The sequence below is a fragment of the Notechis scutatus genome, chromosome 2 (genome assembly GCF_049901735.1).
Source record: "Notechis scutatus isolate UNSWTSFEM ecotype Mainland chromosome 2, rNotScu1.2, whole genome shotgun sequence".
Lineage (NCBI taxonomy): Eukaryota > Metazoa > Chordata > Lepidosauria > Squamata > Elapidae > Notechis > Notechis scutatus.
In genome coordinates this window covers 170826411-170970589 of record NC_142010.1, presented here as the reverse complement: position 1 = coordinate 170970589, position 144179 = coordinate 170826411, and the positions used below count along the sequence as shown (strand labels likewise).

Genomic DNA, 144179 nt, shown 5'->3' with positions numbered 1-144179 from the left:
TTCTTTCTTTCTTTCTTTCTTTCTTTCTTTCTTTCTTTCTTTCTTTCTTTCTTTCTTTCTTTCTTTCTTTTTCTTCTTTTTCTCTTTCTTGTCAGTTTATAATCCAGAAAGTTAAAAAGCTATAATTTACTAGTCAAACCCTTTTGCTGCTGCTAAAGATTGCTTTTCAAACTCCTTATACCCAGCATCTTTGGGCATGATAACAAAACACCACACATTCACCATTTAAAAAAAGCATTCCATGTTTTAACCATTTAAAAGCACAGGTTTTGTTTTTCTAAGTACAGGAACTTACAAAAACATTTGTCTATAATTCCTGCAGCAGAGGCCCTGCTTATTTGGACAGTCTCTAGCCATTTCCAGTCCATCATTGTGAACAGAAAACTCCTTAGTGGTGTTTTTTTTAAAGTCTGTATGTAACTCATTTAATTATCTTTTTACCATACTTATATCCTGCCCTAATCAGCATTCCGTGAATAGTGGTTTATTATCAGTAAAGATAGCTAAAACAATCCATAACTCCTTACAACTCAGAATCTACCATAGGAAGGATTTTAGATAAACATGCTAAAATAACAAAGAAAAATGAATAATAAAACCACCAAAAAAATAGTGAGAACAATACAGCAGCCCAGTAAATACCAACTCATACTTATGCTCCACATAAAATAAAAGTGTCATCATTATCTTCCTGAAAGGACTATGGGTTAGCTGTGGTCTCTTGGAGCAAACATTTAGTAGGCATTCTAATTTATTTTTACGGACACTTTACTTCCTTCGGTGCACTGCTTTGATTATACTCTGTAACTAACTCTCAATCCATATTAGCACAAAACATTCCACAATTTAAACTATTCCTTTCATTATATGTTTCTTTTATATGTGCAATCGATTATCTATCCTCACTCATACATTCCTCAGTGACTTCCTAAAAGCAATAATCTTGAGTCACCTGATTATGTTGAACTGCAACATAGGCGGCAAATATTCAATCAGGAAAAAGCTGTACTGCACTTCCCAAATTCTGTTTATTGTAACCTCTTGTACTCTTTCAATCAGACCTATAAAAAAGCTTTCCAGAAATACCCTTCATCATGTCATGCTTAGCAAACTGAGCCACCACCTATAGTTTTTGCACACTTGCTTATTTGTTTGTGCAAAGGAATAATGGAATTCTTCCAATCATCAGGCATGGATGCATCTTTGCCCACTTTAACCAATTCCATGAGCTTTCATATTTTAAAATTTCTCATAACTGAGAAATTTTGCAATCTTGCCCTTTTTAACATTCTTTCAGCATCAATAACTCCCTTTTCATTATTATTTTTCTTGGACAACAGCTTTTATTTTAATTCCACTTTTTGAAACATTGCTATCATCCCCATGCAAAACTCTGCAAAGCTTCCTCCAGCATTTAAAAATTTCACCGCAAATAATGTTGTTGCTTTTATTCTTAATCCCATTCAAGACTTCTTGTTTAGCCTTCTTCATCCTTTTCTTAAACCCTTTTTTATTTATATTAAAATGGTTCTGCAAGTTTGTTTCACCTTTAATCTTAACCATTCCTTATTGTCTTTGGATATATTATTTGCAACTATCATTTTTCTTTATCTATATAATATGCATGATCTTTCTTTCATCTTAACTTTGGCTGCCATCACTCTCTTATATATATTTTCCTCTCATCTGCAGCCTCCTTCATTCCATTCCATTAAGCATTTTTTTTAATGCTTCTCATTACATTTCTGTGACTCTTTGCAGTCTAATTGTTCTTTCTCTCTTTTGAAGCGGAGTGTTCCATGCATGTTCTTTTCATTCATTCATTCGGGAGATTAATCTATATTCTAATGCTTTTTTCTAATCTAGCAGCTGCAAGGCAATAGGCTGTGACCACAGCCTCCACTCCACCCCCAACTATTGGCACATTCTGATCAGTGGTGGGATTCCATTTTTTTTGCTACCGGTTCTGTGGGCGTGGCTTGGTGGGTGTGGCAGGGGAAGGATACTGTAAAATCTCCACTCAGAGGTGGTTTTTGCCGGTTCTCCAAACTACTCAAAATTTCTGCTACCGGTTCTGTAGAACTGGTCAGAACCTGCTGAATACCACCTCTGGTTCTGGTACACATGGTAGAAACCTCCAAGCCTGCAATTTCAATGCAATGTAATTGCAATGTGATGCAATTTCACACACATAAAAAGTGTTTTCTGAATTAAAATAGAGCACATTTTGCAAGCGTGTATGGATGGAATGCTAAAGGAGTGAAGGGAACCCAAAGGTGCTTTTTCAAGAGGCAACTGGACTTTCTTGTTTTACTTTAAAGATATTTCACTTCTCATCCAAGAAGCTTCTCCAGTTCAGACATTTTCAGTGTTCTCCCAATTTTAGCTGGAAGGGCATCATGGCTTCCCTGTTGTAGCTTAAGACACAATTAATACAAACATGGGATCAGCTGTTGAGGAGCATCAACCATCGCCCATGATATTGTAAAAATTGAGCGCAAAAGACAGTGAGAGAGAGAAGTTTTTTACATGGATTGAGAAGAGTGGCAGAGTCTCATCTTTTTGACAACTTCGGGGCCTCTCTAACATATCTGTCATTGTCAAGAGCAGACCTCTCATTCCCTGCCTTGGCTAAATTGTGGCCTTTGTTTGCTCTTCTGAAGAGGACAGCTGTGGAACTGCTTTCAGAAAATAAATTAGTCACTAGCTAATCTCATCCCATTCACGGATGCCATGCAAAAGATGCCCCTCCCCTAATCTTGATGTAAGGGTTTTTTTTTGGGGGGGGGGGGGGGTCAGGTGGTAAGATTTTTCTTTTCTGTCTTCCTTTCTTTTTTCACTTTTTTCTTTTTGTCAACAGCATGAATAAGCAGAAAAGTGAACTTTGCCACTAGTACCTGAGATCTATTGTTTTCTGAATGACAGATTGAAAAGAAGGTGAAAAAAAGAAAAAAACCCAACCCCAGGGACTGTCAGCTGGGTGAAAGCATTCCTTCTCCTGCCTTTGGGTGGTCCCCTCTGAGGCTCCCATCGTTGTTTCAGCACCATTCATCCCAAAAGAGGGAGCAGCTTGGGCGTACAAAAGCAGGCCAACTTAATTGCATGACTCTTAAAAGATCAGGTTATTGACTACGTATTTGTTCTGAGCATTGTATGCATTTGATTGCAATCTTCTCAAAAAGAACTAGAAGCACCTCAAGAAAAGGCAAGGTAGCAAGAATTGCAATAGAATGAATCAGTAGTGCTGACTTGAACTAAGGATCCTATTGATTAATTAATTAATTAATTAATTGGTATCCCACCTTTATTATTTTTACAAATAACTCAACATATCCAACACACACCTCTTATTTTACCCAAAGCACCCTTTGAGGTGAGTTGGGCTGAGAGACCTGCTGGCCCAACTTTCTCTCTTGTTTCTTTCCTAGATTAAAAAAAAAAAAATCCATAAAAAGCAAATAGGCAGCATGCCAGCCTCTAGCCTCACTTCACAGGTAGTCCTTGAGTTACAACCACAACTGGGACCAGAATTTCCATCGTTAAGCAAGACAACTCTCAAGCAAATCGCTGCAGTTCCTAAGTGAATCATATGGTCAATTAAATGATCCAGTTTCCCCATTGACTTTGCTTGCCAGAACCTGGCTGTGGAAGGTTGCAAATGCTGATCCTGTGACTTCAGGATGCTGCCACCATTTTAAAATGCACGCTAGTTGCCAGCGCCCAAATTCTGATCATGTGGCTTTGGGGATACTGTGATAGTTGTAAGTGGGAGCACAAGTCGTAAGGAGCTTTTTCAGTGCCTTTGTAATTTTGAATGGTCACTAAATTAATGGTTTAGTCAAGGACCACCTGCGTGCCTGACCATGTACCTGGGCATATGTCCACAGGCATTCTTATTGATTCAAAATTATGGTTGGTTAGTAACTCTGAGCTTTAACTGAGAATGTATGCACTTGTCCAGAAGAAAGCTAAAAGTAAACTGGATGGGTAGAGAAGATTCTACAGAGTTAGAATGGCTGTAGTTCTATAGGACTTTTATTATACCGGCGTGCCCTCTTCCAAACAGCTGTGTTGTGGCTGACCCTGTCTGCTCTTAGCAATATTTTTTTTTGTAAGCATACTCATTTATATTCTCTCATAAGTTCAGATGTGCTCTTGGACGACTTCTTGCCCAATCCTTTTCCCACTGTTGAAATACAGAAGATATTTTCCCAGGGACAAGAGAATTTATTTTGCTAATGTTAAAGATTGAAGATGTTTTTTCCTAAATGCAGATTAAACCCGCCTGAGATTATGCAGATTGTCTTTGTTATTTGTGGATTAATTTTGGCATTATACCAAGCACTTTGGACTTGGTAGGTTCTATATGTTTCTGAATCTCAGGGGTATAGAGAAGGTTTATGGCAGCGGCTGAATAATAAGATGGGAAGCAGGGCAAGGCAAAAACTCTCTCCTGTTGGAAAACTGAGCACCTCTCTTGATCGGCAGAACTGCAGTTGGACCTCCTTAATAAACCTGGTAACATCATTCAAAATAAAGTCTGCTTCCATCCTCCACCCAGACAAAAATAACGGGAGAGACATATCAATCCATTTTCAATGGAAGCCCTTTGACATTCCGAGAATAACTAATAGGCACTCTTTCTTGCAAGGTGAATGTGGGTATGCATGTAGATGTGTCTCTTTGATTTTATGAGGTAAAATTTCCTTTTTCTCTTGCAAGCAGTTTGTGCCTGCCCTGAAGTTGAGAAGTAAAGGATGTAACAAATGGATCGAGGCCCTTTAAGAATGAGCTCTATATTGGACCCATCTCTAGATAAGTTGGATAATCTTGGGCCAGTCGGTCTCTCAGCCCAACTCACCTCAGAAGAGTGTTATTGTGGGGAAAATAAGAAGTGTGTTGGATATGTTTAAATAATAAAAATGAGATAGAAATAGATAGATAGATAGATAGATAGATAGATAGATAGATAGATAGATAGATAGATAGATAGATAGATAGATAGATAGATGATAGATAGATAAATAGATGATAGATAGATAGATAGATAGATAGATAGATAGATAGATAGATAGATAGATAGATAGATAGATAGATAGATAGATAGATAGATAGATGATAGATAGATAGATAGATATCATCCTTAGTTCAAGTCAGCACTATTTATTAATTGTATTTATTTTCAGATTTTCCAACCAAGAAATCCCTCCATGGTTTCCCTTCTCTATTTTTATTTGGTCAATAATCTGAAAGGCAAACCCTTTTGAGATGCAGCTATTGCTGTAATGCTTTATCTCACTAAGCTTCCACCTTGAATGGGAATTGAACTTGAGGTCCAAGACAGACAAGTGGGAAACACATTTATCAAAGACGGGGAGCAAAACACTGACAAATAGGCATCACAGATAATCTCAATTTCTTTTAGTGATCATCCAAAGTTACAATGGCACTAAAAAAAACCTAACTTTTTGAGAAATTTTGGACTCCACTGTGATTGTAAGTTGAGGACTACCTGTATTGGAGGATATGGGGAAAAAAATCTATATTTCCTTCTCTGAAAGAAAGTCCCACCATTCCAATCAACATCACGGGGTTTGCAATTCAACATATTTGGAGTGGTACAGACAAATTATGTACTATTTCTATTCCTACTTTCAAATACAGCGCATTCAAAACACAATCACATCCATTTCATTGGATGAAGTATGCTGGGGTGTTTATTGAGCATGATTATAGAATAATAAATAAGAGTATTCATGAAGGGGGGGCGTCTAAAAATCAAATCACAGCTGCAATCACATGACCCTCCATAATCATGGCTGCTGCCTCTTTCATTTTTGACTCCACTTTTCCCCCTGAACAAATGAATGCACATCCTTGCTGTCCAAAAGATCAGCAATGAGAGACTTTCTGTATGAAATGTGCCGCAAAGGATCAGCAATGCTATTCAAAGGTTTATAGTTAATTCTAGCTGTTTTTGTACTATTGTCACAAAACACTTTGAAGTTTTTTTTAAATCAGCTTTTAAAAACCACGGGGCTGGGAGGTTATAAGATAGTGGGAAAGATGTCAACAATCATGCTGGTCTATTAGTCATTCCCTGCTTTTCAAAAATGACTTACTTCTTAAATGCAATACCTTCAAACGATGAGGTTATTTAATCCATTGTGGTTCTTCCTGAATTTGTAATTCATTTAACTGAACACAATTACTACATGAGTAGAAAAAGAGGAGTGTGAAAATGGCTAATCACCAGATTCTAAGTTCCCGGTACACATGTAGCGACTGGTAGAAGAAAGCTTCGGGTTTGTTTTTTTCTGAGACCTTTTTAGGTGGAGGGGAAAGAAAATATTTAATTAGAGGGAACTGTGGACAAAATGGCTGCACTTACATGTTTTTGTAGTCAATACTTTTCAGCTGCTGAAATGTAGGATACACGTTTCTGTGTACTTAGTAAAGTCTTCAAACAAGTGCAGTGGTTCGGAACGCTGCCTTCTGTTGCAAGTATTTGATCAAACTGGTTTTATTTCTTAATCCCTGGAATGTAATTTCAGCTTGCCAACTCTTCATCCAAAAAAACGAAGGCTTAATGTGCTGTATTAATTATGAAGACGTTGCTCCAATAATGTGAAGCAATATCTTGCTTTGAGTATTTAAAATACATTGGTGGACCTGGGAGAGGATTCTAGGAAACAGTAGCCAATTGTAGAGTTGTAATTGCAGGAATGTTCCAATCTCGGATGGCAAACCTCAGATAAAGAATGTTTCCACACAAATACAACTCAGGTAAACGAAATCACTAATCTAAAGGAGGATTAGAGAGAGGAAGTAAACATATGTTAGACTTTAACTAGAGATAATTAATTGTATGGATTACTGTACTAAACAGCAATGAAAGTTAAGCAGTAACCAAAGTTAACCAATGATGGAGGATAAGTAAAAATGTATATAAATGCAAGACTATACTCCAATAAAGATCATCATGATTTAGTTGTTCATGATCAAACAGCTCGACTGCCTCGTCATTACAACAAGTGGTGCATGAACAGGGACCCTCTTACTTCGCCCGGCAAGGATTTGGTGCACCTTCAACCCTTTGTGGCTTCTTCAACCTTTTGGTTTCTGTAAGTATGGGGTCTTCGCTTTCTGAGGAACAAAGGAAGGATGTAGATGAATTAGGCTATTTGTTGAAGAAAAATAATACCGAGGTACCACAGAGAAATCTCTTAAGGCTGGTCCAGGAGATTGCAGCTCAGTGCCTATGGTACCCAGAAAAGGGCTCTTTAAAATTAACAGATTGGGAACGTATTGGGAAAACATTGCATACTGAACCTTGAGCAAAAATAGAAGTTTTGCATGTGTGGCATTTATGTAGGCATGCAATTGAAAAATTTGGTCACAATGAACTTTCTCTTTTAACACCTCCACCTTCACGTTATATTAATGCTGTCATTTGTCCCCCTTCTTCACCTGAATATATGTCTTCAATTCCCTCAGCTCCTGCAGATACAGGGCAAAAGCCTCCTGACTCTATTGTTCAGTATTCTTTTCAGAAAATGGTAGAGACTTGTAAAAGGGATGCCTCTGTCTCAGGAACAGAACTTGCAGAATTACTGTCTGTTTGTCCAGTACAATATCATCCTGGTCAGGGGCCACAGCTTGGACAGCAAGTAGCAGAATGGGAGAGTCTGCCTTATCAGATCTTAAGAGAATTAAAAAAGGCAGTTACAGACTATGGGATTAGTGGTAATTTTACAAGAGGACTTGTAGAAGGAATAAAAAATGGTTATACAATGATCCCTGAAGATTGGAAGCAAATATTTCGCATGATTTTAACATCCATGCAATATGTGGTTTGGGAGAGTGAATATATGAGACATGCTCAAGCTGCTGCTTTAGGAGGAGGAGGAGCATATACAGTTGAGCAGCTATTTGGTTCTGGACCATTTGGTACAATTCCTACTCAAGTTGTCCTTCCTCCAGCTACGTTAACTATTGTTTCTGAATGTGCCTTTCGTGCTTTTCTTAAGGTACCCCAAGCTGGAGAACCTAGAGCAAATTTTTCAAACATTCGACAGAATGCCAATGAGCCTTATGCTGACTTTGTTGAGCGTTTAGACAACGCAGCAATTAGACAGCAGTTTGATCATCAGGAAGCTGCTGGTGAACTTCTTCGCCAGTTAGCTATTGAAAATGCTAATGCAGATTGTAAAAGAGCTTTACAGCCATTAAAGGCTACTGCTCATTACACTCTGGCAGATATGCTGCGAGTCTGCCAGGATATTGGATCACAAACTTATAAAATGCATATGTTAGCAGCTGCTCTTTAGAAAGGACAGCGACCAATTGGTAACTGTTTTAAGTGTAAGAAGCCTGGCCACCTTCAGAAGGACTGTCGTTCTACACCTTCTATGCCTCAGAATCGTCCTTCTAAGAAGTGCCCTATTTGTAAAAAGGGATTTCATTGGACCAATCAATTTCGGTTTCGGTCGGGAAACTTGCCAATGGGTGTGGCACCCACCCAGAATCCAAAGCGTGCCTTTCCCATCACTCTGACTCCTCCAGCAGTCTCTCTCACTCCTCCCCAGCCACAGCTGGTAGCGCTGGGATCGATTTAATCACTCAAGAGGAAATTGAGTTTAAATTTCCCATGGAAGTTAAAATAGTTCCATCTCAATTTAAAGGTCCTCTTCCTTCGGGATTAGTTGGCTTAATTTTGCCTCGTTCTTCTGCACACAAAAAGGGCTGTTTTGTTGTGCCTGGGGTAATAGATTCAGATTACACTGGTATCCTCATGATTCAGATTTGGGTGAATCTTCCTCAAGTTCTTCCTTGTAATTCTTCTGTTGCTCAATTGCTTCTTCTTCCACATGAAAATCTATCTCCTGCTATTAGGTAATCGTGAGGATGCAAGATTTGGATCAACTTCTTTGTCTGTAGGCTTACTTCATCAGCTGAACTCCTCTCGTCCTTTGTTAACGCTCTTCCTTAATAAACAACCATTTCAAGGGTTATTGGATACTGGAGCCGATGTTACTGTCATCTCCTCTTTACAGTGGCCAGTACAGTGGCCAAAAATGACAGTTTCTTCATTGTGGGGAATAGGAGGTTCTACAGCTGCTTGGCAGAGTGTTCAAGAAATTAATGTTACAACATCTGCTGGTAAGTCCTTTTTCCTACAACCATACATTCTAGATATTCATACTAATATTTGGGGCCATGATATCCTTTCTATTCTTAATGCCCATTTGATTCTTGATGATGGCTCTTCCTCTTAAATGGCTCTGTTCTACGCCGGTTTGGGTGGAACAATGGCCATTATCAAGGGAAAAACTCGCTGCTTTACAACAATTGGTTCAAGAACAATTGGCTGCTGGTCATATAGAACCTTCTACTAGTCTTTGGAATACTCCTGTTTTTGTTATATGATTTCAGAATCATATCAGATAGCCTTTTCTCAATATGTGGGAAACTTGTTGTATTCTTTACCTGAGGATCCTAGAATAGTGGTTACTATTACTTTAAATCCGGCCTTTTCTTCCATTTTTGTGCAAAATCCTATTTCTAAAGCTCTTACAGTCTTTACTGATGGATCACCTACAAGGGGTGTGGTTGTCTGGCAGATTCAACAACAATGGTATTCTAAATTTACTGCCACGCAGACTTCAGCTCAACGTGCTGAGCTGGCTGCTGTGATTTTGGCTTTACGATTGTTCAATGAGCAACCTATTAACTTGATTGTTGATACTCAATATGTGTATTTAGCTATGCAATCTCTTCCTTTTTCTTATTGTGCTCTCTCTTTGGATAAGAATTTGTTATCCTTGTTTTTATCTTTAAAGAATAGTTTGGAAACTCACTTGTATTCTTTGTATGTAGAACACATTCGAAGTCATACTCCCTTTACTAATGCCTTGACTGAAGGAAATCGGAAGGCAGATGAATCCTTAAAAGATGTTGCGTCTTTGTTTGCTGATCCTGTTCCTAGTCATTCTTATTTTCATCAAAATGCCAAATTGCTTGCAAAGCAATTTAAAATTTCATTATCTCAAGCCCGGGATATTGTCCGTGCTTGTCCAGTTTGTCAGCAACTGGCAGTTCCATTTCCAGTGGGTGTCAACCCACGAGGAACCCAAGCTAATCAAATTTGGCAAATGGATGTAACTCAATTTTCAACCTTTAAGCCATACTGTTATCTTCATACGTCTATTGACACTCATTCACACTTCCTTTGGGTTACTGCTTCAAAACATGAACGTACTTCAGATGTTATTTCTCATTGCCTATCCTCTTTTGCTGTAATGGGTCGGCCTTCTCAGTTTAAAACTGACAATTGCCCCGCTTATATTAGTAAGGAACTTCAAACCTTTTGTCAGAAATTGAATATTGCTTTAGTGCACGGAATTCCTTACAACTCTCAGGGTCAAGTTGAGTGAGCTCATCGTACTTTTAAGGCATTGCTTCAGAAACAATGACAAACTGAGTCTGGCCCTTACCATCTGCGAAAGATTCAAAATCTCATTGCTGTAGCATTATACACTTGGAATTATTTAACCTTTTTAGATTCTCTTGCAGACTCACTTGTTAATTTGCATTTTCAAACTACTGAATCTTTAGCAAGGCCTTTGGTAAAGTATCGCCAAGCTCCAGATCCAATCTGGAAAGGCCCTACACTACTGATCACCTGGGGTCGTGGTTACGCCGCCGTGGAAGATCCTTCTACTCGACAAGCAGTGTGGGTTCCAGCGCGCTGTGTTCGTCCATATCATGGCATGGCATCAGGGCCTTCACAACCCGATTCCGGATTTCAATCTTCATCTGAACACGGAAGTCTGTCTTCCAAGGTCAAAGTGCCCGCAACCCATCACTTGGGGCCAGGTTAAATCTACTACATATCAAGCTCAACAACAACTGCAACAGGCCTCATTACCTCAGACTCCTGAAAATCTTGTTGCTACTGTTTTTGCTATTATTACTGCTAACTCTGTTACAATTTTACTTTGTATTCTCTTGTTTATGGTTAATGGTGTTTCTGCTCAAAATGTCACTTCTGTGGTTCGTCTTAATCCTAATTTGTGGATTTGTCATGCCCAATACATGTTTATGACCCATGGCACAAATATTACTTTATACTATGAGCCCCCAATGGCATTTGGTCAAATTTCTTTTACCCCTAGCTTGATCATGTCTTCTACATTTATTGTCTCGCAACTACAATCTATTTCACACTCCTGGCTATTTTCTACACCCCCTATGCAATTGAATTCTGTCCGTTGGCGTTACTTGAAAGTTAGTCAATTTAAAAGGGGTCTGTGTTTCTGTTGTCACGCTAAACACACTTGGCTTCATAATTGGTCTGATTATGATGATGCTCAGCACATATTAAAAAAGCTAGGGAATTATAGTTATTGTTCTGACTACTATTGGTTGTCAGGTACCTTTAATTCTTCTTTGCATGGAATTAATATAGCTCCTGATATGTATCCTGACAATTTTCCTATTTTTAATGCCTCTGATCAATCTAATACAGGATCGATATGCGCTGGTTGGAAGCTTAAGGATCCTAATATGTGGTTCTTTTTTGATAAATATGCTACTAATGTTCATCCTCAGAATTATCAATGTGCAACTATAGGTTATTTTACTCTACCTGTTCAAATAGGTACGCTCCCATCAACTCGACAGCGGCATTCCTCTCTGGGGCCTACATGTAATGATGAAGTCATTATTGACACACAATTGTCTTCTGGTTCTACATTTGGCCGTGCATTGGCAGGGACCGTTACAGGAGTCCTTACTCTAGGCTCTTATCCTGGCATAATTGCTCAAGAAAACAGACGATCTATTCTTGGCCTCACCTGCTGACTTGAAAAATCCATCAATGCTACCGCTGCTATTATTCGTGATTTGCAGCATGAAATAGAAGACTTAAATCAAGATGTCTTACAGCAGCGTTTTGCCATAGACTGTCTTTTAGCCCGTCAGGGAGGGTTCTGTACATTAGTTGGACGCCGTGGATGTGCTCTACATTTTCATTCTTTGAATAAAACTACTGAGGATGAGCTTGCCAATTTACAATCATACATTCAAAATAATATCCATGCTCATTACTCATCTTTTGAGTGGCTAACCAATTGGTTCCCTGATTGGTCTTGGCTCAGACAGTTTTTCTTTTATGCTATAATTATTATTAATGTACTAATTGCAACCTGTTGTTTTATTCAATGTATTCCAAATTTATTTGCATTGTTTCATCCCGCTTCCCCCTCTCTTAACCCTCTACAATTGCGATACATTTATAAATCTTTGAATCCTCCATTTAAAATAAAAAACGAGGATATGTAGAGTTGTAATTGCAGGAATGTTCCAATCTCGGATGGCAAACCTCAGATAAAGAATGTTTCCAAGCAAATACAACTCAGATAAACAAAGTCACTAATCTAAAGGAGGATTAGAGAGAGGAAGTAAACATATGTTAGACTTTAACTAGAGATAATTAATTGTATGGATTACTGTACTAAACAGTAACGAAAGTTAAGCAGTAACCTAAGTTAACCAATGATGGAGGATAACTAAAAATGTATATAAATGCAAGACTATACTCCAATAAAGATCATCATGATTCAGTTGTTCATGATCAAACAACTCGACTGCCTTGTCATTACAACAGCCAATCTTCCTTTAAATTGAGCATCCTTCAGGTATATGGACTACAAATCCCTGAAATCAACAGACAGCATGGTTCTGAATGGGAATTCTAGCCTAGGGAAATGTGTGGTTTTATTTGGTATACAACATTTGCTATGCTGCCTTGTGTTTTGATATGCCCAAGATTATATATAAAATGTAATTATACAGTATCGTGATGTGGCAAAGATTTGGGGATGTTTGAGAAGCAGGGAAAGAAAGAGCGAGTGAGAGAATGTGTAAATAACTACATTCAGTGTTCGTATACATTGCAAAGCTATCTGGAAAAGGACAGGCCTTTTCTGAAACATGGGTTTGTGGTTCTTCACTGTTTCACCATGGAGGCCTATAGATACTGGCAAGTACAAGGAAATTCAAAATGTCAGGAGCATTCAAGCTCAAAATTTCAAACAAAACGAAACTTCCCAAACTCTCCAGGCCTTGATGAGCTCTTGATTTAAGCCATATAAGAAAGCAGGGGTGTCAAACTTACGTCATCACAGCGTTGTCACGTGATGTATCAGGACTCCCCCCACTAAACAGGGTGGGAGCGGGGCCAGCATGTGACACATCTGGGCTGCGAGTTTGACACCTCTATAACAGAGTGATGGAGAAGTGAATGCAGAGCTTATGGTACACAGCTGTACAAGTAGTCCTTGCCTTACAACCTTTCTTTTAGTGACTGTTCAAAGTTACAATGCCACTGAAAAAAGCGACTTATTTCCTCACTTACTGGTGCACAGTGGTTACTACTTGTACTTGTACTTGCCAGTACTGTAGGCTTCTTCTGCTAACTGTTGACTGCCTGCAATTTGGCAGATCAAATCCCATCAGGCTCAAGGTTGACTCAGCCTTCCATCCTTCTGAGGTTAGTAAAATGAGGACCCAGATTGTTGGGTGCAATACGCCGACTCTGTAAAACTGCTTAGAGAGGGCTGTAAAGCACTATAAAGCAGTATATAAGTCTAAGTGCTATTGCTACAACTGTTGCAGCATCCCCATGGTCATGTGATCAAAATTTGGGTGCTGGACAACTGGCATGTATTTATGAAGGTGTCATGTGATCATGTGATCACCTTTTGTGCTCTTCTGACAAGCAAAATCAATGGGGAAGGCAAATTCACTTAACAGTCCTGTTATTAGCTTAACAAATTCAGCGATTCGCTTCACCACTGTAGCCAGAAAGGTCGTAAAACGGGGCAAAAATTATCTTAACAACTGTTTTGCTTCACAATGGAAATGTAAGGCTCCAGTGTGAATGTAAGTCAAGGACTACCTGTTTGAAAGCCAATTTTACTTTTTCATTGTTTTTCATCAATGAAACAGTTATAAAATATGCATACCAACGAGGTTACCTAATTCAGTAGTTTCTCAATCTTGGCAATTTTAAAATGTGTGGGCAGCATGCTGACTGGGGAATTCTGGGAACTGAAGTCCACAGGTCTTAAAAATCTTGCTATGGCTGAGAAATACTAACTTTCCTCTTTGAGAAAGAGAGCAATAATTATCATTCGGTCCTAATCATTTTTTTAAAAAAATCCACTAGATTTATGGGACAAGTCTGATCGGATGGTGAATTCTTCTCAAAACTCTTGTCACCCTGAACTCCTCAGTTCACTTAGGATTCATTTGTTTAGAATCACCCACAGTAGGCCACAAAAATAAGGAAAACACTTCCAAAGCCAGTGAAATACTAGTAGTCCTTGACTTATGACCACAACTGAGGCCAACATTTTTGTTGCTAAGCGAGACAGTTTTTAAGTGAATTTTGCCCTATTTTGCAACCTTTCTTGTCCAGTTGTTAAGTGAATCACTGTAGTAGTTATGTTAGTAACACAGCTGTTAAGTGAACCTGGCTTCCCCATTGACTTTACTTGTAACCACAATAGGCGGTTGCAGAAGTTCGCAAAAGCGGATCACATTACCCAGGGACACTGCAACCATCTGTTGTGGTTAGCTGGCAGCAGGTGTGGATGGCTGAGGAGAGCGAGGACTCAGATGAGGGGCCAGGACCATTAGAGAGTGGACTGCTGCCTTCAGAGATTGTGGGGGCTGGCAGCAGCGATGAGGAGGTTCCCGAGGAGCCTTTGCCAAGTGTGTGTGCACGCAGGGTTGCTCGCAGGAAAGAGCAGTTACAACAGCAGGGGCGACTCGGGAGTAAGGCTGCAAGGAAATGGCCCCTCCTTCAAGAAGATAAAAGGCAGCTGTGCAGCGAACGTTCTTTGTAGAAAGCAAAAAAGTTTTTAAACTCCAGCCTCGTGGACATTGCAGTATCTTAAGTTGGTATTTGAAGATTCTTGTGTTGTGAAATATTTCTTATCTGTGATTCTTGGCAGCCTCGCACAGTTTTGGTGAGGCTTGTGTTTTGTCAAAGTTAATTAGTTTGCAGCAGCCTTTTAACCGGGGGGTTTGGAAAACACAAAAAAGTCTCTCCCCCCCCCCCCGGGGGGTTGTTTTTTTGGGAAGGGGGGGGGGGCGCCCCCCCCCCCTCCCCCCCCCCCCCCCCCCCCAACTTTTAACCCCCCACTTGAGGATTTGTAAGAATCATTAAAAGGTTTCTGTTCCCTTTGGTTCGTGTTTGTTTTATTGGAAAAGGGTTTGGGTCAGAACACCGTCATAAATGCGAGCAGTGGTGGGATTCAATTTTTTTTACCACCGGTTCTGTGGGCGTGGTGTGGCTTTGTGGGCGTGGCTTTAGGGGCATGGCAGGAGAAAGATACTGCCAGAGTTCCAGAAAAGCTCAACTCCAATCAATAACTCCAAGAAAAAGTCCCCATTCCCTCACCACTCCAGGGGAAGGTTATTGCAAAATCTCCATTCCCTCCCCACCCCACTAACCTGCTTTCCAGCTCCGTTCTGTGCAGGGCAACAAAAGAAGACCCAGTTGATCAGTTGGGACTCGGGAGGCAGAGAATAGATGGGGACAGGACTAGTCCGAGGTGGTATTTGCCAGTTCTCCGAACTACTCAAAATTTCCGCTACAGGTTCTGCAGAACTGATCAGAACCTGCTGAATACCACCTCTGAATGTGAGTCAATTGCCAACTGTCTGAATTTGGGGATGCTGCAACAGTAGTAAGTGTGAAAAATGTTCATAAGTCCTTTTTTCAGTGCCATTGTAACTTCAAAAGATCACTAAAAACTGTTGTAAGTCAAGGACCTGTATACATTAAATGTTTGAATTAGTGACCATTTTCTTCTAAATACTTCTTTACACTTTTGACACATGACCACTGAACCTTCCTAAGCCCGGCCGTATCATTTTTTCCAAAAAAAAAAGTATTACCGTAATAGTAAAATATACTGCGAATGGTTTTTTTTTTCCAATGATGGGAAGTACAGTAGCTTTGAAACTGCAATAGGAGAAATGAAATGGTAAGAAATTTTAGTGTTTATCAATTCTAGTAACACGCTTCCTATGGCAAATCTGTGTTAACATGCAGAAAGAAATCCTGAAAAAGAGAACTTCCCGGAGAGGACATTTCATTTTCTAATGAGACTATCAGGAAGGTGTCAAGCACACTGTAACTTGATCGTCCAGACTGTTTTGCATATTTGAAAGGGCCCCTAAATATTTGGGATGGCTTTAAATGCTTTTAAAATGCAGCAGATGGCAGCATATAGTTGACCTTGGCTGGTCTTGAGAAAAGACTACCATAAGCAGTATTGGAATAGTTAGTTCTTATGAATCCTTAAGAAACTCAGTGCTTGAAACTAGACTAAAAAGCTTTTTTTTAAAAAAAAGCCTGCAAAATGGCAATGGCAAACTACAGTATTTCAATAATGTCACCAAGGACAGATCTGTGTCCACAATCTCACTAGGTGTCAAACACAACTCAAGGAAGCCTTTACCATGATCTTTTTCGACTCAAATGCCACCGCGACAGAAGAGGGGTATAAAACACTATTTACCATCCTGTCCTGTGATTTCTCAGACATACAAATTGTATTTGTGATCATAACTTGAGACTTGGAAAGAGGTAAGAGATAATCCCATGAGACTTGATACATCCCTAGAGTCTTCTATGGGGAGGGGAAGATGAAATAGGTTAAGGAGCTGGTCGGAAGGCAATAGTGTTGCAGAAGAAAATAAGATAGCAAGTGAAGATGGAATTGGGCAGTTTTGGGCTGCTGAAAAAAATGGTGGTTCCAGCATGATTCAAGAGCAGTGAAACAGAATCAGCATTAACATTTCTATGCAGGGAAGACTGACATGGCATGATATTTGTCTGTCTAGTGTAGATGCCCAGAAGAAGATAATGATTTGAAGGCATTGAAAATATATGAAGACTGCACTAGCTGCAGGTGTTGCAATGGAAGAGAATATTTGTAGTTCAGGATTGAATTGTGGGTCCCTTGGTGCTTTCTGAACCTGAGAAATTTAATAATAGCTACACACCTACGTACAGCTTAAGATAATTGGATTTCAGATGAGGACATAGTGAGCTGGACATCCCTGAAGGAGTAGGGATGGCATTACAGTGGAGATTGGTGTTCAATGGATGAATCTGACTGATAAAATCTCTCTGGAGAAAGGAGAGATCATGGGATTACCAACACATACTCAGGACATTTGCTCTTTGAAAAGACTGCAGGAATTGATTTTTTGCATTTGACTTACCAAGAACTAAGAGTTGAGGGGTTCCAAGTAACCTCACAGTTGTAATGTACGAACATACAGTTTATTCAAGCAGTTTGGAGAAAGCGGAAACTATTTCTTTACATATATAACTTTTTCTTTATTGTATTCTTATTTTTCTTTCCTTTTTCTTTTTTTCTTTTTTCCTTTTGTGCACTTTCTATTTTTTCTTTACTCTTTTTTCTATTAGCTTTATCTTTTTAATTGTAACATGTAATAAAATTATTTTTAAAATGATATTAGCAGAAGGTACTTTGTTGTAGGCAATGAGATAGTTGATCAGAATGGTAGTGAAAATCAAGCTATGAACCAATTTAGTACATTTCTTTTGTGGCAGAAACCAGAAAAGAGACAGGACCTGAAGCTCTGCTATGTTTTAGCTGATTGCTCCCTTGTTTCATTATTTAATTGAAAAACTCAATCAGAGAAACTATCTTTCTATTTCCTAATATAAAAAAATGTTGCAAAAAAAAAACACCCTAGTATGAAAAACTTAGGAAAATTACAGTCAGATCATATGATGCTTAGTGGAGCATTATAAACAATGTCTGTGTGAAGATGGTCTCCAAATTCAATACATTTGACTGTACTTAATGATCATTAGTGACTAGTCTAATTCACGGAGCAAAGGGTACTACTTATAGATATTTGTAAGCAAGGAAATAAACTTCTAAGAATCCATCTGGATAATACATTGCAAGTTCTCCTCAATTTGGTTTCACTCATGCTTTGGACATTTATTGATTTGGGTTTATGGAAGACAGCTCTTATGCTGCTTTACCCCCCAGTAAGCTCTCATTCAGCATTACACACACTGTGCATTGTAAGCATATGGATATACAGTCAACTATTGAAGTAGGCTGCCACATAAAGTGGTAAGTTGTTTGCTGCAGCATTAAGGTTAGGCTGGTTAGTTAGCTGCTAAGGTTAGGCTGGTTAGAGATGCTCTAATGCAGGGGTGTCAAACTGAAGGCCCATGGGCCGGATCTGGCTGCCTTGGAAACAATGAAGGACTGACCCACGGTGCCTCTGCCAGTGAAAACGGCAGCCCTCCTGAGCTCCATTTTCACTGGCAGAGGGTTGCAGGAGGCTATCACGGCCAAAATAGAGCTCGAGAGCCCATTTTCGCTGGCAGAGTCCTCAGGCCATCACAGGTGCCCCCAACATGAGTGATTTCAAGCTGGCCACACCCATCCCAGCCGCCCAAGGCCAAACACAACTCTGATGTGGCCCTCAATGAAGTCAAATTTGACACCCCTTGTTAGGTATAACATTGATACCAAATATGGTTTGGGTGAATAAATATATAAAACTTAGATATCATGGTTTAAGTGCTTATCACTTTAAGCACAATGCAGCAGGCAATTAGCCGATTAAGGGTGCGGTTAGAAGTTACAATATAAGGAAGCATTAGAAGCAGGAAAACTTACTGTGAGCTGGCTGTAACTGTTACTGACTGTCTGTCTGTAACTGTGAGTTACTGTTACTGGCTGTAACTGTGTGCTGCTGCGACTAACTGTGATTACTGACTGTGAGTGCCTGTGACTGAACTGTTTTTGTTTGCTACTGTTTGCTGAATATCCAGCGTTTGTTTCTCTGGAGAGTGAAACCGGAGGAGGAGAAGATATCTTTATCGGCTGATAAAGATATTGCAAGGACTCTTAACTTGGACTATACTAGTGAGTCTTACTGGATGGAAATACTGAGAATGACTTAATGGACTGAATGACAATGCTTAAACTCTAACTGGATTAAAAACTATTTAAACTACAAACAGTGTTTGTGTTCAGTGTGTGTATACTCTGGGGCCCTTCCACTCTCGTTTGGCTGCCTGGCTTGACTACTGCTGAAATACTCTGCTAGGGTTAATTCCCAAAACCCTAACATTGGTTATGGGCCCAGCAGCATAGTCTAACTAACCAGGATATAGCAGAGAGAGTTGGTATGAGTTGCACATTACTGTAAAAACAAACTGTTTTAATTAGTTTAAAATAGTCAAAATATCTGAAGAGTAATGGCACAAGTAAATTTGTCACAACTGTCCATGATATCCAAGCTGGATGGAACAAACTATGTTTCATGGTCAATGAAATGTAGTTTACTTCTACGCAGAGAAGGTTTGTGGGACATTATAGCAAACCCACCAGATGTGAGTAGCTGGGATCCTGCTGATGATGATGATAACGAAAAGTTACAAGACTTTAAACTGAAGAATGAGCAGGCTTTATGCATCATAGGACTGACTCTCTGTGATCAGCAGCTTGTCCATATTCGTGGAAGAAAATGCTGCAAACTGCTGGGAGAACCTCAGAAAGATTTATGTTCGGGACAGTGTAGGAGCACATATAAATCTTACACGGAAGCTTTTAACGCATCTTCAGAGGAATGGAGATATGTTAGTTCATTTAAACTGTATGAAGAGCATTTTTCAAGATTTGCAAGAAAAAGAGCTTATATTTAATGAACTGCAACAAGTCTACATAATATTATCTTCATTAGATCAAAGCTATGATGACTATGTGACTTCGTTAGAGGTATTGCCAAAGAAAGCCTCTCATTAACCGAGATTACAGGCAGGCTATTAGAAGAAGCCAGAAGAAGGCGTGGCGTGACGAGCTGAGAGAAGATAAGAAAGAAGAGAAATTATCTTCAAAGCTTGAAAGAAACCAGCAAAGCAAAGTAAAGCACCGGAAGAAGAGAATTTATCTTCAACAGCATACACAATTAAAAAGTGTTTTAATTGTGGAGGCAGAAGGACATTTGGCAAGATTCTGCAAAAAGAGAAAAAGCCAGAATGTAAAAAGCCAAAGAAAGCATTTGAACTAGCCACGTTTAGCAACTTTGATGTGAAGAATAATTTATGGGTGGTTGACAGTGGCGCATCCACTGCATCACAAGAGATAAGACAAAATTTATAAAAATGTCTACAAGTTCTCAACATATATCACTTGCTAACGGCTGGAACCTGAAAGCGAAAGGTCAAGGTTTTGCGTTGTCCGTACATAAACCAGGATATAAAAATGTTGTATGTACCGCAACTAAAGTTTAATTTGCTTTCAGTAAGGGTATTAGATAAATTAGGTTATGTAATTACTTTTAAGGATAATAATTGCATAATTGAAAAAGATAACAAAGGGTAACTGCAACTTTAAATGGAACATTATATGTCTTAGATAATAGTAAGAAAAGGAGGCTCAAACTGTATTTAATAATATAAAGCCTCATGAAGAATGTATCCATTTATTGCATAGGCATTTGGGGCATGTAAATTTTAAAATGCTAAAACGTACAGTTGAGTTATCTGAAGGAATAAGGTTAAAACCTTGTGATAAATATTTGCGTTGTAATGTTTGCTGTGAAGATAAGAGCAAAGTATTGCCTGCAAATAGGCTAAATGGTTTCAAAACGAAAGAACCTTTAGAAGAAGTATTTGCAGACATCATAGGTCCAAAGAAACCCAGTATGGGGGTGCTAGATATATACTGAGCATTATGGACCATTATTCTAGATATGGGTTTTGCTATTTAATGAAAAGCAAAACTGAAACATATCAACATTTTTCAATTGGCTTAGGTTTGCTGAAAGAAAGTCTAAGCGACAACTGATAACCCTGGTGACAGATAATGGCACGGAATTTATTAATAACAAATTCCAGAACAGACTTAAGGTAGCTGGAATAGAGCATAAGAAGTCTGCTCCATACAGGCCAGAACATAACGCTTTTATTGAAAGAAGAGGCCAAACACTACAGGCAATGGTTAGAACAATGTTAAATGATTCTGGGTTACCTGATTCTTTGTGGGGGAGGCAACAATGTGTGCTAATAACATATTGAACAACGTTGTTAATACAACAACAGGTGAAATACCATTTACCAGATGGCATGGCAGGAAACCTGATCTAAGTTACCTGCACACATTTGGTGCACCAGCATGGGTGCATATTCCTGCACAACTCAGAAAAAAGGGCAACATAGAGCTAAAAGATTTTTCTTCGTTGGTTATCAGGCAAACCATAGGGCATTTAGATTTTGGGAGAAAGGCACATCTAAAGTGTTATGTAGTGCTAGTGCCCAATTTCTAGAACATGAAGGATGGGAGAAATTAGAACAGGATGCCAATAAAGATGTAATTATTGAATCCTATAGAAATCCCATTAGTTATCCCTGTAACTTTAAAAATAAAGTAAAGAGACAAATACAGGATGAAATAGTGCCCATAAAGAAAGAAACAGATTCAATAGCTGAACAGGATGAGGAAGATGAACAGGTAGTAGTTCAACAAAGTCCTCCTGTAAGCCCTGTAGAACCCAGAAGAACTACACGTGTATCTAGACCGCCTGATAGGTACCAGGCTAACACAGTGTGCCAGATTAATCAAGTTCCTAATTCTGTTGAAGAAATTAAAAAGTATCCTAATAAGGAAAAAGAAAAATGGTATGCAGCAATGAATAAGGAACTGAATTCATTAAGAGATATGAAAGTGTATGAAAATGCCAAATTACCTGTAGGAAAGAAAACCATTGGCTGCAAATGGATATTTAAGGTAAAAATAGATAAAGATGGTAATTTAATCCATAAGGCAAGGTTAGTAGCCCAAGGTTTTAGGCAGAATGCTAATGACTATGATGAGGTGTTTGCACCTAGTCTTAAGGCAGCAACCTTGAGGGCAGCTTTAGTGTGGGCAGCTAGTAAAAACTATATAGTTAACCATTTAGATGTGAAACTGCTTGCTTGCACGCCCCATTAAAACATACTATTTATATGAAAAAACCTGTTGGTATTAAAAGTGAAAATAAGGATAATAATGATTGTTGGTTGTTAAAGAAAAGTCTCTATGGTCTTAAACAATCAGGCTATGAATGGAACCAGTATATTGTAAAGGAACTAGACAATATAGGATTTAAAGCTAGTTTAGCCGATCCATGTCTGTTTAAGAGGAGACAAATGGGAAAGTATCATTATTATTACTATTCACAGATGACATTGCATTGATAACTGAAACTAATGATGAAGCAAATAAAATAATAGCATCATTAGGAAAGAGAATAAAGATCAAGCAATTAGGGAGATAAAGAAGTATCTCGGTTTGAATATAAAGAAAACACGGAAAGGTTTTAAGATATCTCAGGAAGATAAGATTAGCAAATTACTAAAAGATTACAAGATGGAGCTTTGTAAGCCGGCTAAGACTCCAATGAGTCAGGAGTTTAGCAACACTGATGAACAAAGCCCTGAGTTTGATAAGGTGATTTATCAATCTTTAATTGGTAGTTTGAGTTATATTAGTAATTGGTCTAGACCAGATATTTCGTACTGCGTGAATCAGTTGGCTAGATTCAATTCTGCACCATGTGAAAGACACTGGATAGCAGCTAAGAGGATATTAAGATATCTTAAAAGACAATGAATTATTCATTGTATTTAGAACCAAAGGTGATTTAATTCTGTGTGCTTATGCAGATGCTAGCTTTGCATCAGAAAGAGATACTAGAAAGTCGACTTCAGGAACAGCCATAATGCTGGGTAATACATTAATAGGCTGGAAGTCAATAAGACAACAGCATATAAGTTTGTCTACTATGGAGGCAGAATTCTCCTGTTTATCATTGTTATGTACAGAATTAATAATGTATAAACAAATGTTAATTGATATAGGTATAACAGTAGATTATCCTATAATTATACATGAAGATAATCAGGCAGCAATTCAAATGGCCACAAATATTGGAGTAAAAACAAGGAGCAAGCATACAGATCTAAGATACCTAAACGTGAGACAATCTGTAAGAAGTAAGATGATTCAGCTAGAGTACTGTATGTCAGAGGACAATTTAGCTGATAATTTTACTAAAGCCCAAGGTGCCAGTAAGCACCAGGAGAGTTGTGAAAAATATGGGATAAGATTGTAAAGGTATTATATATTTGTTTCACCCAAAGGGAGTATGTTAGGTATAACATTGATACCAAATATGGTTTGGGTGAATAAATATATAAAACTTAGATATCATGGTTTAAGTGCTTATCACTTTAAGCACAATGCAGCAGGCAATTAGCCGATTAAGGGTGCGGTTAGAAGTTACAATATAAGGAAGCATTAGAAGCAGGAAAACTTACTGTGAGCTGGCTGTAACTGTTACTGACTGTCTGTCTGTAACTGTGAGTTACTGTTACTGGCTGTAACTGTGTGCTGCTGCGACTAACTGTGATTACTGACTGTGAGTGCCTGTGACTGAACTGTTTTTGTTTGCTACTGTTTGCTGAATATCCAGCGTTTGTTTCTCTGGAGAGTGAAACCGGAGGAGGAGAAGATATCTTTATCGGCTGATAAAGATATTGCAGACTCTTAACTTGGACTATACTAGTGAGTCTTACTGGATGGAAATACTGAGAATGACTTAATGGACTGAATGACAATGCTTAAACTCTAACTGGATTAAAAACTATTTAAACTACAAACAGTGTTTGTGTTCAGTGTGTGTATACTCTGGGGCCCTTCCACTCTCGTTTGGCTGCCTGGCTTGACTACTGCTGAAATACTCTGCTAGGGTTAATTCCCAAAACCCTAACACCCCTACTCTATTGGATTGTGCGCTGAACAGAAGTTGGACTAAATGACATCTACAGTAGGAAACATCCAACTCACTGATCCTACTTATATGGCAATTATGTTGGCAAGTATGACCTGTAGCAACCTTGTGGTATTATAAAGATAGCAAATCTTAATTTTTGTGAACTAAAATCAACACATTAGAACAGAGATTCTCAAAGTATCCACTGAATCTGCCTCAGCCTCTCCACATATACCTCACTTACTGCCTTAGAGCTGCCTTACCACATTAACTGACAAGTCAGCTGACTAGAACGGAGCCTATCTTGCCACCCATTTTCCCACCTGCCACTGTATCCAAATTCATCTAATACCAATATGTTTGTATTTTGTCACAGCCATGCCAACACCAGTTTTTTAACACCAGTATGTCCACTGGAGCAACCGAAACTCACTTTTACCTCAAGCATTCTCAGGCTGTTCTGTGCAAACCAGAACATCTAATGCAAAGACTACAGGGGTTCCTCGGCTTACAACCCCAATTGACCCCCAAATTTCTGTTGCTGAGTGAGACGTTTGTTAAGTGAATTTTGCCCCATTTTACGACCTTTCTTGCCACAGTTGTTAAGTGAATCACTGCAGTTGTTAAGAACATGGTTGCAAAGTGAATTCCCATTGACTTGGCTTGTCAGAAGGTCGCAAAAAGCAATCGCATGACCCTGGAACCCTGCAACCATCATAAAAGTGAGTTAGTTGCCAAGCGTCTGAATTTTTGATCATGGGGAATGCGGCAATGGTCATAAGTGTGGGAAATGGTCATAAGTCTCTTTTTTCAGCACCACTGTAACTTTGAATGGTCACAAAACGAACTGTTGTAAGTCAAGGGCTAGCTGTACTTTGCGTTCCCACTAATTAGGAGGAAAATGTAATTCTGCATGCAAATTGAGAAGGCAGATACATTTGGAAAGGATCTTTGAATTGCTTTTCTTTTCTCCATTCCTTATTTCAGTCGATCTTGTCCTTGACAAAAGAATTATCTTCGTTGCTGCTCCTTTACTTTTCCCAACCTCCGAGTTAACTCTCCCATAAAGGAGACTATAAATAATATGAACAAAATTAAATAACTATCAGTTTAAAATTCCTTTAAAAAGAATCTCCCTTTTTCTCCACAGCCAAAAACTGGCCTTTTTTTTAATGTGCTCAGAGTAATTTGCAGCTAAATAAGAGAGGCATTGATTATGGTGATATTATTTATTTAGAGGTTGGTGTTTGACTTAGGAGGTTTTGTTGATTCTTGATAGTTTGCCAGATCCAATTTATGATTGTTAAAATGTATTTGGACAATGTCCCTGCTTTTAATTCGAAATTAAACACTCTAGAGAATTTATCAATGCATTTAAGAGACATCACTATCTTTCATCTACAGTTCTCAATTCACTATCATATTTTAAATAGGTTGATTTCTCAACCCACTCTGCCCTTCATTAGGAATAGAAATTCAGCCAAACACAGGTTCTTCCCAGGTAGTATAATTACTAAGGAGATGCCTTGTGAACTTTAAAAAGTATTATGCAAGTGCTGAGAATTAATCTTTTTACACTGAAATAATTCTCAAAAAAGCACCTAACAAATATGTTACCTTTTTTTGGAGAAAACATATTAAGAATACTTTGCAAAGTTTTTGCACTTATAAAAATGTTTTAACTTAATGTTTCAGTTTAAAGTAATTTAATGGATTACTACAGATAGGTCTTGATCAGTGCAGTTACTATAGCCCACAAAATGATGACATTGTTCAAATTTGCACTACTCAAAATCATATTTCTATGGAAAATATGACAATCAATTCCAGCTTGACAGAAATGAAATTTTAAAAAGTATTTTGCATGTTTATTAGTGAAATAGAACAGTAAACTATTACAAGATAAAATGTACTTAAAATTAATTTTATTTTTTACAAGACATAGAGTAACTATAGAAAGCAAAATAACATTCTAAATATCATTACTATCATGGAGATAAACAGATATCTCATACTTAAATAGTTAAAAAGGACAGGCTTAAGGATAAAACTATATCCAAAGCATTTCTATATTCTGTTGTAGTTCCTTAAATTGAACCTCTTCGTTTTTGTCCAATGGAATCCCTTTTCTCTCCATTCTGAATACACAACAAATTGGTGTTTAAAACCGCAACAACTGCACACTCACTAGCCTCAAATGCACACATGCTAGCCTTCCATTGACTGAGTTTTGACTCACATTAAATGCGACCTGATATCAATGTATAATTTATATTAAACTGAGTATTGAACAATTCATACTTGCAGAAATTGTGACCTTCCTGTATACACAAATATTTTAAAAACCCACTGCACTGTCCTGTATCATGAGCTTCTGTACTGGTATGGGGATGATCTGTCAGGCCTAGATGAATTATACTGATTCTAAATATCACTATTTGCCATTCTCCATATTGTCCCAGAGACCCAATTTGGTGTAGTAGTTAAAGCATCAGGCTAGAAACCAGGAAATGGTAAATTCTAGTCCCACCTTATGCAAAACGCTACCTGGGTGGCCTTGGGCCAGTCCCTCTCTCTCAGCCCTAGGAAGCAGGCAATGGCAAACCTGAAAACGTTGCCAAGAAAACTGAAGGAACTTGTCCAGGCAGTCATCAGGAGCGAACACTGAAAGCACATCTTCAAAAAAAAAAAAAAAAAAACATTCCTAACCCTGCAGTTGGTTGGCCTGATCCCAAAACACTGAATGGCTGGCCTAAAGACCTGAAAAGAAAAAAAAAAAGCAGAATTCACAGCGACCTGGAAGGAAAAATTTAGAGGGGTGGGGGATGGAAAAGAGATCCAAAAAAGGAGTTTTACAGATGAAAGCAAAGGTAGGAATAAACTTTACAAGGATCTCTTTACAAGGTAGGGAAAGCTGAAATGTATACGCAGAGTTGAAAAACAAAAAACTAGCCAGACAGTCCTGAAACTTATACAATCAGAACCACACAATATACATACAGTAAGCCATGAGACCTCAGGCCAGAATGAAGACAGAGCATCTCCCAACTGATGTTCACTTGACAGGGAATTCAATTTTTTATTTACTTAAGGTATCCTTATGTGTTGTGGAGTGACCTTGATCAGATTTCACCATGTGCCAAAGCCGAGAGGAGCTATGGATGGCTAGTACAGCCACACCTTGATCTCATGTTCCTGGCAACAAGTAGGGACTGGAGACAGGGTAGTACATAACGGATTAAGCAAAGGCCTTGAAACCAACCCAGCCCATTCAAAGCCATAGGCATTATGCATCTGCCACAGGCATTTTAGGAGGATTATTCACTGCAGCACTTTGTCACGACATCATGGAAAAGAACTCCAGGGCTACCAAAATAAAAAATAAAAATAAAAATCAGATTGTTTTTGCTATAGACCTCTGGTGCGCCACGAGTTTTCCTCTTTGTTTGTGGATAAAGGAGAGTGTTGTCCTGCCTCTTTTCTGGATCTGCCTGCCCTTGTCAGTGCATTTTCTCCAATCCAGGTACACCTTTTATCTTCTCAACAATAGGTGACCTTTTCTGACTTGGAGGGAAACAATGGAGTGGATTTCACTGCCGAATTTCTATACAGTGTAAGATTCACTTTTCGTCTGCTGGGAAGGAGTTTTAAACATGGATGGATGAAAGAATGAATGAATGTGGTTTTTCTCGTTGTGCGTTGCAACAGGTGTGGCAAGTTCATTAGAGTCCTTAAGTGCTGAATGGGTCTCCCCCACAAATGCTCTGATTTGTAGTTAAGCACTTGTGTAGGCCCCCTTGGGTTACTCAGGGTTGTTCATGTTGGAGCTGAGAGGAGATGGTTGAGTCCAGTGGATGAAACCCATCAGGCACAGCATTGAGGCTGAATCAAGCCTTTTCAATGCCATTCCATTTATAACCAGTGAAAGAAATTCAGATATTCCTTCAGCACTTCTGACAATTGTTTGCCTAATCCAAGAAGCTCTTCCTTATTCTACTACCACAGTCTACATGAACAATATTCATCTCAGTTTGGGGTTACTTAAGAACTTTAACATTAAACAGTTTGGCTTTTTGTTTTACCACCCTTTAGCCTTTTTCAGAAAAGAGCAATGTATGCAATATATAGTAAACAAATAAACAAATTGGGAGTGTATTGGACTGTAAACCCTGAAGGCAGCAGATTTTTAAATTTGATTTTTTTTACTGAGTTCCTTTGAGTAGGTTTTCTTGAAAAGGCACCGTTAAACTTTTTAAAGATCTCAATTTCACTTAGGGTGTGCGGGTGTGTGTTTGAGGAAGAAGTTCATGGCATTAACCTAAAGTCAAATATTGTCTTTACTCTTAATTGGATTTGTGATGTCACATTGATCCAGAGATGATTGACTATATAACAATATTGTGAAATGATAATGCACACTATGTGGTTTATGACTGATTCCATAAAAAAGAAAAAAAAAAGAAAAAAGGCAGAAAACCATTAAATAAGGAAAGAAAATATAATCTGATTTAACTTCAGTTCTAACATACTTACAGCAGAGGCTGGATGTAAATTGTTGATAGCATAGTTGATTAACTTCAAGAAAGTTATTTTGTTTGAAAATGCCTTGTATACTTTGATCAGCCTTCCAGCACTGGAGGAAGATACTAAAAATAAATAGAGGACATTTGTTTACTTAATAGGCCTTTTATTTATTTATTTTATTTTTTATTTGTCAATTGCTTACAAGATAATAGGTATAAGTAAAAACATAGTTATGAATACATGGATTCATATAAGAAAAATTAAAAAAAATAAAAGAAACAATAGGACAGGGACGGTAGGCATATTGGTGCGCTTATGCACACCCACTACAGACCTCTTAGGAAAGGGGTGAGGTCAACAGTAGACAGTCTAAAGTTAAAGTTTTTGGGGTTTGGGAAAAAAACCAGAGTCAGGTAGAGTATTCCAGACATTGACCACTCTGTTGCTGAAGTCGTATTTCCTGCAATCAAGTTTGGTGCGATTAACCTTGAGTTTGTATCTATTGTTTGCTCTTGTGTTGTTATGGTTGAAGCTGAAGTATTCATTGCCTGGTAGGACCTTGCCTGGGCTGAGCTAGCTGCTTCAAATATAGTGGTACCTTGGTACTCAACTACTTTGAAACTAGTCGAATTTGGTACTCAATGCATTTTGATGCAAAAATTTTGTCCCACTACTCATCATTTGTTTGGTACTCAACACACAAGTTAGAACTTGTCAGTGCCAGCTGCATTGTGACTCACTACATTATTCCTTATGGGAAAAATTTGGTACTCATCATTTTTGGTACTCATCGCACCTTAACAATGAGTACTGAAATACCACTGTAGCTTATATCAGTTTTCAAAAGTCTGTGCTTTTTTTAGCATAGTATTAATAAGACACGAGGGATAAAGATGTCAGATCCGTGTATCTGTCATTTCTTCAGTGGAAGAAGAAAAGGGAGGGAGACTAATAAAGAAATCCTTTCTTGATGTAACCTGAATATATTTAATCTTATATTGAATTTGCATAACCCACACATGATACAATGGAGGGAGAAAAGCCAGATGGCCGGAACCTATCACCTCTAAGAGGCACAGCCAGGAGATGAAGAGACCATAAAAATTCCACAGTGAGATGTGTCCTGGGAATCTCTGGAAAAGTTCGTTCTAAAAAGGGGGTGGGGGAGAAATTAGGTATGCCCTGGGAAACTGTGAAAAAGATCGTTCCTTACAAAAGGGGTGGGGAGGAATTAACATGCTGGCTTTTGTTTCACTAAATACACATCGAGATAAGGGGAGGGGTTCTAAACTCCCTTATGTATCCCTGTATGCCTGAGAGACCTCAGATGCTGCTTTGAACTCCTACATGAATTGTCTCATCTCAATAAAGGATTTCTTTTTGATATGTTTTGATACGTTTTCAGAAGTTAATTCTAGTTGAGTGAATGGGAAAAGTTCTGTAGCCTGACAAAAATACAGCAACCATACCAAACAATCATACATACAGAGACAGATAGACAGACACAAGAACACACGCTGATACTATTTAGCAGTGATCATCCACCAATTTTTTTTCTGAAGAGGAAATCCCCAGATCACTAAATAAAATGTGTCTATAACAATAAAAGAGGCCTATTTTCATTTGCATTTATATTTGCATTTATTGTCTATTGCTGCAGAATAACTCTATACAGAGTTATATACAGTAAGAGCATGCAAAGCAGAGGTGGTATTTAGCAGGTTCTGATCAGTTCTGGAGAACCAGAAATTTTGAGTAGTTCGGAGAACTGGAAAAATCCCACCTCTGACTGGAGATTTTACAGTATCCTTCCCCTGCCATGCCCACCAAGCCACACCCACAGAACCGGTAGTAGAAAAAATTGAATCCTGCCACTGATGCAAAGGGCCAGAAGCAAACACTTTTGATTGTTCTGAAGAAACAAGAATGTCAGAAGGGGTCTTGTCAACTCTTATGTCAACAAAAGTTGTTTCAGGTAAAAGACTCACTTGTCTATTTTCAATTACAACACTGATTTCAAGTATCTTTCCCTTAGTGCAATCCTTCCTGTCACATTTTCGTCCTGATTACAGGTGGCTTTGTGTGTTTCCAAGAGACAACAATGAAAGCACAGCTTTGCTTAAAAAAAAAGAAAAAAAGCACACATCATCTCCAGCAATTCTTCAAAGTAAATCTATACCTTGGTTTGGCTTGTGAGCAAAATTGCTCCCATCTCCATCCCACTTATCAACAAGAGATTTTGAGAACCTTTGCAGAAACATGAATCACTGACCATGTTCAGCATGACTGAAAACCACTGCAACAACATTTATTCCTCCACCATTCCTGTTTAATCCAACTATGGTGCAAATACAACATAAGCTAAGGAAAGGTGTAGGAATCACTGATAGACATGTATGGACAGCATATAAGAGCTGCTGTGTCTCACAGATGTAACACCAGTAGGGAATTATTTCCTGATATAAATTCCAGCTTCATAGGAGGGAATTTCCTGTGATTCCAATGCAATTTACATTCCTGCTATGATCCAGAAAATTATCAATTATCCCTCTTGTATTGATTTATTGATACTGTTTTAAAAACCCTGCAATCCTGCAAGTGAACTTAACCTCACATCCACTTTAGTCTCAGTCCATAGTTTAATTTAGTTTACTTTATTTTCATTGCACCTCGTACAATGAAATCAAACACCATCTTCAGTGTACATCATGACCATGACCATGAAAATAAACACAAACACACATCCTTCACCCTTCACACATTGAACCAGAAACCCCCAACACCACACCAATACTGCACTATACAGCAGAATTCAAAAGAGCTACTGTCCTGGGATAGAAGCTGTTTTTCAGCCTATTTGTCCTTGTTTTTATTATTCTGTACCGTGTGCCAGATGGTAATAGTTCAAAAAAAGGGTGCCCAGGGTGAGATGATCTTTGAGAATCTTCTGCATATTATTCTCTGGATGGTATAAAGCAGAAAGAGTAACTCCACAAAACATCCATAACAAAGTCTTTTTTATTGGTTCATCAGGTATCCTCATAACTCACATTTGTGACGAAGTTCTTAATGTCCAATCCTTTGTATATCCGTCTTGTAGTATAGAAAGATTAAAAGGTCTCGACCCCATGATGATTGAAGCATGGTATGAAATGGTGGTTTCAGGCAAGAGTGAGGGAGCCTCCCCCAACCCAACAAGGGTCACTATAGTGACCAATCAGGACTACAGATGTGGTCACGTGACATGGAGTACATTTCCCAGGATACCTTTAACTACATTTACCATGATGCATTCCCTTAAGAGGACAGCTCACAATTCCTAAGTAACTATCCCAAATCCCATTAACTCTAAACTGTCTGGACAGCACAGAGAATGTTTTGAACTTTCTTAAGGCAATGGGAGCTATAAAGCTCTTCCAAAGAGGGGAGAGGGCAACCAATGAGCCTCTGGGCAATGATGTTAACCCTCTGGAGTGCTTTCCTATCTGACACTGTGCAATTGGCAAACCATACAGAGATGCAGTAAGTGCATAGGTACAGTAAGTGCAGTAGGTAAGCATAGTTGAGCAATGAAAGGTGTGCATTTGTAAACAAAAATAAAAATGGGAAGATGACAGAGAATAAAAGGCAATAGAATGCAAATAACCAGCTTTGCCTGTAATGGCTCATAGCACAGAAAGTACACCAGACCAATCAATAAATCTATGGCTATTTTTCAGTAGATTTAGAAGGGTTTTAATTTCATCTGATAGATGCCTAACAACTCAGAAGCTTTACTCTCCCTAACTGTGAAAAGGAAATGTTGAAGCAAAAAATAGAGTGGCTATTTGTTGAGAAGAGTCATGAGTGCCCCTGATCCCATATGCCTGGCTGACTATTTGATAGTAGTCATTCAGGCTCTTTACATTGCAATGGTAAGGTTTTATGTGAATGGAAGTTGTGGTGAACCTGAAGCCCCAATTCGGTAGTCTCCTTATGACAAGTGTGCCCTACTTGTACCACTTTTGAAGACTTGGGCTCTCACTGATAAACCTGAAAAGCCTAATCAAACAAAGGTGATTCCAGAAGCTGGGTATTTTTGCCCATTCCTATCTTACTGTGACTTGGAGATGAGTACTGAGATCCAGAAATGCATTCCAGGAAGTTAACAATTCCAGTACAAAACTCCGGTGTCGCAAACAGCAAATCAGAAATCTTGTCTTTGAAGCTGTGGCACAGCCAGCCAGAAGAAAGTCAATATGGCTGCCCAAGGAGGAAAGGTCTTGAGAACATAGCAGCACACCAATCATGGTAGATCAATGTCCTACCACATGCCATCATGCAGAGGCAGCTTTTTCAGTGGCTGCTGCTTGTTTATTAAATTTAATACAGCCACCCACTCCAGACGACTCTGGACAGCTGTTAATACTAGAGTGAGGCCTCACAACCACATGACTTAGGAATTATGATGCTTACTTCACAGCTTGGAAATTACTCATTTTTTTTCACTTTTTCACTCTAAAGTGTGATTATACTATCCATGCCATTAAAATGAGTTAATGGTAACAAGTTGGGAAAAAGATATGCATTTTTGCCCATTTCCTAAGGTCTGCAGCACTTTGGGACAAGAAAGTGTTTAAACCTTGCCTTTTACTCCTTGTTCTCAAGATTTTGAGGCCGACAGAAGCAAAGATTCCAATGGATCATCTTAAACCTCTTTTGCAGAATTAGGCAATGGAAAAAATGAAAACACGTGCCCAGTGGCTTTGTTGCCCAGAAGTAAGCTTCCTGAATTAATATCTGTGGTTGACCTCAACCCCTGATGATTTAGGTACCAGGCTTATGTATAGACAGGAAGAGCTGTTGGAACAAACTTCAGTCACATTTTATTTTCCTCCCCACATTTTTAACAATCTTGCATCAGGAAGTTATTGGAAAGTCTGAGCTTGTATTATTTTGTAAATCTTCAGTTGACCTGACAATGGAAGTGCTTCAGGAAGGAAGTTGGGTTTCATTCTGGTGATCAATGAGGCTGCTTTAACCAGCCCCACAACAATAACAAAAGTTTATTCTTTGCAGACGGCAGGCAACAAATAGTTGGGATGGATGGAAGAGATTCTCCAAGGATCTTCTGTTTGTTTTGAAGGGTAGCAACTCTTTTTCATCTGCCTGGGCATGGCTGCTTCTACATGTGGAAATAAAAAGATAAATCAAAAAATACTGTACTCAATTATCTCCCCACAAAGGGATCTGAATCATTAAATTGGTGCTTCTTGGTCTTCCTTCTGTTTGGGGGAAATGTGATGCCTCATATGAAACAGGTTCATTACAAAAAGAATAAAATAACAAAAGACAAAGACCAGAATAAGTGTCCCATTGCATTCTCTGCAGGCCCAGCTGTAACCCATAGCTCTCCCTCTCAGGGTGCGTATAACCAACAGCCTTCCTCTTCTCCTGAAGTGTTCCAGTTAGGTAAACAAATGGTACTTAACTGCTTAAAAGCTGAACATAACTCAGCCAGGTATGCAGAGATGATGGATGAGGAACAACAGCTGCCCAGAAGCAAAGTCAAGATTGCTTATAATACTTACTGCAAGTATGGCAGTCCATAATAGTGTTGTTTCAACAAAGGACTCTGAGGGACAGGCAAGATGCAAAAAAATAAGAATGACAGAAACAAATAGAATTAGAAAAAATTAAACAGTCCTTTATATCATACTGATGGATTCTTCAAAAGCAAGGAAAGGGAATAGATTTCAAATATGCATGTATGAATATATGGATGGATATATGTGTATGTATATATGCATAGGTATAATATACACATACATACATATATACATACATATACATTTGATACGACTGTCTGGATAAAATAAAATTCATTTGGGGTGAATTCTCCTTGCTTATTGATATTGAGCCATCTCTAATGTTGGTGTGGTATCTGTATTTAGATGACATGTCAACTCAGATGCTTATGGAAGTTGAGTCGCTCAAAATAGAAGAATACATTCTTTGTACATATTTAATTCAAAGCACATAGTAATAAGACTTCAGAGAACCAGTCTTCTTGTGCAGAGTTCAAAGTGGTTAAATTTTGAATCACCCTTTGTTGCCATGGCCTGCATATCAAGCCACTAATAAAATCAGTGGTGTTGAAATACTTATGTGGAAAAAAAAATTAGCAAGCTATTGGCATCATGATATGTTTTTCTCCAGCCTGTTTCGGGGACTCAGTCTTGGTTTACCATATTGGTGGGAATTCTGAGGACTACAATCTAAACACATTCGGAGAACATCATCTTGGGAAGGCAACTGTAATATTTTAAGGCCCAATATTGAATAATGTTCTGGATTGTTCTTGTCTCAAATGCATAAACTGCCATTTCTAGAGAATGAAATGCTAAGAAAGCAACAGGATTTAGATGAAGAAGTTAAATGTACAAATTCTAGCCAAGATCAGACCACATGTATTAGATAGAATAAGACAATTTTTAAACTAAAAGAAGAGGTTAACTCTTCAGATTTTAACTCACATTTCACATTAGAGGTTCACGTTTAAAAATTCACATTCAAAAGTTGATTGAGGAAGCTGATAAAATAATCCAAAGTATATGATTATTTCTATTTAAGTTCTTCTCATATATGTATATATGTATATATAAATATACTTTTCATTTATATTTTCAATAGACATCCACTTGGTGGATTGGCAGTTCAAAGGCCACAGAAAGTGACAGTCCTCGGAAATACATGTGGAAAAAAACCCAAATAAAAAACGTTTTAAAACAAACAGTAGACGCCTCTGAAACAGGGTTTTCCTTTCATCTCTTCTAATATCCTTGAACACTTCTCCAACAGTTACTTATTTATGTTACTCTATGCATCTGTTCAATACCTTTTGTTGTATCACTGTGTTTCCATTTTGTTATTATTAGCAATCACTCAGAAGTCATAAATCTAACATGAGGATATGTGAAATCACAAGCCTACCACATTCAACAATATGGCGGCAATAGGAAATAAATTCAGAGTAAAATCAATCATCGTTGTCATAATTCTGAGGAAACATTGTGAAAAAAGAGATGCAAACACTTGTACACATGGTCACGGCTGTTTCACTTCTCTTAAACAGTAATGTAAAAAATAATATAGTGGCAGAAGTATCTGTGAGCATTATTAACATTTAGTTGACCTAAAATATAAAAACATACTGCCTTAAGGTTTAGAATATTATTATATACATATATGAGTGACACTTTAGGCAAACTTTCTAGCATACATAATAACATCTGATATAATTATCAGGGACTAAGTTAGACTGTCTAAGATATCAGTTGGTTGTTCCAGATCAAGTCTGAAATATCTCAGCTCTGCTATCGTCATCGTAAAAACACCATTAACATCAATATTTCATAATCCAAATATAAAACCAGTCTTAGGTCTCAGGCATCTCCAATACAAAATGCAAAAGAAATCCAATATGTTTATTTGAAATATGTGTCACCTATTCTGAGATCTTACATTCAGACATGCCATTACTTTGTGGGTGGCTCCATTCTTTTACATGTCCTTCCATTGTTCGTGATGTCAAATACATGACATGGAATTGACTCAGAGCAAACAATGCTGAAATGTTGATCCATTTTTACACATAATTATCAGACATCTTCCAGCAGTGCTTGCAATATTCTCATCCATTTACAGCTAATCCTCCTCTGCATTTGCAATTTACCAAATGCTGCTCCTGTGAGAAAACTTTTTTAAAAATGCAAATACCTTACCAGTAGAAAAAAAGGGCTTTTATTCTTTCTTTCCTAGGTAGGTAAAACAAGGAAATAACCAGTCTGATTATTAAGAAGCAAACATTTCAATGCTGAAAAGAAATGAAGAATAGCAGTATATGATAAATATTGGATATAGTTATATGAGACTAAGGTACAGTGAAGCCAATGCCAAATAAAAAATTGGAACAGCCAGTAACTAAATAATGAATAAAGAGACCAATTCTTTCAGTCTCACTGTGACATACAAAAAATAGGAAATTCCGAAAAATTTCGTCTCCAGGCCAGGGATCAGATATGGATGGAATGCATGCCGATTGTGACATACAGAACAGTGTGAGAGTTTTACATGTTAATTTAAGGGTTCTCGATCTTGACAACTTTTAGCAGTATGGACTTCAACTTCTAGGATTCCCCAGCCAACAATCTCCAGGAGTGCTTCTTGTATATTAACTCCAATTTTGATGGGTACCCATAGGAAAAATTATAGCGAAAGTTGAAGTCCCTGATGTTTTGCAGGCTTTGATACTCCGATCAAATGCATATATCCCATATGCTTCCATAGGAATATATCTTTATAAAAGTCCATTTCAAAATATGGTTCCCAAGTAACTGAATATTAGCTACTGCAGTATAATGGTCACGGTATTGGACAAGGATCAAATTCAAGTCCACACTCAGACCTAAACATTTATTGGCCAGTTACAGGATTTTGGATCAAACAAATATCTATCCATCCATCCATCCATCCATTCCTTTTTAATGCAAACAACATAAAGCAAAGCCCAGAAAAAAAGTAAGTAATAGTGAGCGAAAGAAATGACAAGAAATAAGATAAAAGAAAATAGAACTAGTTTCAAGTGGTAGATAATCTGTATAAATAAATTATTCTTTATAGCGACACTATTTATACAGCCTTGTTTTCAGTATGCCCATGGACCAATTCATGCACTGCCTTTAGTTCTTTCTTTAGTTTCTCTCTTCTCTTCTTATGACCTCCCTCTAATACTACAATTGTCAATCTTCCTCTTCCTCTTGATCTATTCACTTTTCCCTGGTTTCCTTGGCGATTATATCTTCATTCTTTCTATTTTTGACCAAACTATCACAATATATACTTCTTTTATACTGGTCATCATTTTTGTTTCCAATCCACATTCAATAGAAGATAATAAATAGGTAGCTCAAGGAATTCTTAGTGCTCTTTGAACTTGCAGATGTTTTATTACACAACTAGGTAACATCATCAGCACATCATTAGCACTGGTGATGTTACCTACAGTAGTTGGATAATGAAACATCTGCAAGCAAACAACCAAGCTCAGAAAGCACCAAAAATCCCACAATCCACATTCATTCACCATCCATTCATCCTTGACTCCTCCCCCTTTCTTGTTTTATCACATGCATTTCCTATGTCCTCGTTGCTATAATTTACTGTTGCTTTTTCTGGCCTATGGTATTTTTCATCCATCTAATAAAAGAAGGCAGAAGTATGCTCTTAAGCACAATAATGTTCACTTATTTCCGCCGAGAAACAGACCTTTCTACATCTTCATGTTTTGCCACCAATTTCCCCACTTTTAATAAACATTTTCCAACAGGGTCTCAAACCTGTAACTTGCAGGTCATGGGGGGGGGGAGCACCACCTAACATTTATTGCCGCCAGCTGTGATTCCCACAGTTGATATCTGGTACCCTTTATTTTTGAGTGACTTTTGTACATATAAAAACCCTTCAGCATTGTGGCTTTCAAGCATATGAACTGTCCTCAAATGACTTTTGACACAATTTGCGTATGAGTCCTCTCTTTTATGAGGCACACAAATTCACCTCTATGCTGTAATGTTTCACCGCTGATGTGTAACTTGCAATCCTTTGCTCTATTTTCCTTGTCAGGTTTAGCTACCTTGGTTTTCAGTGCTCAGATCTCTACACTTAGTTGCATCCTTTAGTCCAAGTAACATAAAATATTTTGCTTTATGAATATAGCTTCACAACTTAACCAAATCCTGGAAAAAAATAACAAATGCAGATGCACCCATTTAATATGCCAATAGGTGGCCCTTGGTATATGAGGTCATTTTGCAGTAATATAATCATAATCCCACCCCCCCATATTGTACAGTAGAAAATATTTTCTCTTCTTGAGCAGAAAGCAACTCTAAGTCTCAACTCTAATCTACCTTTAGCAAAACAGCAGTGGAGAGAAAAGATAATTGTTTTAAACACTGGTTTTTATTTATTTTTTAAGAGGAGAGCTTAGAATCTTAAAAGAAAAACCACAGTTGTCTGAAATGTCTGTGGTGTAAAGGAATAGACGTATTTCAAAATAAGCCAAAATTCCATAGAAGAGGTCTATAACCTTTAATTTCTAATGATCAGGAATAACATTGTAATCCTTTACAAGTCTACTTAAAACTAAAAAGTGAGTTTGTATCCTAAGAGTACAGAATACATTTCCTTCCCCTGAATGCTATGTAATTCTACTATACTCTTTTTAGCAAGGGATCAGGCCTATACAGGTAGTCTTCAACTTTAACCATTCATTTAGAGACCATTCTAAATTACAACAGCACTGGAAAAAAGTGAGTTTTGAACGTGTTTCACAGTTACAACCATTGAGGCTGTGGACACTGTGGACCCATGATCAAACTTTGGAGGCTTAGCAACTGGCATGTATTTATGACAGTTTCAGTGTCCCAGGGTCATGTGACTTTCTCAGTAGTGGGATTCAGCCGGTTCACACCAGTTCATGTGAACCGGTTGTTAAATTACCCATTCCCGCTATAAAAGTGGATCCTGGGCTCTGTGCTGCACTGCAATGGAGAAACAAGCAACAGAGCGGCCGGCGTGAGGGAATGAGGAGGCCATTTTCCCTCTTTCTTTTCCCTGATCCTCCTCCTTCCCTCATGCCGGCTGCGCCATTTCCCACTTCTGCACTGCAGTGCAGTGCCCAGGATCCACTTTGATAGCAGGGAGGGGATTAATTTAACAACTGGTTCTCCCAGGGTCAGTTTGGCTGTGGAGGGAGGCTCATCCCACATGTGCGGTGGAGTTGGAAGATGGGGAGGGGCCATACCTCCCATGACAGTCAACCTGACCCTGGGCGAATCGGTTGTTAAATTATTTGAATCCCACTAATGGACCTTCTGTCAAGTGAAGTCAATGGGGAAGCCAGATTCACTTAAAAACCATGTAATTAATTTAATAACTGCAATGATTCACTTAACAACTATGGCAAAAAGGTTGCAAAATGGGGGAAAAAATCACTTAACAACTGCTTTGGCTTAGCCACAGAAATTTTGGGCTCAGTTGTGGTCATAAGTCCATGACTAGCTGTATTATCTAAATGGTTTTCTTTTGAGAATATGAGGATGCTTGGAGCATCTAATCTGTTCTGCAGCCTTGTTGTTATTATATCAATAATGGCTTTTCAAATGACCACAACTTTAGGTTTGTACTTTATAATTAACTGCTTGCTTCTCTTTATAGTGTCATGTAAACTTAAGCATAAGCTATTATTCAAGTGTTGCACACTCGTGGTAATCCCTAGATTTGAAAGCTTTTGAAAACTCAGAAGTAAAAAAGGAAGTGGCAAGAAAAACTCCAATCAGCCCAGTAACTATTGTTGAGTCACTGGGAGTTGGGTGGCAAGTACAGTAAACATAATATATCATGGTTGGTTGTATAGTCAGTCAGATGTTTAGATTGGATTTCGCATTTTTATCCACCTATCTACTATTTCCTAAGAACCTGGGACAACTTGGGACAGGCAGACGTTGTTGTTTGATGGTGTTAAAAGTATTTATTTGGAACAGTTGCATCCAACTGTAGCTAGGATGCAACTGTTCTAAATAAAGCTGACATTTGCAATTGACTGATGGTGATTTTGTCATTGTTGATGGTGTTCAAGTGGTTTGTTCCCAGTTGCCTTGGGAACAGGCTGTAAAAAGAGAATATGGGAGATTTGTACTTTCAGATTTGCAAGATTCTATTAATGTAACTTTACAATAAAGTACAATTAACTCATCAGGTTGTTTCCTGTCTGTTTACCTGGGAGGACGAACACCAATCTTGCAAGCCTGAAAGTACAAACCTCCCACCTTCTCTTTTTGCAGCCTGATCAATTAAGGTGGATCTTTCCTAAATTTCTTTCTCTGACCACTAATCTGTTGCAGGCTCCTTCCTTAGGGAACATCTCTTCCTCAAGATCATGCTCACATACTATTACATTTTGCCAGCATCCAATCCTTTTCCAGAGACCTAAGCCTTTGCATACTATTCCCAAAGTAGGATAATTTGAACCTGGCCATTGGTGCCCTGTGTGTGAACTCTGAATTGATTCGGATGTGATGAATGAGCCAGAATGGGTGAGACCAAGCACAAGAAGCTTATTTCAGGAACTGTGTAGTTTGTTGCCATGTTTGGCTGCTGCCCCCTAAAATAACGCTGTCTATGTCTATAATAAAGGTTGGACCTGATTCAGTCTGGATTGATTTGTGCATTTGATCCATTTGCTTGCTTTCATGGATACAGTGTGCTCAATGCTCAGTATCTTACAAATAGTAGCATGCTGCTACACCTGAAATCTGGCAAGGCATGAATTCAATCAGCTTGTTATTGAAAGGTGCTTTAGCTTTCAAAATTGTCAAGATTGACTTTTCACCCCGTGAAATGAATACACAGAACACCCAAAGAGATCCCCTTCCCTTCCTGTTTTGGCTGGGCTATTTGTATGCACTGGAGTATGAGTTGGCTGGAAATGTAGAGAAAACAAAGGAAGGCTACAATCATAACTTAGGGAATTACCAACAAAATCACTACAGTCAATCTTGGTAAGGTCTCATTAACATGCCTTTGCTTTTCTTGTCACACTTTATGTATGCAGGTCCGTGGTGGCACAGACTGGAGCAGCCCTCAGCAGTGGAGGGATGAGCCAAAAACGGCCAAGAGTGGCTCTCCAGAGCCATAACCATTGGAGGCTTTCCCCTCCTGTCCCCCTGGTTTCACACTTTTGTACTGTGTGAAAATATGTGCATTTGACATTTTGAAATACCTTTAAGTAAATGTTTGACGATGGGGTACCAGATTTCCCATTATTTGTTACTCTAGTTTGATGTTATTTATGGCCTTGTTTTAATTTATATAGTTAATTCCTGGGGTTATGGTGATATGAGGATGAGAGGCAGAGAGGAAGAGGAGGAGAGGAAAGCACAAGAAGGAGAGGGAGAGGAGAGAGATGGCCTGTCCTTTACTATGAACAATTTTTTGCCTCCTTGTGTCCTTATGCCAGGTAATTTTTTACTTCTTGCCAACACAATGAGCTCATCCATCCTCACTAGTCAGGTTCTGAGTAATGGGATGCCAATAAGGGAGCTGAACAGCTTTTAAAATGGCTTTTTGCACTGGCCACTAGCAGATTTTTGCTTCCTCTTTTGCTGCCATAATAGCAGTGACTTTGTAGTGCAGCTGGACTCACAGTGTAACCTTCCCTCATCTACCAAAGCCATTGCAGGGGCAGGGCATTTGATTTTTGGCTCAGAGAAGAACGTTTTGAATGAACAGGAGTCAAAGATCATCTTCAATCGTTACAGAAACTGAAGGAGCTGCATTCTTACATGAAAACTACTGAGTTCCCCTTTATGAATTCTGGCCATAGAAGTAGTGATGAACACAGACATGTTCATGGTGGCAGATTCTCCCGAGAAGGCTAAGAAAACATGCCTTGGGTGTGATAGAACTAGGAAAGGTTCATTATTGCTTCTGGAGCTGCTAATGACCTCAGCCACGTGACACTGGCTCTGGGCTTCCATGTGAGGGTGTGCCTCACAGCTCCCAATCATTCCATTCAGACACGCCCTCTCTCTCATTTTAATTTTGGTGAAGGCATTGTCTCCAGGCAACAGTAGTCTTGCACTAGTGCCACAGCACCTTTCGACATCCCCAAAGTCACATCTCAAAGTCATAAAATGGCTTGATCACACACTGTCTAAGAGGATATGCACTGTCCCCATTGATAAGCAGTGGATGCTTGTGGGACTTTCAGGGAGAAATTGACCAGAGTCCATAACTGAATGGACTGCAGTTTCCCTCATAGCTAATGATGCATTCAACTGCGCCCCATTTCAGTGTCAATGAAGCATCCATTCTGATCCACCATATTCTGGAGTAGCAGAATAATGAATTCTATTCACTGGATGCAATACTGTAGAAGACCATTACAACATATTTTTACTTGAAGTCAAAAGAGTCATCAAACTATATGTACCAATAATAATTCCCAAAACCAGAAAAAGCAAATTACCCAAAACAATAAGGAAGCTTCAGTCCAAAAATAAATCACTTTGGTGGAAAAACAAATCTGGTCACGTTGCCAAATTCAAAAGCCGACACAAAAAATTATGTCACCAGATAAAAACTGAATGCACCAATTATCACATTAAACAAGAAGAAAACTTTCTATGCACCAATTCCACCCATGCTTTCTACAATTTTGTAAACAACAAACTAAAAGACTCAAGGTCCATCCCACCCCTGAAAGGACCTAATGGTAAAGATTGTAACGACGACACTATTAAAGCCAACCTCTTTAACATATTCTTCGGCTCAGTATTTGTAAACAGCAATGGATCATGCCCAGTATTTCCTAGTGGAACCACAGACAACTACAATGATCTAATACATATCGATTTTACAGAAGACAATGTTGAAAAAGCACTACGCAATCTAAAACCATCTCTATCTATTGGACCGGACAGAATATGTTCCTACCTAAAAGCTACCTAAAAGAATATGTTCCTAAAAGCTATCCACTGCCTTAGCCGAACCTCTAAGCATAATCTTTGAAAAATCTTTCAGGACCAGCTCCTTGCCTAACCTATGATCACAAGCCACGGTCATCCCCATCTTCAAAAAGGAGACCCCAGCCTAGTTGAAAATTACAGACAAATCTCTTTATGCTGCATCACCTGTAAAGTCATGGAATCAATTATTAACCAATCCATTATCCTCCACTTAGAGACAAACAACCTACTATCCTGTAATCTGCAACTCTTACACTGCAAAAACATATGGACTACACAACTCGATCAGGGCAAAGCAATAGACGCAATCTACATAGACTTCTGTAAAGCCTTTGATTCAGTGGTACACGACAAACTACTCCTAAAAATAAAATCCTATGGTATCTCTGGACAACTGAATAACTGGATAGAAGCATTCCTGTCAGACAGACAACAAATGGTCAAAATTGGGAGCGTCCTATCAAATTCTGTACCTGTCAACAGTGGTGTCCCCCAAGGCAGTGTTTTAGGACCAACTCTCTTCATACTCTACATAAATGACCTCTGTGATCATATCAAGAGCAACTGTGTTCTCTTCACTGATGATGTAAAGCTATTCAACACCACAGACAATACTGCTACCCTTCAAAAAGACTTTGACTATGTATCAGAACGGTCAAACAAATGGCAACTTCAAATCTCAACAAATAAATGCTCTGTCCTACATATTGGCAAAAAAAAATTCAGAAAATAAAATACAGGCTGAATAGTCAAGACCTTGTTGATGATCCAAACTCTGTCAAGGATCTTGGAGTACTCATCTCAAATGACCTAAGTGCTAGAGCCCACTGTAACTACATAGCCAAAAAGGCGTTAAGAATTGATAACCTAATCTTACATAGCTTTTTCTCTGGTAATATTACACTACTAACTAGAGCATACAAAACATTTGCTAGACCAATACTCAAATACATCTCATCAGTCTGGAACCCACATTATGTATCTGATATTAACACAGTTGAGAAAGTCCAGAAATATTTCACAAGAAGAGTTCTCCACTCCTCTACTCATTGCAGAATACCTTATGCCACCAGACTCAAAATTCTAGACCTAGACAACCTAGAATTACGCCACCTTCCGTCCGATCTAAGCATAGTATATAAAATCATACATTGCAATGTCCTGTCAATGAATACTTCAACCATAACAACACAAGAGCAAACAATAGATACAAACTCAAGGTTAATCGCACTAAACTTGATTGCAGGAAATACGACTTCAGCAACAGAGTGGTCAATGTCTGGAATACTCTACCTGACTCTGTGGTTTCTTCCCCAAACCCCAAAAAACTTTAACCTTAGACTGTCTACTATTGACCTCACCCCTTTCCTAAGAGGTCTGTAGGGGGCGTGCATAAGCACACCAATGTGCCTACCGTCCCTATTATTGTTTCTTTTATTTTTTATTTTTCTTATACGTATCCATGTATTCATAACTATGTTTTTACTTATACCTATTATCTTGTAAGCAAACTGACAAAATAAATAAATAAATAAATAAAATAAAATAAATAAAATAAATTCCAAGGAATGTCCTTGCTACTTCAGAAAAATGGATTCGTCTGTATTGGGCATTATTTTGAGGAGATATTCTCCAGATTACATTGCCAAGTGACTCTTTCAATTGCAACAATTAAAACTGGTGGAATTTTCTTCCACCAATGCTGCCGGTCCTGCCTTCCCTTGGTCCTTGGTTCATTGGATCGTGGTGAGATGGGTAGCTAAGTAAGTAAGTAAGATGAGAAGCTCAAATCCCCAACATATTCCCTATGAATCTAACTCAAAGACTGAATAAGTGACTGTGAAAAATATTCCATAGTAGAAAGCTTAAGTACTTTCTGCAGTTCCTGAGGCAAGCCGCAGTCTCCAATAGTTCATACTCAATCTACAGAGAAACTTCTACCATGATGGGGATTCTTTTTAAAACCCAACTGATGAGCAATTTCCCTGCATGGTGACTTTATTGTGAGCCATCATTGAGTAATAGCCACACTTTCTTTCTACCAGATTGCAATGGCATAACATTGGGTTTTGCAAAGCAAGTCTCCATCTCAGAGAGGGTATCATGCAACATCGTGAAGTTAGCAACCTACCATTCATCATCTCCAACGGTCAATACAGTCAAGGCAGTGGGGACTGGCTCTCTGCTGATAGGGATACGCCTCTGTAACCAAGTCCTCCTTAGGGACTCAATAGTCCAAATGAGCCAGGAGAAAACAAAGTGCACATCACATCCAGGTTTCCCCCTTCCTCCTTGCCATTTTGGTTTCCTTCCCAGGAGGAAATAGACAGTCTGGAAACCTACCCTGTTTCTCCAACAATACGGCCTCCCCCAATAGGAAGCCCCAGCATGTTTTATAGGCATGAAATGAAATTAAGCCCTTCCCCCCAAATTAAGGCCTATATTAAAACATGTGAAAGGGGGGGGAATGGTGGGGGGGCTTGCCGTTAGGAAGTACTTTTGTTGCACACCCGGATATGGTGCTGCCTGTGTTGACCCCGATACAAAGTGCCCCACCAACGCTGAGGTCAATATCCAAGCCGTCGCCGCCCGCCCGAAGATGCAAGGGGGGGGGAATTAAGTCACCCCCAAAAAGATGGCCTAGCCATTTTTTCGGGGCTCAAAAAAAAATAAGACCCAGCCTTATTATATGAGAAACACGGTAGGAACTGAGCTGCTATATGCCCAAGATGAATTTCAAAACAGATATTCATGCTGCCTCCTAAATGTATATTAATATGATTATATTATTGATGTATAATATTAACATTGTAAGCCTCGTGATGAGATGGGCAGCAAAACAAACAAACAAGTAAATAAGTAAGTAAGTAAATAAACAGACAGATACGGTATGGGATAGGCAGTTCTGATCTGAAAGGATGAATGGAGTACTGAGATGCAGAGTGATTGCTATCACCACTGGGCACCATAGAGCAGGAACACATAGGCATGTTGCCAGTTGCTGTGCTACTCTTGGGGCCTTCATTTCCACAGGTGCTGGGCTATACATTCTGACTTCCTGCATTGCAATCATTGTGCTCCTAAATCCAGCAATTTTATGTTTCACTCTTCATGTTTTATGCTGCTCAGCTCTAAGCAAGTCACGCTGGTTTCGGTATTGTTTCTTGCACGTTGGCCTAGTCCTTCCTTTCTCTGGTGAAGGATGACTAGCCTACCTCCCGAGAAATTTTGGAGTGTGCTGCAATTGTTCCATTGAGGCACCTGTGCTTTTTCTCCGGTCCTGTGCCTGCCCCTGCAGAAGCTCTCATGAATGACGGTAATCCTGTAATCTCTCATGAATGAACGTAATAATTGCATGGTTGTGGAAAACTGACATTGGGGTGCAAGTGTTCTGCTGTATCTGGGAAGCGATCTAACTTTATTCTTGTGGCTCCCCTTGACTCATCCTGGGAACAGCCACTTCCTGAGCTTTGCGCTGTTGCTCATGTTGAAGGCTGGGTTGTGTGCTTGACACGAATCTTGATTAAACTCATGAATGATTCCCTGTCACAGAATGAGCCACCTGGATACCACTGCCAGCTATTAGGTGAAGCAAGAAGAAAAGATAGCTGCCCAGAGAAGTGAAGATAAAGGAGGGAGAAAAACTGGATGGATATGAAGCCAGAAGAAAAAGTAACTGGACAGGGAGTACTTGGAAAGAAAATGGACAACTCTACTATCCTAAATGTGGATTGAACAACTGTGGCATTTCTAAATTTGAATAGTAAACAGTGAATAAGTGAATAGTAAACAGTGCTCCATCCTCCAAATAGGTAAGACATGAAGAATAAAAATTCCCCTTGGATGCAAGAAGGAAGTTTTTGTGCTTTCTTGCAAAATCAGAAAACTTCAAGAGACAAAAGGAATAGCTTTGGAACAGTCAAGGCTCGGTTACCACACAAGGCTCAGTTGCAACACAGAGGTTGTCTGCAGTGCCCTTAAGATCCATCTAACAATTCATCCGAAACAATTTCTGCAAGCTTTGGAATGCTCCTTAATCCCATGACCTCTTAATAAACTGATACGGTGTGGATGGGATCAAGGATATAAAGTGTTGAGAGAAAAAAGCTCATTGGGAGTGCCTACTTGAGGCCTTTAAGGTGGAATAATTCTGATGAGTTCACATCATTTTATTGAGAGGCCAGATAATGTTGACTTTCATTTGTCCACCTGGAACCACCCAGTGATTTAAGATATAATTTAAGGTTAAAAGAAAATTCTTCAACCAGTTGGTGGTTTTTGGAACCCAATTTTTCTTGTTTTGGTTAACAGCTGATTCCAAAATTTTTGGCTACAGCTTTTCCCTGGCTTTGAATTCAAAAATCTAGAAATGCCAGGACTTCTCCCTAAGAGCCAATCTCATAGAATAGCTACAATATGAATAAAACTATATGAATAGAAGCATTAGTGTTCACAGAGGACTTCTTGTTGCCCATCATCCTATGGATTCTTATGCTCACCACGTAAGTCAATATTATAAAAAGATAAACATTTTTTTAATTCAGAAACCATCCCTAGCAAATGCATTTATGAGTCTTGAATTTTTAAAATTCCTGAGGGTTTGTTTCTGTGTATTGCAAAAGGTTAGTTGAAACAAAACTGAGATAGCAGTAAAACTATGTTACGATTATATAAGTCTGCTTACTTAATCTCAGATGCTACCTTCAAAGTCTTTCCATAAACATGGTGGCATGAAATAGCTTTCTCGACTCAGAATTTTCAAAATAGATGGGACTTCATCTCCCAGGATTTCCATCCATCACAGGGGTGAATTCTAGAATTTGATGCTGAAGGCTCGAGATTGGAGGAACAGATTATTAAATTTCAACAAAGGATGGAGTTGTGTATTGCTAATATGTCTCAATATCACCTAAATCAACAATGGAATCAGTGCTGTTATAAAGTTATGGGTCACTTCAACACATGTGAAAGAATCTGGGAACGGAATCAAAAGAGGAATTGGCCACAAAGTCCAACCCCTCTTGAATTCCACTAACCCTTCTCTAGTGGCAAAATAGTGCTTTTAGTTGAATAGATTCCTGTGCATAGGTGTGAGCAATGTATCAGAATTTCATTTCATTACATTACATTATTTATTTTTTATTTTATTTATTTTTATTTAGTTTAGTTTGTCAAGCATGTATGAGAAAACAAGTATAGGTGTGAACATAACATATAATCATATAAGTATAAACAGGTATAAGTTTATACATAATAAATAAGTACGAATAAATGGGAACAGTAGGACAGGGTTGGTAGGCATGATGGTATGCTTATGCACGCCCCCTTACAGACCTCCACAGGAGGTCTCCCCACAGGAGTGAGGTCCATGGTAGACAGTTTAAGGTTAAAGTTTGGGAGGTTTGAGGATGTAACAACAGAGTCAGGTAGTGAGTTCCAGGCATTAACCACTCTGTTGCTGAAGTCGTATTTTCTGCAATCAAGTTTGGAGCAGTTTACTTTGAGTTTGTATCTATTGTTTGCCCGTGTGTTATTGTGGCTGAAGCTGAAGTAGTCATTGATAGGTAGGATGCCGTAGCGGACAATTTTGTGTGCTAAGCTTAGGTCAGACTGTAGACGGCGTAGTTCTAAGTTGTCTAGGTCCAAAATTTCAAGCCTGGTGGCATAAGGTATTCTATTGCAAGCTGAGGAATGGAGTATTCTTCTCGTGAAATACCTCTGGACTCGTTCAGTTGTATTAATGTCCATTATACAGTGTGGATTCCAGGCAGATGAGCTGTATTCGAGAATTGGTCTGGCAAAGGTTTTGTATGGCCTGGTTTGCAGTTCAATGTTACTGGAGAAGAGCTTCACAAAATTAGATTAACAACACTTAATGCCTTTTGGCAATGCTGTTACAGTGAGCTCTGGGGCTTAGATCTTTTGAAATGAGTACTCCTAGGTCCTTGACAGAGTGAGGGTTGTCTACATTATATACATTATAACAGAGTTGGAGGTCTTCTAGGCCAACCTCTTCTAGTCAAGTAGGGGACCATTCTCAACAAAGGGCTGCCCAATCTCTTCTTAAAAGCACCCACAACTTCTGGAGGCAAGCAATTAAATCAGTTTAATTGGAAGTTCATGTGTGGTCCTGATCTTTTGCACCCGACAACAGGAGATTGATACTATCTTATAGCATCACCCAGCCACAGCTGTAATGATACATTAACACATGTGTAGGGTGACACTACCAGTATAAAAAAGGCCATCAACAATGTTGCATTGACTCCTGCCTCTGGTCCCCAAGTTGTCCATAGCCCCCTCTTTCTGAATTTGCTAAATGAAATTGCCAATCTATCACAGGGATTGAAGTGGGATGGAGGACCTTTTCATATGTTGTCTGTTATGTAATATCTTGGCTGGTAGCTAGATACTGTATTTAATGTTTGCAAAAGTCAGCAATATGACTAGTGTTTAATGCACATACTGAATAGCTGTTGTACATTTACCACCATATGCGCCAGTTTGCCTCTTGTAAGAGTGCAGGATAGGTATATTCATGGTTCTTCATGTCTACTCTCTGGACATGAGGGCCGAGAGAGATGGAGCAGAATAAAATGAGAATTTGGTAATACCCTCTTTTTTTTTGTCAGTAGCTCCCTCCACTCTGACCTGTTCTAAGCTGACCTGTTCTAAGCTGACCTTCGTTGTAGCTGAGATACAAAAACTGACCCAGGAGAGATGAAATAATTTTGATCCAAGAAACAGGGGGGGTTGACAAACCCTGAGAAGGTGTGCAGGCCCCAGCTAAGCCTTCCTTCTCTATCTTTGAGCTCTTTCTCCTGTGGCACCACAAATATGCATCCAGGATTTGATGGCATTTCATGGCACAGATTCCAATTCATTCATTCCATGACCTCAGCCACTAAATTAGAGCTTTACAAATCTCTAATTGCAAAAGAAGTATTGAGAAGTATTGTTATGAAAGGATTTACTTTACTACAATTGAATCTCCCTTGCTAACTACAGGAAACAAGACTTACTTCATACCAGACATATTGTAGAGAAAGGCGTTGCCATGAGAAGTGGATGCTGTGTAGAAGTAACCCCCTTTTTCTTCTTTTCCAGGGTTGCATGAAAGTTATTTATAACTGATAGGGTTTCATGAATTCTGTTTGTGACTGGCGGGCTGTAATTTTGTATGAAAGCGCTGCACTACGAAGATAATATTTCAAGAATATTAAATAACAAGGAGCATGCAGCGGTGTCTGATTTAGAAAATTAGATCAGTGGCAAAGAACTTGGTACTCTCCAGAAATTCTGCATTTCATCAGGGTAGCTAGGTCTGATGGGAACTAAACCCCCAAATATCTGGAGGACAGCAACTTGCCTCACTTTTATTGCCTCCAAAGACTTACAGTATTTCTAAAAAGAAAAAGCAGTGTACGGATAAATAGGGCCAGGAGCAAATGGGTCTATCTTCTAAGAGATGTGTTTTGATTGGCCAAGCCCATTATGTCAGCCATTTTGCAATCTGCTCTCCAAATTTGAAGGGTGCTTACAGTTCAAAAGAGCTACTTCCGTACACTTTCATGTCACAAATTCCATATTGGTTTCCATCTGCAAAACATGAAGGTTTTTTAAAGTATATTCCATTCTATTTCTTTTGTTGCTGAATTGTGTTTTGATTGGTCAGCATTCCATGGCCATTAAGCATGGAGAGAGAGAGAGAGAGAGAGAGAGAGAGAGAGATCCGAGTTTCTCCAAGGTTGCTAACCCCTCCTTCTACTATGTGCAATGCTGCTTTCATTAATGAGCAATAGTATTCAGGTTTGAACATCAAAAATGGAAGGAGTGATTCTCTGACCTCAGCAGGTACCACCCTCTCTATTTTTGCAGGAATAATTGTTCTAATGCAACTTTCCAATTGGGGAAGGCAAACCCAGAGCAATAAGGCGTACAGAGCCAAAATAGCCTGTGAGAGCAAGTCATCCCTCCATTTTTGCCTATGCATCAGAAATGACTGTACAGTCCAGTAATCCAGTAAAATGGCTTCATTAAAAAAAAAGTAATATAAGGAGGCAGCTGAAAATAGTGCTTCTTAGGTGCACTGTTAATAAGTCTCTTTGTATGCAAAAAAGACACAAACACTTTCATTCTGCACAGTGGTGTATTAACGCATTACGCAGACTAAGCACGTGCTTAGGGCACCAGGCCCAAAGGGGGCACCACAAAAAGTTATGTTGGCTTCGTTTGTACAGTATGTACAAAGGAGGGGGCACCAAGATTTGTCAGTGCTTAGGACACCAGTGAGCCTTACTCCGCCACTGATTCTACACCAGCTCCCACCCTATTGCTATTTCCATTACCCTCTGGATGTCCAAAACATCTTTTTCCCAAGTAGCATCTATTCTTTATTTGCTGGTCAATTCCAACCTTGTCCTGCAGAAAGCATTCACACAGAGAGGGGATATACTCAGCCTCTATCATCTCTGCCTCCATCTCTATTTATATTTATATCTCTATTTATATGATTTGACCAATTCATGTATGCAGTATTGTTCACTCTTCTATTGAATATTATATTGGGACTAACAACACTCATAGTCTTTTATTCTCAGATTAAAAGCAAGTAAATTAATTTTCATAATTCAATTTATTGTGGCCTATAGGATGTCAGTAGTCGTCTGGTTTGGAAGCTAAACAGGGATAACTCTGGTTACTACTTGGAAGGGAAACTACCTGGAAATTCCAGGATTTCAGGCTAAATTAGGAAGTTATACACTGGAAGAAGCATTTCTGTACTCTTGGCCAAGAAACAGAATGGATATGGCCATGAAATTAAGATTAGAGTTCAGTTAAAAGAGACATCACCTTTATATTATGGAACAAGAAGGTGTCTGTAGTGGGTGAAATACAAACCAAGTATGAGATTTGATATTAGTAGGTAAATTGATTCGTTGCAAAATATCCTTTACAATTACACCATACGTGGGCACACAAACGAGGCTTATGTTGCATTTGCCTGCAGTCTGATATGACCTGGTCATGAACCATATAGATAATTATGTATTAAACTGTTGAGAACCATCTCTAATCTCTTCCTTCTTGCTATTGTTCAGGTGGAAATGGATGACACTGAGAAATCCAAGTCAGAAATCTGACCAATAACTCTTATTGCAGTATTTTTCTTGCTGCAGAATATTCAGGGTTCATAATAGAGAAGGTCTTCTCTGAGATAATAGTCAGACTTTTATATGACCTCTTGAGGAAGGTCATCACAGCATACTTTCAGGTGACAGCTGAAAACAAATCTAAATATATATAAAAATTACTTGTTTCCTAGTACATTTCACATTTGGTTATTTTAAGCTGGTGGAAAAGTTGGACCTTCTCAATTCTACCCTGCAGGCTTTTTGTAAGGTCAGAGTTCTGTATTATTTTAAATATGCTATTGACTGTTTGAACATTTATATATACTAATTTGGATCTTGGGAGCCGAAGGTGTGGTTTATAAACCTTTTAGATAAACACGTGCAGTTAATTTGCAAATCCTAGTTCATTTTTACTTTTCAGCATAACTTACTCAATGTTCAATTAAATGTCCCATTACTAATTGAACATTAAGCTTCTATTATTACATAATCCATTATTTATGACTTCACCCATTTATTTTTGTGCTTAAATAGCAGCAGAATTGTTCATTGGCAAATCTGTTTATCCTCTATGAACCCTATTGGTGTTGAGTACCTAACAATGACTACACATATCTGATAGCTAACCCTTGTAGTTTTACCATTTTGTTTAATCAAACTGATTCAAACTAAATGAAGCTTTTAATTGAGTTGCACTTTCAAGGTTATTTAAAAAAAGAAATGAGCCCCAATTATTTATATTTCTCACTAAAAAGAAATAACACCCTCCTTGTCACTCCAATCTAGTTCACCAGTCAAAACCTTTGGTTTCCAGATGCCCTTCCAATGCCACCAAGTTTTATTCCCCCAAATACGTAAAATATGATAAATAGTATAATTGTAATCGAGCTCCCAAGGTTATGGATTGATATTCTATTCTTGCCAGTGTATATTTTTCCCCTTCCTGACCCACCCACCCTCCCTGTCTCCCCCATTTTAGTATCTCAAAATAATCCTGCATGAATTTGGTCATTTAAAAAGGTTTTAAGAATGGATTATTACATAGGTGAGATGGACAGGCACCGGGGCTAGAATTTATTGTTAGTGGGTTCTACCTTTTGCAGAAGGGAATTCTAAGGGAGTCAAAAAAAGTCAATAAGGAGCCACAATTGCACACTCAAAGTCCAGTCTTTTTTTGTGTGCATCACAAGTAAAATGAAGGGGCCGGGTTTCATTGGCATGATGATGGCTACCATCAAGTCACTAATTTTACATACAACTCCTTCCTAGAACTCCTCTGAAAGCCTGCTTTGAATGAATTCTCACTGATAGGCTTTTTTGGCCCTGCTACCATTTTATTGTTGTAGCTCTGTAATTTGTGACTGCACTTTGTAATCTTAATGTCTTGCACAAGGGAGGGTGTTTTTTTATGTCAGAGCTTCTTTAAAACCCCCTTATACAGTAGAACCTCTGGTCACGACCATAATTCATTCCATAACTTTGGGCGCAACCCAATTTGCTCATGACCCAAACCTAATTTTGGAAATTTGGCGCTTACAAAAAAAAATGGTGCGGAAGATGAAATCGGCTGTGAGGGGGAAAAATGTGAATTTTTTGGTCAGAATCCAATTTGGTTGTGGTCAGAAGCATTTGTGACCAGAGGTTCTACTGTATTATTATATTCTTCTTTTTATGCTTCCATTACATATGCATTGACTTCCTCAGAGGGACTCGATCACAAAAATTATGCACTACTAATATAATACTGTAAATAACTCATATCAGCCTTGAAATTAAGAAGTCAACAATGAAAAGTAAGCTCATTCATTTCCTCCATTTGGGGAGCATTCTCCTAATTATTTTGCTTGATTCTCCCCTCCCCCCCCCCCCAATTCACAGACGTAGATGAACCTTGAAACTATTAGATAGTTGAAAATTGGTTTTAAAAGAGCAGGCCAACAACATCTTGCTTTTTATCCAGTGACAGGCAGCCCATTATTGCTAATTAGGAGCCTGTAGCAACACAATCCTTCCCTGGGGAGTCAGAACTTTGAGGAAGGTGTGGTTGCCAGGGCTTGTGTTCAACATGCAGAGGTACAAAAGAAAATTTGAGTGAAGCTTCCAGTTTCCACCCACTCATCTATGGAACACGTTGATGGAAAAGAACAATAATGGCCAATGAGATCTATTTGACAGCTCTTGGGAAATGCCGCCTCAAATCTAGAGAAAGTTGGTGAGGATCGACCAAAGGCACAAAGAGGGATGGAAATGTTTAGATTTTTCAGAAAGTCAGTACCCATCAAGCATTTGCCACATGTAGATAGTCCTCAGTTAATGACAGGAATTGGGACTGGAATTTTGGTTACTAAGCTATGCAGTTGTAAAGCACAACGCCATGAGAGTATGCCACTTACCAACGATAGTTTCAGCACTCACTGATTACGATTGTTAGGTGAATCACTAACATTACATTAAGCAAGGACCTCATATGAGTGCAACTTCCGAATACTTGCTATCTTCTCCATTGACATTGTTTGTCAAACAGCAGGCCAGGTCACAAATCATAATCATGCAACCGCAGGATGCTGTGACGGTCAGAAATCTAGACCGGTTACCAAGCACCTGTGACCCTGGGGGCACGGCAACAGCCAAAACCTTGAGGAGAGGTTGCAAGTATCGCTTGTTCAGTGCTGTCATAATTTGGGACTGTCACAGAACAAGTGGCTGTTAACCAAGGACCATCTATATTACAGGCATTGTTGTTCCCAACTATGTGCTTGTTTGTGGGAGTTTTAAGACTCTACAAATCTAATTCTCAGCAACGTAGCCCTGAAGAAAGTCCTGTTAAGCTCAGTGGAACTTATTTCAGAGTAAACGTAGCCAAAATTCCACTGAGTCCAGGTCACTTTAGGTTTCTTCCCATTGCATAATACTACTACCTCTGATGAAGTTTTATGAGCTTGAAAATAGCACTGCTAGTATGCTGGCAAGTAAACAAGGAGAATACCGTTATTTTTTAAGTTCAGATCTCTGCAAAGGGAAGGACAGTGACAACCCTGAAGTAGTATCAGGTAGTTGTGATGAGCTGGAAACAGGTTTGAGGCCGTTCAAAATTTTCAAATATGCTTCTATTGCAGAGAAACTTGGACCAGAGATAGATATTATACTTAAAGGAAAGTTTGAAATGACCCTCATTGGGTGCCTCCAGTTCAGAGGTGGTATTCAGCAGGTTCTGACCAGTTCTGGAGAAACAATAGCGGAAATTTTGAGTAGTTCGGAGAACCGGCAAATGCCACCTCTGACTGGAGATTTTACAGTATCCTTCCCCTGCCACACCCACCAAGCCACGCCCACAGAACTGGTAGTAAAAAAATTTTGAATCCCATCACTGCTCCAGTTCATTCATTCGAGCCCTTATTCTTTCAGTATGCCACATGACCAGGAAGGGCAATCTACAATAGAGCAGCTGGCAGAACTGCTTCTCCTACAAGGAGTGTATGGGGGATTTTTTGAACTTTTATTATTTCAGTTTGACTTCTCTCACCAAATTTATTCCATTGTGTGCTGTATTAGCATACTCCAAACCCTCGCAAACTGATTGGTCCAGACGGACAGCGACCTGATTGGTCGAAGCCCCGGCCGTGATTGGAGCGCTAAGACTCTACCGCGATTGGCTGTGCCGATCGCGGGAGATTCAAAGCGCTGCCATTGGCCGCCGAGCCGCGAGCCAGCCCTATATGAAGGGCTGCCGCGGCTTGTATTCTTCAGACTGTTCCTATTCCCAATAAAGAGCTGAACTCACTAGAATGGTCTCGCGTCTCCTTCGAACCGATCCATTCCGATCTAACACTGGCGACGAAGGTGGGATCGTGAGACAAAGAGACCACCCAGCACGTGGTGAGGCGGCACACAGCAGCAAGCAGCATGGCCGGCATCAACTCACCACCCGCACCCTTCAATCCCACTACCGAGGACTGGGAATCCTACACCGATAAGTTCCAGATGTTCCTCGAGAGTAGCAATCTCAAAGATGCCAACGGCCACAAGAAACGGGCCGTATTCCTCACACACTGCAGACCGGCGGTGTTTAAAATGGCCAAGGCCTTGGCCAAGCCGGAGGACGTCAAGACCATGGAGTGGGGCGACCTCGAGCCCCTGCTACGAAGCCACTATGCCCCCGTCGTGCCCATCCTCATCCGGCGGCACGATTTCTACAGGCGGGACCAGCGCGAGGGCGAGGGGCTCGGCGACTTCATAGCGGCCCTACGAGATTTGGGTGGCCTGTGCGAGTTCGCCGACCTGGACGAGGCCCTGCGAGACCGCGTCGTCCTGGGACTCCGAGACCCCATTCTCCAGAGCCGCATCATGGCAAAGGGCGACATCTCCCTCGCCGATGCGCTCACAGAAGTAGCCGTGGCTGAAGCGGGCAAGAAATCAGCGGCTCGGATGCGGCAATCGAGCATTGCGCCACGAGCAGCGACCGGCGAGACGACACCGAACCCCGAAAGGTGACCCGAGATCGACCACCGGGACACAACCACGCACCACGGCGACATTGACTCCTTCTCAGAAACCGAGGACGACGAGGAGGAAATCCACCGCCTGCAAACAGCACGAGGGCGACGGGAACCCCGAGGTCATAAGTCGAGGTTCCAGTGCGCCGGCTGTGGAGGCGATCACCCCTGTTCGGACTTCCGGTTCCTCGATGCCGTTTGCCGGCAGTGCGAGAAGCGGGGGCACATCGCCAAGGTGTGCAGAAATAAAAAACACTACAGCCCGCGGCGACGAGATGGCAGCCCACGGAGGCAGGAGAACAACCCCACCAGATACCGAGACCACCAGACGGAGAGCCGCTGGAGCCAAGAGGGTCGGAACAGGCGGCTCAACGAGGCAAGACAAAGGGAGGAAACACACCAGACCGTCGTCGTCAGCCATTCCTCCACAAGCGACGCCAGAAAGGTATACGTGACGGTGGGGATAGAAGACCAGCCATGCGACATGGAGGTGGACTCCGGGTCCTTCCTCTCCATGGTCTCATGGCACACCATCAAGCGTTTGGTTCCCTCCATCCGCCGCAAGGAATTAGAAGACCAAACACTAACCCTCAAGGACTACCAGGGAAACCGAATCCCTGTAGTTGGCAGAGGCCATTTTAAAGTCACCTTCAAGAATCACACCGAAGTGCTACCCCTGACCATCGTCGACCAGGATCGGCCGAGCCTGTTGGGATTACAGTGGTTCGCACCCCTAGGCATTGAAGTAACCAGAATCCACCGTACCACAGAGTCGGACTGGGAAGCGGCGCTCGTGGAGGACTTCCGGGAAGTTTTCAATGACAGCCTAGGCAAGTACCGGGAGTCCCCTATCTCTTTTAATATAGACCCGAGCATCGCACCAATCTGCCTCAAGCCCAGACGAGTGCCATTTGCACTCAAGCCCAAGATCGATGAACAGCTAGATAAGTTCATCGCACAAGGGGTACTGGAGCCAATCGATCATGCCAGGTGGGAAACCCCCATAGTCACCCCCATCAAGCCAGATGGGTCCGTGAGAATTTGTGGGGACTATAAGGCCACCCTAAACCACGCGCTTCAGCAAAGCACATACCCCATCCCAGTAGTGCAGCACCTTCTGCACTCGCTGGGGGGAGGCCGGATCTTTGAAAAACTCGACCTGGCACAAGCCTATCAGCAACTGCCGGTCGACGCCGAAACCGCCGAAGCCCAGACCATCGTAACGCACCGGGGGGCTTTCCGTTGCAACCGGCTCCAGTTCGGAGTCAGCGTGGCACCCGGGGTCTTCCAAAGCCTCATGGAAAGACTCCTCCAGGGAATAGAGGGGGTGGTGCCCTACTTTGATGACGTCTTGGTGGCCGCGAAAAATGAAAAGCAACTAGAAGCCCGGCTGAGGGAGGTACTGAAGAAATTCAGAGACTCGGGACTCAAAGTCAAGAAAGGGAAGTGCCAGCTATGGGCTGAGAGGGTCGAGTTCCTAGGGTACCTCCTAGACAAACAAGGGATCCACCCCACAGAAAAGAAACTGAGAGCCATAAGGGAAGCACCACGACCCAAAAACAAAACGGAACTGCAGGCTTTCTTGGGACTGTTAAACTTTTACAATGTCTTCCTACCTCAAAAGGCGACCGTGGCGGAACCGTTGCATAGGCTGTTAGATAAAACAGCCACCTGGACCTGGGGAGCACGGGAGGAGAGCGCCTTCAACAACACAAAGAACCTGCTAACATCTGACGCGGTACTAATCCAGTACAGCGAGACCCTGCCATTAACGGTAACATGCGACGCATCGCCTTTTGGGATCGGCGCCATCCTCAGCCACCAGCTACCAGACGGGAGGGAAGCACCCATCGCTTTCTCATCAAGGACACTTTCAAAACCAGAGAGGAACTACAGCCAGCTTGACAAAGAGGCCCTAGCAGTCGTCGCAGGCGTCAAGAAATTCCACGAATACCTTTACGGTAGGACTTTTACAATCATCACGGACCACAAGCCGCTGCTAGGGATCCTGGCAGGAAATAAGGCCACACCAAACATTCTATCACCAAGAATGACTGAATTCCTGAATTCCTGTCAGCATACAATTACCAGCTGGTTCACCGACCCGGAAAGGACATCGTCCACGCAGACGCCCTGAGCCGCTCACCCCTGCCCGATCTAGAAGACGACCTGGCACCCACGACGAAGGTACTGCAAATAGAGACAATACCCAACCCACTAGTGACCGCGCCAGACATTGCCAGAGAGACAAATAAAGACAAGCAGCTGGTGCGAGTCCTAAGCTGGGTTGGAAAAGGGTGGCCGGAAGGGGACAAGGACGAACTATTCAGACCCTTCAGAAACAGACAAACTGAACTCTTTACCGAGAAGGGCTGTATACTTTGGGGGGACAGAGTGGTAATTCCGGAAACATTGCAAGAAAGGGTATTGGGAATGCTGCATGAGGGTCACCCAGGGATGGTTAAGATGAAAAGCCTGGCCAGAAGCTATGCATGGTGGCCAGACATGGATAAACAAATTGAAACCTGGGTAGCCAAATGCAGACAATGCCAAGAATCCAGACCCAGTCCTCCCGCCGCCCCAATACATGAGTGGGAAACACCAAGAGGACTGTGGTCTCGGATTCACATAGACTTCGCGGGGCCAACCAAGGGGCACATGTACCTCATCACAGTAGATGCTTACTCCAACTGGCTGGAGGTAAGCACCATGAAATCAACCACAACGGAGGCGGTAATAAGGAAACTGGGCAAACTCTTTGCCACACACGGCCTGCCAGATATAATAGTGTCGGACAACGGGCCCCAGTTCACCGCACTAGCGTTTGAACAATTTCTGGCAGGCCAGGGCATACGCCATGCGTTAACCGCGCCGGCAAATACGGCGGCGAACGGACGGGCGGAACGCATGGTCCAATACACAAAAAAAGCCATCCAGAAAATAGAAGCAACCAACATACAAGACAAAATCAATAAAATGCTCCTCATTCAACACATCACACCTAGCGCAACCACAAATAGAAGCCCGGCAGAACTAATGATGGGCAGAAAACTATGGTCAACGCTAGATAGAATGCACCCCACGTACACCCCTGACAAACCCCCGGGCTCTTCCAGCAAACACAGAGAATTCAACATAGGGGACGCAGTATACACGAAAAACCTATCAGGGGAACCACTCTGGATACCAGCAACGATAACCCAAATAACCGGCCCCATATCATACCGACTAGAAACAAGCGACGGGAAAAACTGGAAACGGCACATTAACCAACTGAGGTCCAGAATAGTCAACAACCATACAACCGAGCAAGAAACTAGAAGTGGGGGGGGGAAACGGCAAGCGTTAAAGAAAGAGGAACACCCCTAGCGCAAGCTGAACAGCCCCCACCCAGAACAAATAACCCGTAAATAAACCAGTCCTACTCACCAGTAAACGCAGAACCAACAGAACAGGCAACCCCGGAATCGTCACCGGGAAGGAGCAGCCAGGCCAGTTCAACCAGCCCGGAAAAATCCAGCGGGAACAACAGAGGCGGCAGCTCAACCAGCCCAGGTAGACCGGGAGGGAGCTACCAAGAAAGGCCCAGCCCGACCTTCCAGGCGGTTCCATCCCTGGGAACTGGAGCGACAGAGAAGGCCTCCGAACCGGTCGACAACCAAACAAGAACTGAGCCGCGCAGGTCAACTAGACAGGTACGAAGCCCCGCCTACCTGCGCGACTACGTCACGACGCACCGACAGATGAAACCAAGAGGGGAGGGGTGTGCTGTATTAGCATACTCCAAACCCTCGCAAACTGATTGGTCCAGACGGACAGCGACCTGATTGGTTGAAGCCCCGGCCGTGATTGGAGCGCTAAGACTCTACCGCGATTGGCTGTGCCGATCGCGGGAGATTCAAAGCGCTGCCATTGGCCGCCGAGCCGCGAGCCAGCCCTATATGAAGGGCTGCTGCGGCTTGTATTCTTCAGACTGTTCCTATTCCCAATAAAGAGCTGAACTCACTAGAATGGTCTCGCGTCTCCTTCGAACCGATCCACTTCCGATCTAACACATTGTTTTTTAGAGTTTGGAGGGTTATGGTGCAGATGGATGGACAGGTTGACAGACACCCAAACCCTTTGCATTATTTTTCCCCAGTTTTCCATTGGGTTGGAAACAACAACAAGACAACAGTTAGGTGGTGATGGAGAACACTGTGGGAGGGCAAAGAGGCTGGTAGAAAACTACCTAATCCATTTGCCTTCTAAGAGATGTGTTTTGATTGGACATGCCCATCATGTCAGCCATTTTACAATCTGCTCTCCAAATTTGAAGACTGCTTACAATTTCAAAGAGCTACTTCCATACATTTTCATGTCCCAAATTCTACACTGCTTTCCATCTAAATCTTCTTAAACCTGAGATTTTTATGAATTTAGCTTTTTTAATCTTAGGTGTCTTTTTCACAAAATTGCGAAGGTATAAAGATCCAAGAAATCCTGGGGAAAATTTAGGAGTGGGGGTACCAGCCAATGAAAAAAATGGATTATGAAAAATTACTTTTATATGGCTAATATATTAAAATGGTCTATATTTGGGAATCACGAAATCAACTAAAGAAAAATAATTTGTCTCAATACCAAAACCTATTGCTTCAGACGTTCATGACAATAATAACAAATAAAAAAGTAGAAATCAACAATAAATATGTCAGATTTAGAAAATGAAAAATGATTAGTTTCCTGAAGCAAGATGTGTATTTTAAGAATTCTTTTCTTCTTCCTTTTTTCTCACATTTTTTTTAACGTGAAAAGTAGTACTTTCTGTAACAATTTCAGGTTAAGATTTTGCCCTACCTTTTGTTGTGGCCATTTTACTATAATGCTAATGTTAACCTTTTGTGTCTCCATTTTGCGCAAACATGCAAAAACAAAGAGACGCAATATTCATTACACAGTAACTGTGGTTCAATTAGAACAAAAAATTGAAATGTTTTAAAGCAAATTTACTTTTATATTCATAATTGTAGACAGTATTTTTTCCACTTGTCAGTTTATACCCTAAGACAGTGGTCCCCAACCTTTTTGTACCAGGGACCGGTTTCAAGCAGAAACATTTTTCAAGGACCGGGGGAGAGAGAGAATCCGAGTTTGGTAGTTTGCTTGCAGACGTTTCATTACCTGACTAGGTAACATCTGATGTTGTTACCTAGTCGGGTAATAAAACGTCTGCCAGCAAACCACCAAGTTCAGGGAGCGCCTTGGCCCTGCCTCCCTCAGCCCCATCCCTCAGGTGTCTCCCTCCCTCCCTCCCTCAGGTGTCTGCCTCGTTCCTCTCTCAGTCACTCTATCGCTCCTACAGCAGCCCAGGAAGAAACTGCTTCAAAGAAGCCGGGGATGGGGGGGTGGGGTGGCTTTTCCTGTCGCCACAGCTTCCCCGAAGCGCCCGTTTCACCCCCACCCCGCCCGCCCGCCCGCCCGCGGTTCAATCCACAGTGCTCCGTTCTACCTGCCTGCCTGCCTGCCTTCTTCGTTTCGGAGCAGCTTCGGCTGATAAAAAGAGGCGAATAGTTATTATTCTCAGCCGAAGCTGCTCCCAAACAACCAGACAGGCAGGCAGGCAGAACGGAGCACTGTGGATTGAACCGCGAGCGAGCGGCGGGCGGGTGGGGTGAAACGGGCGCTGGGAAGCTGCGGCGACAGGAAAGCCACCCCCCGGCTTCTTTGAAGCAGTTACTTCCTGTGCTGGTGGAGGAGCGAGAAAGCGACTGAGAGAGCTGAGCCAGAGAGCAGGACAGGCTTCGGTTGCTTCCTCCCTCCCCTTCTTTCATTTGTGTCCTTGATCCCCGATCCCAGCAACATTCACCGAAGGCGAAGAAAGCCGCCATTTTTTAAAAAAATTTTTTCTTTGCGGCCCGGTAAAGAGTGCTCCACGGCCCGGTACCGGTCCGCGGCCCGGTGGTTGGGGACCCCTGCCCTAAGAGGGTTCAAAATTTTTTTGAACCATCCAAGTTATCCATAATGTTATTGTATCAACATGATTTTATTTCTGTAAAGGGTACCAATAATTTTATATGTATTTCAAAATATTTTAAAAATTATTATTTTTTGCCAAAAATAATTTGACTCCCTTCTTTTAATTCTTGACAGTTTTAGATCTCTTCTGCAAAGCACTTCAGATATCTGAATAGTTTGCAGAACAACGAACGTCAAAGGGCAAATGGAATATGGATTGCTGCTGTTTTTTTCAACCCAATCTCTCCATTCCATTCCATTCATTTTTCACCCATCAACATGTGTAGTTCTGTAAACACTGTGGGGTGATATCTTGAAAATCCATATTTAGTGACAGAAGGAAGAGAGAACCATTGCAGCATGGAGCATTTCTATTAAGAGTATTCCATTTTTCATTCCATTCATGATTTTCTCCACTCAGCAATCAGTAGCAGTATACTCATTGCTCCCTAAACTGTCTTGGGTTTTTTTTTTTTTTTTTTTGCTTTTGTTTCTTTTTCCTAAAACCTCTGCATGGTTTGCTGTTTTCCTATGCTTGCTGCTGTTTGTCTTTTCTTCCTAACTAATGTAGTTTTTGATGCTTAATATCAGCACTGAGATAATCTAGGTTGCTTTTAGAGTAGTACACATGGTGTTTTGTTCTAAACAGTAATAAAATAACAGTGAAATGCAGCTATATTTCAATTTTTTTTTTTTTTGAAATAGCTATATTTCTAATAGGCATTCATATGCAGTGCCATTTTTAAAAAAAATCCCAGTCAGCCCTAAATACAAGAGAAGCAAGCTAGAGAAATTCCATTTTTAAAATACTGAATCAACCTTTCCTAATTTGATCTTCTCCTGCATTGAGCTTCCAACATCCCTTAGTAGTGTGACTCATAGAGGACAGCATTTTTAGCTCAGGACTGACATGAGGGTCCTCGGTACTCTCTGAACTTGGTTGTTTTCTTGCAGGCATTTCATTACCAAACTAGGTAACCTCATCAGTGTTATTCATTCTAAGTGGGATGTTGGATACTATTATCAGCATACTGTGGTACCTTGGCACTTATCTGCTACAAAATTCATTGAATTTGGTACTCAGCGCAAAAATCTTAACGCAAAAATCTTGTCCCGGTACTCATCTTTCTCCTGGCCCTTGACGCACAAAGTAGAACTTGCTGGCGTTGGCTGTCTCATGACTCGCTACTCCTTCTGGCTGAAATGGTAAATGGTTACATGGTAAGTCACGTAGTTTGCTCAGTATTTGTTTTTGTTTTTTAGTACACATTGCACCTTCTGGAATGAATCCCGGATGAGTACCGAGGTACCACTGTATCTAGAAGTTGCCAGGTCGTAAATGGCTATTAGTGAACTATGGATTACAAAGAGTTTGACCCTATTTACCCACTGCAAATTTTACCCAATTTACAGTCTTTTTGGGGATCGTTTAGGTGCCAAGTATTCACCAACCCCTTTTTACACAGCATATAATCTTGATATTTCCCTAGGATCAAAAAAAAATTGACAAAAGGACAATTAAAGCTTGTAGTCAACTCTCCTGCAGAGCCATGCACACTTCACGTTAAAAGGAATGTGTCTTCTTTACTTTTTCAACCTTACCTTTGAATTATATTTTGTAAGCAATGGCAGGTATCAGGGTGATTGTTGTAATACATGGGTGGTGCCTTGGCATAGTGTCCTCCTCCACCCACCAAACCTTACGATAATCACCTAGCAATTCACCCTTCATTGTTTCATGTTGTGCAAGCCTTGTTCAAGTTGCCTTTGACTGTGCTGAGTGTTGAAGGTGCCATGTAACAGGACATGCCATAGGCTACCCAGTAATAACTATTTCTTGGCTATATCACGGTTTTAAGACTGCATGAGCTAAAATAAGGTACTTTCAAACAAAGCAATGCAAAGCCGCCCAAAAAATCATCACACAGCTGCTCCATCCCTCCTTTACTAAAACATCTTCTCTAGGCAAAAGTTTGGGAAATGGTAATTCACTCCAATTTTGCAGGTGTCATCTGATATCAATATTCCATAAATTCAGTAAATTGTAAGCTATGTAGATAGGAAATCATATTTCACACACAATATGCCAGAGGATTTTACCAAGCAATGTTTCAAGATTTCATTTGAATCAAATATTCAAAGAGGTTTAAAGGAAGCAATACAAAACCACAGCATTAACATTAGCAATGTTCAGAGATTTTCAGTGTATCCCTAAGCAACTGCAATGTTATGACAACATGGACCATCCTTACTAGCAATTAATAGGTGACTAATTGTGAAAAAGTTAAAAAAGAGAGTTATACTAATACTAGTATTCCATTGGGATTCCGTTGATTCTTAAAATTAAAAAAGGTATCTTAATATTTTTTGTATAATTTATTTCATTAATTAATTTGAAAGGTTATAATTATTACATATGGTTAATTAAACAATTATAAGTATAATTATATTCAACACGTGGTTAGCCAGTAAACATTCCTGCTGAATTGAGGGAGGCAATCTCCCTCCTTCTCTCTGTTAGAAGTCCATTTGTGAAATATTCCTTGTCACTCATGTTGACATGAAGATATTTTATACCAATATTTTAATTCTTTTTAGTTTTCCTTATTGGGCATATTGTTCTTTGTCCCTTTTAGATATTATCTTATCATTGCTGTTTTTGTTATTTTGCTGAATCTTTATACTATAAAAAGGGAATTTAAGCCACTTAGCCACGGGATTGGAGTGGCAGAAAAGCCCCACTTAAAAAAAAAAAAAGGTTCTGCAAGATATAATAATCAGGGTCAGTCATCAGGACCAGAGGTTTAGTCATCTGAGCTTTCAGACTCATGCTGGAGCCCATCTTCTGGGAACTTCTCTCTAACACAGGGGTGGGCAAACTACGGCCCGCGGGCCACATCCGGCCCGTTGGTCTGTCCAATGCGGCCCGCCCCTGAAAAAAAATCGCTGCCATTGGTCTGTTCAATCCGGCCCGCCCCTGAAAAAAAATCGCTGGGTGTGGCGTATTGCCCTGTGCCGCGTGGCCCCCAAAGCTGCAAAACAGTGCGGAGCGATCTAGGGGTAGGAAAGAAAAGAAATCTGCAAAGGCCTCGGCTGGGAGTTCGAAATCACCTTCGAGTGCGACCTCTCCGAAGGTGAGTCCCCGCCGATCCCCCTTTTTTTCCCGGGGCTTCCAGGCTTAAACTTTGCAAAGGCAAAGCTTGCAGGCTGGAGCGTCTTCCCGCCGAGGAGCGGGAAGGGTTCCACCCGGCGGGCGGGGCGGGCTGCTTGGAGCCACCTAAAGCTAGGCCACTGCTGGTGGAGCCTTGCCCTGCCTTGGTGCCCCGTTTCCCGGCTCAGCGGTCCTGCTCGGGCGGCACTTTAAAAGCCTGCTCCCAGCACCCGAGGAACTTCCCAGCAACTTTCTGCTTCGTTTTAACTCATGGGCGCTCGCGCCTGGCCCCGAGCCGCGCGGCGGAGGGGAAGCCCGGTGGGCGGGCGGGCAGGCGGGCTGCTTGGAGGAGGCGACCCAGCGGCGCTCTGGGCTTCCCTCCACCATGCGGCTCGGGCGAGGCGCGAGCGCCCACGAGTTAAAACGAAGCCAAAGTTGCTGGGAAGTTGCTCAGATTTCCGGGCTTCCAGGCTTAAACTTTGCTCGGGTGGCACTTTAAAAGCCTGCTCCCAGCACCCGAGCAACTTCCCAGCAACTTTTGGCTTCCTTTTAACTCGCAGGCGCTCGCGTCTGGCCCCAAGCCGCACGGCGGAGGGGAAGCCCGGCGGGCGGGCGGACTGCTTGGAGGAGGCTCCGGGCTTCCCCTCCACCAGGCACGAGCGCCTGCGAGTTAAAAGGAAGCCGAAAGTTGCTGGGAAGTTGCTCGGATTTCCGGGGCTTCCAGGCTTAAACTTTGCTTGGGCGGCACTTTAAAAGCCTGCTCCCAGCACCCGAGCAACTTCCCAGCAACTTTCGGCTTCCTTTTAACTCGCGGGCGCCGCGCCTGGCCCCAAGCCGCGCAGCGGAGGGGAAGCCCGGCGGGCAGGCGGGCGGACTTGGAGGAGGCTCCAGGCTTCCCTCCGCCAGGCACGAGCGCCTGCAAGTTAAAAGGAAGCCGAAAGTTGCTGGGAAGTTGCTTAGGTTTCCGGGGCTTCCAGGCTTAAACTTTGCAAAGGCAAAGTTTGCAGGCTGGAGCGTCTTCCCGCCGAGGAGCAGGAAGGGTTCCACCCGGCGGGTGGGCGGGCTGCTTAAACTTTGCTCGGGCGGCACTTTAAAAGCCTGCTCCCGGCACCTGAGCAACTTCCCAGCAACTTTCGGCTTCCTTTTAACTCGTGGGCGCTTGCGCCTGGCCCCGAGCCGCGCAGAAGAGGGTAAGCCCGGTGGGCGGGCAGGCTGCTTGGAGGAGGCGACCCGGCGGTGCTCCAGCAGCAGCAACAGGCAGTTTCACCCGGGCTCCGCTCAGGTGTCCGGCTGGGGCTGTCAGGAGTTGCTACCACCGGCGCAGCTCCATGCGGCTCCAGTCCCGCGTTGCCTTGGGAAGGAAAAGGCAAAACCAGGAGCCGCTGAGCCTGAGCCTCCGGTGCCGCTGCTCCCGTTGCAAAGCACCGCTACGGCTCTTCCTTTTTGCCTTTCCCTTCCCGAGGCAACGCGGGACTGGAGCCACGCCGGAGGTAGCAACTCCTGACTCAGGGGGCCTCCGAGGGGAGGGGAGCCTCCGAGGGGAGGGGAAGGAGGAGAAGGGGGGGGAAGGGTGGGGGGGCGATTCCCAAAAAATCTTGTGCTGACCCGGCCCGTCTGTCAAATTTTAAAAGTCAATGCGGCCCCCGAGCCAAAAAGTTTGCCCACCCCTGCTCTAACAGAATGTGTACCACATGTTGGTAGAATGTGTGTAGAATCCCACGTTGCGTTAACCAGAGGGATACAATTAAGTTCAAGTGAAGTACTGATACCACTCTATAAAGCCTTAGATACCACTCTATAAAGCCGTAGCAACCAAGATGATTAGGGGACTGGAGACTAAAACATATGAAGAACGGTTACAGGAACTGGGCATGGCTAGTCTAGTGAAGCGAAGGGCCGGGGGGAGACATCATAGCATCTTCCAATATTTGAGGGGCTGCCACAGGGAGGAAGGGGTCAAGCTATTTTCTAAAGCGCCTGTAGGCCAGACAAGGAATAATGGCTGGAAACTGAACAAGGAGAGATTTAACCTGGAAATAAGGAGAAACTTTCTGACAGTGAGAACAATCAACCAATGGAACAACTTGCCTTCAGAAGCTGTGGGAGCTTCATCACTGGAAGCCTTCAAGAAGAGATTGGACTGCATTCTGTCAGAAACAGTGTAGGGTCTCCTGCTTGGGCGGGAGGTTGGACTAGATGACCTAAGGTTCCAACTCTGTTAATCTGTATCTGTATATAGAATGTGTAGTATGTGTACCATATTCTCCTAGAGGGAAGGCTCTCTAGCAGGGGTGGGCTGCTACGGATTCGTCCAGTTCGGGAGAACCCATAGCTAATGTTATGGCTGATTTGGAGAACTGCCAAATCCCACCCCTGGCTGGCCCTGCCATCCCCCCCCCCGCCCCTTCCATGTCTCCACGCAGCCTGTTTTGGATGCGAGGTAAGTGCAGAACCCATGTGGAGGCTCATGTTCCAGAAGGCCAGACACTCAGGAGGGCCTCAAGAGCTCAGGGGAAGCTGTTTTGGCCCTCCTAGAGGCTCAAGGAAAGCCTCCGGAGCCCAGGGAAGGTGAAAACGCCCCCCCCCCCCGCCATGGTGCAGGAGACCGACTAGGCCACGGCCACCATGTCCACACTCACCCAGCAATCAGGCAGAGAACCCGTTGCTGAGATTTTTGAAGCCCACCACTGCTCTCTAGGCTCCCTGAGGATGGGTTCCAGCACAAGTCTGAAAGCTTGGAAGACTAAACCTCTGGTCCTGCTCACCAACCCAGATTGGATCCCGCAACATTATCCTGGGACACGTATATTTGCCTTCCTTCATGATAAATGCTTCTTTTTAATTTTCTGTCTTTAGGTTATATTGTGAGTCTCTGTTGTATGAAGGTCTGGAACTATCTTGTACCCCAGTTTAAAATATTTGTCCAGCTAACCCAGTATGACCTTTTCTATTCTTCTTTGATCTTCCCAGCCCCTCTTTCATGTCTCCTATGAGACCATTGGCTCCCCATCAATCAATCAATAGCATCAAAATATTTATCCACCCAACCACGTGGACAATACGGTTGGTTGGCCATGTGGAAAATCTACAAAGTAGTAATAAGAGAAGGGACATCTTATCATTATGCTGACAGGACATTACATCAACACAGCGAGGGCTGGGTTCTGCTACTGCACCCTACTATGGAGAGGCTTCTCAAAGTGGATGCAAACAATTTGATCCATCAAATGTTAAGCAAAGTAGTCCAGACTTGCCCAGTCAGGAGAATAATGTGCTAAAGAACAGCTGGATATTCTCTATATTTGTACTCTTGCTGTCCAAGGAGAAGTAGGTTTTATGACATGCCAATTTATTTCCTTGCACTTCCTTTATTCTTTTAGCCATGGTTTTACTTTTGGACATTGGCAAGTGTACCTTCTTATTTTTATGCAATAGAAAACTTCTTCTGTTTGGTTTTGCACAACAAGTATTCTTCAAGGCAGAACATGCCAGTATTTTTTTTTTCTGGTTGGCCAACAACTATAAGCCTCTTTCTCAGCAATATTAGCATCCATATAGAATGTAGCATGTATACTTAAGGGCTTCTCAATTTGTCAAGATCAGCAGAGGGAACACATGAGAGTCCTAATATTGCTGATCTCATCGCTGCCTATTGGAGACTTTGGAGGCCTACGTTGAACTGCAGGGCTACATGTCCCTCTTCTTATCTTGATAAACTATTTCCTCCATAATGGGACAACTTGTCACAGCCAACTTGCCACAGCCAACTCGCTGCAGGTCTATTCAACAATTCAATTTAATTATTTAAAATAATTAAAACATTATTTTAATTTTTGTCATTCACATTTCATTTTGTCCCTCCTTTTGCATCCTTTCTTTAATTATTCTATTCCACCATTTCTTCGATATTAGTGTAACTCTTATTTGTGGCGAGTTGTCCCATGGGGAGTTGGCCATGGTGATTTGTCCTGAGACGAGTGGGTGGCAGCGTGTTGGCCATGCCAAGTTGGCTGTGGAGAGTTTATTTATTTTTATTTATTTTATTTATTTATTTATTTTATTTGCCAATTGTTTACAAGATAATAAGTATAAATGTATACATAGTTGTGAATACATGAAATGGGTACATATAAGAAAAATAAAAGAATAAGAGAAACAATAGGACAGGGACGGTAGGCACGTTGGTGCACTTATGCACGCCCCCTATCCTAGACCCTATTTCCTCTGGCTATGCTGCTGTTGAAACAGAATGACACAATGAGGTATTTCTGGGGGGGGGGAGGAGAAAAATACTGACAAATTATTGGTGCAAATTTTGTACATTTTCAGATTTATACATGAGCAAGCCTGCAATTGATGCAGCCTGAAGTGAGAAAGGGAGAGCAGTTATTCTATTCTATACTATTCTAATCATGTAGAAGAGCCAATCACAACCAAGAAAATTATGATATGCAGTTCACCCAGGCTGATGCTTGTGTTACTGGGTATGACCACACTTTTTTCTGCTTGCTTTATTAATGCACTATAAAACCAACATTGAAAAAGATGCAGACCTACTACTACCAGGTGGAACATTTCTTTCTTTCTTTCTTTCTTTCTTTCTTTCTTTCTTTCTTTCTTTCTTTCTTTCTTTCTTTCTTTCTTTCTTTCTTTCTTTTTTTCTTTCTTTCCTTCCTTCTTTTTTACTTTCCTTCTTTCTTTCTTTCTTTCTTTCTTTCTTTCTTTCTTTCTTTCTTTCTTTCTTTCTTTCTTTCTTTCTTTTTCTTTCTTTCTCTTTCTTTCCTCTCTCCATGAGGAGGGCACAATGGCTGCCAAGCACTGAATCAAGCAATTTGTTATTTTTTTCCCCATTCTTTTAATTATACATCACTTAAACTGTCATGCACCAAGCCGCAAAGTCTTACTGCTTTGTGGCAGTTGAACTTCTCATCCCCACCACCTCTTTCTGCCAATCCCACAGCCAAAAATGACTCATTCCATCAGGATTAGCTCTTCTTTCTCTGTCCTTCTATTTTGGAGTTGCCCAGACTAGTTTTTGCTTTAAAAGAAATAGTGACACTCCCCATATAATGGAACACTATTGCAAATGCCTGGAAGAATAGCTTCACCTCCCAAGATATTTACTTGAAGCTGGCAAGACCATGCTTCTCCACTTCCATGCTGCACTTACCGGTTTGTGACAATGACAGCAGTGATTTCTATGGCTTATGTGTCTTCTTTACAGGGGTTTATTCTGCCATTATTTCTGAAGAATGGATTTCAACAGGCTACTACTATCATACTTGAGATGGACTGCAGAGACGGACTTCCAAGAACTGACACCTTGCGTTGTCACATCAGCATGGAACCTGTGTAATTTTAATGTGACAAAAGAGAGAGATTATAAAATGCATTACTATGGAGTTTTGCTTATAAATGCATTACTATGTTTAACTTTGGTTGAATTGTAACATTACATCAAATCACATTTTGCTCTGATTCTACTTGCTACTTTTTGCACTGTGCAGTGCACCCCTAACCTACCCTTTAAAGCCCAGATAATGTTGGGCCCAGTAATATCTTTGCATATCCATCATGTTTTACAAAGCACATTAACAGAATTCATATTATTCACTCAAACAATACCAAATAATCCACAATATGCATTTATGGTATATGGCTCTGTAACAGAGGTGGTATTCAGCAAGTTCTGACCAGTTCTGGAGAACCGGTAGTGGAAATTTTGAGTAGTTCGGAGAACCGGCAAATACCACCTCTGACTGGCCCTGCCCCCATCTATTCTCTGCCACCTGAGTCCCAGCTGATCAGCTAGGTCTTCTTTTGTTGCCCTTCATAGAAGAATGGAGCTGGAAAGCAAGTTAGTGGGGTGGGGAGGGAATCGGGATTTTGCAGTAACCTTCCCCTGGAATGAAGTGGGAATGGAGATTTTACAGTACCCTTCCCCTGCCACGCCCACCAAGCCACATCCACCAAGCCATGCCACACCAATCAAGCCACACTAACAGAACCAGTAGTAAAAAAATTTGAATCCCACCACTGCTCTGTAAATTGGCCTGGGAACCCAATGGGAGAATGTGACTCTGGAGGTGGTTGCTAGATAGACAACAGACTCCCCCCCACACCACACACACACACACACACACAGAGACAGAGTCTCTCTGTTCTCCACACAATCACTCTTTTCACTAGTCATATTGTTATATTTTCCTTGTGTTTTTTTTCTCTTGTTTGTTTTATTGTTCTATTATTTTACTTTTACTTTGTTTAAACTTCCTTTTCATTTCTTCTTTATGGTTGTGAGTTGCCTAGAGTAGCCCATTGCGAGATAGGCGGCAAATACATTTAATAATAATAATGATTATGCATGAATGATTTTCTGTAGAGAGAACCAACATGCCTAGGGATACAACATCAGGACAAGCGTGAGTTCAGTCATAGGTGATTTCAAGGTAGACCCTGTTATGTCTACCTTGGGTTATTGTGGCCATTTAATATCTTAAGCATTGTAATTGTTACATAAGAGCTACACTTCTGAAAGTAGTATGTTTTAAAAGATGATCATTTCAAGCAGCTTTTAATTCGCTGACACTCTTTCTGTGATTGTACTTACTTCCCTTTACAGTTGTTTCACAATTGCTTGGAAAAATAATCAGAGTTATAATTAGGCAGATGCTGTAAATTTACTTATACTCATCATGGTTTTTAATTTGTTATTTTGGACAAAAACAGCTAAATAAATTGAACCGGAAGTATGGGAAACACCTCTAACATAAAAGCTTTGTGAATCAGTAGAGCTTCTTCAGGATGTTATTACATAATTTTTTTAAAATTTGCATTTCTATTTGGAGTGAAAAGAAATGTAAAGGTACATGCAACTGTGCTTCCTATTGTACATCCAAGAACTGAGCAGGTCTTATTAAATGCATGTATAAGGCAACAACTATATTTCTATGCTTACATAGAGTATTCTATGTGTATTAATTTTTTACTCTTCCTGATAAGGCATTCCAATTATATTCAGGCTGTAATACATGATCATGCTTTTAAATTCTAATAAAAGACACACTTCTAATTGTGATTTTAAAAGAATGCTTCAACTGTCCCGCTTTCACCTGGTTCCAAAAAATAGCAAATGTTGGTGTCACTATAACCTCTAAAGCAGGGGTCCCCAACTGTGACTCACTGAGAAGCTGGCGACTGCACGAAGCTTTATTTGCGCATGTAAGAATTAGGTTGTGTGCACGAAACCATCCTCTCCCTCCCTGCTATTGGTCCATAGAGCCAAAAAGGTTGGGGACCACTGCTCTAAAGAAAAGATGTATCAAATTGGAGTGCCACTACTGAGAAGGTCCTTAGTCTACAAAACTATGCCTTATTATAATTGTAGTTGGTCGCAACATGCAGTTCTATGTAACATGATTTGCATATCATCATAGGGTTTATATAACACAGTAAGCCAAAACCAAGTCAACTCTTGTTATTGCCTAGTACAAAGCATGAAACTCACCTGGTGATGATAGAGCTCCGAAACAAGGCTCTTGTCCCAGTCTTTTTTTTTTTAAATGTTTAACTGATTGTTTAAAATTGTTTTAAAGCAAAACACCAGCCTCATATTTATTGCCAAGAAGGCCCTGGGATTCCACATAATCCCCACACTTTTTTTGTAAGAAAATAACAAGGAAAAACAGGGATAGCCCAAAGTTTTATTTCAACAGGTGTCCTAACCAGAAAATTGATTTTACAGTATTTTTAAATTTCATTTGTATATTACAATACATAATTCTTATTCATTATAGTTGTATTATATTGGCTTCAGGTTTTGTAACACTTTGCTTATTCCCGTTTTCCTGCTAAAATTGGATTGGGTTGCAAATTTTGTTATATGCTGTTCTTGCCCTCTTTTATAGCTATAATAAAATATCTATCTGCCTCTCTCATCATCTCTCTCTCTCTTATCTACCATTTATGTTTATCTACCTACTTAGCTGCCTATCTCCTACTTACATATTATGTGTCATCTATCTGTCTGTCTCTCCATCTATTTATTTATCTCTCTATCTCTATCTATCTATCTATCTATCTATCTATCTATCTATCCATCCATCCATCCATCTATCTTCTATTATCAATATCTATCTATCAGTCTATCTCCCTATCTATCATATCTATCTTAAATTACAACTTACATTTTACTATGTGTATACATAATCATCTTGTTGCTGAGGAAAAATAAATGGGATTCTTTTTTTTCCTGTTTCCTGATCATTTGGCATAATAATAAGCTGCCATAATCAACATTCCATGGGGCTCATATGACTCTGCCTGCCCCTTATCCAAATATGCAGTAATCCCTAACATTATTCTAAATGGGAGAAAGACGTGCATATGTACAAAGATCATGTGACACATTTAAAATAATCTCTACCTTCCCAAAAAGTAAGTTTTGTCAGGTGAAATGATAGGAAAGAGATTTGGGGGGGGGGGGCATGGCAAATTTGCGCTGAAAGAGACCATCCTTGATATCATTACAATACAAGAAACCAGCTCTCAATAGCCGCTATTTTTAGAACTATTTTGCTTGCATTCTTCAGTCATTTACATATACTGTACATACTGAATTTAATTTGCTGTAGCAGGATACGAAGCAACATGATTAAAACCATGACTGCTTATACAAATAAGGATTAAAATGGATTAAAATTAAAATCTTGAAAAGAACAAACGTGAAGCGATTCTAGTCTGGTATAATTAGAATGATAGGCTTCCATCTGTGGCAACCCAGATTTAAATTCTTTAAGCTATGAGACTCAGTGTCCAGGCTCTCATAAATGCAAAGCCACAGTCTGATTTGTTTCTTTTTTCATTTATGTTCTGTATAATTTGTAAATTGTGACGTGTGCTTTACAGTAATGTGTCGACCCAATAAATATTAAAAATACATAGTTCAATCAAACCAGGTTTAGTACAATGTACATGAAAACAATGGTAATTTCTCTTTCCAATCCAGAATACTGCATCCAGTTCTAGGCCACCCATTTTTGAGAAAACAAAAATCAGAAATGTGCAAAAGATGATGAAAAAGAAGTGGGGAAAATCTACGTTTAGCCTTGAGAAAATTTTAACTGAAAGGAGACATAATAGCATTTTTCCAGCATCTTGAAGGAAACCTTTGAAAGAAGGCTGAAGCTTGTTCTCTATCATCTAAATTTGCAAATTACAGAATTACAATTTTATTTTACAGGAAGTCAGATTTGGTCCAATGTTTTTTTTTTAAAAAACACAATCTTTCTAGCAGTAAAGGACAATTTGGCAATGGCATCAGTTTTCAGCTAGATGGTCAACTCCCCATTCCTGAATGTGTACAAGCAGAGACTAGATAAACATCTGTTGCAGGTGCTTTAATTTGGATTTCTCCCCTGGTTCTTTTGCATAACTGGGATGAAAAGTGTTAATTAGTGGCTTAATCAGTCATCCCACTATGCAGTCTAATGCACACCCAAAACTCATTAAATGGGATTTACTTGCTAATAGGTACACTCTCCCCCTAAAGAGGATACATGTGCAAACTTTGTTACAGTTTAGGCACATGTTTTTTTTTTTAAGTATTCCCTTTTTGCATGTGATACTTCCTGGTGGATTTATTCCTGTATTCATAGCCATTGGGGTATATGGGTTATATATTTTAACACTTGTATTACTTTCTCAATGTAACTCTTTTGTAAATTACAGCAAATATTTACCATGGATCAATGGGTGGAATGTAAATATTTTAAACATTATTTAACAGCTTTTATATACCTATATTAAACCAATCAATAAAAAGTGGGTTTAGATTACAATCTAACTTGGAAATTGTATTTCAGTGATTGTTTTGGATGAAAAGTTTAGGGTATTTTGCGCCCCTTTAAAAATATGCATGAACAACTTTCACTTGCAAAGAGAAAGCCACTGTTCTTTAATTTTTTTAAAAAAAAGAAAAATACTTCCCAGCAGTCCACCAGGTGAGTGGCTAAATTCGGCTGCAGGTGTTGCTTTCTTATGCTTGGAACCAAAGGGTGGGTGGGGGAATTGCAAAGTGGGCAGTGGAGCATAGCAAGTGACTTTCGGTTTCAGAGTGGGAATACGGAGTCTTTTGTCTCTATCCAAAGTAAGTTAAGCTCAGATTGGAACAGTCATTTGCATCCCTGTTTCTGATGTGCTCTCAAAGGCACAACTACCATCTCTGTTCTCCTCATTTTTCCTATTTCTTCCATCAGCCAAGGAAGGTCTTTCAACCCTCACCCCACCCCCTGGCAAGTTATCCAGGACTAGGGGTGGTAGTAGAAGACAGTGATTCACCTCACTGGCCATATATGGGCATTTTTAGATTGGTACTTCAGTGAAGGGAGGGGCTAATGGGCAGAACTTCACTCTCCTCAAAACAGTGTAAAGGTGGTCCTCAACGTATGACCACAATTGAGCCTGAAATTTCTGTTGCACATTGAGTTTTCCACATTTTACAACCTTTCTTGCCACCATTGCTAAGTGAATCACTGCAGTAGTTGAGTTAGTAACATGGTTTCTAAGTGAATCTGTCAAAAGGGCACCAATGGTGACCACACGACCCCATCATAAGTATGGGTCAGTTGCCTAGTATCTGAATTTTGATCATGTGGCCAGGGGGATTGTGCAACATTTGTAAATGTGAAAAACTTTTCTAAGTCACTTTTTTCATTGCTGTTGTGAATTCCAACAGTCCCTAAATTATATATGAAATATATATGGATATATGAAATATATAGAAGCTAGTTTCTGGTTTCTAACTTTTGTTAACATATCTGGAGGACAATGAGGCTCTAGAGCACCAATGTGATGACTCTTATGAAATAGCTTCTAGGTCTCATGGGATAATATAAATTGACAGAAGAATGCCAAGGATGAGACACAGGGTTGCTATCATTAGTCATTACTCAAAATGATGAGGCTGTCCTGCTATTTGTCCCTGTTTAAAGACTTCCATTCTCTTCTATGAGAGAAGATCAAGTGCTGTACTTGTCAACGCCATTGCCACAATGGCAACAGCACTCCCTGCTATTAAGCTGGTAGGGTTTCCACTAAGAAAAACCCAAGAGGAAGAGAACAAAATATGCCCCTGTGTTGCAAACGGCCCAGAAACACAAAGCATCAACTTGTGAGAAATGGGAACATTAAATTCTTCTTCTCTAACTGGCATTTTATAGTGATTATTAATATTCATTATTACTGAAAAGATTTGCATAGTCACCCATCTTATGTAACAAGACCACGGACAGCTCACAACCACTCTTGGAGTCTAAGAGTTGAGTTGAGCTCAAAGAGGGCAGGGCTTTCGCTTCATCCTACCGTAGAGCACTTGTTCATGTGTGTTCTGCCTATATGCAGCTTTTCCAATATGCAGCAGAGTTGGGATATGCCATATGTGGCATAACAATGGGACTTCATGTCCTCCAGGGGAGACAGAAGGGAAGAATGATCCTTTGAGAAAAGTCATCCTTTGTCTTCACTCAACAGAGTCCTATGATGTCATTCCAAACTGGGTCTTCTTGGGTACACTATTACACATTATGATGTATCCTGTTGCATAATATGGTACATGATTAAACTAAACAGTGACTCTGAGTTACAGTGGCTTATGAGCTACACTGATGAGTTTGAGGGCACTCCCACTTCATACCCCAAACCTAGAAAATATTTGAAGCCAGCAGCCTCCCTTTATGCTCACTGCAGCAATATCAAATATCACACTGCCTTTTCCAGATGACCCACTGGAGAACCCAAATTACAGCATCTGGCCAGTGCTGTCACCATGCCATCTTTATTTCTATTTTTTAAGGAGTCACCCCCCATACTATGGGTGGAAGGAGCTGATGCATCACTTCGGTGCCAATGCTTAATGCAAACCATCTGCCAAAAGTTCTCAAGATGTTGGTGGAGCATGGGGAGAAGCCAGGAAGAGGAAGTTTAGGAGTTCCCACCAAGGGCAGATACCACCAAGGACTTCCAGCATCTCAAAAGGAAAACCAGAAAATGTGCTGAAATGCAGCTTGGCCAGAAATAAATCTGATGATGCCAACACAGTCTGGAATCCTTGCATTGGAGGGCTTCTAGTTTTAACTGTGTAAAATTTGTACATTGCAGATCAATGTTCAAATGTACAATGTACAAAGCTTGGGGTGTCTTTTTAGCAAGTCCACTTGGCTAATTTGTCTTGGGTAAAATCAGCCTTATGAAAATGATGTTTATACTTACTTGCTTTAACTAAAAAATTGCAGTGCATTTTTTAAATATTAAATCTGTCTATCATTGTTTCTAAAATATGTCTTTCTTTTAAAATGGCATATAAATGCCTTCAATTACATGAATGAATCTCTCCATAAACAATCAGAAACACCTGAATTAACTTCCTTCCTGATTTCGACCCTGTTGTTTTAGGCATTTCTTCGTAATCGAAGAAAACCAAACAAAAACGGAGTGCTTTACCAGCAATAGTGAAAACCCAGGCAGTCATCAGTCAAGAAATGGGGCAAAACAGGATATTAAAAAGGAAAAGCCTGACTTCTGCTGGGCACAATTAAGTCCAGTGCCACCTACTGACGAAATGCTATCATAACATGCTCAAAATACCACCAGAAGCTCCTCAGATACTCCTATTTCAACCATTGCAATAGGGAACTTCCGGGCTGCCTTGAACAAATGAAAGCAGTGGTGCGGTATTAGCAAGAGCTCTGGATTGTCTTATAACTGGAAATTCTGACACAATTACATATTTGTGACAATTGGACTGGCAACATTGACCTAAATTACGTTTCCCAGTTCTTATTTGTCATGAAACTAGACAAACATAACCAGGCTTATGGGTTCAGAATAATTCTAGTCCCTTCTGATACCTCACGGGCTCATTAAATTCCACACTTAGCTTTCTTTCATCAGCAGCGTTATAATTCAGCACATTGTTACATCCGTTGGTCTGAGGAAGGTGAGGCACAGTTGAAAGATTCCTACTTATTAGCCCCTGCACTTCCCACCCACCCGATTTGTTGACAGAAAGACAAAAGTTCATCATACTTCCTGTCTGGCCCTGGACTTTAAACAACTAATTCTGAGGTCATATTATCTGGATGCCATTCCCTATGACTTTATGTTACTTAATTTTTCCTACTTTACTTTTTTGTTTTACTTATTTCATTTAAACACCACCGGACTCCAAAACAATTTTGGGAGGATTATAATGTAACAATATTATAATATAATATATGTGGTACAATGGCTCAGCAGTGAAGACGCTGGGCTTGTTAGCTGGAAAGCTGATGGATGGCCTAGGTTTGAGACCTGAGCATTGAGTGCCTGTCTTTGCCAAACTCCTGCCCATCTTAGCAGCTCTAAAACATGCAAATGCAAGTAGATAAATAGGTACCATGTCGATGGGGAGGAAACAGCACTCCCTAACCCTAACCCTAACCCTAACCCTAACCCATGGCCTTGAAACAGAGATGAGCACCACCCCCTAGAGTCAGCAACAATTACCAGAACAAAATCCACAGGGACTCCTTTCCTCCTTGCAATATAACATACAAGATAACATACAATGCGAAAAAGAAGAAGACAAGATAAATAAAGAACAAATAAAAATAAAGGTGAATCCATATCAACACAGAAAAGCACACAGGCATTCCTTTAGTAACCATAATTAGGATCAGAGACTTGATTGTTTAAATCAGGGGTCCCCAACCACCAGGCCCCGGACCGGTACCAGTCCGTGGAACATTTTCTACCGGGCCGCCGGTTTGCTGGGCGCCACCATCTTGTTTTGATGAGAAAGTGCTTCCGGGTGAGCTTTTCCTGTTGGAAAGCTGCGTTTGTCCTGAAGGATCTTCGCGCCTTAGTTTCATCGAAGGGGGTGGCTTCAATGAAACTAAGGCGCGAGGATTCTTTCAGCACCCAAGGCAAGGCGAGCCGAGCGACCGTCCCAAAGCCGTCCCGAAGCCGTCCCAAGCCGTCCCAAGCCCATCGACAAAGGTACAAAGGAGGAGTTGAAGGTGGTGGGAGAAGCGGGAACGGCTGGCTGGCCGGGTCGCTTGGCTCACCTTGCCTTGTCATGCGTGCTGATGCCGGTACCGGGCCGTGGATCATTTTGTGATGCCGGTACCGGGCTGTGGCACAAAAAAGGTTGGGGGCCACTGGTTTAAATGAAGTGGTTGTAGTTGAAAATCACATGACTGTGACTGTGCTTAGAATTTTACCTCAGCTTTCCTTTGCTTTACTGCGTCAGGAGGATAGGATCCCAGAGAGCTGGAGAGGAAGGGATTACAAGAGTATAAGCAGATACACAGTGGGGAATGTCACTGAAAGCAATGTTCTGGCACCACTGCTAGCTGTTTGCCCTCGCTCACATATGTGAGCAGTGAGCATCTTAGGAGGCAAAAGAAAGTCTTTAATGTGAAACTAATTGGGGTCTTGTCAATTTCAGGCAGCAGCCACAAGCAGCTGCAGGCTTCTAATCAACTGAGGTCACAGTGTTGAACTTGTTAATTTGAGTTCAGGACTTTTTAGGGAAGTGCTGGGCTGTGAAGAAGAGCAGCTCAGAATTAGATTGTTTGTTTAGACAATCCCTCTGCTTTGCCAGGGAGAAGGAAAAACAAGGATCAGGCACAGTCCTAACTGACTATAATTGTGAACAATGACTGAGAAAGAGGGACAGCGACAGAAAAGTGGACACTGGAAACTTACTTTTTCATCCCTGTCATATGTCCATGACATGGTCATTGTCCAAGGCAGTCATTAAAGAGACCCCAGCCACCCTAGCCAAAGTCTTGGAAAAATTGGGGAGGGGGAAAGAGAACAGTTCTAAAAAAAAAAATCAATTACTTTTCATAATATCCCTATAATTGTAAAATCAAGAGCCTGAAAAAGCTCAGCTTTACAGTTGAACAAAGAGAATGAGATGGCCTAATAAGAAACAATTAATACACCTTTATAGCAGGGAGCTGCATTTTTTTCCAGCATTTGTTACTATCAAGAGCAAAAGGATATGGTGGGACCATCAGTGAGTGCACAGCCAACGTTTTGTTTATTCCTTTTCACATCTCTGTGTTTTCTAATTGTGTGTATGACTGTTTTATACATAGAATAAATGATTAAAGCCAGGTAAACATGCATATTTTCCTTCTTGCTTTGCATGCTGCTTTCCCACAACTTAAAAATTGCACCACCATTATTTGGCACATTGTCACCACGTTTGGGTTGGCACAAATTCAGAAAACACAAAAGGAACACAAGAAAGGAACTGGAGACTGCATGTGCCTCACAGAATCAGACAGATTATAAGAGTTATCAGATAAATCTGTATTTATCTGAACATTAGGGTGTCATTTGAGTAGAAACCGAATAAGAAAATTGGCTGGTTAAAATGCTTGCAATTTACCAACATTATCCTAGATGAGGAGATTACTGTGGAATGTACACTATGAATTGGCAAAACACAAAATGTCATCTTCCACTGTAAAGGGATACTTCAGAAAGAAAGAAAAAGTTGGACTCTCATCCCTCAGATTGGGTGTTCCGTGCTATAGTATATGCTCAGGTTCAGGAGAAGATAGAAGATCCTTAGGGACGTTGTGGCCTAGCAGTTAAAATGCTGGATTTGTTGACCAGAAGGTTGGCAGTTCAAGAGCCAAGCACCACATGACAGCGTGAGCTCCCATTCTTGCCCCAGCTCCTGCCAACTTAGCAGTTTGAAAGCATGCTAATTCAAGTAGATAAATAGATACCACTTCAGTGGGAAAGTAACAGCATTCCGTGCATCTCGGCATATAGTCATGCTGGCCACATAACCACAGAAGCTTCTTCGGACAAAGCTGGCTCATTCAGCTAAGAAACAGAGATAAGCACTTTCCTAGAGTGGGACATGATTGGAAAGGGGAAACTTTTATCTTTACCTTAGAATAGGGATGGGGAACAATGTCCCTTTTATGACTTGTGACTTCAACTTTCAGAATTCCTCAACCAGCCATTCTGGCTCAGGAATTCTGTGAGTTGAAGTCCACAAGACCTAAAGTGGCCATTGTTCCCCACCCCTGCCTTAGTAAATCCCCGAAAAGCCATTGCATACTAATGCGTAACCTCTTTCATTGATAGCCTAAAGCTCCAAGCAGGGCCATCCCTCTACATCAAAACTAGAAGACATGAACCTCTCCAGAAGTTGCTGATTATCAACTTTCATCAGTTTTAACAAGCTAAGTCAAACTTTGCAATAATGGAATACAGTGTCTGATAACAGCACTGCCTTCAGACCCCACATTTTACTAATACAATTTTCATTAAGATGGTCAGAAGAATTAAATAAGCAGAGATAATCTACAAATTATAAGAAACTTGGACTTCTGAGAATTCTGTTACTTCCAGCATCTTCTAGAGTCAGACAATCATTTTATTCCAAAACAACAGTAATGAGATTAGGCTTCACATTGCTTTAAAAGTGGCAGGGTGACAACCAGAGAGATACTATAAAGTTAAAGGTTTCCTTGGCCAGATATGCCCGACTCTATGGAGTGATACTCAGTCTTCATTTCTTGGCCAAGGGAGCCAGCATTTTCTGAAGACTTTTTTCCCTAGTCATGGCAATACTCCAAAGGTGCACAGAACACTTTTACCTTCCCACTGAAGTGGCACTTATTAATCTACTCACATTTGTATGCTTTCAAACTGCTAGGTGATCAGGAGCTGGGGCAAGGAAGGAGAGCTCACCCCATCATGTGGCACTCGAATCTCAAACCCAGGCTGTCGGTTTTCCAGCTGACAAGTTTAGTATCTTTAACCACTGAGCCATTGTATCCTCTCAGAGATCCCATATAGTACTGTAAATCAATGATCCAGAGCCTGCTAAAGACATGTTTATGCCATTCATATTTTTTTTCCGGTTAAGACTTAGCCATACAAGAGGCATTTTTCATGACAGAGTCTGGGTTTAGTGCTTTTTCCTATATGAAAGTAAATGAATGCTATGTGTATTTACTTGAGGAAATTTCCTTTTGGTGATTCAACATTCTTTGGGAAGTAGTATTGCTCCTCCATTTCAGTCATCCCATTGGTTGTTCATCAATAATACCCAAGCAAAACAACAACAAAATACAATCAGCACCAGACTTATAAAGACTTAGAAAGCTCCCCTTCAGTCACAACAATCATTGCAATACAAGCAGTCCACATTCAAATCTTGTTTTTTTCATTTTCTTAACAAAACCAGAGAACGTTATAAAACTATTAAGCTTCAGCAGCTTTACCTATGCATTCACCCTTTTTTTTAAAGTCCCAAATTCTCCCCAAATGAAATAAAAATAAAAATAAAAATAAAAACTCCTGTCCTATTCCTTTGATCATGTCACTGTCCCACCTGACCCTTGAATTTTGTCAATAAAAAATTAAGAAATAAAATCTTGGTCCCTGTGATTCTTGGAAAGAAGTATAGTCTCTGAATAGAGAAGTCACTTGATGAGGCTACAATAATTAATTGACTGTGCTAGTTTCTATGGTGGAATTATGTGGGGATTCTGCAATAACATTCCTATTTTTTTAATATCACTGCTTTTTCTCCTTTCTTGAAAATAATCCATTAAGAAGGGGAAATGGAGTAGCTCCACCATATCTGTTAATACCAGGAGCCTTCCATCTGAATTCTGCAAGTATGTTTACTCAAGGTTACAGAATAACACCTATTATAGGTAGTCCTCAATTTACAACCACAAATGAGCCCGACTTCTATGGCTAAGCAAGGCAGTTGTTAAGTGAATCTTGCCCATTTTAAAATCTTTTTGCCATGGTTGTTAAGCAAATCTCTACAGTTATTAAGTGAATCTCGCAGTTTTTAAGCAAATCCAGCTGTCAACCATCCAACCATCGAACCCAAGAAAAGTAGGCACTCTCAGGAACTTTGAAATCCCAAAACCAAAACTTTATTGGAGACACCATTTCGGTACTGAAGAATCAAAACCAACTCTGGTTTTTCCCGCGCAAGGCATGTATAGTTAAACCATAGCTCTGTCCTCCCCATCCTTGATGATCACATTGTCCAATTATGAATTGTCCTTTTGTTTTGAGAACTGTTCATTTTTATGTTGGACATCTGCAATCAGAGGCCTTGGTGGGTTCTTGGCTCTCATTTGTCTGTCTCTGGCGCATCGGCATTCCTTCTCTCCCCCCCCCCCAATTCTTTGGCAAGTTGAATAGCAAAAAAAGACTTAAACGTTTCAAAAGTGGTTCAACCTTTTCCCGTTGACTTGTCAGAAGCTCCCCAGGAAGGTTGCAAATAACAAAATCCAGGACACTGCAACATTGTAAATACTACAGGTTGCCAAGCACCTGAAGTTTGATCATCTGACTGTGGGGTTGTTGCAACGGTCCTAAGTGTGAGAACTGGTTGTTAGTGCTGCTGTAACTTTGAACAATCATTACATGAAATGGTTATAAGCGAGGACTTCCTGCAGTTATGCTCAACCTTGTTGAAGCACCCTTGATCTGGAAAATGAAATTCATTGAGGCATAACAGGGATTCTCACTGAAACCAAAGCAGAACCTCCAAGACGGGGAGTATCCAGACTGTTCCTGTTTCCTGGCCCCAACATTGCACTTGTGCAACTCCACCTCAGGCCCCATTTCTTCGTCATGTTAGAATATGATGGAGCACACAAGGAACTGGATTTTATATATACACTGCCTTGAATTCTGTGTTGAATGATATTCCTGCGTAAATACTCATGGCATAACAAGAAGCATAGACGGCACTCTGCTCTGTGGCCATGCCATTGCCTTGAGCCATGCAGGAAGTGGAAGCTGGCCACCTCTGACTAAGTAAGAACGACATGCCAAACAGCTCGCTGGATTAGATCTGCTGGATTCCTTACAAGTACCTATCAGTAGTGTTGAAAATCCAGCTCAGGTTGCAGCTCACACAAAGAATTTGGGCCAGTCTGCCGAAAGCTGAGAGAAAATTCCCCCCAACCCCACAAAAAGAGCAATGGACTGCAGTAAAATCTTGGGTGGTTTGCAGGAGATTGAATGAAACAGAGAAGATAGATAGAAGATAGAAGATAGAATTCATTATTGGCCAAGTGTGATTGGACACACAAGGAATTTATCTTGGTGTACTACTCTTTGTATACATAAAAGAAAAGATACATTCGTCAGGAGTCGCGAATCGTAAAGTACACACTTAATTATAGTCATTGGGTACAATAAGCAATCAATCATACTAGGAAACAGTCAATATAAATCGTAAGGATACCAGCGACAAAGTTACAGTCATACAGTCACCAGTGGGAGGGGATGGGTGATCAGGAGTGATGACAAGAGCTGTTGTAGGAGGAAAGCCCTCTCCATCTCTGATAGCCAAACATCATGGCATAACAAGTCACCAATTTTATTGTAAGTTTCCACGAGCTTTGTGAGTGAAGTGGCTTAACTGAAGTAGGATCAGGACTTTTCCTCTACTTGCCAAAGGAATCAGATTCGGTCTAATGATTAAAGGGCAGAAAGTGAGTTCAAGTCCTGTCTTGGCTACAGTCCCATCTTAGCCAGGAAAGCCAGCTGGGTGACTTTGAGCCAGTTGCTTGCTCTCAGCCCAACTCACCTCACAGAGTTGTTGATGTGGGGAAAACAGGAAGAGGAAAGTAATGAAGGCGGGATACAAATAAATAAAATAATAATAATTCTCGAGATTTCTTACATCCAGTGGCCCTCCTCGGCTGCTGCTGGATGTTCAGCAACAGCATCCACAACCAAGCAGAAATCAGGAGAGAAACCTTCAACAAGAAAATGTTGCTGGTTGTGTATATAGGCAATGTTGACGAACAATTCAGACTGTGAGAACAATTTCTGAACGCTTAACAGTGCTTAAGGAAAAGGGGGACACTGAAAGAGTTTTCCATACACAGGGATGAGGTAATTGGGGGAGGGTGGAAGGAGGGAGAGAAAAGGGAGTTATGTGGTTCATTAACCAAGGCAATATTTTAAAAACACACTTGATGTGTTCATAATCTCCTGAAAACTGTCCTAAAATGTCTTGATGTAGCTCGCTATAGCTGCCTCACAATCAACTGGCTTGGGGAAAAAATTCATTCCAAAACTCTTCCTTTGTGAAACTGTCTCTCTGCTTTGCTTCTCCCAAGCCACATTACCATCCTGGGAAGAAGAAAGGAGAAGCCTTCTTCAGTTCATGTACACATGCAGTTTTTTGGCAAAAATCTGAGAAAGTTTTCCCAGTGTCTTTTTCCTAGGATTTTCTTTCTTTTCCTTCCTTCCTTCTTTCTTTCTTTCTTTCTCTCTTTCCCTCTCTCTCTTTCTTTCTTTCTTTCTTTCTTTCTTTCTTTCTTTCTTTCTTTCTTTCTTTCTTCTTTCTTTCTTTCTTTCTTTCTTTCTTTCTTTCTGTCTATCTATCTATCTATCTATCTATCTATCTATCTATCTATCTATCTATCTATCTATCTATCTATCTTTTTTCTCTTTCTTTCCTTCCACCCTCCCTCCTCCCTCCCTAATCTCCATTGAAAATTAGAATTCTCACAGCAGGGTAATATAAGAGCGGGAGGGGGGGGGGATCAATATTTACAACTAATGTGATTAAACTTTAGTTATTGCAATGCCACACTCTATAAGGGGCACTTCCAGCATTTTTGGAGAAGGTAAGCAAAAAGATAAAAGCTCAGTTAAATGTAGTTTACTTCTAGGGTTGGGGCCAATGAAAAACAGTGGCTCTAAATAACAAAAATAAAGCTGATCCAGGATTAATTTTAAAAGGGTATTAAAATAGACCCTCTTCCATTTTTTGTCTCTGAATCATACTGCTAACTCTGTGGGCCTTAATTCTAATTAATCTGACACAGGATGACACCATTAATCTCTTCCTTCCCTCTCCTTGTAAATAAAATACAGGGTGTTTTTTTTAAATGTGGAGGTATGTAAAACATTAACAAGACCCTTTTTAAAAAAAAATACATTTAATGTTGCCTACATAAGATAAAATGACCTCTTGGTTTTGTAATAATGACCTTCCTTCCTCACCTCCAGGAGAGATTCATATATATCTATTATTCTAATTATATAGTATTATTCAGTTGCTTTGTATTATTGATGAAGAGAAATCTTGGTCATCCTTTTTTGTGCCTTCAAGGCAGTTTTAAACTCCTGGTGACTGCCTAGACTAGTTCCTGCAGTTTCCTTTGCCAGGTTTTTCATTTTTCTCATGTTATTATTTCTAATATTATTTCATATTATTATACTTCTGTTAATAATCTAAGAAAGAAGATGAAAATGAATAGAAAGTGGTACAGAGTAAGAGAAAGCAAAATAATCAGAGTCAAAGAAAATGCTAAGGTGCAAAAACAAAGAAAGATAAAAAAGATGCAAAGACGTAGCTTTCAATCTTCTTTACAGCAGTTATAAATACATGTATCAATTTTGCTCTTTGGTTGCAACATAGCCATATTTTTTTTCCTATAATCTATTCTTTCTAATCATCAAAACTATAAATCATAAATTGCTTTTCCCCCCCGTTTCATGCAAAATTCTATAAGGGGTTTCCAGTCAGCAATAAATGTAGACATTCTCTTTTCTTTGAGCAAAGGGGTAAATTTGGCCACTTCAGCAAGTTCTGATATCCTCACCAACCTTCTCTCCATTGTGGGTAGCATCAGATCTTTCCATCTTTGTGCAAATAATAACCTTGCTGCATTTATCATTTATGAAACCAATGTTCCATAACATTTCTCTTACTTTTTGCCCATCAGTCTTATAAGAAAAAACCTCTGGTTTCGATTCTATATTAATCTTTAAAATCCTTTGAATTAGTGTAAGTATTTGAATCCAAAACTTTCTGGCATTTTTACTTGTGAAGTTTTCAGAAATGGTTTGCCATTGCTTACTTCCTTGGGCTGAGAGAGAGTGATTGGCTCAAAGCACCCAGCTGTATCTAAGGCAGGTCTAAAACTCACAATCTTCCAGTTTCTAACCTAATGTCCTAACCTTCTCCCTATCTAGTTGTATTTCTCCAGATCTTTTCAAGGGCGAAGCCTTCTTATGAAAACTGGGGGCTCTCCTTGTGCTTTTCTTTGTTGTGAAAAGTTATGTCATGTTTTTAATGTCTATAGAGATTCTCAGTCATCCAGGTCTTGTCCCAAAGATGCTACAGGAACTTGAAAAAGCATTTTGGATGTGAAGTGACATGTTTTCAAAGGGAAAAAAATCAAGAAAGTCCAACAGCCTTTTGGAAATAGCACTTTTGGGACAATGTTTAAAAGGATTGGGATGAATGAAATTTGAAATAGATACACTTCTTAAACTATAAGAAGTTTAAGAACTCTTCTTAAACTGTCAGAAGTTTAAGAACTCAATTCTGTGAGAATTAACTCAGTTCTGTGAGAATTGAATGCTAGAGTCGAAATGCAAGAGGCAGTGATGGAAGGACAGGAATAGCCACCTCTGTTTTCAACGAGCTTTTAAACTTCAAAAAGAAAGCACTCCTCTGGGATGGTTCTGTGGGCCAGCGAAGAAGACTCAGCAGTAGTAATTAATAGTCATTTTAAAAATCCCCTGGCAAATGAGCTGTTTTGAGAATTAGATTTCAGACAAAAGAACAATAAATCCTTCTCCAAAAAAAGAGAGAGGTTTCAGATTGGGAAGTAAAGCTAATTGCACCCACTTATTCGAGAGATTGGTATCTTCTTCATTGTCATTTTTGGTTCAGTGAAATCCTTGCAAATCCAGGTCCTTTGGTTGCTAATTAATGGAAGAAGGAAGGTGGGGGGAAGGTAGTCCAGCAGACGAGGGTGATGCTTGAGATTCCCAAAACAGAGAAAAATGGGATTCTTCGAAGAAGAAATTCTTTTAAATAATTTTAAGCAGGTGGGTTGGAGGAACGAACGTTTTATCAAATAACTAACAGACGGCAGCCAGCATTATTTGGAGTGCCACGTTTATAAATACAGATATGAGATACACAGAGGCCTCAAAAACAAATTTCCTTCTTTTTTCTTTTCTTTCCCCACCCGGTAAGGGGAAAAAAAAACGCTGGATGCGATCTAAAAAGCCAACTTCAAACTAAACTTCCCCCGTACAGGCGTTTGAAGCCGTCCCTTCTCTGGAAGGGACCTAATTCCAGCGAAAATAGTTTTAGGCGGAATGCAATGGGCGGGGGAGGAAGCGAGGGGCTTCCTTAGATTATCTTTTCCTAAGGAATTTACGCGACAGTGAGATCCTTTCTTAAAGCAACGAGTCATTTGAGATTGTGGGTGGGTGGGTGGGGGAAGATACCCCAAAGGAAAGACATGGCAGTAATTTAGGAATCGTTACAAAGGGGGAATAATAAATAACCAGACCACACCAGCCTCGGGTTGAAAAGAGCAGCCCTGGCGTATTCTTGCTTTTCAATTCGGATCGAGGGCTTTTCTGCAGGTGCGAAGTAGCTCGGCGGGGCTCTAGAGCTTAGTCGCTCGATTGGAAGACTCCGATCAGGAATGAATTCGTTCTCTTTCCCCCCCACTTTTCCTTCTCCGAAAAGAAAAAGGCCCACGAAACCCACTTCCTTTCTTCCCTCGGCCATTCCGCTACTAAGCCTTTAGCCGGGATTCCTCAGGGAGCACAAGAACCAAGATTTAGGCGTTTTTGCGCCGCTGGAGACGCCTCTAGACTAGCAGCACGACTGACTCCAGCCCTTGCAGGGAGACGGGGCTGGGTGGCTGGGTGGGTGGTGGAGAGTCAGCAGGGTGGGGCATGCCCCCCCCTCCCCTAGAGACAACCCCTAACCCAAACAAGTTCAACTGGCAAGAGAAAGAGGTCCGAGGCGTCTTGGCGTCTAAGTAACCCCACTATCCCCCCCAATTCCGGAGATAGTCGGATTTTTGTTCCCATCTGCCGGGCGCTGATGATCCGGATCGGGCAGCTCCTGGAGTCCGGATCGCAACCTTCCTTTGCCTGTTTTTCCGGGGGAGAGGGCGGGGGGGTCCCGACCGAGAGTACAAACGCTTCTTCGAAGAGCCGCTCCGGGAGCGCCCGAGTCCCCCACCTTCAAATCCCGAAGGCGGCTGATACCTGCACAGCCACGTGGGCTAAAAGAAACATTCATAGTAAAATCGGTTGTCGTTTTTTTATTCCCGAGGCTTGTTTATACAAGAGAGGCACACAAACTTCAAACCCAGGAAAGCAAACTTTTTTTTTAACCCCCTCCCTTGTGCACACAGGGGGAGAGAGGGAAGTAGGGGTGGGGGAAGAAATGTGATTTTTGCCGCCAATAAATCTGGAGCTTTGCCTTTTTTTTTTCCCTGTCCTGGAAAGGGTTTTTGTTTTTTTTCCCCGCTCGTTTCTTGCAAGGACGCTTTTGGCTGTCTCTGGGTTGCGTTTGTATTGGTCTTTGGTCTTTGGGTCTCAGGACGTGTGGTTGAGAAGCGTTTTTCGATCTTACCGCGAACGAATCTCGGCTTATTTATAGTTCTATTAGCGAAATAACGGGGGCAAAACGCGGCTCCGACGATCGGAGGCAGAGAAGACGGGAAAACGCTCGAAAAGGCCAAAGAACGGGCGAGGGGAAGGTGGTGATGGGGGGGGGAAGCCGTCGGAGGAGTTTGGTTTTCAAACTGGAGCGATTAAATATTTCCCGTGGAGTATATACACTGGAAGGGCTCGATGCAACTCCAAAATATATATAAATATAATTATAATAATTATTTTTTATTTTGCTCTCTGCAAAATCAACTTTACAGAACCATCCGCCCCACTTTGACCACTCGTGACCTGGAGCGATCCCGCTCTCCTAAATACGTTTGTCGGGTTGCAATTGTGGACTTCCACGCGCCTGATGATTCTCCGTAGGAAGTGAGACGCGGACTTTCAGTGGCCCGACTCTTCCAGAATGTCCTGTTAAAATCGGCAAGAACCAGACATTTTTTTTCTTCTGAATATTGGAATATTGTTTTAGAATCTGGAATAAAGTACCAGTCAAGTCAGGTGCGTTCGTGAGCTTTTGAAGAGCTCACTTTATGAATAGCTTCAATCCAATAGATGCAACAGGGACCTTAAGGTAAATGGGCTTCTACCAAGGACTGCATAGATGAAATTCACCACCAGCCAGAAGAAAACCTGGATTTATGAAGCACTGTTTGATAAAGTCTGGTTTAAACGGAGTTAAATCTGACATTTATCCAAATGCGAGACTTCTATTTTGTGCCATGATTTTTATCCAATGAACACTACACTCGCCCACCGCCCCACCCTAAATAATCAGCAAAAATTCTCTCTCTTTTTTCTTAATGGTGCAGGCTTCTCCTTCCTTAGAGCCTGTGAATTAACTTCTTTCTATCTTACCTGGCTATACCTACCCAAAAGTTGATGTAGTTGATGGGTCCAGAATTAGAATGAACTAATTCTTGGGTTAGTTACATTATCTTTGATTTAAAACTAGTTGAAGCTTCATAATAAATTAGTTAAAACTCAGATTATCCCAGTAAAAGGCTACTTATATATTGAATTAATTCACATGAAACATATTAAAATACTTAAGATTTGCTGTTCAAGACTACTGTAATATTGAAACTGGTGCCTGTTTACTTGCAAGTAGGTAGCATAGAATTCAGTAAATCAGCTGATCATTGGCAATGTTTTGCACTTGAGGCAAATCCCACTGAAATTGGCAATTTGAATAAAAAAAAGCAAGAAAATTCTGGAAAACTCCTAAGCAGATTGCTTAGAAAAATCAGACGTTCTGGCCCAGTGAAAGAAGTCCCTTTCTGGCCTATTAGTTTTCTTATAGATCATTGTGATTTTGCATTGCAACCCTAACACATTTTCACTATTACATTCTCATAAAGGAAAATCAGTTTGGTTCCACTGAAATAAGTGCGTGAGCCACTATGTCCGATCTGTGGCTTCCTTAGGGAATCATCAATCATGAAATGAGAATACCTGCTAAAAAAAGAGATTGTCACAAATTGCTGTTGTTAGCGCACTATGCCTAATACGAAGAACTAATTTAATTAATAGCGAATGTAGTTATTCAAGTGTGAGATAAGGATTGGAGAGAACTCTGTTTAAATTCCTGCTGAATGTCACCGCAAATTGTAGGCTCTCATTCAGGTTATTGGGATTGAATGAAGCTTTTGCATGATTGCTATGTACATAGTACATAGCTGTGCCCATGTAATTAAAAAAAAAAAACAAATCCACACAAATTCATCTTTACCATTTAGTATAATGGCCTGCTGCATAGGGATGATGAAAGGTATTTGCACAGCACAGAGGTTGGAAAAAAGTTGCTGTTTGGGTTGCAAAGTTAAACACGGTGGCTTTGCTTCATTGTAAATATATTGCTCTTACTGATCTCCTTATGTTTTTATAGCCGTTCTTTTTGATTGCTTTATCTACTAGCTTGTTATTCTTGTGTTTTTTGATGCATTGTTGGGCTTGTTTATATTGTGTTTCATTATCTTTGCATTAGCAGCTTTCAACCAGGCAAGGAGCATTGCCCTTTAACCATTTTAAAGAACATATATTTACACAGGAGTATTATAATTCTGCCATCTGTACATGTCTATTCAAATTTAAGCCATCAAATGAGCTTACACCATTCAGTATACTTTACCTGCACATTAATCCAGGAATCCTTATAATAACTTTGCAGGGGCTAATCTGATTCACACCTCAGCCTCTTAGGCACCAGAGGGTTTTAGGTCTTTTGGTCAATTTGCTCATTCTAGTTGGCTTCACATGCTGTTCTGATGGCTTGGAATGAGAGGGTTCCAATTCACCCTTTCACATCCTAGCCCAGTTGAATCCTATTTAAAACAGGAGAGAAAGTGAGAACTTGTGCAGTTTATTTACCGAAAGGAGTAAGGCACAGCCAGAGTTTATATTTCCAACACTCACATTGAAATGCTTTTACTGGAGTTTACCAAACATGTGGTTTGATTGCTATGAACTGTGCAGTCGTATGTGGTTTTGCTATTCTTGTAACATGCTTTGGATGTTATGGTTGCAAAGAAACATAAATATTTGTACGATTCTTTTCAGTTAGGTGATGGGACAGCTTCTCCTAGAAAGCCAAGGTTTGAAGTCCTCACCATGTGACTGTTGGCCTCATCTGCTTATAAAATGGGAAATTCCTTTTTTCAAATTTCATAAATGAACTCTTTTCTACAGCTCTTCTCTCACCCTCTTTCAAAACTGCACATGACAATGGATGTTATGGTAAAAGATGGTAAGGTATACTTTCTTTTATGTGCGCGGAAACATCAATTTCACTGGATTGTATCCCCCCTACACAAATCTCCTATTAAAACAGTTGGGAGAAAGGTGTGTGTGTGTCTTCTTCCTTTGCACCATTTGGGATTTTACAAATTGAAACTATGTCATAATAATTGTTATTATTATTATTATTTCAATTCAATTTCAAATGAAGTTCTTCTACAGGGAAGATGCTGGCAACTCCACTATTAATCAGCTTTCCTTTAATTGAAACTAAACCTTAAATAAAAAAAGATTATTGTGCATTGGACAAATTTCGCAGTCTCACACACCAAATCAGGCACCCAATCCCTGAAAACGGTAGGGAAACTGAGTACAGAACCAGAAAGGAGACGTTCCCATTCCTCCAACAGGTGAGAAAGAGAGAAATACTTGCTTACCTATGCCCTGATCCATTTTGGTTTCTCTTGAAAAGGCAGACATAGAGACACCCTTGCAGCTATCCTGCTGGCCTGACCTCAGCAACTGAGACTGAGTTGGTTAAAGCAACCAGTTGTGGAAGGCCTGATCAAGAAGTTGCAGGAGAATAGAAGGGCTGCTCAGCAAACAAAAGAAGAGGGTCTATTCAGTTCCACTAAATTCAGTGAGGCTGAATATTTCAGATAAGTAGATGCAAGGCTGTTGGTCTAAGGTTTCATATATCACTGCACACTAATTTGGCTATTATCCTGCTGAGCAGAGTCAGACACATTTCACAGAGAAATACAGAGAACAGGCACCTTTTCTAGTTTCCCTGCTGTGATTTGCTGTGTTAGGAATCCGAGATCCCCCCACTAGTGAAAGGGGGCCACCATCCTCCCCATTTGGTACAGCATCTTCTTCTAAACCAAGACCCCCAAAGCAACAAGGGTGGCATGGAATTCTGTAGACAGACACGAACAAGCAAGCTAACCATCTCAGCCTCCTGGCTGCTTCCAGCGCAAAAGGAACCTTATTTTATTTGGGAAATGTATTTATTGGGGAAATTTATATGGCCACCCATTCGCTCACAGCGACTCTGGGCGGCTTACAGGCAGTAAAAATACAGTATAAAAGGCAGTAAAAATGCAGTATAAAATACAGCATAAAAGGCATTAAAATACAGTACAAAAGGCATTAAAATACAGTATAAAAGGCATTAAAATACAGTATAAAAGGCATTAAAATACAGTATAAAACACAGTATAAAGGGCATTAAAATACAGTATAAAAGGCATTAATATACAGTATAAAACACAGTATAAAAGGCATTAAAATACAGTATAAAATACAGCATAAAAGACATTAAAATACAGTATAAAAGGCATTAAAATACAATATAAAATACAATATAAAATGCATTAATATACAGTATCAAACACAGTATAAAAGGCAGTAAAAATACAGTATAAAAATAAATAAATAAAATATATAAAAAATACCCCCATCCACCCTCCCCAGCGACAACACACAATCCACAAGATGGGCCACTTGATGGGCTTTTTTTTGGTGTTTTTTTTTTGCTGCTGCAGCCTGCGGGGAAATTGTCCCTTCAATGTCCCGCTGCTTGAGAGGGCAGCGTCCCACTCCCGTGACCCTCGACCCGCCCGAAGAAGGCCCCGCAGAGCTCCTTTCACCAGGTTTTGCCCCGGACGCCCACGGGTGGCTGTCACTAACTTGAGGCGTCTCTCGGCTGGGCTCTTCTAAGGCGGGGAAACGTTGGCAGCCGGGCTCGCCCGCTCTTCTTCCCGACGGCATAACCCCTCCCGGTTCCTGCCCGCCCTGGGCCAGGCCCCTCCCTCCACAAAACCCTCTTAGCAAAGGCCTGTGGGTTTGCTGCGCCCCCGGCATTCTCAGGAGAAGCTGCTCGGGCAAGCTTGTCTCCACCCGTCCCTTTAAGGCACGACTGCTGGAAGGTGCTTAGCTGCAGAGAGAGCGCAAGCAGCTCCAGAGGGTAACTGGCCTCTTGCTGCAAAGTGGGCAAGGTGCGCCCGGTGCTCTTTCAGAGGCGGTTGAAAGAAGCGGGGATCTCAGGTCTCCCCTACAAGCCTTCTCCGTAGCGCCTCTAATCTCCAGCCTCGGAGGAGCGACGTCTTCGGAGGTCGTTTCCCGCCGGGTCGTCCCGTCGCTTCTCTCCATCGCTGGAACCCGGCAGGTATTTCGGGACCGCTTCTCCCCTCCCGAATCCAGTAGCCCCCCGACGCTTCGCTTGAGCCGACAAGCCATGGATGGTCTGAAGGCGCGTTGCCATGCCGGTCCTCGAAGGTCGGCTTCGTTTTAGGTCTGCCGGGCGTCGCGGAGTTACGCTGCCCAGGAGGTTGAAGGTTCTTGGGGGGATCATCATCGCCCGAGATTTCTCCCAGAAGTTCTCCAGCCCCGGCGCCCAAACGCAGAGGACTCCGCAGCTGCTCTCTTCGCAATCCCACCGGCACTCGCGCTCGTAGATCCTGAGATCCAGAGCGAGGCCGGGGCTGCTTTGAAGATACTCCTCCGGACGTCAGCCAGGGACAGCGAGGCTGGCGCACCCCAGTCCTCGAAGTTGCCCGTTGATTGCCTGCAACCTGCATCGCCGTCGGAAGCGGAGGCAGAGCGTGAGATGACGGCCGAAAGCCCTCAGCCGACGGGTTGCGCGGTCAGCCGGCCCGACGCCGAGGCCGAAGCCGCCTCCAGGCTTCCCGCGCTGGTGAAGATGGAGCCGGCAGCCCCAGGAGAGGCCCTGGAGCCGGAGCCGTCGGAAGAAGACGTGGGGGCGATGGGAGGTTCGCGGCCTATCGGACGCCGCAGGAAACGGCCGGTCCAGCGCGGGAAACCCCCGTACAGCTACATCGCGCTCATCGCCATGGCCATCGCGCACTCTCCGGAGCGCCGCTTGACCCTGGGCGGCATCTACCGCTTCATCACCGAACGCTTCCCCTTCTACCGCGACGGGCCTCGCAAGTGGCAGAACAGCATCCGCCACAACCTCACGCTCAACGACTGCTTCGTTAAGGTGCCCCGAGAGCCCGGCCGGCCGGGCAAAGGCAGCTACTGGGCCCTCGACCCCCACGCCCGCGACATGTTCGAGAGCGGCAGCTTCTTGCGCCGCAGGAAGCGCTTCAAGCGTAGCGACCTTTCCACTTATCCCGCCTACATGCACGAGGCGCCGGCCCAGCCCGTCGGGCCTTCGCTGAGCTCGGCCTACGCCCCTCCTGCTGCTCTCTGCTACCCTTCCCAGCCGCCCCTCTTCAGCCTGGGGCCCCTCATGGCCCAGCCGAGCCCGGAGCTGGTGCAGCAGCATAGCGTGGACATAAACTCCTCTCCTAGCAATGCCTGCTCCTTTGCTGCCTCCGCTGCTTACTCCAACCAAGCCTGCACCGCAGCCTCCGGCCTAGGCAGGCCCCACAACACCATGCCTTACTCTTACGCCATCCCCAGTGCCCAGCAGCTCCAGGTTAACCAAGGCTCTTATTCCCAGAGCAGCAACAGTAACCTCTTTGGGGCTTCTGCCCGTCTAGGAGTGCCTACCTCACCCCCCATCACTAATGACACCATGGATTTCTATGGCAGGATGTCGCCTAGCTCCTACAGCTCTTTGGCTCACGGGTATAATGCCAGTGGGCAGCTCAGTAGTCCCGGAGCCTACCTGCGCCACACCACTTACCCCAGTAACATGGAAAGGTTCGTTTCGGCCATCTGAAGCCAAGGAGGAACTCCGTTGGGGGGAAGAGGGCAGGGCAGGGTAGGGGGACGGGGAGATCTACGGTTGTATTACCTTCCCCTTGGGCTTAGATCACCATCATGAGCAGGTTACCCTGCCCCGGCAGGAGGTTTGTGGTGTTCATTCGGTGCGACTGCACATCGATATGCCAATCGGCGCCATTATTTAAGTCTGTAAGAGGAACGGGACAATGGAGGTGTCCACAATACAGGGCTGGTGTAAAGATTTAACTTTGTGAAGCGAATGCACTACTATACAGTATGAAGCTAGTGACTCCGCTGCATCGGTGGGGGTGTTGAGAAGATACAAGGGACCCTTCCGTGCTGTGAGCTATGAAACGGCACCACCTATTAAAACCAAAGACAATTGCAACTTGTTAGACCTTTTTGTGTGCTTTCCCATTCCTGTTAACTTTCCTCCACTTTTTCTTTTGTGAGCTCCCTCTTTACAAAATAACCTGTTGTAGCAATAGCCTCAGTAGGTAGTCAGCTTTTTTCTTTTCCTTTTTTTTTTTTTTACCTAGCCCAATTATTAGCAATATTATGAATAACTAGTAGGTGTATGCTTAATACCCCTCAATGTCAAGTTTTCAGTGACTCACAAGTTCATTTGGAGAAATAAATGTGGAGTCAATGATTCACTTCTGTTGGAATGCTTTCTGCTGGCTTTGGAAATGCAATAAATAACCTTTGAAACTGATTTTCTTGGAAAGTTCTGATTTGTAGCTGGCTATTTTCAGTCAGATAGCTTGCGTTGAACTTGCCTCCACACTTCAGTGTACTTATTGTTCATGGACTCAAGTCAGATTTCTTTCCATTTTTGTTGGTGGTAGAAATTTATGCTTAGCAGCTGTACAGTCAGCCATATAATCAGATAGGAATACATTTGCGAATTGCTTATACATAAAATATAAGAAAATTTCAAATTCATCCCCTAGAAAGAAGACATTTGTCCATATTCGGTAAATTCCCTGCTTTTAAAACTCAGCTTCAATGGTTGCTACTGAGAAATACATACTGTATTCAAAACATAAAAGTTATTGTATGTTTTCTGATTAGTTAAAAATAACACAGGTTGTTGTTGTTTTTTGAGATCTTTTGTTCATCCTGCTTTACTTACCAGTCATAGCAATCAAGACTTTGATACTGTTATACTGGCAGTTGAGGCAGAAATGCAAGGAAAAGCTGTAAAATGTAAAATCTATTACTGTACCTTATCATTAAAAGTAAAATCAGTAAAATTCTGTAGGTTATTGTCATGCAATCCTGGATCAAAAAAACTAGCTTTTTAATAAGAACCATAGCGATCAGGACTCCCATTAGCTGAAAGCTGTTCAAAATCCAAACAAGACTAATACCGCATGTCCATATAAATTGCATAGTACAACATTGTTATTGGCTGCACCATTTCAGACTTCAGGAACAGAGAGACTAATTTATTATAAATGACAAAGAATCTTTTACAAATTCAGGGTAATCACAGATTAAATAAATAAGGAAACATTTGAATATTTACACAAATGTAAAAGCTGCAAAAAATCTTAAGCTTCATTAAATTCAAAAGTTCTAATGAGCTTTTCCTTAATGTTCTGTGTATAAGTTCTTAACGCAGAAAACATTCAAAATTCAATGTCCGTAGACGTGCACCTATAGTTTTGAAATAAATTTTGGACCATAACATTCATATGATTCACATGCAGAATTTGAGTCATTTGGTATGGACAACCATTCCTTCAGGATGATAAACTTGACTTACTGGGTTAGACCAAGAGTGTCATAATCCAGCCTTCTTTAAGAAACGGTGGCTAATTAGATTCCTGTGGATACTTAGAAGGGCATGAAATCCAGCGTATTCTTGCTATAGTTTGTTCCCAGCATCTGTATAGCTTTTCTAAGGTAAAGCATTTATGAAAATGGATTTCATTTAGTAAAAACCATAGAGAGAAACGTCATCTGTATAATGTGTCTAATTTTTTTTGAACTTAATGGCTGCCACAAGTAATTCGGATAGCACCTGCTTTTCATATGTTAATTCTATGTACAGTATAGAAACTGAATTAATTTAGTAAAAGGAGAAGGGGTGGGAATTGCTTGAATTTATTGCCAGTTCTATACAGTTGAGATGAAGATACTTTCCTTCAACCACATACCAATTGATACCCCTTTTATTCTATTGAATTTCTGACTTTGTTGTCCAAGAAATGTGCATAGGTGTACAAAGAAGTTCTGGAATTCTGTTTTATATAAAAAATTTGAAAACTTTATTTTTGTTAAAGTACTATCAGATTCTGTACCAACAAATTGCATGTCCTAAGCAACCTTGAATGCTCTTGTATCCTTCAAATACTTCTTGCTCCATTCTTTGGACCATTCTTTTTCTCAGTATTTTCAGCCAGGCATCTACTGTATACATGCCTCTACTTGGAAAAGACAGAAAGAACTCAAGACAAAATGATAGTGATCTACTAAGTGAGGTGGCTTTTGTTCAAGCCTTGTGTGTGGAAAATATGTTGCTACTCCCACAGCCCTATTTTTAATTTTTCATTAGTACCAGGTGATTTGATTTGTATTGAAATTACTACTATGCAGGTGTAAATTTTACAGCCATAGGAAAAAGGATTGAATTTTTCTCCTTGTTCTGCAAGATGGGAGAACAGTTGCAGTTTACATTCTTCATCTATTGTGTATTTTGTCTCTAGTATTTTAAGTTTTCTATAACAAAAAACTCTGCCGTTTGTTTCCCTGTGGAAATAGTTTGCAAATCAGCAAACTATTTTAGTTATTTTAAAGGCAGTTTGAGAAAGAATTCCACCTGGATAATTTAGACTGCAGTAGATGATATTGTATTTCATTCATTTTATAATTTGTAAAACATTGAAAAAGTCTTTTGATGAGGTTTGAATCTTAAGGGAGCAATCCATTTTTTTTGTCAAAGCTCATTATGCAAGCACTGACTTTTCTATTAAAAAACACATACATATAAGAGGGGATCTGGAGAATGCTCTGATGCATGGGTTCCATCTATACAAAAGGATGAGCAGTCCTGTTGGGCCAAAGTTTTTATCACACGAACTAAGAAGTCCCTGAACAATGACTTTCATTGCAGTTGAAAAACAGCAGTGGAGGAAAAGTTGTTCTTAGCAGGATGTTTCTGCTTTTTCTAGTCTAGAGGAACATTCCTGCACATTCCCCAGAACAATTGGAAAACGATTGCTCTAAAATAAAAATGAACAAAAAACCGAATAAACCAAAGCAGAGGCAGATAGAAAGCAGACTCACACTTGCTGAAATCTTGGGTGATTGATAATAGATCTGTAAAGGTTTTCAAATCCCACCCAATTAACTAAAGGCTTTTTCCTTCTGCAAATTAGACTGCTGAAATTTTTTTAAAAAAAGAAGGAAGTAACACCAGAGTCAATTTTAGTAATGGAAGCATCATCTTGATTTCTGCTCTGTGCTCTAAGGTAGAATGCTCCTTAAATTTGCTATGTGGGTGCTTGACTTCTGCAACTCTTTGCCCCTTGCATCAGTTGATTAAATTTGGGGTTCCAAGAGTAGTAATTTAAAAATGTAGAAATTTGAAGTTTGCTCTTCTCTGCAGTAAAACATCAAAATCAGTACTATTTAGGTCATTCTTTGTATAATCTGTGCGAGCTTGAAAGGGGCCCTCAATTTCTATTCTCATGATATTAGCAGCAAGGAAAAGCTATTCCCAGTTCAGACATGGTTTAATTGAAATCTCAAAAAGGGCAGGTATTAAGTCAGCATTTAACGTTACAGTTAAGTTGCTGTAACTTCATGTCACCATTGGATGGAACTCTTGTCTCATTTTTTTTCCTGGCTCTTGGGTTTCAAGTCCCACAAGGTTAATGCTGGTTTAATAATTTAACAGCTTCCTTTCAGTAGTGGAAAGAACATGAGTAAAATTGGTAGGAATTTGTTTCCATATTTACTTCATTAGCCGACAAATCTACTAGGCTCCTGGCCTTTTCTTTCTTTCTTTCTTCAACTCCTTTTGTAGGGAGTTAGGAATCCATTGAGAAGAGATGATTGTTGTAGGAATTCCAGTAGCTCAGGTTCAGGCAGCAGTTTTCTGCACTTGTTCTTGCCACAAAGACAATTATGGATCAGAAATATGCAAAATATTTCAAATTCGTAAAATATATATTCATTTATTAGTTTCCTAAACCATTCACTACCACAGTCTCTGAAGGGTATACAGAAACCAAACATACTCATACAAGAAATTCCGCAATAAATTGACTTATTAATTATTTTAAATATTTCCAAATCTCCAGATCCATCTGTTCCAAACTCTGACCATGGATTGCCTTCAAGCTGCTTCTAAGAATTGTGAAGTAAAAATGTCAATAGCGTAAGGAGTTTCACTAGCCTATATTATTCTTATCAGGCGAAATCAGCAAAGTAGGAGAGGTGTGTAATTATATTACTCTGTATATGTACACATGGACTACTCACTCAGTTCCTGTTATGGGCTCCACATGCATGGTCTCAAACACACAATGTCTATATATAAAAGGAAAAAGAAGACTATAGGGCTAAAACCCATTGTTCTGATACCTGAATTGTTCTAAATAGAGAATTCCAAATGTTATCAATCTAAAGACCTCCTAGAGTTGTTTCACTTTTTCCCCTCAGTGGACTATTTGAAAATAATAATTGTGGGAAATGACAGAAGTGTATAAATTGGAGACGATGCTTCTGAGATGCGCCTAAAAACTTGCATGAATGAGGCAGAATAATTGATTTATTGTTTCCTGCTTAATCCTGGGAAGGGATTAAAAAAAAACAGAGGTGCATTCAGTCATGTAGGTCCCATCTACACAATGGCGTAGCACAAACATTCACTTGCCTAATGACTACAAATAAGAAACAAGGAGAAAAAAATGTTGGGGAGGTATCTGTCTTTGCGTGTTTCTCTATATTATTCATCTTTGTTCTTTCCTGTTCTAACACATTATTTATATGCAGACAAAGCACTGTAGATGGATGTAAAATGCCTCCCTCTAGACAGTTCTGATGTGAAGAAGTGATCTGGCAGAGAAATTCTGCTTGCCTCCATTTCAACTTTTTCCAGCCTGGAGCTACACAATGTCTTGGATGATAGTTACCATTGTCCTCCATCATCATAGTTGAAGATAATGATAATTCCAGGCTAAGGCATGTTAAAAATACTTAGATGAAGAAGCTATTTCATTTGAACGTAGGTCAGTAAACCCAACATTAAAAATAAAATAAAATACAAAATCCCTTGTCCTGCATCCTCCAAAGGAAGACACAGTCACTGGGTATTTCGAAAAGAAGAAATGGCAGGAAAATTACAACAAAGGCCTCCAGATTTTTTTTATTGCTCACACAAGAATGACAGGTACCATGTAAGTCTAACAACTTTTCCACATTGAATAGGAATAATTATTATCCACAAGCAACTTTTCAATTAAAAGCCAAATAAATCTTGCTCCAAGTGATCATTTTCCAAAGACTGAGGCTCCTCTGATCCTTCTGGTCTTGGTGTCTCCTCTATTCCTGGTTGATGAGCTGGGGGGCAGAGTAAAGAAGGTATCACATACAAATATTTCTATTGGTTTAGTCTAAATAATGCTGATGTCTCTGGGTAATAACTATAACCAAGATCTAAGCACTATCAAGCTCTAGCCAAGATCAAGCACTATCTAAGCAAAAAGGAGTGAAGCATCAACTCCCAAATTGTTTATACAGTCAATAATGCCTTCAAATATTCTTTTTATTAATGACATATTCATAGTAACAGAAGCAAAGAAGAATTAAAACTAGCTGCCCTTCAAACACTATTGTTGTGAAAAATATTGTTTTCATAACAATAGAAGAATTTCTAGTTTTAATTCTAGAGTGTTTGTAAGGTAAAAATTAGACGATCTATCAGCCAGGTGCTATTTCTCTGCTACATAGGACATAGCTACTTTAAATATTTTATGGACTCTCACAAATCATTGTATTTGTGATTATTTCCCTGTAATCCTCTTGGAGATTTTTCAGTACAACAAAAAGTTACATTCAAATCTTAATATAAAGTAAAAGTCTACAGGCACAAAAAGGACTGCAGTGATGAAAAATAAATTGCAATAGATATTAAAATTGTCTTTTTAATATTTCTGTCCATTAAAGCTGGACTACGGTAGTTAATCAAGCCTTTGATGGCAGAACCACCTCAATCTCACTGAATTACAGAATTACATTTTCCCAAGGCTGGCACAAGAAACATGGAAAGACACGAGAGGAGATTCCCCCCTCCCATCCCACAAAGAGAAGTCAACTGAACTGAAAGCTGCATTTACTTTAACATAGGCAATGTCATAGATTCTCCCTCAACCTGAAAAGCAAAAGCCTAGTTTACAGCTACAGGGCAGACTATAGACTTCTTTTTCTAATATGTAATCTTATTTTAAAATTCAATACCAATTATATTTTGATTAGGTCACTTTACAACATTATGACAGCCATCCAACAGGTGCTTTACATCCCATAAAGCACCCTTGGCGGTCATCATAAATGGTTGCAACAAACACATACACACATGTGACCATCTGTCAGATGAGTCCGTTTTACAACCGGTTGCAACATTCTACAGTTACATGACCTTGATTCACAATGTTTCCCCCCGCCCGCCCCCAATTTCTTGCATTTTAGCTTTTTTCAGCAAAAAAATAATAATGAATGGTTTTGCTTAATGAGTGCAACATTTGCTTAATGACCTTTGCAAAAACGGCCAGACTGGAAGTGTCTTGACTTTTGACTATATATAACAACTTATGACAGGATTTCTGGTCCTTAATTGCAGTTGTAAGTTGAGGACCACCTGTACATCTATTTTATTTCCTAAGACTCATCATTAACTCTCTAGGAAAGATCTAGAGTTTACTAATTCCATTAAAAATATTTTCTACTTTGTTAAGTGAGCTTACACACAAAAAGCCAGACTACATATGATGCAAGGGACTTATCATCAGATCTGTGATACATTTACACTATATTTTAATAGTACTTATGGAAGGTTCTGAATGCCAGTGGGGAGAAATATCCCATATCACTTTCCTAGTTTAAATATAAATATCCCAAGCAAAGGATTAAAAATATATACCATAGCATTGTATGGCATGTGACCATGATACTCGAGGGATCGCCTCTCCCTGGTTACATCTACCTATTTCATCAGATCCCACTGGAATGGCATGTTGCCAGTTCCATCTACGAAGGAGTGTCATCTAATGGGATCTAAAAAGAGCCTATTCTGCCATTTACAACGTCATTTCTCTGGAACCTAGATTATCCCCAGCCTTGTTGGCTTTTAGCAAGGCTTTGAAAATGTGGCTTTGCCACCATACTTGGAGATCAAGTGGTAGAGGAGACCTCTTCAGTGGCTGTGTAGAAAGCTGGGGCCTTAACTGGATTTTGCCACTGATTAGGATTATTTTTCTATTTTCAATCCAGTCTTATTGACAGTTTGTATGTTCATAGGCTTTTTATTAATGTGATTTTTGTTTGGAGTACTGTTTTAATTGTTGAGAGCTGCCCAGAATCACTGAAGTGAGATGGGTGACTATGCAAACAGAACGAACGAACTGATCAATTAAAGAAATGTTAATCTATCATTGGGCCCTGATATTATTGCAGTTGTCCTTTTGGCAAAAAAATACTAAAGGAGAGCAGGAGGCACTACAATGATAGAAGAAATGAGAAGCTGGCTAAGTTAAAATTTAACAGTCCTGGCAAAACTCTAAACTAGGGCTGCCAAATAAGCATTGCAAAAGATATCTGCTCTTTGTTGTCCCCAGATGGTCATCAGAATTTTTGCAGATCAGATATGACAGCATTGCTCTTATATGTAAGGGCCCTACTGTTCAATAATCCAGAAAGGACCACTGCACTTCTAGTTTATTTTCTGTGTAATAAAATTGAGATAGCTACTAGTACAGGGGTGTCCAACCTTGGCAACTTTAAGACTTGTGGCCTTCAACTCCCAGAATTCCCAACCAGCACGGAATTCTGGGAATTGAAGGCCACAAGTCTTAAAGTTGCCAAGATTGGTATTCTGACCCACGGTCTTTTCCGACAAATCAAACACAATTCAAAAAGAACAGAAACCTTGTAATGCTTTTACAAAACAATTAGCTGTGATAAGCACAAGCCTCGCCAAACTGTGCGAGACTTGCCAAAAGATAGCAGACAAGAAATAATTTGCAAAATAAGAATCTTCAAATACAAACTCAGGATACTGGAATGTCCACGAGGCTGTAGTTTCAAAATGTCTTTGCCTTCTGCAAAGAAGGTTAGTTTCACAGCTGGCTTTTATCTTCTTGAAGGAGGGGCCATTACCTTGCAGGCTTACTCCCGAGTTGCCCATGCAGTTGTAACTGCTCTTTCCTGCGAGCAACCCTGCGTGCACATGCACTTGGCACAGGTTCCTCGGGAATCTCCTCATCACTGCTGCCAGCCCCCACAATCTCTGAAGGCAGCAGTCCACTCCCTGATGGTCCTGGCCCCTCATCTGAGTCCTCGCTCTCCTCAGTCGTCCACACCTGATGCCGGCTAACCACAACAGTTGGACACGTTTGTACTAGACTCTTATCTAATCCAACTGAAGGACCATTGGAAAGGGACAGGGAAGATGTTCTCCAAAAATTATTTCAGACAGCTTATTTATCATCCAGACCAAATTTCCTTCAGGTTAAACAATACACTTCTCACTAAAAGAGCTTTTATTTTCAAAGGCTGCTAGTTACAGAACTCACCACATGTGAAAACAGATGGAGTTATTTCCTCTTGGGAATACAGCCCTTCCGTTACCACCAGAGGGACAGAGCATTCTTCAGGGAGTCCATGAGTGACTTCAGCTTTCTCCTCCACTGCGGCTACCTGTGTTTCATGACTCTCAGCTTCCTCTGACTGCAATTCTGGTTGTGGTTCTGGTTGTGGAGCCTGATGCCGGCCCCGGCCCCTTCCAGTTGCTCTTCCTTTCCGTGCTCGCTTGTGTCTCTTTTGCTCCCTAGGTGAATGTACGCATAAGAATCATTTTATTTATTTTATTTATTTGATTTGTCAATCGCTTACAAGATAACAGGTACAAGCATAAACATAGTTATGAATACATGAAATGGATACATATAAGAAAAATAAAAAACAATAGGACAGGGACGGTAGGCGCTTATGCACTCCCCCTACACAAAATGTATCTGTTGAAATTTCAGAAGCCAAAATGAAAGCTGAACCGAATGTTCCATGATCAAGGGGGATTTTTTTGCATGTATTATAGCTCCTTGCTCGTACCTTTATAAGAAGCAGAATGAACGATGCCAAATATTAAATATTGCAAAATGTTATTTTAAATTAAATGTTGCAAATCTGTTCTATTGGCATAGGGTAATAACTGCATAATTCTGTTTCCTGGGCATAGAGTAGATTCAGTAGGTGTTACTGTGCAGCTAAATAAAACAGATGCATTTTTAGAATCATCTAAATTCCAATCATTTGTGTGAATACGTATGTGTCAGTGAGAGAATGGTGGGATGTCATGTTACCTAGGAATGGAATAAGTAAAAACTTCAATATTTGAGTTGGAGTGAAATACTGGCAAAGAAGAAGGGTAGCTCTGTAAGGTGTACTAGAAGAGAGCTCTGTATGAGGAAAAGCAAAAAAAGATTTCTTATTTTTCTTAGAAGAGAAATCTATTGTACCAATTTTGGTTAAACTTTCATGTGACGAATTTGTTTTTTTATGAGAGCGAAAGTAATGTCAGTGTCATTATTGAGACACAAAGCATCCTTTTAAAAGCTTTGTGCAAACAAACACAGAACAGATTGATTTAACTCTAAAAAAAACATCACTCCGTCACCATCCTAATTTACCCCAGAACCCACTGTTGAATATCTTTTTCTTCTGCTTCTGCTCTTCTTTTTCTGAGAAGTTCTCGATCTCTCAAACGGTGTGAAATGCCAACATCTACAAGAGGTAACAAAAGTTGCATGAATTATGCTAAGAGATTACGCTGCTAAGAAATCTAAATAGATATTGCAGGAATAGATGCTGAATAAAGCAATGACAGAACCATTTCAGCAACTATTACAGAATATATTGGGTTCTTTGTTATGTTTGGAACATTAAATGCCTACAATGAATATTTGCATGATGGTTAAGGAGAGGAATTTAGAAAAACGTAAGTATTTAATTGGCTACATGAAAACAAAGTGAACATTATTCCAATTAAATATTTCCATAATGGCTGAAGGATTTATCAGATGTGCTCACTTTTTGTCTCCATTAAAAAAAAAATCTGCTGAGAGAAGCCAAAGAAATAGTAACATCATGGTAAGTCACAATCAGAATGAAAGTTATTATTTTACTTCCTTGTTAAAACCACTTCAGTTGTTAAAATATTATTTTAGTATGCAAAATTCAATAAGCGATTATGCAGCCAAAGCTTTTAAACATACTAAAACTTCATTCTCTGTGTAGAGTAGCTTCATATAATTGTACACAGCCTGTGTTCATGTTTGTCTATTTAGCTACACTTACATTGTAATGTAACCTGCTACTGCAGGCGGTACTGTTCATTTCATTAAAAACAAGTCTGTGCATTTTGCTGTGTTGTGTGTCACTTTTGACCCACCTATCGCAACTCCAAATGAGAGCAGAAAGAGTCATCTTGTCCAGATTAGAGAAATGACATCAGACATTTTTGTCCAAACAGTGAATGAGAACATGGGCTAGAACTGTACTTGTGATGAATTCTGAACTTAGAAACATTTTTTGTTGTTGGAGATAACATACACAGAACAACTTTAAGAAAGCTTATTGTACGGCCTGTTGATTTGGGCATGTCAGATTCCATGTGGTATCAACATTTATCTGAGTAACATTCAGCTTGACCAATATCACAATGGGAAATGCCCCTTTTTTCCCTTTTTTGGGGAAAAACAATCTATAAAGACCTCTTTCTATAGCCATTATAGGATGATATTTCATAATCATTAAGATATAAAAGCTATAAAATGTGATAACTTAATTTTCTAGCTGTGACAGAATCTACATTTAATTCGCCTTTGACACAGATGCACGACACATGTAAGATAAGTGCATCTTGATTATAAATACTTTTAAATGTTTTTCTCAGGTAATGGTTTCCCCAAACTGTAGGACATTTGTACTTGATTCTCCTTCATTAGAATCTGTTCATAATGCTATTATAATATGAGATTATCAAGAGAAGTGGTCTATACCCATGACATAAATTGTCTCCACTCTTATGGTTAGAAGCACATCAGCTACAGCACTGAGTCTTTTCAGTGACACCTGAAAGTTCATTTATTTATATTCTATGGTATTCAAATATAAGTATTAAAAGGGTATCCACCTTAAATGGACTGTACCGTAAAACAAAGAAAAAAAACCTTGCATCAGCATATTTACTAACACCTGCCACCTGATGCTTCTCTGTGGTTTGAAATCATGCACATCACAAAAGGTTTTTTTTCAATCCAAATGTGAAATATTATGCATAGTGTCCACTTCAGCAGCAAGTGAAGTCTCTCGATGCATGAAATGAATCTATCCTCCAGCCTTTGAAGGTGAGAAAAGTGCCAAGTATCTTGCAATATAAAGAGATTTCTCTCTCTATACCATTTGGCTACTACCTAGTGCACCAATAGTCTCTCCTTTCATCATTACACTTTATTATTTTCTATAGTTTTTGCTTTGTATTGTCCAACTGGTACAATGAAAAAAAAAGTTAAATAATACTGTATTTCTCTTCCCCTCCTCAAAGTGGAGCATAAAGCAGAAAGATTGGTTTGTTAAACTGTTCTCTCACAGTAAGGACCATAGTTGTCTAACCCAGCAATTCTATGGCAACATCATCTGCTCTTATGTCTTTGTTCAATATTACAATAGAAATAAAAAGGACTATACAATTTGTGATTGTGTATTTATAAATGGATATTCTGAGTTCAAGCTAGAGTTCAACAATAGGATTTCTATCTTTATAAGGCTACTATGAGCATAATGGACACATATGGTGGAGATGCAGGAGAACATCCGACTAGCAGAAAGAGTTTTTAAATTTTCTTTCTGTTGTTTCCTCATGCCAATTTTCCCAGCCGTATTATCCCATGTTCCCACTCCTGGGCTGAAAACAAGTCTAACGTAGTCATGGTATTCATCTGTCCGTTTTTCACATTTGTCTCTGCCTTTCCTTTTATTATTCATGGCAGTTTATGGCAGGAGTGGGGAGAATTAGCAGTGGGTCTAAGACATTTGGCTGCCTGAGGCAGAACATAAACAGCACCCAAAGCATAAGTTAAAGTACACATGATGTCACCCAACATAAGATCAAATTATTTTTGTATCTGAGGCAGAAAATCCCATCAATGCTTCTTTGTTTCCCTGACAATAAAACCAAGGCAATAAAGTAATAATTAGCACATCTTTCCTGGCACTTGAAATAAAATGCTTGCATCTGTTCCCTTGACTTAATTGGTGGCTAGCTCTACTGTAGATATACTTCAGCATTTCTCTTGGTCTCTGATTTTCCTTTGCAAATGCCCTGGGTTTCTTTCATTTGCATCACTGTAGCAAACAATGTTATAAGGATACATACATTTGTTAGGTATTGCCAAGGTTGGGTTGCTCTTTGGAGTTTTGAGGATGAAGACAGATGGAACATTTTATATGGAAGTGGTTTGAACAAATCCACATTCTCTTGATCCATATTTATATCCTATACTTCCTCATTCTACATTTGCAACCTTGCAAGATAAATTAGGTGGAGTTTTTTTTAAGATCACCCAGTGAGCTTAAAGATCCAGATCCAAACTGATCATCCCAGTCCAGTCTAAAGCTGTTTAAAAGTAGAGAGGATAACCTTCTGCTATATTTTGATTCTGTTTTACCTAAAGGTAAAAGCCTAAAGGTGCTGTGCATACAAACAATATTTGCAGAAGAGCCTCCCAAAGTTTACTCAACAAAAGCAAAATAAGAACAGAGGTATATCATGGGCAAGGATCAGAGTTCAGGTAATTCTTGGGGAAAAAATGCAAACTTGTCTCCCCAAAAACAACCCCTTTCCCAAAACAATTTGCATTACCTGCAACTGCATATTCTTCAGGTGTAGCCTCTGGCTGCTGTGGGATTTCAGAGTATGAATGATCCTTTTCTAAACTTGCCATCTGTAACAGTTTATTTTAATATTTATATAGAAAAAGGAGCTGAGCTCCACCGTAGGATCATGTAACGCATCTAATGGTTTAGTGCAAAAAGAGTTTCCAAAACGGAGAGGGGAAAAAGATTACCCGCCCTACACATCTTATCTGCCATGGACATGGCTATGTTAATACTATTTTTTCTTATCAAGTTGCAAAGGTGCTAAAAGTCTGACATATCAATTTCCAAACACTTTTTCTTCACATGAAATAATTATTTTATCATTAGAAATGTGCCATTTTCCAAACATTGCGCATTTGGAAATTCCCGGGAAAAGATCCTTACCCCACCATTTAGAAATAATTACCTCCTCAAAACAGCTTTGGAAAGAACAATTTCTTAGATAAAATTGCAAGCAGCATTTAGACACAGTAAGAATTCTTCTCTGGACAAAATCTGTTCAGATCTATGTGTATATATATTTGCATGCACTTTGCTTAAAAATCCGTTGTCCTATGCTTTCTGTTCTCCCAGAATATGCCAATAAATGAGAGAATCTAGATGAGAAAATAATCCTGAGATTTTTTTTATTTATATTAATGTTGTAGGGAGTGATTAGTACAATTCTAAAAACATACCCTAAATAAATAAATAGAAGCATTTGGCACATTTACAGTGTAGCAATTTATTTTGAAGAAGATTGTGCAATGGAAAAATTCCTTTAGTTTTTCACATCAAACTTTGTATATATTATATATATTTTCATATCAAACTTTGCTGTTAATACTACAAATAACTGAAATGTGATGTCCAGAATCTCCAGGTTATGTTAGAAATACTAGCATTTCTTAGTTTGCCTAAGTTCCACTTTCTTTTACCCCTCTTCTTAAACCATATTCTGGAAATGTACCTCTGTAAAATGTTTGATATGTATTACCTTTTAATATTGGGAGTTCCTTTTACCTTGTCCTTTGGACACCTCCCCTGGGCTTAAATGAGATTATTTTGCTGCTCTAGAAAGGTGGGGCAGACTAAAAGTGACAAGAGAGAAGGGTGGAGGTAAAAGGAACTAAATGCACCTCCTGCTTTTTGTGATATGCAAAGGCAAGGCACTCGTAGCAAAAAAACTGCAGGCTTCTATTAATCAAGAAGGAATCCTTAACTCTATTATGGCACTAAATGCAGTTCCCCACATTACATTTTCTTGAACAACAACAAAAATCTTCAATCATTTTCAAGATCAGCAAGTTTATTATGCCACAAGTTTCATCAGAAGCATTCAGTGCTTTTTTTGAAATAAATATTTTATTGTACATTTTTCTTTGTAGTACATCACATTTTCAGTCTTGCAACAACCGTGTACTGGCTTTATCCCGTCCTTTTTAAATATACACAGTGTTATACACCCTGGTTATAACCAGTATTCTCTTAATCATACATTTATAGTCTCCTTTAACTGCATACTGTTATGTGTCATAGTTATAACCTTTATTTTCACACTTATACCCTAACATTCTATATATTTATCTCATTCCTTTTCCCTCTCTAATTCCCTCTCCTTCCTTCTCCCTTTTCCTCTTCTCCTCTCCCCTCTCCTCTTCTCTCCTTCCCTCTCCTTCCCTCTTTCCTGCTCCTCTCCTGCCCTCCATTTCCCTCTCTCCTTTCCTCTCTCTCCTTCCCTCTCCTTCCTTCTCCTCCCTTTTCCTCTCCCCTCTTAGTGCTTTTCTAAACTGGGAGTACTTATTCATATACAGATAATAAAACAAAGATAGTAAAGTTTTTAAAATTAAGTTTTAAATTCTACAGGCTTTTATATTATTTTGGTTGTAACCAACCTCTGGGACAAGAGATTAGTTTTTCTCTTTGATTTCTAAAGAAATGACATGTATTTCTCATACATAGTTGCTATCAAGCTAAGACATAACATGTGAAATTTGAAAACAGTTTATGGTTTAATAATATTTCATATAATCCCAATGGTTGCTTATTTAATAAACTTTGGTTAAGCACATCAGAGAGATGACCAGGGTAGAATCTTTCTCTTTCCCGTTTTTATGTGGATTAAAAAAACAACAGAAAAGTTTCTGCCATATAAGCATTTACTTACCAGACTAAAATGATAAAAACAGATTTGTCAGACTGCTGGGAGACTAAGTAGTTGCAACAACAGCAACTATATATCTGTATGGTTAATGAAAAAAGCAGAAGATGGTTGTGTCTAATTTCTGCAACAAATTTATTTGATCAATGTAATAATTTCTCCACCCTATCACACTGCACTTCATGTATGAATAGAGCAGAAATACAAACACTGCTATTATTGTTATATCCTGCTTTGCCTACAGACAGCTAAATATGAAGAATTGTACTGAAATTATTTGAAATACCAATAACCAGTTCAATCATGCTGTTTCAATACTGTTTGCTTTTCTAATTTATTCTTATTATTGCTGGCAAGAAAGCAGGTAGAGTTATTAGTATTTTTAATAGAAGGGATGGAGAACTCAAAATTTTCTTCTAACCCACAAACTATGTTTATCGTTTTAACTGATACAGTTCAGAAGTTATGTGTCAATGTCATGGAAATTCAAGAAATATCTGCTGCTAACACTAGAGTAGTTCTTTAAAAGGTAGCTGCTTAGAATTGAGTCATTCAAGTTAAGTACTTCATTTGGTCATACTGTACATCAAAAGTCTGAACTGTTGTGTTTTGTTTTGGGTTGCCTAAGTGATTTAAATGCTATACTGCACATTAGCTTTGGAATAAGTGTTATAGAGTATAAATAACACTGACCTATTGCTTGCTATTGTTGTTATAAACTTTTATAAACGTATCAGCTGGGAGGCTAGGATTTCATAACTTTTCAAGTTAAGATAAGGATAGAAATCTATCGTAAAGCTCAGCAATAATATTTCCCTGTTATAAAGAAATTATCTACACAGTATTTTCTTATTTTTTTTCTATATGAAAACTATAAACTTAGTATTATTTTTGAAAAAAAAAAGGTTGCCTTGGGAGTGAAGACACTCATCTCATAGGAATCTCCCAACTTTGAGGGCAGGCAAACCCCTTTTTTACAGACCTGTTTTACATTTTGAGAAAAGTGCTAGGGACATTTTTGTAAAACTATAATCCAAAATGGATTTCACAGAAAAGCAATCTAGCTAAGGGAAAAGACAAATAACTAGTAAAAAAAAAACATATATATATGGCAGATATGGAATATATGTTTCAAATCAGATACTTTTAGCCATGGTTTTCATTTAGAACAGGGATGTCAAACTCACATTGTCACGTGACATATTGTAACATTTTCCCCCTTCGCTAAACTGGGCATGGGCCTGGCCAGCGCATGAGATATCCAGCCCACGGGCTGCAAGTTTGACACTCCTGATTTAGAATCTCTCATACATTAACATACATTTTCTCCCTACACATCTCACAGTAAGAATTACTCTCTTACTCTAGCCACATAAGACATAGTTTGGCGCAAGCAATATGAGAACCAAGTCACTGTGATCATAATATAAACATAAAATAAATATAGCAACTGTTTATAAACAGCATTGTGAACTGCTGTTTATGTGTGGTATATGAACCCAGCTGAGATATGTTTAATAAGACATGGTTTATTCGAATATCCAGACATTAACCATCAAAACAGTAGCTTTAGAAAACATTTGGGGAAAATGCAATTATTAAGCTACATTATGGACTCCTTACCTGAAATTGACATTTGCATGGGAAATCTTTACTCCAATTCTATATCATTCTTGTGAAAGATCCATACAATACATTAGGATAAATTTGTTTGCTAGGTTGTGGCTCACTATACCATCACATTAAGTAGGTTAAGGAATGCCATAATGGAGAACAAGAATCCCTGCCTATTTCCTTCAACTTTTCAGTATTCCAAGAGCCCTTGAAACACAATGCTAGAAAGCCTTCATTATGTGAATGACCCTTTTTCATCATTTAAGTAAGCTCCAGTGAATGTAGTATGGGTGCTGCAGTCCATTTGTTGGGAAATGTCTTCTTTAGCTAGTAAGTGTTGGTAAAAATTTGGTAATGATAATACTTTGAATTTTCAGATTCTGCACCTTCATCTCATTTTCTTGGCGAATAGACTAGGCAGGCTAAGGCTGCTAACCTACCTGGGTTTAGGATTTGCAATAATGTCAGATCTAATGAAAGTGCTTTGACTAATAATAACCTGATTATTTTAATGCCAGAATGATCTCATTTCTAATCCTAAATATTTTGAGGTTTGCAGAACAGACATATGGATAGTTGAGATACACATTTTGTGTGAACCCAGCCATCCATTAACTATTCAGTGGGTTTAAAACTTTCTTAGTCAATGCTAAGACAACATCCTATTATGCTAAATTTATCAACTTTTAAAATGTTTAACAATTTGCAGCTAAATTCATATAAACTAAATTGTGATTAATCTTTGTTCCAGTGTTGTTAAAGGAACCCAGAAAATAAACAATGTTTTAGCTTAACCATGGATAAGTATAAAATGCATATATAGTCTGTTGGCACCTCTTAAAATTAGAAATATAAAATTCAGCATTGAAATAACAGAGAGATATATACTATACTTCCTAAAGCTTTCCAAATAACCTGCACAAAACTCTTTTTAAAATGTAGAGCAAGAACTGGTGAGTTCTTAAAGCCTGTTGAAAACTGATAAGTACATTATAAGTATGACCCAGCAAAATATTGAAAATGACAGGCTAAATTAGATAATGTTTCCTAGTTTACGAACAAGGTCAAATGGTGCAAAAACACAAGATTGTTGTATCCAATTTTTCAATAATAGCAATGTACACAATACTTGTGGCTAATTTAATCTTGGCCCTCTAAGTAAGTTTATATTATATATTGACTGAAATTAAAACACATGTAACACACATAATATATTGTAGTTCAGTATGTTATGCAAACACAGCCAGTCTTGAAGGATATTTACAGACTATGGTAAGAAACCTCTGATTAGATGCGGCAGCTACCAAGTCATATGCATCATTTTCTCAATTTAGAAGTTTAATGAAGATTTTCCAGGTCAACTAAGGACTGAGCAGTGATAATTAAAGAGAAATAACTGAAATGACCATTCTGAGTTCTTCTAATCACATACAGGTAAACACAGTTGCATTTTTTAGACTATCTGATTCTCGTAAGAGAAGCAAAAAAGCCTAAGATTATTTTATGCATTTGCATAATGAGCTGTGGTAGCACAGTGGTTAGAATGCAGTACTGCAGGCTACTTCTGCTGACTGCCAGTTGCCTGCAATTTGGCAGTTCCATCCTCCCGAGGCCAGTAAAATGAGGGTCCAGATTGTTGGGGGCAATATGCTGACTTTTGTAAATTGTTTAGAGAGGGCTGTAAAGCACTGTGAAGAGGTATATAAGTCTAAGTGGTATCGCTATTGCTAAATAACTTGGAACAAGCAGATTGGAAGAAGGTGATCCCCGAGTTCAGTGTTGAACATGCTTGTGATCTCTGGAGGATTCAGGATTAGGGCTCTCTTGGTTCTTAGCCATATCCTTTTGAACTGGTTTGGAGGGATGGGAGCGGAGCATCCTACTTTATAGTAGTTCTCTTTCTTCCATGGACAGTTCCAGTCTGTGTTGGTGGGGGTGGAGGGGAATCAAGCTCTACCTGTTTACCATCTACACAAATTGGTGAATTCATTCCATAGCTTGAAGTCAAGTATCGTCAATGGGCTGATGACATAATAGTTTATGTCCCTCTTATTCATCCCATGGCTTGAGATAGAGAATCACCAAAAGGCTGATGACATATCACGGTGCCTCTCTGTCCCAGGCCAGACAGGGGATGCCAGTTTATGTGCATACCCAGTACCTGTAAGGGTCTGAATGGGAAGGAATTAGATGGGACACAACCCTAGCAAGACAGTGTGACTCTGGGTTTCCGGGGTCTCTGGATCTGAAGAGTTCCTTCCTAACTCTGGATGAGATTGCACTCTTTCATATAGAATTGCTGTAAAATGTGGAAGTCCTCTTGGACTCACAGCTCCTGCTCAAGAAACAGGTGGCATCTATGGCCCAGAAGGCTTTTGCGCAGGTTTACTTTGGGTCCCAATTATGTTCAATTTCACCAGGAATGGCCACTCATGCCCTGGTCACTCCCATTGGACTGCTGCAACACATTCTACATGGTGATGCCTTTGATTTACAGGGGTCTCCAACCTTGGCAACTTTAAGACTTATGGACTTCAACTCCCAGAATTCCTCAGCCAGCTTAGCTGGCTGAGGAATTCTGGGAGTTGAAGTCCATAAGTCTTAAAGTTGCCAAGGTTGGAGACCCCTGCCTTTGAAGATCATTCAGCAACTGCATTCAACTAGTGCAGAATGCAGTGGTATACAGTGCATTGCAGTTTGCCCATGCTGCACTGCTGCTGCACGCACTTCCTGTTTATTTCTGGATACAATTCAAGGTCTTGTTATCATCTTTAAAGCTCTATATACTATATCACTATAGGTTATCTTCAGGATCTCTTCCCCCACTGGGTTGCATTGGATTCGCTCACTTCAGATCCCCTTAAATGTTGCCTTCTGTTGGGACCTAGAAAGCTTTTCCATAGCTGTGCTTACTTTATGGAACAATCTCACCACCCCCTATGTACAGAGGAATCCTACCTTTCTAGAAAGCTGGCTTTTCCCTCAAGCATTAGATGATTTATGGTTTCTTACTGGGTTACAGGTAGTCAATTTGACAATCACAATTGAACCCGAAATTTACGTGAGACTAAGTGAGACATTTGTTAAGTGAGCGTTGCCCCATTTTATAACCTTTCTTGCCACAGTTGTTAAGTGAATCACTGCAGTTCAGTAACATGATTGTTAAGTGAATATTGTTAGGAATATAAGTCACCTAACAGGTATTTGGGTTAGAAATATATAAACCAGGATAAACATTTTATAACTGTATCTTTAAGAAAATGCTAAATTGTAATTAGGTGTGGTTTCTCAAACAGCCATAAGATGGAGCCAGAAACCTGGTTTGTCTTAGTCTCAGAAGAGAGTGTGAGTAAGTCTCTGTTTTCTTCCGTTGGAGAATATTGCCGTTTCTCCATTTTTCTTCTAATTGACTGCTATTCCTGGATTTGATGTAAGTCTGATACTGAACTGTTTTTGACACTGGAATTTGTTATTGGATTATCCCTGGATTGGATTAAAACTGACTGATCTTACCTGTGAATGACTTTTGGACTGCCTATTTTGAACTTTGCTTAAACGTTTCTGGAAGTAAAAACCTACATTTACCGTACAGTGTATCTGTGTGCTGTGTGTGTATTATTCAAACACTACTCTCAAATACATCTCCCTGTATGCGCTCATTCTCCTAATGGGGAATTACCTCAACAAATATGGCTTCCCCATTGACTTTGTTGTCAGGTCACAAAAGGTGATCACATGACCCTAGGGCAGGGGTGGGCAAACTACGGCCCGCGGGCCACATCCGCCCGATGGTCTGTCCAATGCGGCCCGCCCTGAAAAAAAATCGCTGCCATTGGTCTGTCCAATCCGGCCCGCCCCTGAAAAAAATAGCTGGGCGTGGCGATGCCCTGCGCCCCAAAGCTGCAAAACAGTGCGGAGCGATCTAGGGGTAGGAAAGAAAAGAAATTTGCAAAGGCCTCGGCTGGGAGTTCAAAATCACCTTCGAGTGCGACCTCTCCAAAGGTGAGTCCCCGCCGATCCCCCTTTTTTTCCGGGGCTTCCAGGCTTAAACTTTGCAAAGGCAAAGCTTGCAGGCTGGAGCGTCTTCCCGCCGAGGAGCGGAAGGGTTCCGCCCGGCAGGCGGGCGGGCTGCTTGAGCGGGCTGCCGTGCGGTTCGGGCGGCGCAGGCGAGCGCCAGTTAAAACGAAGCCGAAAGTTGCTGGGAAGTTGCTCGGATTTCCGGGCTTCCAGGCTTAAACTTTGCTCGGGCGGCATTTTAAAAGCCTGCTCCCAGCACCCGAGCAACTTCCCAGTAACTTTCGGCTTCCTTTTAACTTGCTGGCACTCGCGCCTGGCCCTGAGCCGCGTGGCGGAAGGGAAGCCCGGCGGGCGGGTGGGTGGGCAGGCTGCTTGGAGGAGGCTCCGGGCTTCCCTCCACCAGGCGCGAGCACCGCGAGTTAAAACGGCCGAAAGTTGCTGGGAAGTTGCTCGGGTTTCGGGCTTCCAGGGCTTTGCAAAGGCAAAGTTTCCAGGCTGGAGCATCTTCCCGCCGAGGAGCGGGAAGGGTTCTGCCCGGTGAGCGGGCGGGCTGCTTAAACTTTGCTCGGGCGGCACTTTAAAAGCCTGCTCCCAGCACCCGAGCAACTTCCCAGCAACTTTAACTCGCTGGCGCTCGCGCTCGCCCGAGCCGCACGGCAGCCTGCTCCAAGCAGCCCGCCCTGCCCTCTGGGCAGAACCCTTCCGCTCCTCGGCGGGAAGACGCTCCCGCCTGCAAACTTTGCCTTTGCAAAGCCCTGGAAGCCTCGAAACCTGAGCAACTACCCAGCAACTTTCGGCTTCCTTTTAACTCGCGGGCGCCGTGCCTGGCCCCAAGCTGCGCGGCAGAGGGGAAGCCCGGTGGGCGGGCAGGCTGCTTGGAGGAGGCGACCCGGTGGTGCTCCGGCAGCAGCAACAGGCAGTTTCGCCCGGGCTCCGCTCAGTTGTCCGGCTGGGGCTGTCAGGAGTTGCTACCGCCGGCGCAGCTCCGTGCGGCTCCAGTCCCGCGTTGCCTTGGGAAGGAAAAGGCAAAACCAGGAGCCGCTGAGCCTGAGCCTCTGGTGCCGCTGCTCCGTTGCAAAGCACCGCCGCGCTCTTCCTTTTGCCTTTCCTTTCCCAAGGCAACGCGGGACTGGAGCCGTGCGGAGCCGCACTGGCGGTAGCAACTCCTGACTCAAGGGGCCTCCGAGGGGAGGGGAAGGAGAAGAGGGGGAAGGGTGGGGGGCGATTCCCAAAAATCTTGTGCTGACCCGGCCCGTCTGTCAAATTTTAAAAGTCAATGCGGCCCCGAGCCAAAAAGTTTGCCCATCCCTGCCCTAGGGCATAAGCCAGTTGCCAAGAGTCCAATTTTTGATCATGTGATTATGGGGATACCCCAATGGTTACAAGTGTGAAAATAGTTATAAATCATTTTTTTCAGTGTGGCTGCAACTTTGAACGGTCACTAAATGAATGTTTGTAAGTCAAAGAGTACCTGTGTAATGCTTGAGAGCACGATTGGTTTTTCATTTTTTTAAATTTTGTTATCTGTATATTTGTTATTAGCCACCCAGAGTTATTATATACAATATGAGTTGCCATTCCAATATTTAAATAAATAAGTTAAAAAAAAAATTATTTGTGGCCATGCAAATAATTTAATTATTCTTAATAAAATATAACTGGTACAAGCTAGTCAAAATGAACCATTTCTTTATTAGTATAACATTCAGCCATTCCTTTTATAACAAGAACATATAATTATATAACATGAGCATCACCTGCTGTTGAAACAAGTGTTGTGACATCATATAAATGGAGTACTGTAAATACTACAAGATGTGTGATTAATAGTACACTTTATATAGTACAGGATTTTTTAAAGATGCAAGTCTGAACACAATTTGCAAATCTGTGAAAGTAGAATTTGTAAGGCAAACATTTTTAACAGTTAGTAGTTTGTTTCAAAAATGATAAGCATCGGAAAAGCCCAAAGGATAAATTAGTTGGTTTTCAAGGAAGACAAATTCTGTGGATGATATATTTTCTGCTATTTCATAATTTAATCCAAGATACATTCTTAGGAATCATGTCCCCCAAATATAATCTGCCTGCCCTGTATAACCCTTGAGGAAGGGAATGGTCAGCATTCCAAAGTATCATTGTGGTAGCCTTGTCTTTTGAAACAACTTGTCCACACATATGCACATGCCCTTGGCTATTGTCCTTCTGTAAGTAATTTTAAATATTGTTCAAACTGGCTTTTGACTTTTAGTACAGTTGTTGGACTATCTTTTGGGTCTGGGTCTTTTCCCTGTCAGACATTCACTAGGAGGACATATGCTTGGAGTCATAATTGTTAATTGAATGATTATTTATTCAATTCCATGTTCTGGGTTCATATCATTTACTGATTCATAAACCTACAGTACTACATTGGCCAGGTTCACACAACATATAAGTTTAAAACATGATTATTAGTTTATGATTTACAGTGCTGTGTATTTAGTTGCAATAAACTGTGTATTTAGTTGCAGTTGCCAAAAAGCATCAGTGATCTCCATATTGAGGAAAACACCATTAACTGATTTGTGTATGTTACACAGTTATTAACAAATAATGTACATTTTTAATGATCTGGTAAAAGAAGAAAATAGGGTATTTCAATGAACCTTGCATCATTAATAAGGTCACAATGTTCATTTAATTATTAAATTTGCAAATCACAAACTCTGAATGAGTTCATGTCTATGCAATCAAAATATTTAAGGTATGAGAAGTCTAGTTATAAACATGGGATTTAAGTAGTAAGAGATTAAAAATAAACATTCTCGTTACCCATCAGTTATCTCTAAATTCCAGAAACCCAGGAGGCATAATAAGACTACCAAGTATGACAAAAAAACTACTTGTGCTCATTAATCAACCAGGTGAATAATAAATAATTACTATTATGAAGTTGCTACCTGGTCAGATTTAAAACAAGTTCTGCCAAATGCTTGTCTTTTAATGAAGAAAACAGGAATATTTTCAAATTGTGCAGTACATGAAATATGAATATAATAGGGGGGATTTATTTTAAATTTATGATGCCTGGTATAATTTTCAGCTGGATCCTATCTCAATGGTAGGAAGCTATGCTGTCAAATTTCAGTAAACTTAATAGGAACATTCCCCATTCCCTTTTCTCCTGCTTTAATAATTGAATGAATCTACTACTCATAATCAATATTATCTCTGTACTTGCGAGGGGGGGAAAAGACCAAAGCTATGGGAAAACAAATGAGGATTGCAAGAGAAAACAATGGCCAATACAAAACTTATGATAGAAATGTTCTTCGACTAGGTTTTGAAGAATGTGTTCGTACCAACTACTCAGAATAACCGATTTCCATTTTTTAGGCTACATTCTGATGTGTTTAGGATTGTTATTTTTTAATCCAACAAACTATAATTGGGACTATTAGTAGAACTTTGTGCAACGTATAAAATCAGCCCTGCATTTCATCCACGAATAGGGCTCGTATGTCGAAGATAAACACAGCACATTCAGAGAAACGTCCGATGTAAACTCCATTCTTAATAGTCCAGGTAGGAAAGAAACCAGCACTCCTGAATACATTCGGCGTTATTTGTTGCATCTGGGCTTGTATTGCGGACATTTTGAGAGCCTAACTCTTCCGTTGTGCTTGGTCAAAAGAAACTCGGGATGGGAAATCTCCTGCGGGGAGGGGAAAAATTAATCGGAAAAGCGTTTAAACAGCCATTCCTTGTAGAAATCCGGCGCCACCGGCGAAAGACCGCAGCGGCTGAGACTACGGCTACCGTCGGCAAGGAGAGAAGGGTGGGGTTTGGACGAGGAAGTTCCGGGCAGCCTCTTCTGTGCCTCCGCTGCGCCTCCTGGCGGTCACTCCGGCACTTTGCTTCGGCTCACTCCAGCCAAGGGCCTCGTTGCCAATTTAACTGCAGTCGCAGCGAAGGAGGCGCCCAGCGCTCCCGCCCTCCTCCTCCTGCCTGCAACTCCCCCTCCGCCGCTTCCCTGCGAGTTGACTCGGCACAGTAAGCGCAGGGCCTGAACTCGGGCCCGTCCCGTTCGTCCCGCCGCCGTCATGGACATGAAGAAACGGATCCACTTGGAGTTACGAAACCTGACTCCTCCGGATGTAAGCCAGCCTGGGCGGGAAAATGGGAAACAGCCGGGGACGTCCTCCCTTTTCAACACAGCTTGTTCTCTCGCCATCCGTACACGCGCACACCGGCCCGAGGAAAGCGGGCTGGTTTTTTAAATTTAAAGCGCGGAGGGCGGGGTGGTGGTGGTGGCCTTAAAAGAGCAGTGGAGGGCGGGCGCTGCCAGGGAACGCCGCAAGTATGGCTGCGGGTCCAAAAACCAACGTCTGACGGACTCGAGAAAGGACTCCGTGGCCGCCATGTTTCCGCTGCTGCTGCGTCGGTCCCCGCGAGCGTGGGCTGCCGCTGCGGAGGAGCGAGAGGGTGCCCCGCGTGCGCGCAGCAACCGCTTCGTGTGTGGCGCGCGTTTCCCCCCCCCCTCTTAAACGGGCAACCGTCGCGTGGAAGAAGGGGCGCGCGCGCTCTTTCCCGGCGCCGCGCCTGTTTTGCCGCTGGCCGTGCGCGCGCTCGGGCCTTCACTCCTGCCTCGCGTCCTCCCCTTTAAACGGGCCGCAGCTGCAGAGAGCCGGCCGCGCGCGCCCTCTTTATTCCGCTCTCCCCACCAAAACCGTGTTCCCGCCAAAAACTTCTCTCCTTTTTAACCCGTCGTAAAGGGAAGGTGCTTTTCGGCCAATTCTGATGGCCTCCGTGGCAGAATTTGAAAGATTTGTGGTGATGCGTTTCGAGTGGCGACACGCTCAAGGTGGCCTCGAAGGGCTTTTGTGGTGCGAAATATAACAAAATGTGTTGCAGCCTAATTTTTTAATAAGCAGTAAAGGGGGCGATACTAAAGTCTTTAATGGGTATCTTACCAGGACGATTGGACCAGAAAAGTATGTTCGTGCTCTGAAGTCGTTTGATTAAGATTATTTTTAAATAAAGGTTCCTATTGAATATAAATATCTTACCATACATAGTTAAAAGATAAATCAAAAGTTTTTCCGTTTTTTTTATCTGCCTGTGGTTTCCTAACATATCTGAACTTTAAACCATGCTGTTGCTTCTTTTTTTAATCCTTTATATTTTTCAACAGTCTTCATGTGTACTCTGATGCCAGGAGAAAAAAACCCTACACATTTCACTTGTTTATTTTAAGGCAGAAACTATAAGTTGTCGATGTGTCTCATCTCTGGTATCCTAGTAAAATATTTGTCTGCCTAAAAATATTAACAAAAACCAGCTTGGTATCCCAGAAAATAAAACAGGTACATAATTGTACTATACAGTTTGTATCTGCTGAGTTTTGGCTTCAGTTAAAGTTGGAGGCCATTTCTGGCAAGTATCTTAAAATTGTCCTGTCTGTTACTCCATTCTTATGCATCTGTCAGCCCAAGGTAGTTTCAAGTCTACTCAAAAGAGCCTGTAGAGAAGGATTATTCTCTTTTAAACTTGGAATGAAATAAGATTATTCAGTCACCTTTGATCTTGATTTTTTTTGCTTCACGTATGGATACTTTGAAGAGATGAATAGTATTCTTTAACAATATATACTTGCCTGTGGTTAACTTAACCATTATGACTTTCTTTAATGCTGAAACGTAATAGGAAGAGAGAACACTATCTGTACCATATTGTACAAAATTAAGCTGGAATATATATCTATTAAACTAAATGTTGCTAAGGGTTTTGTTAATTCAGCCACTACCATATTCCTTTTACAGCCCTTAAAAAAGCAGGTGGCTTTTTAAATATGAGAATATTTATATTTAGAGAATTTGCCAAATTGTTTTAAAGTGTAGTGCAATATTCTTTAAATGGTACAGATAATATTTTATTAATGTTTATACAAACATTGCTCAATCATTTGTAAATATGGAAAAAATATCTACAATTCAATATGACTCACATGTATTTAAAAACTTTTTGTAGAAGTTGATCATAAAGATCAGTAGATATTTATATGGTGTCTAGTGAAAGGGCAAACTATTCCTTTTCTTACACTGATAATTTTATAACAATTTACTTCAAAATGCATTATTATATTGCAAACTTTGAAAATATCTTGTTTGGAAACACTATGAGTCTATTGTATAATCTGTGCTGATTTAACAGTTTGAAAAATGCATAGTTGTGTTACCGGGAATTGCTTCCTTAGCACTGAATTTGGCCTCTGATATGCTTTAAAAGTTTACTCAGAACATGCAGGCAGTCTTGTTTTAATTTCATAAAATTACTTGACTAGAAAAAGGAACATGAATTGGCTGTTCTTATATGCTAAAATAAATATGAAATATAATGATAACAGGCAGGCAGTCCTCTATTATATATAGACAATATGTTTTAAAATACTGGTAGGAGTAAAAGATAGCAAATAAATTTTGGACATATTTTTTTATTCCATTTTTAATCTACATTAATTATCATCAGTTTGTGTGTGTGCATGTATGTGGTTACACACATAAGAGCCAACAATAAACTCAGCTGCAAAATGCAATAAACTCAGCCCCAGTACATTTCCCAAAAATGTACTGGGGGATGTCACAGGCTCATGCAAATAGAACTTTACGCATTTGAGGCAGATAGAGTCAATTAATGTTCATGCTCCGCTAGACTAATTGAAATGACTTGCTTGTAGATTTTTATCTAATTCAAATTAGGTAGGTATGCTAGTACTGTACGAAATTCCCAAACTAGTTAAAGACGAATAATATTATTTTTACAGGGGAGATACACTGAGGTAAATTAGTAGAGGGCCAGCAGAGATTTATTTCCATTAAGAGAACCCCCAAATATATATTTTTTAAACTTAAATTATGTTTGTTGAAAGTGAAAATATGAACAAGCACAGAGACAGAATTTTTAAAAAATAAATGTAATTTTAGTAATCAGATACAGTTGTTGAAGTGAGAGAGCGGGAGAGCTATGCTGATTGGAAAAGCTCCAAATTCTGCCTAAAGCCAGATTTCCATCCTTCATTATCTTCATCAAATTTCTAACTTTCACAAGTAAATTATATAATTCTAATCAAATCTACATCTTGGCTTATTTTTACAAGGTTTTTGTTAGAGCAGATTGTTTTTTTACAGTAACAGTAGTGCAGGTATAAAGATTTCCTTATCACTGACAGGCTGGATTCTTCTGTCTTTTCCTGAAGACTTTGTCTCAGCTTATTTTGTCAGGATAATGTTTATCCCCAAACCATATTCCCAGAACTATAACCAGAACTATAAGTGTTCTGATATCAGTACTTTTAGGTTCTTTTCCCATAGGACTTGCTATTCTTGTCTCATACTTTTTCCTTCTACCATATTTCCTGCTGATCTGTCTTTAAGGTGTACTCCCTTTAATAAGAGGCAAAGACCTATCAGTGTTAACTTTCAAGGACTTTTTCCATTGAATGAAAAGTAATGTTTTGATTCTATGAATTTATAAGCATAACTGCCAAAGCCTTCATTGTTATATTTAGTCATCAACACAAATTGTTCTATGTGTTTCATATAACAAACATATTGTAACATAGCTTAAGCAGACTTTTAGAGAAGTTAGTGTCTGATTATAATACTGATGTTAAATTTAAAATGCCCACAGATTCCACATCATCATGCTAGCCAAACCAATGAAGGAAAGCCCTTAGCCATCTTTTTATACATGAGTCAAAATGGAATGATAGAGCCTGTTGCAAATTATTCTTATAATGTCTATTGCTTATCTTTGTTGCACATCTCATGTGATCTCAAAGAAAGAAACTGCTTTAGATAATTAAAAGGTAACCATTGGTTTCATTTATCTGCTGCTCTAGCTCCATAGCTCTGTAATTAGGACATTCAAAGTTCTCACTGAATAGTTGTCCAATTTTCATCCTATTTTGTTTTCCTATTAAGCAAGGGGTGGAAACCTTTGGTGGCTAAGGATCATATTTAATGTTTGGGAGAAGGGCTACAGTAGTCAATGTAATTATACTAATTGGTGGGACTGGTTTACGTTTTTAGTTTTTTGGGTCATGTGGAAGATTTTTAAGCCTCTTTCCTGGTAGACAAAATAGGAGACACCCTTTCAAATAAACTGTTTTAAACATTCAGTTCTTTATATGTTAATATCAACACCTTGAATTTGAATTGGAAATGGGCTGTTAGTAGAGGTGGCAAAGTACAGTATTACTTACTAGTATGATATGATTGAGCATATTTTTTTTATTAATGTGTTTGGTTTAAATCAGTGCTCTCCAATCTCTCCAGCTCTGAGGACTGGCAGCAGCGGGGTGGGGGGGGAGGGGAGGGGGGTGACTTTACATGCGCACCCGCCACAAGCACAAATGGAGCTTCGCATGCCCACTGCTTGTGCGGCTCGGGTTCAGGCTGCAGACTAGGGATTGGGGGGGCCCTGACTTAAGTCATTTTAGGGCTTATTGTCTATTTTTCATGTCAAAGACAAGTTTTTAGCAGTTGTACTCAAGACAGCTAAAAAGGGAAGCTCAAGAGTTGTAGATTGCCAGTTCTGCTCTAAGAAATAGGAGAAACTTTTGGACCCATCATTTTCACTAGAGGCTCAATGGATGCTCAACAACACTTTTTATCATCTTTGGCTGATAAAGCCACTATGACATAATTGGACACAAATAGCTTTGCAGTAGTTATTCATGCTCTAGTAACCTGCTATTTGTATTATTACAGTATTACAATACGCTATACTGGAAGCTGCCTTTGAAAACTGTAAAAACTCCATTTAATTAAAAACAAGATACAGTAGATTACTAATTGACTTATGCAATTACATTATACTGTTACTTTGCCATCTATACTGTCCTTTCAGGTCTAATTGAAAGTGATGGGTATTAATATACATAAAGATGTAGGCTTTGGTGCAGCATATCCGAAAGAGCATGTCCTGTATTTACCAGAATTCCAACACCTTCACCCAAGGACCTCTTCAGGGTGCCTTCATCTAGTGAACTTGGATGATTGCAAAAAAAAAAAAAAATCCACTTGTAATGGTGTCCTGGCTATGGTGAAGTTTGTGTGTTGCTTCATTATGGAATTTTAAAAAATTATTTGTATCCTCCTTTATTATTTTTACATGTAACAGACATAACCAACACACTTCTCATACTTTCCTCACAACAATCACCTTGTGACATATGTTGGGCTGAGAGAAAGTGACTGGTCCAAAGTCACTCAGCTGACTTCTATAGCTAAGACATCCTCTTTATTATTGATTAACATTGGTGGTATTCTTGGTTTGTTCACATCTTTTATATTGCTTTATATGTTGCTTTGCATTCCATTATTTTACTGTTTATAATGTTTTAATTATGAATCATCCATAGAATTCCTGATATTGATAGTTATAAAAATACAACAAAAGAAACAATAACTTCATTGTGTGTATGTGTTTCAGGTTAAAGAGCTTGTTCTTGATAACTGCAGATCAACTGGTGGTGAAATTGAGGGACTCACAGAAGAGTTTGTGAACTTGGAGCTTCTCAGCCTAATAAATGTTGGACTGTTCTCTGTCTCAAATCTCCCTAAACTCCCCAAATTGAAAAAGGTAATGATCTTGTCTGTTATTTTATTGAAGGGCAGAATATCATGAAAAAGGTCTGTATATGGTCATTAAGAGTTGACTCCAACTTAATAACATGCAACTCAGTTTGGAAAGGGAAAAAAATCTCCCTTGTATTCCTAATTATTATTTTATAATAATTCTTATACTAAACCTTTTGGGACTAAGAGCTCCCAGCACTACCTGATTGTCTAGTAAGATCTGGATGGTAGGGTTCCCTTTGGGTTTACAGTCTAAATGAGAGTTACTACAGTATCAACCATCATGAAGGTGGCCCTTTTCTCTTACTGCTTTTCTGTGGAACGATCTTCCCTGCAGAATTAGATCAGTGCTAATTATATTAAAACTTGGCTTTCCCAGGAAGACTTTAAAGTTTGAATCCTCCTTGTAGTATGAATGATTTGAATCCTTGTAGTGTGAATAATCATATAGTTAATATGATTATTCCTTAGCACAGAAAGACTTGGAATAGGTTTCTGTTATATTGTGTTACTGGATTTTTTTAACCTTTTTGTTGAATTGGAGTTTATGGTACATAGAACTTGCTACAGTTGAAGCAACATAAAAGCTTAAAAAATAGTTCCAGCCACTATATTTTATCTTATTTATCTTTTTTGGATCCTGGTTCCAATTGTAAAAAGTTGATTGATCTTCAAAGCTTTGAAATTCTCTGGAACACAGTACAATTAAGTTTGAGGAGAAAGTGATAATAAAAATGCTGGAATAATGAACATGTGTAAAAGGAGCCATTCTGGGAAAGCAGCTATTAAGCTATGCATTTATTTGTGTGTTTGGGAGATGGGTTGCTAGGAATGGAGATTAAAAAAAAAAAAAAAGGTTTTTAAGGCTAAAAAAATCACTTTATATTCAACGGCAAAGAAGATGCTTTAGAGCAGGTGACTGGACGCAGAACAGAACTACAACTCACAGCAGAAAGATAATATATTCATTCTCTAAAGCAAAGCTGGCTGGGGAATTCTGGGAGTTGAAGTCCGCCAGGCTTAAAGTTGCCAAGGTTGGAGACCCCTGCTCTAAAACACCATTTTGTCCATATCAGTAATGGTTACTCTTACACCTGTTACTAGCAACAAGATCTGTACCCTGTTGTAGATTTGGAGAATGAAACATTGCAAGTACCTTATAGTCTCTGTGTCTTGCCATTTAGAAATGAAAATGGTAATGGGGGAGGAGCCAAGCATTAAATGCTTTCAATTAATAAAAATATGAGCTGGCAAACTTGATGACATTTCCTAAAAGATACAGTGTTTATAAATGAACAGATGAAATCACCTGTGATTATAGCTGTTGTTAAATCTATTAGGCATATAATATAATTAGCAGCTAAGAGTATGGAAGAAGTACATGAACATGCTTAATCAATATATCTTAGAATACAAGGTACTCTGTGCCCTATATTTCCCAAATAAGAGTAGTAATTCAGAATTAAAAATTAAAAGGTGCTTCAGAGTGTACTTAAGTGCATACTTAGTATCTGTCTGTAGCTCCTTAAAGAAGTTGCAATTTTTCCCAAGAATTTTTCGCGTGTGTCCCTTAATCCTGGAAAATTTATGTTTGAATCAAAGATTTGCAAATGGATGCCACATTCATACCTGCGTATACTCTAGGCCAGGGGTCCCCAACCACCGGTCCGTGGAACAAATCCTACCGGGGCCGCTGGTTTGCTGGGCACCGCCATCTTGTTTTGATGAAAAAGTGCTTCCGGTGAGCTTTTCCGGGTAGAAAGCTCACCGGAAGCACTTTTTCATCAAAACAAGATGGCGGCGCCCAGCGCTTCCAGAAAAGCTCACTGGAAGCGCTGGGTGCTGCCATCTTGTTTTGATGAAAAAGTGCTTCCGGTGACCTCACCGGAAGCACTTTTTCATCAAAACAAGATGGCAGCGCCCAGCTGATGCCGGTACCGGGCCGCGGCATAAAAAAGGTTGGGGACCACTGCTCTAGGCCACTTGATCCAACAGAGAAGAACCTCATACATAATCTCAAAGTCTTCAGAGCCAACATCTGGGGTAGCCTCCAGTGGTGGGATTCAAATTTTTTTACTACCGGTTCTGTGGGTGTGGCTTGGTGGGCGTGGCTGGGTAAAGATATTGTAAAATCTCCAGTCAGAGGTGGTGTTTGCCAGTTCTCTGAACTACTCAAAAATTCCACTACAGGTTCTCCAGAATTGGTCAGAACCTGCTGAATACCACCTCTGGCAGCCTCCCATTGCCAAGGCATGGTCTTCACCCTACCAAGCAAGATAACAAATCTGTACTGAAAGAGACTGCAACCGTAATTACACAAGACTTATTTCTTCTGAGTGCTAAAGTAGTGACTTTTGATGACTTGCCATCTGATCAACAGGTTTACTCTTCTGATTTGAAGGAATCAGAAAGATCCACCCTCTTATCTGGATCCCATGGTTAGAGATCAGTCAGTGGGATCTCTGAAGAAAGTCAAACACATCCTGAACAGTTGATCAGGTTGCGTGTGGCTCTTGATCCATAGTTAAAGTAGATCCCACCTGAGTAGATAGCTTGTATTCTATTGTCTTCAGATGTTTATATGCCAGAAATATTGATAATATTCTGGCTTTGTTGAAATCAGTAAAAAACCACGGCAAACATCAGCCTATATTCCTCCGAACAAAAAGCTGTTGCATTAAAAGAGGTAATAGCTTTTTTCTGGCATTTGGCCTTCAAATCATTGGTAGTTGAGGTTGCACCTAAAAAATCTGATGCAAAGTGTCTTATGGCCCTTACCGATAAAGGAGAACACAAATTGAATACTTTGCATATTTTTTTTAATTGGCAACAAAGTTATTGTTTAGAATGGCAATTTCCAAGCTTATAACGGCTAATATCAGATTTTTCTTTGTGAAAAGATGACCTATTTTCTATTGTATATGCTAGATGATAAATGAGACCTTGCTTCCGTTTTCTTAGCAGAGGGCTCCCAAATCTCCAAGCAGCAGATGAACAGCGCTGAATATAACACAGCTGCCTAAGTGGCTGACCACATTAAAAGGAGTTATTGCTCTCCACTGCTACATCTGATCAGGACCATTGGTGTCCCTTGAGATTCAGAACATAATGGAAAATCTCCTACTCACCACAGAAGTATTTTTCTTCTAGAGTATAGCTAATGCTATGGAGAAAGTCAAAATCCAAAACATTGCATGAGCGTGGCAATCATGCTAGTCAATAGCAGTGTCTCTGCTGCAAATAAGACCCATAGTTGGAATTAAGCTGCCCTTCTCTAGCATTGCAGTTGCTATAAGCTAGTGGGCAACATCAGGGAACAACTTTTCTCAAAACTGCTGTCTCCCCTTTTATTTTTACAAAAAACTTTTCAGAAATACTCCTAAGTATCATCTTTGATTTTTAGCATATAATCTCTAGGATCACTGCTTCAGTTCCCACTGGCAGCTGCTCTCCAAAGATAGAAATCCTACACTACAGAGTCTTAGTCTCAACTTTGATAGCTATGGAGCATACCATAGAATTCAAGCCTTGCAGTATTTATTGTTTATCCTTTCCAGTTCTGCATTGGTGTATGAAGTTTTGCTCAAAGCAAAAGTATGATCAAGTACCATGTGAATTGGAATTGATTATTTTGTCATCCTCAAAACTGACAATGAAGTGAAGCTAATAGATCTTTGCAACTCATCAAATAATATTTAGCTCAATAAATTCAGGATAGTCATATTTCAGATTAGCTTATTTTGTTGTGATGGGAGAGGAATTGTTTTCCTGAATGGATCCTGGAGCTAGATGTTTCCATATAATATGCTACAATGTATGATTATGGTTGTATGTCTGCATCTGTTTGGGATACACATTCACCCCATGTTGACTATTGGCTGCATTGTGCAACATAACATAGAATTCTTTTATTGGCCAAGTGTGATTGGACACACAAGGAATTTGTCTTGGTGCACAGGCTCTCAGTGTACATAAAAGAACAGATACATTCATCAAGAGTCTATCATAAGATACAACACTTAGGGTACAATAAGCAATCAAATCATACTAGGAAACAGTCAATATAAATCGTGAGGATACAAGCGACAAAGTTAGTCATACAGTCACAAGTGGGAGGGGATGGGTGATAAGGAGTGATGAGAAGGTTAATAGTAATAGTAATGCAGACTTAGTAAATAGTTGGACAGTGTTGAGGGAATTATTTGTTTAGCAGAGTGATGGCATTCAGGAAAAAACTGTCCTTGTGTCTAGTTGTTCTGGTGTGCAGTGCTTTATAGTGTCGTTTTGAGGGTAGGAGTTGAAACAGTTTATGTCCAGGATATGAAGGATCTGTAGATATTTTCATAGCCCTCTTTTTGACTCATGCAGTATACAGGTCCTCAATGGAAGGCAGGTGGGTTGGAATTGTTTTCTCTGCAGTCCTAATTACTCTCTGAAGTCTGTGTCTGTCCTGCTGGGTTGCAGAACCAAACCAGACAATTATAGAGGTGCAGATGACAAGACTCAATAATTCCTCTGTAGAACTGTATCAGCAGCTCCTTGGGCAGTTTAACCTTTCTGAGTTGGTGCAGAAAGAAAATTTGTGCTTTTTTGATGACATTTTTGATGTTAGGTGCTCATTTTAGGTCTTGTGATATGATAGAACCAAGAAATTTGAAGGTCTCTACTGTTGATACTGTGCTGTCTAGTATTGTAAGAGGTGGTAGTATGGGAGGATTTCTCCTAAAGACTATCACTATTTCTACGGTTCTGAGTGTGTTCAGTTCCAGATTGTTCCGGTTACACCACGAGGCAAGTTGTATAACCTCCTGTCTGTATGTAGATTCGTCGTTGTCTCAAATGAGACCAGTCACTGTTGTGTCATCAGCAAACTTCAGTATTTTAACAGACGGATCTCGGATCTCAGTATTTTAACAGATGGATTGTTTGAAATGCAGTCATTGGTATATAGGGAGAAGAGAAGTGGAGAAAGCACACAGCCTTGGGAGGCTCCTGTGTTGATTGTACAGGTATCGGATGTGATTCCGCCTAGCTTCACCTGCTACTTCCTGTCTGTTAGGAAGCTTATGATCCACTTACAAATGTGTTGAGGTACCGCTAGTTGGTTTAGTTTAGTTAGAACATTTTGTTACTTAACATTTAACATGTTATTTTGTATTATCTATTTAATGGAGTCACTCAGCACCCAGATGGATGCCTAATTTTCCAACATTATACCTCTGAATGGTTGCTTCAGTGGGAAACACTCTCAGGGGACTTGTTTGTTGCTATAAAATATAGTGTTTTCTACAAGAAAATGGACACGACCTGGTATCATTAGAGAATATATTTTCAGTTTGAAGCAATTAGTTTTGTATATGGTTTCTTTACCCCACACTCCATTGCTATGGTAATTATATCAGTGCATGAGTCCTCTGATTGCATCTTGATGCCTGGTAACCCTGATTGCCAGTGCTTTTGTCTCTTTCCTCACTGTACTTTTCATTGCCAGGCAGGAGGGACTTTTTTTTTACTGAATAATGCTCAAGTATATCACTCAGATCTTTCCCTAACTTTTATAATGTAACTCCTTGCTTAGCAATTTGGATAAGACTTACAACTATCAACCTTGTTTTGTATAATAGGAATGGGGGATGTTCTCTCCATGTCTCTTATTTTATTTGGTCATTTCAAAGGTTTCTGCCCCCGCCCCCCCCAGTACTTATTACCTCTTAAGATGTACTATAAAGTCTTTGGTTGTTGTCGGAATTCTGTTCCCCAGTAAGTTCTGCAGAATATTTTTCTGCATCCCTTAATGTAGTAATTTATGAAAACTGGAAGCAACTACCCACCTCTGAAATATTCCATGTTAGAGAGGAGTGTTGAAGTTGTTAGATGGATTTCTCCATTATATGCTCCCTCAGGGATGTTCCCTTGGTAAAAGAAGAGCCTAAATGCAATTCTAGGAACCACTAGGCTTTTCCATATTCTAAATTTTGCTCGCTTTAGATTTGGAGTCGGGGGAGAGAGAGAGAGAGAGAGAGAGAGAGAGAGAGACCCTACCTCGGGCAACAAACTACAAAATAAAATATTAGAAGTCAGTGGCAAACAACCTCTGCATTATATTGCCAGAAACCTTTTTTGACATGTCTGAAACTTTTAAAACAAATGATGACACAACCTAGAACTAAGAAGAAATTTCCTGACAATTAGAACAATTTATCAGTGGAACACCTTACCTCCAGAAGGCGTACCGTTTTGCGTAGCTTTTGCCCTGCCTTACCCGGGAGCGATTGGCGTTCGGGGGAGGCGGGGAGGGGGGGTGTGTGTGGTGTGTGGTGGCGGGTGTCTCCCCTTCCCTCTTCCTTCCTTAGCGGTGTGGGGGGGAGGTAGACCTCCGCGGCGTCTTTTCTTTTTCTTTTTTCTTTTGCAGGTCAGGGCGGCGGGGTTTCGGTTGGCCAGGGGGGGCGGGAAGGGCGGCGCCTGTGCCTGCTGTCAAAGCAACCGGGGGCGGGTTCCAGGTTGTCAGGGCCCGAACTTGTGCGGGGGGGTGGTGTGGGGGTGGTGGGGGGGTTGTCCTTTGCGGAAAAGGGTGTGACCAGAGATCCTTTCGTTCTTCTTTGCCTCCCTCGTTCTTTGCGGGCCCGGGGGAGCTGGATCATTTCAAATTTCACTTACTCTCCTGCCTCACTTCAATATGTCTGGCGACTCAGATACTGGAAGACTTTTTGAATGAAAGTGTTACCTCCATATTTCTGTTTTTTTTTTTAAAGAGGGCCGCTGGGGAAAAAAAAAAGATTCTAAAGAATTCCTTGTTTCTTGATTAAAGAGAAGGCATTGAATATACTGTTCCTTGGCAGCCTTTTCAGTGTCCGGGTTTTTGGTGTGTGTGTGTGAGAGAGAGAGAGAGAGAGAGAGAGATCAGTCAGCTGTATTGAAGAAGATGTTTCCTGTGTTCTCATTTTATTTACAACATATTTTGCGCTTAATGGTAAGCAATGAAAAATATTTTAAAACTCATTTCTAAACTCCATAGCTATTTGCATATTCTTGGTTCAAAATTGGATTAGCTCATTTCAAAATTGTCCAAAGCAGAAAAGTCGTCAAAAAAAAAAAAAAAAAAAAAAGTGCAAAAGTGGAAGGTGTGTGGAAGAGGGGTAGTCTTATACGGCGAGTATATAACAAACTCTATATTTTGAGTGGAAATGTTGGGGGAGTGTCGTCTTATACATGCCCAGTCGTCTTATCTTGTGGCAAATACGGTAAATGATGTAAATGCTCCAACACTGGAAGTTTTTAAGACGAGATTGGACAGCCATTTGTCTGAAATGGTATAGGGTTTCCTGCCTAAGCAGGGGGTTGGGCTAGAAGACCTCCAAAGGCCCTTTCCATCGCTTATTCTATTCTAAGGAGGTTAATATAATTCTGTGAAAAAAAATGTTTATTGGCAATATCCAATGTCAAATAATAAAACTATGCTCTAACTCCTGGATATACAAACATGGAAGTCAACTTGCTTGCATAATAGAAACCAGAAGATGGAAAAATGCACTCCAGATGGCCAGGTCACCCAAGTTAGGCTGTCAAGGTTCTGCCCAAATGCCTGGAGGCTGTGTGATTCAAACTATGAATTATAGAGGTTAATATTAAAATGAAATAGGTGTGTCATTCAGCTAGAGGACATGCAATATATAAGGATCTGATTTAGTACACTCAAGCAAAAGAAAATCCAAAGAGTAATGTGCACAAAACTCATAATATCTAGGAACATAAAATTGTAGTGAAAATTGTATCAACAAATTTGGCATATTTCTACTTGGAAGAGTAGAAAGAGATAAATGAGAATGAGAAGCAAAAATGTTACAAAAATGTAAAAGGAAAAAGATTAAAATGGCTTTCAGAATAAGAAAAAACATGGATTAAAGCCTGAAGGACATACAGAAACCAAACACCAACTTCAAGGAATGGTAAAGAAATATATCTCAGTAAAGAGTATCAAGATATGGAAGAAATCAAAGAGAAAGAAATATTTGTATTGTAAGAAGTTCAGCCAAGACTACAGAAAAAAAGCACAGTTAAAATAGGAAGACTGAACAAGAATAACAAGATATCTATGTGTATAGCAACCAAAAGCTACATTGTGTTGATGCATCCTTTAGAGATTCATTTTATACTGTATATTACTGAAATAGTGCATTTTATCTGCCTGGTCTTTGGTTGTAATAATTGTTTCTTTAGAGCAAAGTTCAGCTGATACTGAATTTCTACTTGGGTTACGCATGTTTAACAATTGCTTTGCATTATTTTATGGAGTGTATTTTTTCACTTTCATTGCCTTTCATATCCCTATGACTTGATTTTACTCATAAAATTTAGGTTTGATCTAAAAATATAATTATGTTAATATTTCATATATTGTTGTAATTCTTTTGTATCTCTTTCATTTTATGATATTTTATGTTGCTTTTTGATCAAAGGAACAATTTTGTTTGTTTGGGAAAGCAATTGAACTTAAAGGAAGATAGAAAAATCATACTGAAATTCTTGACAAACAGAATTATAGACTGACAAACATTTGTAGAGAAAGAATATGTTCAGTAATTGCTTTAGAAAATGAGATATGAGAATTGTCACTCTCAGCCCAACTTACTCATAGTTTGTTGTCGGGATAAAGTACAGGGAGCCCATATAAGCAATCCTGAATTCCTTGAGAAAAGGCAGGTAATATAAACATCACCAATGTGATTATTCAGCTCTAAACAGGAACTGACAAGGTTCAGGTGAAATAGTAATTCAGTTATTTAATGCTGCAGGAGAAGAAGCAGTTAAAGTGCTACAATTCTATTACCTAATAGAAAACAAGGATGTTAGATCTGTCTTAGTGCAATTGCTGATAAGACATGACACTGCAAATTTGAAACCTTAAAAATCTTTAAAAGATATTGACTTAGACTTACCCTAATTCAGGGGTCCCCAACCACCGGTCCACGGACCGGTACCGGTCCGCGGAACAAGTCCTACCGGGCCGCTGGCTTGCTGGGCGCCGCCATCTTTTTTTGATGAAAAAGTGCTTCCGGTGAGCTTTTCCGGGTAGAAAGCTCACCGGAAGCACATTTTCATCAAAAAAAAGATGGCGGCGCCCAGCTGATGCCGGTACCGGGCCGCGGCGTAAAAAAGGTTGGGGATCACTGCCCTAATTAACGTGTTTCCCCAAAAATATGACCTACCCTAAAAATAAGCCCTAGCTTGATTTTCACATCTGCACTTAATATAAGCCCTATCCCAAAAATAAGCCCTAGTTAAGCCCTGCCCACTGGCTGTACGAGGTGAGGCACATACATAAAAATCAAGCTGAGGTGGGAGAGGAGCTGTTCCATACGTCCCATACCCTCTTACCTTAGGACCGCTAAAGCCAGGCCTCCCATACCCCGACACCTGTTGCACCATTGCTTGATTTCTGTGACTGCTCACAGCTGGATGCCACATGGTGCATTGTGCCAGTGCCACACTGTGTCTGGCCACAAGTGGCTGCAGAAGAAGTTGGGCACTGGCACGACAGGTGTCAGAGCATGGGTGGCCTGGCTGCAGTGGTCCTAAGGTAAGTAATTAAGATGCCCCCTGAAAATAAGACCTGGTGCTTATTTGGGGGCTCAAAAGAAAATAAGACCAGGTCTTATTTCGGGGGAAACATTGTATTTTAAAACATAGACTTGTTTCCAAGCAATATTCAGGTTGCTGCAATTCTGTAAGGAAACAATAAATATCCAAAAGACAATTTTCACCAAGTTGCAGTTCTTGGGATTCCACTGAAGAAATCCATCTAGAAAAACGACCATGCGGGCCTGTATATCTTGATTTGGGTGATAGACTGGATCTTGTTTGGCAACACTGTATGATTGTATTTCTTATAATGTAAATTAACAAGATGTAATTCCTGGCAGAACTGCATTCTAGCTAAGTAACCGAACTATTTAAACATCTCTTTATTCGTCTGCTTTTTGTTAGTACTTGATAATGAAGACTGCCTGGGCCATCAATGTTACTTATACTGCATCTTTAGACTTCTTGAATTCTAATTGCATTATTGCTAATGTGCCATTTCCCCTGTGTATCTCTTTTCTCATTGCAGCTTGAACTCAGTGAGAACAGAATTTCTGGAGGCCTTGATGTATTAGCAGAAAAACTTCCTAACCTCACACATTTAAATCTCAGTGGAAATAAACTGAAGGATATTGATACTTTGGAACCATTGGTATGTCATGAAAAGGTTATCATATGTCTAAGTGGAGTTAACAATACTAATACCAGTGGTAGATGTTGAACTCACACTGAATGTGTCCAAATCACATGTGTTACATTTTGTACATAACTTTCAGCATTTGAGCCTAACCCCATTTCAGTAGCTAATATCTTGGAAAGGTATATGCTTTCCAGTAGGCATAAGAAGATGCTAGTTCATCTTAAAGAGAGCATTTTTGTGCAGGACAGTTTAATTTCTTTGTCGACTGTTGGTATAATCTAAATTAGCATTGATACTGTATTTCTATTCAAGATTATTATGTTTTCATGTCAATACATGTGGTTTCTTTCTGATTAGATGACACTTTTTTTTCCTGGTAGATTATAATTCTTAAATTGTTTTTCTACCTCACAAAAAATCAGAATATTAAAGCTGCTTAGGTCAGTTGTAATGCCAGACAACAATAACTTGTTGTTACAAATCATCCTAAAATATTAACTAATATGGAACTATGTATTAAAATAGGAGGAAGTCATATTTGTACACAGTCTGCTTTTGCTATTATCCAACCTAGAATATAAGAGTTCAGTGTGAGATAGAAAGAAGTGTCTCATGGACAGGGAAGAAGGGACTCTTCATTTAAAAAAAAGTAGAATGTCAAGGAGATGGCATCACTAGATCTTGTTTTTCTTTTCACACAAAAAACAGAAAGGGATCTTTCAATGAACTGAAATAGCTTTAGATTAATTCACACTGATTAAGGGGGATTTCTTTAAAAATGTTTTAATAATAAATGTAATATTATTATATTATATAATATTCCTGTTATGATATTGACTAAGTGAGAAATGTATATGGTAAGTTCAAAATTCAAGGCTTGTTTTTCAGGGATGTTAGGTTAATTACATTGTGAAATCATATTTAATTTGGAATGTCATGAAAGAATATGCTGTATTAGCTCAGTACATGGCTTTGTTTATCTCATTCCCCTCCTGATCCAAACTGAAATTATGAGCATACCTTGCCAGGTTTGTGTATGATGTCAATATATTAATGCTAATGTTAGCTTAAAACTAACAAAAACATATTTTTAATTCAGAAAAAGTTGGACTCTCTGAAGAGCCTTGACCTGTTCAACTGTGAAGTAACAAATCTAAATGACTACCGAGAGTGTGTCTTCACACTTCTTCCACAACTCACATATCTGGATGGATTTGATCAGGAAGATAAAGAGGCTTCTGACTCAGATGCTGAAGTAGATGGTTTTGATGAGGACGATGAGGAGGGTGAGCTTAATCATATTAATTGTGGATTGTAAAAGGTTAATTTTTGGCTATGGCCAAGGTCTGCCTAATGTAAATATGATATTTGAGTCATTTGGAGCACTGCATTAAACTAATTTACCAAATTTGAAATGTTTTCTGCCATATGGTGGCTATAAAAAGTCTACAAAACTCTGTTAAAATACCATATTTTTGAAATGTAAAAAAATCAGACCAAGATATAGCACTTTGGATTTTTTCCACCTTTAATATAACACATAAGCTGTACAATTCAATTAAAAAACAAAGTGAAATCTTTTAAGGGGGGAAACAACAGTAAAAATGTACAATAATGTGGTTGTATAACTTTACACCCTTAAAATGATACTTTGTTAAAGCACCTTTTGATTTTATGACAGCATTCAGTCTTTTGGGAAAAGAGCCTATCAGCATGGCACATCTTGCCTTGGGAACCTTTGCCTACTCTTCCTTGCAAAAGCGCTCCAAATTTGTCAGATAATGAGGGACTCTTGTCAGACTTGTCAAATCTCTCCACAGACTTTCAATTGGATTCCAGGTCTGGGTTCTAGATGGGCTATTCCAAAACGTTTATCTTCTAGTGAATCCATTCTTTTGTTGATTTAGACTTATGCTTTGAGTTGTTGTGTTGAAAGGTGAAATTCCTCTTCATCTTCAGCAAAGACCTAAAAGATTTTCTGCCAAATTTGTCTGATATTTGGAACTGTTCATAATTCCCTCCATCTTGACTAAAGCCCCAGTTCCAGCAGAAGAAAAGCAGCCCAAAGCATAATGCCACCATCACTATGCCTCACTGTTGATGTAGTATATTTTTGGTGACACACAGTATTGTTTTTGTGCCAAACATACTTTTTGGAATTATGGCCAAAAAGTTCAACCTTGATCTTATCAGATCATAACACATTTTCCCATATGCTTTTGTCAGACTTGGTGTAGGCTTTTGTAAAATATAGCTAGGATTGGAAGTTTTTCTTTTTAAGAAAAAGCTTTGGTCTTGCCACCCCACCCCACAGACCAAACATATAAAAATAGATGATATTGTCGGCACATGTAGTAAACAATCAGTACTTTCCAAAAATTTCTGCAGATCCTTTAATGTTGATGCAGCCTCTAGGATCAGTTTTCTTCTTGTTTTTTCATCATTTTGGAGGGACATCCAGTTCTAGCTAATGTTACTGCTGTGCCATATTTTCTGAACTTGTTGATGACTGTCTTCATTATGTTCCATGATACATCAAATGCTTGGAGATTTTTTGTACCTTTTTCCTGAGTGGTACTTTCCAACAATGAGATCCCTTTGATGCTTTGGAAGCTCTTTTGCAAGACTGTGGTTATTGCTGTCAGAGGCAACTGAGTAAATGTCAGAAAAATCTTGGTACAACAGCTGAACTTTATATGGGCTTGATCAGAGTCACTTTAATTGATGTGTGTACTGCAGGTGTATACTGTGTATTTACCATGTTTGAATGTGATTGGTTAATTGTAAACACAGCCACATACATCCCTGCATATAAAACCATGTTATTAATATATTTAGTTATTTTTCCCCTGAAAGATTTCAGTTTGTTTTTCAATTGAATTATGTTATGCTACGCTACACTAAAAGTGGAAAAAATTGGAAGTGATTTATCTTGTTATGATATTTTTACGTTTCAAAAAAACCTGGCATTTGTCTGTAGATTTTTTTTTTTATCCACTGTATTTGAATCAAAAATACTTATGTGAGCTGAGAAAGATCAGTTTTAAAGCATAGAATAACTATTATGGTTTATATGATAGATCAGGGGTCCCCAACCGCCAGTCCGCGGACTGGTACCGGGCGCGGAACAAGCCTTACCGGGCCGCTGGTTGCTGGCGCCGCCATCTTTTTGGTAAAAAAGCAATTTTTCGTCAAAAAGATGGCGGCGCCAGCGCTCGTGAGCTTTTCCGGTAGAAAGCCATTTCTACCCGAAAAGCTCACGAGCGCTGCGCGCCATTTTTGATGAAAAATCACTTCCGTGACGTCACCGGAAGTGATTTTTCGTCAAAAAAGATGGCGGCGCCCAGCTGACGCCGGAACCGGGCCACGGCGTCGAAAAGGTTGGGGATCCCTGTGATAGATCACAAAACACATCACTTTTACAGAAGAAAAACTGGAATGTGATGTTCCCTTTTATCGCCTTTGCCTGATTGTATGGTTGTAACTCAATTTGCTGTTTTCTGAATAGATGGGCAGAGTTACCATTGGGGGCATGGAGCCTGGTGGATGCCTAGTGAAATTTGTAGGGATACATGGACACTCAAAGGGGATAACATTGGGGATCCAGATCATAATATATGAAGGAATCTGTAGTAATATAGTACAATGTTGTAACAGATTGCAAATTATTACCCAACCTCTCTTAGACTGACAATTTAAACTCATACTGTCTTTCATTCTGCTTAACTTATAAATTGCAAGTCTGGATATAATTTATGAAACATTAGTCGATATCAATATGTGCTCTTTTTGGCAGTTGTTTGTAGAATAATATCTAAAAGGAAATCCTTTGAAATTAATATCATTGTGATTTTATGATAGATTCCCTATTTGATATATATAAACTCTTCTATCTTTCTCAGAAGATGATGATGACGATGACGACGACATATATGAGGATGAGGACGAAGACGAGGATTCATTTTATGGTTTCTTTGGTTATGAAGGGGGACAAGATGAAGAAGATGAAAATAGTGGAGAGGTTGGTTTAAAATATTGTTTTCTCTTTACTCCGCAGTAAAATTTTATGCTTATTTATCAAATTACAAGAAGAGTAGCTATTCTTTTTATTACTTCTAGTACTGTTACAAGCATACCATCACGCCCCAAATGATTCTGAGCCGCTTACAACAGTCAAACAAATTACAACAAAATCAGTGAAACATAAAAGTTAGATGGCAAGTATCTCCCTTACCAAGTGCCTGGATGAAAAGCCACATCTTCTCAGTTCTTCTAAAACAACAGTAGAGTGGGGATCATCTGTATTTTGAGGGGGATCTTGTTATAGAGAACAAGCACTGCTATGGAAGGTGCTCTTCTGAGGTCCTGATAGGTGGATCAGTGGAACCTGGAGCATGCTGACCTGCAGGATCAAATCCACCAGGCAGATGCTGTGGGATTCAGGTGCTTCCAAGCAACCAGGCCTACCCCATGTAGAGCTTTATAGGGCTTTTATAGAGAGAGCAAGCCAGCACCCTGCCACCTGGAACGGGCCAAAAATGGGGCGCACAGAGGCTGAAAATGGGGCACGCGGAGGCCAAAAATGGGGCACGCGGAAGCAGCTATGGCAATCCCTGCAGCCTGGAAACAGCTGATCGGGAGGCCGATCCAACCAACAATCAGCTGCTTGTCAGGCTGTGCTGAAGCTGAAACAGGCTGTTTGCTGTAAAGAAGCAAATTGCTGGGAGGCAGAGGCAGATTTATTTTTTTTCTTATTTTCCTCCCCAAAAGCTAGGTGCGTCTTATACTTTGGAGCGTCTTATACGCTGAAAAATGCTGTACTTTCTAAGGCAAACCTATTATTGTTTTTAGGAGGAAAAGGTTGTCCATGACAGTGAAGAAGATGAGGAAGATGATGATGATGATGACGATGATGAAAAGGAAGAAGGTATGTGTAAATTTTGATGCCAGTCTTTTTATTTTAGAAACTTTCAGGAACGTTAAATAAAAGTGTTGGTAAAAGTACCAGTGAAATAACAGTGCAAGTTTGGAAGATGATAATAATGATTTGTTGGCCATTCAGTACTAGAATGCACCCTATTTCGATTTGTTTGGGGATCATTATGGAGGTTTTGAAAAAAAAATAGACCTATACTCAATCCCCAAAATTCTGCCTGTTGCAACATCTCAATGCCTGCTGCAACGTCATAACTGCGAACTGCCCAGCTTACGATGACAATGTTGTAGTGAACTGGGTCACCTGATTGCCATTGTGACCATCCCTGCTGGATTCCAGAAGCAGTCATTCCTGGCGCGACTGTATAAAACAATGTGTACCATTAGCTGCTTTTCTATACGTAGAGATGAGGTATTTTTCAGGTATTTTTAATTAAAATGGTTACTACATCTGGTCAGCATGGTCAATAGTAAATAATTTGGGGAGGTTTCTAAAACTTCTTCCTTTATGGAGCCTGTAATAGGCTTATTAGATAATTCAACTGAATGTACTGTATGTTCTTGGAATAGTCATTATGGAAAAATTTCTCCCTTGTTCTGCAGATGAAGAAGAGAATAGGAAAGGTGAAAAACGAAAAAGAGAAACTGATGACGAAGGGGAGGAAGATGACGACTGAATTCCTCTGTGTCTCCAAAGGACTGTTCAGTATTTCTTGGGGTACCCCTTGGATGATCTGTGACTTGAGGAGCACGTGTGACGCACCTGTAGTTCTCCCCTTCCAAGCGCAGCACTCAAAAAAAGCCAAAGAGTCGGCTATTCCTGTGACATTCCATGTACCCTGCAGCTGATTTCTCCAGGTGGTTACAGACCTAGCCTTCTTGGGCTAGCACCTTCACTTATCCCCTTGGGAGTTCCCAGGCCTTCATCTCTTCCCATTGCCCTAGCAAGAAGAACAAGCGCGATGGGCCAGTCCTGGCTATAGGGGCTCCGCATCACCCACTGACTGTACTTCCCTTTTTACTCTCTGTCCAACAAGGCTTTGTAAATAGAGTCCTAAAGTTTTGGGGACTGCTCTTCATGCTTTGCTTTCCCTGCCTTTTTTCCTTTTCTAAGCCATTGGATATTTTTTACATTAGGATGTTTTATGCAACAACAGAAAAAGTATTTTTAAGAACTTGAATTAAATAAATGTTATTTGATAAACTAATCTCGCAGTTATTATATTCAGAGAGGTTTGAAAATGTGCCTTTTTTTGTTTTTGCTTAAACTTTAGTAGACAGGGTTGTGAATATTCTGCATTTGTGAAATAAAACAGAATCTGGATTCTTTGATCTATTAAGGTTGTTTAGGTTAGGTAATTTATTTTGCTATGCAAGTAAATAACCCAGGAAGCCCTGCTTCTTCTTTTCCCCCAGCTTCACAGATTGTACAATTTACAATGTAAGTAAATTTAGAAAACTGACTTTTGAAGTTAATGTGCTTCCAGGTTATGAATGAACAGTACCAGGCTTGGAAGATTTTAGGTGTTCACAAGAGTTTTCTATCTAGACGTGTTACTTATTCAGATATTGTTTGTAGCCGTATTTTTAGCTATTTTGCATAAGTATTTCAAATAGCCATACTAATACTATAATCCTATGCATATAGGATAATAGTAGCTGTAATTGTACCCAGAGGAATTTGCTGCCATGTGTAAAGGATTCTGGCTTAATGCACATGTTTCAATATTTGATAGAAATTCAGTAGTAGCACTTGGTTGGTAA

The 144179-nt window shown here is 40.2% G+C and overlaps 3 protein-coding genes and 1 long non-coding RNA gene across 7 annotated transcripts; 2 read left to right on the top strand and 2 right to left on the bottom strand.

Moving 5' to 3' along the window:
* Positions 1-33057: 33057 nt before the first annotated feature.
* LOC148132410 (uncharacterized) lies at positions 33058-93722 on the bottom strand. Its single transcript, XR_015747337.1, has 3 exons — positions 93442-93722; positions 70935-71112; positions 33058-33583 (listed from the first exon to the last, which is right to left on the bottom strand). It is a non-coding gene; the product is annotated as an uncharacterized LOC148132410 (long non-coding RNA).
* A 1133-nt stretch (positions 93723-94855) lies between these two features.
* On the top strand, positions 94856-97413 carry FOXE1 (forkhead box E1). Its single transcript, XM_026672841.2, has one exon. The coding sequence runs from the start codon at positions 95616-95618 to the stop codon at positions 96693-96695; it is 1080 nt and encodes a 359-aa protein (XP_026528626.2). The 5' UTR covers positions 94856-95615; the 3' UTR covers positions 96696-97413.
* Positions 97414-102054: 4641 nt separating this feature from the next.
* Positions 102055-110038, bottom strand: HEMGN (hemogen). Of its 2 annotated transcripts, none has more exons than XM_026672919.2 (4): positions 109851-110038; positions 106618-106711; positions 105505-105758; positions 102055-102274 (listed from the first exon to the last, which is right to left on the bottom strand). In XM_026672919.2, exons 1-4 carry the CDS (start codon positions 109930-109932, stop codon positions 102174-102176), a joined length of 531 nt encoding a protein of 176 aa, XP_026528704.1. In that variant the 5' UTR covers positions 109933-110038; the 3' UTR covers positions 102055-102173. The 2 variants fall into 2 exon arrangements, with proteins under 2 accessions (XP_026528704.1, XP_026528705.1); XM_026672920.2 differs by having other exon boundaries at positions 106630-106711; positions 109851-110035.
* Positions 110039-121418: 11380 nt separating this feature from the next.
* ANP32B (acidic nuclear phosphoprotein 32 family member B) lies at positions 121419-143623 on the top strand. 3 transcript variants are annotated; one of them, XM_026672914.2, is made up of 7 exons: positions 121419-121777; positions 127116-127265; positions 137370-137492; positions 138580-138766; positions 141383-141501; positions 142332-142407; positions 143019-143623. In XM_026672914.2, the coding sequence occupies exons 1-7, from the start codon at positions 121724-121726 to the stop codon at positions 143090-143092; spliced, it is 783 nt and encodes a 260-aa protein (XP_026528699.1). In that variant the 5' UTR covers positions 121419-121723; the 3' UTR covers positions 143093-143623. The 3 variants fall into 3 exon arrangements, with proteins under 3 accessions (XP_026528699.1, XP_026528700.1, XP_087813511.1); XM_026672915.2 differs by having other exon boundaries at positions 121614-121777; positions 141386-141501; XM_087957385.1 differs by having other exon boundaries at positions 121614-121777; positions 138580-138771; positions 141397-141501.
* The last annotated feature ends 556 nt before the right edge of the window (positions 143624-144179 follow it).

What these genes read in the sequence shown, in the direction of transcription:
- ANP32B (XM_026672914.2), top strand. Translation starts at nt 121,724, where the DNA reads ATGGACATGAAGAAACGGATCCACTTGGAGTTACGAAACCTGACTCCT. An exon ending in AACTCCCCAAATTGAAAAAG is followed by an intron (nt 127,266 to 137,369) that starts GTAATGATCTTG and finishes TTCTCATTGCAG; the next exon opens with CTTGAACTCAGTGAGAACAG. An exon ending in CGATGATGAAAAGGAAGAAG is followed by an intron (nt 142,408 to 143,018) that starts GTATGTGTAAAT and finishes CTTGTTCTGCAG; the next exon opens with ATGAAGAAGAGAATAGGAAA.
- FOXE1 (XM_026672841.2), top strand. Translation starts at nt 95,616, where the DNA reads ATGACGGCCGAAAGCCCTCAGCCGACGGGTTGCGCGGTCAGCCGGCCC.
- HEMGN (XM_026672919.2), bottom strand. Translation starts at nt 109,932, where the DNA reads ATGGCAAGTTTAGAAAAGGATCATTCATACTCTGAAATCCCACAGCAG. An exon ending in TGAAGAATATGCAGTTGCAG is followed by an intron (nt 106,712 to 109,850) that starts GTAATGCAAATT and finishes TACCTCTTGTAG; the next exon opens with ATGTTGGCATTTCACACCGT. An exon ending in ATTCAACAGTGGGTTCTGGG is followed by an intron (nt 105,759 to 106,617) that starts GTAAATTAGGAT and finishes ACATTCACCTAG; the next exon opens with GGAGCAAAAGAGACACAAGC.